Here is a 144,179-nt window from a genome sequence, read left to right as displayed (position 1 = left end):
ATGATTTGATCATGTTTATTGCAATACTATTATTCATTTAAGTTAGAGAATAATTGTTGTTCTGTTTACATGAATAAAACCTTCTATGGTTATACACCCAATGAAATTGGTTTGTTGGATCTCGATCATAGCAATACACATATTCATAATATTGAAGCCAAAAGATGCAAAGTTAATAATGATAGTGCAACTTATTTGTGGCACTGCCGTTTGGGTCATATTGGTGTAAAGCGCATGAAGAAACTCCATGCTGATGGGCTTTTCGAATCACTTGATTATGAATTAGTTGATGCTTGCGAACCATGCCTCATGGGTAAGATGACTAAAACTCCATTCTTCGTAACAATGGAGCGAGCAACAAACTTGTTGGAAATAATACATACTGATGTATGCAGTCCGATGAGTGTTGAGGCTCGCGGCGGGTATCGTTATTTTCTAACCTTCACAGATAATTTGAGCAGATATGGGTATATCTACTTGATGAAACATAAGTCTGAAACATTTGAAAAGTTCAAAGGATTTCAGATTGAAGTGGAAAATCATCATGATAGAAAACAAAGTTTCTACGATCTGATCGTGGAGATGAATATTTGAGTTACAAGTTTGGTCTTTAATTAAAACAATGTGGAATAGTTTCACAAATTCGTCCCACCTGGAACACCACAGCATAATGGTGTGTCTGAACACCGTAACCATACTTTATTAAATATGGTGCAATCTATGATGTCTCTTACCGCTTTATCACTATCGTTTTGGGGTTATGCATTAGAGACAGCTACATTCACATTATATAGGGCACCGTCTAATCTGTTGAGACGACACCGTATGAACTATGGTTTGGCTAGAAACCTAAGCTGTCATTTCTTAAAGTTTGGGGTTGTGATGCTTATGTGAAAAAGTTTCAGCCTGATAAGCACAAACCCAAATCGGAAAATTGCATCTTCATAGGATACCCAAAAGAATCTGTTGGGTACACCATCTATCACAGATCCGAAAGGTAATATCTTGGTTGCTAAAGAGTGGATCCTTTCTTGAGAAGAAGTTTCTCTCGAAAGAAGTGAGTGGGAGGAATGTAGAACTTGATAAGGTAATTGTACCTTCCCCTGAATTGGAAAGTAGTTCATCACAGAAATCAGTTCTAGTGATCTCTACACCAATTAGCGAGGAAGCTAATGATGATGATCGTGAAACTTCAGATCAAGTTACTAACGAACCTCATAGGACAACCAGAGTATGGCCGCACCAGAGTGGTACAAAAATCCTTTCTGGAAGTCATGTTACTAGACCATGACGAACCTACGAACTACGAGGAAGCGATGATGAGCCCAGATTCCGCGAAATGGCTTGAGGCCATGGAATCTGAGATGGGATCCATGTATGAGAAACAAAGTGTGGACTTTGATTGACTTGCCCGATGATCGGTGAGTCATTAAGAATAAATGGACCTTCAAGAGGAAGACGGACGCTGATAGTAGTGTTACTATCTACAAAGCTTGAAATGTTGCAAAATGCTTTCGACAAGTTCAAGGTGTTGACTACGATGAGATTTTCTCACTCGTATCGATGCTTAAAACTATGTCTGAATCATGTTAGCAGTTGCCGCATTTTATGAAATCTGGCAAATGGATGTCAAAACTGCATTCCTTAATGGATTTATTAAAAGAAGAGTTATATGATGCAACAATAAGGTTTTGTCAATCCTAAAGGTGCTAACAAAGTGAGCAAGATCCAGCGATCCATCTATGGACTGGTGCAAGCATCTCGGAATTGGAATATACACTTTGATGAGTTGATCAAAGAATATGGTTTTATACACACTTGCGGTGAAGCCTGTATTTACAAGAAAGTGAGTGGGAGCACTACAACATTTTTGATAAGTATATGTGAATGACATATTGTTGATTAGAAATAATGTAGAATTTTTCTGGAAAGCATAAAGGAGTGTTTGAAAAGAGTTTTTTAAGAAAGACCTCGATGAAGCTGCTTACACATTGAGCATCAAGATCTATAGAGATAGATCAAGACGCTTGATAAGTTTTTTCAATGAGTATATACCCTGACAAGATTTTGAAGTAGTTCAAAATGGAACAGTCAAATAAGGAGTTCTTGCCTGTGTTGCAAGGTGTGAAGTTGAGTAAAGACTCAAAACCCAACCACGGCAGAAAATAGAAAGAAAATGAAAAGTCATTCCCTATGCCTCAGTCATAGGTTCTATAAATTATGCTATGCTGTTTGCCAGTCCTATTGTATACCTTAGCTAAGTTTGGCAAAGGAGTACGATGGTGATCTAGGAGTAGATCACTGGACAGCGGTCAAAATCATCCTTAGAGGACTAAGGAAATATTTCTCGGTTATGGAGGTGATAAAAGATTTCGTCGTAAAGAGTTACATCGATACAAGCTTTTGACACCGATCTAGATGACTCTAAGTCTCGATCTAGACACATATTGAAAGTGGGAGCAATTAGCTAGAGTAGCTCTGTTCAAAGCATTGTAGACATAGAAAATTTGCAAAATACATATGGCTCTGAATGTGGCAGACCCGTTGACTAAATTTCTCACAAGCAAAACATGATCACTCTTTGGGTGTAAATCACATAGCGATGTGAACTAGATTATTGACTCTAGGAAACCCTTTGGGTGTTAGTCACATGGAGATGTGAACTAATCACATAAAGATGTGAACTATTGATGTTAAATCACATGACGATGTGAACTAGATTATTGACTCTAGTGCAAGTGGGAGACTGAAGGAAATATGCCCTAGAGGCAATAATAAAGTTGTTATTTATATTTCCTTATATCATGATAAATGTTTATTATTCATGCTAGAATTGTATTAACCGGAAACTTAGTACATGTGTGAATACATAGACAAACAAAGTGTCACTAGTATGCCTCTACTTGACTAGCTCGTTGATCAAAGATGGTTTTGTTTCCTAGCCATAGACATGAGTTGTCATTTGATTAACGGGATCACATCATTAGGAGAATGATGTGATTGACTTGAACCATTCCGTTAGCTTAGCACTTGATCGTTTAGTATGTTGCTATTGCTTTCTTCCTGACTTATACATGTTCCTATGACTATGAGATTATGCAACTCCCGTTTACCGGAGGAACACTTTGTATGCTACCAAACGTCACAATGCAACTGGGTGATTATAAAGGTGCTCTATAGGTGTCTCCAAAGGTACTTGTTGAGTTGGTGTAATTCGAGATTAGGATTTGTCACTCCGATTGTCGGAGAGGTATCTCTGGGCCCACTCGGTAATGCCAATCACTATAAGCCCTGCAAGCATTGTAACTAATGAGTTAGTTACGAGAAGATGTATTACGGAACGAGTAAAGAGACTTGCCGGTAATGAGATAGAACTAGGTATTGAGATACCGATGATCGAATCTCGGGAAGTAACATACCTATGACAAAGGGAACAACGTATGTTGTTATGCGGTTTGACCGATAAAGATCTTCGTAGAATATGTGGGAGCCAATATGAGCATCCATGTTCCGCTATTGGTTATTGACCGAAGATGTTTCTCGTTCATGTCTACATAGTTCTCGAACCCGTAGGGTCCGCATGCTTAAAGTTCGGTGACGGTCGGTATTATGAGTTTTTGTGTTTTGATGTACCGAAGGTAGTTCATAGTCCCGGATGAGATCGGGGACATGACGAGGAGTCTCGAAATGGTCGAGATGTAAAGATCGATATATTGTACGACTATATTCGGACATCGGAAAGGTTCTGAGTGATTCGGGTATTTTTCGGAGTACCGAAGAGTTACGGGAATTCACCGGGGAGTGTATGGGCCTTATTGGGCTTTAGGAGAAAGAGAGAGGAGAGGCCGCGCGCCCCCCAAGGCCTAGTCCGAATTGGACTAGGGGGAGGGGCGGCACCCCCTCCTTCCTTTTCTTCTCTTTTCCCTTTCCTTCTCTCCTACTCCTACTACTTGGAAGGGCTCCTAGTTCTACTAGGAAAGGGGGAATCCTACTTCCGGTGGGAGTAGGACTCCCCTAGGGCGCGCCATAGAGAGGGCCGCCCCTCTCCCTCCTCCACTCCTTTATATATAGGGAGAGGGGCACCCCTTGGAGAGACACAACTTGATCAGTTGATCTATTCCAGCCGTGTGTGGTGCCCCCTCCACCATATTCCACCTCGGTTATATCGTAGTGGTGCTTAGGTGAAGCCCTGCATCGGTAGCATCATCATCACCGTCACCACGCTGTCGTGCTGATGAAACTCTCATGTGAAGCTTTGCTGGATCAGAGCTCGCAGGACGTCATCGAGTTGAACGTGTGCAGAACTCGAAGGTGTCGTGCGTTCGGTACTTGGATCAGTCGGATCGTGAAGACGTACAACTACATCAACCGTGTTGTGCTAACTCTTCCGCATTTGGTCTCTGAGGGTACGTGGACACACTCTTCCCTCTCATCGCTATAAATCACCATGACCATGCGTGTGCGTAGGAATTTTTTGAAATTACTACCCCAACACATCATTATTAGAGCATTGTCCCAGTGAGGAAAGCATGATGGAGACTATGATTCCCCCACAAGTCAGGATGATACTCCAGACAAAAAATAAAAAAAAGAGAAAAAAGAGGCCAAAAAAAACAAAAAACAAAAAATGAGAGAAAAAGAGAGAAGGGGCAATGCTACTATCCTTTTACCACACTTGTGCTTCAAAGTAGCACCATGATCTTCATGATAGAGAGTCTCCTACGTTGTCACTTTCATATACTAGTGGGAATTTTATGTTATAGAACTTGGCTTGTATATTCCAATGATGGGCTTCCTCAAAATGCCCTAGGTCTTCGTGAGCAAGTGAGTTGGATGCGCACCCACTTAGTTTCTTTTGTTGAGCTTTCATACACTTATAGCTCTAGTGCATTCGTTGCATGGCAATCCCTACTCACTCACATTGATATCTATTGATGGGCATCTCCATAGCCCGTTGATACGCCTAGTTGATGTGAGACTATCTTCTCCTTTTTTTTCTTCTCCACAACCACCATTCTATTCCACCTATAGTTCTATACCCATGGCTCACTCTCATGTATTGCATGAAGATTGAAAAAGTTTGAGAACATCAAAAGTATGAAAAAATTGCTTGGCTTGTCATTGGGGTTGTGCATGATTTAAATATTTTGTGTGATGAAGATAGAGCATAGCCAAACTATATGATTTTTTAGGGATAACTTTCTTTGGCCATGTTATTTTGAGAAGACATGATTACTTCGTTAGTATGCTTGAAGTATTATTATTTTTATGTCAATATTAAACTTTTGTCTTGAATCTTATGGATCTGAACATTCATGCCACAATAAAGAGAATTACTTAGAGAAATATGTTAGGTAGCATTACACATCAAAAATTCTGTTTTTATCAATTACCTACTCGAGGACGAGCAGGAATTAAGCTTGGGGATGCTGATACGTCTCCAACGTATCTATAATTTTTGATTCTTCCATGCTATTATATTATTTGTTTTAGATGTTTATGGGCTTTATTATGCACTTTTATATTATTTTTGGGACTAACCTATTAACCCAGAGCCCAGTGCCAGTTTCTGTTTTTTCTTTGTTTTAGTGTTTCACAGAAAAGGAATATCAAATGGAGTCCAAACGGAATGACACCTTCGGGAGCGTGATTTTTGGAACGAACATGATCCAGGAGACTTGGAGTTGAAGTCAAGGAAGCTTCGAGGTGGCCATGAGGCAGGGAGGCGCGCCTGCCCCCCTAGGCGCGCCCCCACCCTCGTGGGCCCCTCGTGGCTCCCCTGACCAACTTCTTTCGCCTATATATATCCATATACCCTAAAAACTTCGGGGAGCAAAATAGATCGGGAGGTCCGTCGCCAGAAGCCTCCGTAGCCACCAAAAACCAATCTAGACCCGCTCCGGCACCCTGCCGGAGGGGGGAATCCCTCTCCAGTGGCCATCTTCATCATCCCGGTGCTCTCCAATGCGAGGAGGGAGTAGTCCACCCTCAGGGCTGAGGGTATGTACCAGTAGCTATGTGTTTGATATCTCTCTCTCATGTTCTTGAGGTGGTACAATCTTGATGTATCGCGATCTTTGCTATTATACTTGGATCTTATGATGTTACTCCCCCGCTACTCTCTTGTGATGAATTGAGTTTTCCCTTTGAAGTTATCTTATCAGATTGAGTCTTTAAGGATTTGAGAACACTTGATGTATGTCTTGCACGTGCTTATCTGTGGTGACAATGGGATATCATGTGATCCACTTGATGTATGTTTTGGTGATCAACTTGCGAGTCCGTGACCTCGTGAACTTATGCATAGGGGTTGGCACACGTTTTTGTCTTGACTCTTCGGTAGAAACTTTGGGGCACTCTTTGAAGTTCTTTGTGTTGGTTGAATAGATGAATCTGAAATTGTGTGATGCATATCGTATAATCATACCCATGGATACTTGAGGCGACATTGGAGTATCTAGGTGATATTAGGGTTTTGGTTGATTTGTGTCTTAAGGTGTTATTCTAGTATGAACTCTATGAACGGAAAGAATAGCTTCATGTTATTTTACTACGGACTTTTGAATAGATCGATCAGAAAGGATAACTTTGAGGTGGTTTCGTACCCTACCATAATCTCTTCGTTTGTTCTCCTCTATTAGTGACTTTGGAGTGACTCTTTGTTGCATGTTGAGGGATAGTTATATGATCCAATTATGTTATTATTGTTGAGAGAACTTGCACTAGTGAAAGTACGAACCCTAGGCCTTGTTTCAACACATTGCAATACCGTTTGTGCTCGCTTTTACCACTTGCTACCTTGCTATTTTTATAATTTCAGATTACAAAAACCTTTATCCACCATCCATATTGCACTTGTATCACCATCTCTTCACCGAACTAGTGCACCTATACAATTTATCATTGTATTGGGTGTGTTGGGGACACAAGAGACTCTTTGTTATTTGGTTGCAGGGTTGTTTGAGAGAGACCATCTTCATCCTACGCATCCCACGGATTGATAAACCTTAGGTCATCCACTTGAGGGAAATTTGCTACTGTCCTACAAACCTCTGCACTTCGAGGCCCAACAACGTCTACTAGAATAAGGTTGTGTAGTAGACATCACCGAACACAGGGTCCCTCGGACTCTAGATCTGCACACGTTCAGCTCGGTGATGTCCCTCGAACTCTAGATCCAGTTGAGGCCGAGGGAGAGTTTTGTTAGCACGACGACGTGGTGATGGTGATACAAGTGCAATATGACCGAGGTGGAAAAATGTGGAGGGGGGCATCGCACACGGCTAAGAAATCAACTTGTGTGTCTTTGGGGTGCCCCCCTCTCCCGTATATAAAGGAGGGGAAGAGGGGCCGGCCGGCCTCAAGGGGCGCGCCCAAGGGGGTGAATCCTACTCCTACTAGGAGTAGGTTCCCCCCTTTCCTAGTCCAACAAGGAGGGGAAGGAAGGAGGAAGGGGAGCGAAGGAAGGAGGGGGGCGCCGCCCCCACCCCTTATCCAATTCGGACTGGGGGCGCCTCCTCCTGGTCGGCCCTCTCTCCTCTAAGGCCCATGGTGGCCCATTAACTTCCCGAGGGGGGGGGGGTCTGGTAACCCTCCGGCACTTCGGTTTTATCCGAAACTCTCCGGAACACTTCCGATGTCCGAACAACATGGTCCGATATATTAATCTTTATGTCTCGGCCATTTCGAGACTCCTCGTCATGTTCGTGATCTCATCTGGGACTCCAAACAACATTCGGTACATCAAATCACATAAACTCATAATACCAATCGTCATTGAACGTTAAGCGTGCAGACCCTATGGGTTCGAGAACTATGTAGACATGACCGAGACACTTGTCCGGTCAATAACCAACAACGTAACCTAGATGCTCATATTGGTTCCTACATATTCTAGAAAGATCTTTATCGGTCAAACCGCACAATAACATACGTTGTTCCCTTTGTCATCGGTATGTTACTTGCCCGAGATTCGATCATCGGTATCATCATACCTAGTTCAATCTCGTTACCGGCAAGTCTCTTTACTCGTTCCGTAATGCATCATCCAACAACTAACTCATTAGTTACATTTCTTGTAAGGCTTATAGTGATGTGTATTACCGAGAGGGCCTAGAGATACCTCTCCGACAATCGGAGTTACAAATCCTAATCTCCATCTATGCTAACTCAACAAATACCATCAGAGACACCTATAGAGCATCTTTATAATCACCTAGTTACGTTGTGACGTTTGATAGCACACTAAGTGTTCATCTGGTATTCGGGAGTTGCATAATCTCATAGTCATAGGAACATGTATAATCATGAAGAAAGCAATAGCAATAAACTAAACGATCATAGTGCTAAGCTAACAGATGGGTCGTGTCCATCACATCATTCTCTAATGCTGTGATCCCGTTCATCAAATGACAACACATGTCTATGGCTAGGAAACTTAACCATCTTTGATTAACGAGCTAGTCAAGTAGAGGCATACTAGGGACACTCTGTTTGTTTATGTATTAACACATGTACTAAGTTTCCGGTTAATACAATTCTAGCATGAATAATAAACATTTATCATGATATAAGGAAATATAAATAAAAACTTTATTATTGCCTCTAGGGCATATTTCCTTCAGCGCCGTCCGTTCAGCGCTGGGATCAGATCTTCCGTGATTTGAATCACCGCGAGTACGACTCCATCGACCGCGTTCTTGTAACGCTTCCGCTTAGCGATCTTCAAGGGTATGAAGATGCACTCCCTCTCTCTCGTTGCTAGCATCTCCTAGATTGATCTTGGTGACATGTAGGAATTTTTTTGAATTATTACTACGTTCCCCAACACCTCAATGGTAAGCTTGAGGAATAAGTATATGTTGCTCAACCCCCAGGTTTTGTAGATCCTAAGCATCCTCACAAAGTCTTCAGACTCAATAAGGCCCTCTATGGCCTCAAGCAGGCCCCTCGGGCGTGGTATGACACTTTGAAGGAATTACTCATGAAGAAAGGCTTCAAACCCAGTTCACTTGACCCAACTCTTTTCACCAAAACCTATGATGATGAATTATTCGTGTGCCAAATATATGTTGATGACATTATCTTTGGCTGTACTAACCAATGTTACAGTGATGAATTTGCCTATATGATGAGTGAGGAATATCAATTGTCTATGATGGGAGAATTGAAATTCTTCTTAGATCTTCAAATTCGTCAACAACGCAATGACATCTTCATATCTCAAGGGAAATACCTCAAGGATGTGTTGAGGAAATTCTGCATGCAAGATTGCAAAGGCGTCAAAATCCCTATGCCCACAAATGGCCATCTATGCACTGATCAAAATGGTATAGACTTCGATCAAAAGGTATACCGCTCCATGATTGGCTCTTTATTATACCTATGTGCATCTAAGCCAGATATTATGCTTAGTGTTTGCATGTGTGCCCGTTTTCAAGCTACACCGAAGGAATCACACCATAAGGTTGTGAAGCATATTCTTCGATATCTAGCTCACACTCCAACACTTGGATTATGGTATCCCAAGGGCTCAACTTCTGATCTCATTGGATATTCTGACTCTGACTATGCTAGTGATCGTGTGGATCACAAGTCAATATCAGGCACATGCCATTTCCTCGGGTGATCCTTAGTATGTTGGTTCCCGAAGAAGCAGAATTGTGTATCACTCTCTACTGCTGAAGCTGAGTACATTGCTGCTAGTTCTTGCTGTGCTATTTGCTATTGATGAAGCAAACCCTTAAGGACTACGGTATCAACGTGAAGAATGTGCCTCTCTACTACGACAACGAGAGTGCCATCAAGATTGCTCATAACCCAGTTTAGCACTCGAAGACAAAGCAGATCCAGATTCCTCATTATTTTCTTCGAGATCGTGTGTTGAAGGGCGACATTTCTATCGAGCATGTGAAGATTGAAGAACAGCTAGCAGGATATCTTCACAAAGCCCTTGGATGAGAAGAGATTTAGCAAGTTGTGATGTGAGCTAAATATCTTAGAATCCACAAATGTTATTTGAAAAGGACACACATCCTAACACGTATGCAAAATTGATGACTTAGATGTGCAACACACGAAGTAACATTTTTCTTCAATCAATGAAGACTAACCCTCTAAGTGTGAAGAACTTAATGAAGAATTTGATTCTCAGATCCCTACGACAATTGTACGCGGTGTCTGAAGTCATCATTCTTATACGATGGGTCACGCCACCAATAAAAGTTGAAAATCTTCAAATTTGAGTTTTTCTTCATTTTGCAAATTCTTCAAATTTTCAAATTCCTCAATGTTCAAATTCTTAAACTATGCAAAGTCTTCACCCTTTTCGACTGGTGTTCTTCATTGACTATATATATATATATACATATTTGTGTTTTTCATGTCCTCAACAGCATTCACTTATTGCTAATTCTACAAGTTGATTTTTTCATCTAAGTGAATGTGATCGGACCCTTTTCCCCCCTCTATGCTAAACTCAACCCAGTCTGTTCACAAATTCTTCATGTGTGTTCTTTTGGAAATCCGTTCAAAAACTTCACTGTGTCCTTGTGAGCTGAAGAATTTGCGAATGAAACCTTAAAATATCCATATGTGATTTTTGGCTTTTGTCGCTCAAACTGTTACACATCCCACGGTAAGATAAACTACTCACCCATGATCTACCTCAATCCCCACCTCTCAGTACATGGGTGACACATGTCCCTAGGATGGCAAGGGTCAGGGGCATGTTCATCCAATTTCCTCGTACAAGCGGTTTTCACCTCGGCTATAAATACCCCTCGCCCTCCTCAAACCTCATTTACTTCGATCCATCTCACTCCCCTCATTTGAGCTCTCTGACCTAGCGCCGCCGCTACTCTCCATCGTTGCCGGTGAGGAAGAGCTTCACTGCCTCGACCTCGTCACCGCCAAGTTAGGGCGTGGGAGATCGGAACGGACGAGCTTCTCCACTACTACTCCCAGTTCAACATGTTCTTCGTCCAGGGTAATTAAAATATGATTTTACTACCCTAGTTTATTCTGATGATTTCCACAAAATCTTGTTTATTCTTCAACTTCTGAATCCTTAAACACCCAAATGCATATGTTCTTGATTTGTTTCTATAAGCTATGTTTTTCCTCAAGATTCCTCAATTGTGTGGATTCTCAAATCTATACAACTCTGGAACCTAAGTCAAGAACGCTTAGTGAAATTCCTCAAGACACCCATGGTCAAATTCCTCAAACTTGATTCTTTTGAAAAAATTCTGAGAATGCATATGACCTCTCCAAATTCTTCGCACCTATACTCTGTTCATAGGTAAAAAATGCCCGCTACTGAATCACTAGGTTCTTATCAACTTAACTCATTTGCAGCGTTCCTTGAAGACAAATTGCATACCTCCTCAGAAACTTCAATTGTTCAAAATCCTCAAGTGTAGAAAATGGCTGATGGTAAAAGACCTCAGAAGGGAGGAAAGAGGCCAAAGACAAATACAACTTTTGAAATCCCTGAAGACATCTATGATGAGTATTGCACACCTGATAAAGCCAAGCGTGGAAAGGAAAAAAAATATCAGTGCAAAGTGCATATTCAGAGGATTGATAGGAGATGGGCAAGATAATGGAGGGAGTATCGATACTCCCAAGTACATGAAGAAATTTGAAGTACACCCTCCATGCCCAAGACCTCCATTGGCTCCAGGCCAAGAAGTTGATCCCTCAAGCATCAGGAGAGGTGAGGATTTTCCCAAGGAATGGGCCAAGCGCCAAGCCAAGTTGGCTAAATGGCAAAAGAAGCAGTGAAGAAATTAAACGAAGATTCTGCTAGCAAACCTAAGAAGCCTTTGCCGAAGAAATCAGCTGTAAAGCCAAGTTCCTTAACAGCAATGCCCTCACGACCAAGTTCTTCAAAGTCCTCACAGCCAATTCCTCAGGCAACCTCTTCAAGCGCAGCTCCAACTCCCTTTGTTGCCACAAAACCCTCAACTGCTGCTGCAAAGTACTCAATACCTGCGCACCTTGCCTCGTGCCAATGGACTACAGGAATATCAATTGCTTTAAGAGCATCTGCAAGTTCTTCAGCTCCTCCACAGTCCTCAACAAGCTGAACTCTGTTGAAGAAAAAGGCTGCTGCTGGATGCGGCTCGAGGCCAAGTCCTCACAAGAAACAAGTTTCCTTCCAAGTTTCGTCTGATGACGATGAAGCTGATGATGAAGAACTTGCTGAGATCATTAGAGACAGGCAACAAAGGGCCACTAGAGCCAAAGGCAGTGTCGTGCCTCTCTTACTGGATCCGAAGAAGTTCCTCGATTTCATTGACCTATGGCACAAGGACCCTAACACTCCTCTGCCTAACTTAAACCTCACGCCTGGCCAAAGTCACATGTTGGCGGCTTTCATTAATGAAGAAAATGGAAATTTGAATAGGGGAGGAAAGTCAAGAAAGCTCAGTACAAGAAGGAGCGATTTCTAAAGAAAAATGTTCTGAACTTATCTCCTGATGAACTTGTTGCTCTACAAATAGAAATCAAAGGCCTCAGTGATGAATTTGACATATAGTATGCTGATTGGCTAGGTGTGAAAGTCACATTGGTCAAGCTCACCAAGACCCTCACACCAAATGTTGCAGCTACATCACAACAAGAAATTCCTCAAGCTGAGGCATTTGCTCAGCCTACTGAAGAGAATGCCAGCACAACTAATGAAAATCAGTCTGTTGAAGAAACTGACAGTACCAGGGCTGCTGAAGAAATTCTAGCTCCTGAAGAAACTGCCAGGGCAACCTCCATTGTTGCGCTTGAAGAACAACCCAGGCCAGTTGAAGCATCTGCTGTTGTGCCTGGGGAAATTGAATAAGACAGGGAACTGCATCAGTTGTGCCTTAAGAAACCGCACCGATTTCATCTTCTCCTCCTGCAAAGTCATCATAGATGAAGAAAGTCACTCTTCCTTCTACATCAGAAGCGAAGAGAACTAAGGCTGCAGAGAAGGCAGCTGTAAAGAAAAGGAAATCATCAGCAACTACAGAGTCTTCAGCTCCTAAGAAAGTGAAGACTTTGATGAGCTCATTTACCAACCCCATTGATGTTGTTCCCATCTCAAGCATGCTATCAAAGGAGATTGTTCCCTTTGGTGAGGAATTTGTCATACCCGATGACACAGATGAAGAGAATCCCTCTGCTGCTATGTCAGACCGGTTGGATGAAGAAATTTAAGTGGATGATATCCCTTCAACCCCGCGGGTATCATCGCCCATGCCTCAGTTCACAGCTGAAGAGGCAGGCATTGAAGAACTAGATGAAGAAGATGAGGATGTGGACATTGATTCTACAACCCATGTTTTGAATGATGACTACTTGGAAAGACATCATCCCAATTCACCATTGAACACTCCTCTGCATCAGATTCCTTTGTCCCTCGTGCAAACTAAAGAAATTCATACATGATTTGAAGAACGTCCAACTTCACTTCTCTCTATCCCAGAAGAAGCTCCAGCTACTATTGCTAAAGAAATGGAGGCTAAGACTGTGGCTAATGAATCTGCCGCTGAAATTCCTCGGTCTGTGGCTCCAGAGGATGTGCGCCAAGAGGCTGTGAAGCCTTCAACTGTGAATCTTCAGCCCAAGCCACAAAATCCTCATACCAAGAAGAAAAAATTCAAAGCTGATGATTTCTTTGCTGAGCATCATTTCTTCACAGACTTCAATCCCCATGACTCAGCAAGACTTCGACGCAAGCGCTTCTAGATAGCCAGTCAGATGAACTTTTATTCTTCACTCCTATTTGATAAGGACAAGGTATTTGAGCATCTTCAAATTCCTCACGTGGATATGGAATCACTCCCTTGCTTCTAATCAGTCCTAAGTGTTCTACATGACGCTAGGCTATTAAACTTCTGCACTGACATCTGCGACTGGAATGAAGAACTCATTATTCAATTATATGCTACACCGCACCTCACTGGAAATGTGGATGATGTGAATTCATGGGTGCTTGACTGGATGACTGAGAATACTCATTACAAAGCTCCGGCCTCTGAATTGCTTCACGTCGTCCTAGTCAGTCCTCCGGTTGAAGGCACAAGACTCATTTATGAGGAACCTAAACTTTCAAATCACTTGATGCAAGTGTTGATGAAGGCATTGAAGCCTGGCCAAGCTCCAAGGACCACATTCCTCATGAAGGAATTGATCTATGTGCCAAGGACTGTGTATCGCATACTGACCAAAACCCTTAGTCCAATCAGGGGCCACAACTCTGATGAAGAAGAGGTTGTTGGCATCATGAAGAATCTGTTGTTCAATATCATACATGGTATTCCTATCAACTACCATGATTTCTTCATGAGGACTTTGGCCAATGCTGCTATGTCACCTTTTGAGTTGAAGCCTTATATATGCTCCATGAATTATGAGATTCATCAAATCAAGGTCTTCAATTCATTACCAGGCTGACGCTCAAAATCATCTCAGCTATTTGCCACCTATTGAAGTTCTCAAAAGGACTATTTCCTCAGCTGATGAGAAGGGCAAGGCTGCTGTTATTGATGAAGGCACTCGTCCATTGGATGGACAGTTTCACAAAGCTGCATCCTATTCCACCAATGATGACTCTGCAACACAAGATTCTGCCACAAAATCTTAAAAGGAAAATCCTCAAGCCACTGCTCCGCGTGTGATGACTGATCGTGAACTTCTCCCCAGTCTTCATCAGAAAGTTAATTGAAATCACAAGTGGGTCAAGCGTCAGTTTGGCGCAATTCTTCAGAACATGACTGTCACACAAAACACAGTGAAGAAGAACCACTACTATTTGCATGAAGTCTTTGATCACACTTGGGCCATATTGTCTCACCTCTACGGTGATGAAGATCTCAAGGAGATGGGTTTCCAACAGGACTTTGACTGGTCTCAGCCACCTTCGAAGAAATTCAAGAAGGTCGAAGTTCCTCAGCTGGTCACCAGTTCATATTCTTCATCGCGCGAGAGGGATGAAGCTGAAGACTTGAACGACACTGCAACAGGCCCTACTTCAACGAACGACCCCAACAACATTGGCGCTCCTCCATCGAATTCATGATGATATTCTTCACGGGCGTTAGTCCTCATTTTCATCCCTTTTGGCCATTCGATGACAAAGGGGGAGAAATTTGAGTTAGTCTTCAAGTGGTTCTCTTATATATGGGCGTTTTTCGTTAAGTTACAACTCTTGCTCTTCTGAGGTGTTTGCTCTGATGAGTTGTAAACTTAAGTCCTATGGTTGTATGACTCTTTTGAACTGCTTTCTGCATGCTTAATTCCTCAATTACCTTAATGCACGCATGTTGAATTCGTCAGAGTCCATACTTCATCATGCATCTCAAATTCTTCATATCATATGTTAAATGCGTGTATGAATTACAAGATATAGGGGGAGATCTCCATGATATTACTCTACAATGTGCATTTGCAATCCAAAGAAAATTCCTCAAACACACACATCTTCAGGGGGAGTTCTTCTTATCTTGCAATCAAATTCCTCAATATCAGTATTTACAATTCATATGTTTATCCCTGTTGAAAACATAACCTATTTGTCTATCAATCACCAAAAAGGGGGAGATTGTAAGTGCATATAGTGCTCCTTAGTGATTTTGGTGTATTGAAGACTTATAGGTTAAGGGACTAATGTGTTTGTGAGTGTACACAGGTTCTATAAGTCTATGAGGAGTTTGATATTTATGATGAAAGTCGACCCCTAAAAATGAAAGTCTTCAGTTGAAGACTTTGGTTTTCTTGAAGACTTTGAACGTGAGGAAATTGGTGTGACCTTGAAGATTTCGATATTCATGCGAGGATTATGAAGCGTGAAGACTTTTGTTTTCATAGTTTCATTTTCTATTTCTTGAGTCATAGGAAACACTGTACTGTTAAAGGGGTCGAGGTAAAACTAAGGAAACACTTTCCAAGTGATGCTCATCTCAAAATCCTACACCTATCCTATCCTTTCGAGTGAAGCCATTAGGAATCTCATACAGTTCAGTCAATTTCATCAGTGACAGATACGAAGATATTCTGGTCTCTGAGGAATTTGTTTTGACTGAGGAGTTATGAATTCACCAGTGCGGATTACCTACAAGTGAGGAACATGATAGCCCTAAGGAATTTGCGAGCTCAAATTTCCAACCGTTGATGTGCTATGCGCCAGCTGTCCCAAAATATCCTACCCACCTAACGATCATATCATTGAAGGGCATTTTTGTCTTATCATGTCGGGCTGCTCCCTAGGCTATAACTAGCCGCCCCCTACAACCACTACCTGGTTGGCTGCTCCGAGAGAAACTGACACTTGTCATTAAGAGCATCCCATACTGTGAGGACTTTGAGCAAAAATCATCAAGTGAGGAAAAACCCAAACCCAAACACCTACAAACCCAAAGAGATTGAGCATCACTGAAGAGATTATTCGCGTGTGGAACCTATGCTTGTTACCTTTGAGGACTGTGCATCCTCCAGACGGTTAGGCGTCATGGTCTAGAGCATCCAAGAGGAACTGTGGATCGCCAAGTGACCGGGTATGTGAAGGTTTGGAAGTCACCTGAAGACTTACCATGAGTGATTGGGCGAGGTCTGTGTGATCTTAGCTCAAGGAGAATAGGTGAGGACTATGTGTCTGGGACTATGTGTCCTCAGGTTTAAATACCTAGCCGCTCCAACCAGTCGTACGACTGTCACATCGAACTAGTCTACCAAATCATCGTCTTCACCAAGCTACTGGTTCTATTTCCTCAACCCTTTCATTTTCTCATTCATGTGTTGATTTACTTGATCGTTACTGTTCGAAGACTTTGAATGAAGACTTTCTCAATTTCCTCAATACTAATTCTTCAGTCACTTTGTCTTCAGCCTGCTTATCCTGTTTACACGCTACTTGTGTTCTGTGTATGTTTCATTTCATCATGATGACTATGCTACTACTCTGTTATGCATGCACCTGAGTACTTATTCCGCTCCTAGTAGTTCGTGACTTAGGAAATGCCTCAAGTTGAATTTCCTCAGTGATGAATTTGTAAAAATCGTCTATTCACCCCCTCTAGTCGATATAATGCACTTTCAAATAGCCTTCTCTCCCAGGCGGCTTATAAACCGGCTAAAAGCCGCAATACGACCCACAAAATGTTGGACGTCATTGACGCATGCTGGCTTAGCCAATGAAGTGATAGCCTTGATTTTTTTCGGGTTAGCTTCAATACCTCTCTCAGAGACCAGAAAACCCAAGAGCTTGCTTGCAGGCACACCAAAAACGCATTTGGCCATGTTAGGCATCATTTTGTAGACCCGAAGGTTATCGAAGGTCTCCTTCAAATCATCTAGCAAGGTTTCCTTCTTTCTAGACTTCACAACAATATCATCCACATAAGCATGAACATTGCGTCATATCTGGTTGTGAACACAATTCTGAACACAACGTTGATAAGTCGCCTGGGTACTCTTGAGCCCAAAAGGCATAGACACATAGCAGAAAGCTCCAAAGGATGTGCTGAAAGATGTTTTCTCCTGGTCTTTAACTGCCATCTTGATCTGATGATAACCAGAATAAGCATCTAAGAAGCTCAAACGCTCACAACCCGCTGTAGCATCAATGATCCTATCGATATGGGGAAGAGCAAAAGGATCAGCTGGGCAAGCTTTGTTAAGGTCTGTGTAATCCACACACATACGCCAAGTGCCGTTCTTCTTAAGTACCAGCACCGGATTAGCCAACCACTCAGGATGAAGAACTTCAACAATAAGCCCGACTGCCAAGAGCCGGACCACTTCTTCTCCAATGCCCTTGAGCCTGTCCTCGTTAAAATGACGAAGGAATTGGTTGACCAACTTAAACTTAGGATCAATATTAAGAGTGTGGTCAGCGAGTTCCCTTGGTACACCTGGCATGGCTAAAGGCTTCCATGCAAAGATGTTCCATTTCTCATGGATGAACTCAATGAGCGCGCTTTCCTATTTCGGATCCATATTGGCACTAATAGTGAACTGCTAAGATGAGTCGCCAGGGACAAAGTCAACCTGCTTAGTATCATCCGCTGATTGGTTGGCTTCTTCAATGGAGTCATATCAGCCAGGTCAACATTGTCTTTATAAAACTTAAGCTCTTCTATAGCACAAGCAGACTCGGCATAAGCAGCATCACCTTCTTCACATTCCAAGGCTATCTTCCTGTCACCGTGTACTGTGATGGTCCCTTTACGACCCAGCATCTTAAGCTGCAAATACACATAACAAGGCCACGCCATAAACTTGGCGTAAGCCGGTCGTTCGAACAAAACATGATAAGGGCTCTTAATTTAACCACTTGAAAATTTAATGTTTCAGCCATGTAATCGTGTTCATTGTCAAAAGCCACCTCCAAAGCTATCTTACCCACTAGATAAGCTGACTTACCAGGCACTACTCCATGAAAAACTATAGAGGACGGCTTAAGATCTTTGTCAGTCAAATTCATCCGGTGAAAAGTGTCATAATAAAGGATTATCAACCTGGGGAGCTACCACCAAAGCCAGTTGACCCAGATTATCAATCCGGGGTGGGTGATCCTCACGGCTCCATACAATCGGCTGTTCTGACCATTGTAAGTATTGAGGGACCACCGGCTCAACCGCGCTCACCACTCATTTATGAACCTTCTGATCTCGCTTGCATAGGCTTGTGGTGAAAACATGATATTAGCCACTGTTCAGCTACTTCGGATTACTCTGATATCCTGACTATTGTTGCTGATTCCCCTGATTGGGTTGCTGGTTATAGTTGCCCTGATTGCCCTGGCCTTGAAATCCAGAATTTGAGCCGCCAAACACAGGCCCATGAGAACTGGAACCTGACCCGCCGTGCGGGCCATTATTGTTATTGTGGTCCTCACGAGAGCCAGAATTCTTATATTCCTTCATGATATAACAATCTTTCCATAGGTGAGTCGACAGTCTATCTTGGTAGTTGTGCTTTGGGCAGGGCTGGTTCAACATTGCTTCAAGGTTGAATCTTGATCCTCGAGGGAATGGCTTACCCTTCCAACATCGATCGTTATTTTGTGCATTAGCATTAGCCACAAAATTGGACCCGCCGTCAGGCCGCTTGGGTTTACCATTACTACCCTGGTTATGACCTACCGTGTTTGACTGCTATCCTTTTCCATCGCCATTTTTCCTCCCCTTGCTGGACTTCCCCTCATCAGACCTAGGGTCTTTAGTATTGTCAGAGTCGGGTATTTGATGAGAGCCGCCATGAGCTCCCCCATGTCATTGCAGTGACGTTTGAGCCGGCCTAACTTTTGCTTGAGAGGGGTAAAACGGCTTTTCTTCTCCAAAATCCAAACATCAGAACCAGCGTTGATGCTATCCGATGAGTGGATAATAGCAGAAACCTGTCGAACCCAATGGTGGATCAACTCATCCTCGCGCTGGACGCAAGAGTCTAGGTCGATGATCGACAGAGGATGTTTGCACGTGTCTTAAAAATTAAGAATAAAACACGCTTTCAACTCTGCCCATGAATTGATAGAATTAGGGGGCAATCCCTTCAACCAGGTTCGAGCTGGCCCATCCAACATCATGGTGAAATACTTGGCGCACATAGTGTCATTGACATCTAACATCTCCATAGCTAACTGGTAGCTCTAAATCCAAGCTTCTGGAGGCTGATCAACAATGTAATTGGGGACTTTTCGAGGACCCTTGAAATCCTTAGGCAACCACTCATTGCGAAGAGCCAGGGCCAGGCAAGGCACCCCCATTGTCCTAGAAGTCATCCCAGCTTCTATAGAGGCTGATGGGTTACACTTGAGCTGTTGATGAGCCGCTAACTGAGCTGCCAGCTCCGCCTCTTGACGTGCCCTAGCCTGATCCATGAAATCTTGAACATTGTTGTCATCATGCGGCGGGTCATGCCCACACGGTTGGTTCTGGCACCGGTCGCTACTGGAAACCGCCGGTGACTCAATGCACCGACTATAACTTCGTCTGGGGCGTGGGGTTGAATGAATTCGCTCACGGCTATATGAATAAGCCGCATGCTGAACTACTAGCATTTGAAGAAGCTCCGCTGCTTTTCGGGTCTCGACCGCAGTGGGAGACTCGCCTTCTACTGGGAGAGCTGCCAACCTTGGCAATCATGTTATCCAGCGGATTGGAAAAATGATGCGGCGGTGTTATCACCTCCTGAGGCGGGTTGTGTTCAAATGGGGTAGGTCTGTTACACGCGGTTGAGCTATTACCCTAGTCACGGGCGCCTCGATAGCCTGGGTCACACTGGGCGGGTTACTTGACTGCCCCAGGTGTACTGAAAAGATTTCTGGCCTCGAACTACGTAGGTAGACGGCTCTGGTATCTGCGTAAAACCCCATTTGATGCATTCTGGTCCAAGCTTAACCAGAAAGCTTCTGTTTGAATCCGTTGTGACTCGGCTTCCAGCGCAGCTCGCTCTGTTGCCATCCTAGCGTTCTCGGCATTGAGCTCCTCCTTTGCCTAGCCACTTCATCTCGTAGTTTCATGACTTCCACATTATGTTGTGCTTGATTCGTCGGGGTTACTTCTGTAGCCAACAACATCGCCAAAGAATCCGAGAGTTCAGACAAAACTTGAAGTGGCGGGCGCACAGGGCCGCTCGCCCTGGCCGTCGCCGCGGTCGTTGAACTAGAGGTCATAGACATAGTCGTTGATGAATTCAACATTTGTTGCGGGCCGGCCATGAAGATAGAAACTCTGCTCGACGGCTTGTAGGGGTCCGGAATACTATCACCATCGAAACAGCCCCCAAGCCCGCCATCTTGCAATTGATAGATCAATTCAGTTTCGCCGGTTGAGGACTCATCACCTAAGTAGATGGTTGTCTCTCCTCCTGACATAGAACCTTCTTCGAGATCCACCCCATGAACAAAGCCAATGAAGGCAGGCTTCCTGGCGGGTTGGATCTTGGCGGGTCGTGCACGCTGAGCCGTCTCGATCGTGTCAGTGCAGTTGTCCGGCTCAGGCTCCGGCACGCTGAGCCGTCTCGATCGTGTCGGTGCAGTTGTCCGGCTCAGGCTCCGACTCTCCAGTCTTGCCGATGAAGACGTGAATTCCGCCGAAGGGGACCCGGTACCCGTAATCGATTGAGTCGGCCTCAGGACCCCATCTAGCGTCGTCGATGTAGATCTTGCCACAGCGACTCTTGGTTATCTGGCCCATGGCATATCCCTTGATCCCTGAGAAGCTGCCCTTCAAGAACTCAAAATCACAGTCCTGTGGCCCCACGGTGGGTGCCAATTGTCGTGGATTTGTCACGACAGATGCCCTAGTGAATGGACTTAGGTGTGGAGCCATCATAACTAGGTTAGCTTGAAGGGTTGAACGGGACAAAATGACACAAGGAGTTTACCCAGGTTTGGTCCTTCTCAATGAGGTAAAAGCCTACATCCTGCTTCTAATTGTATTGCTTGAGTTTCGATTACAAGGGAGCGAATACGCTTGACCTAGTTCTTGATTGATTGTTTCTTGAGTTAACCCGCCGCTAGGTCTCACCTTTATATACAGAGTTAGAGACCTGACGGCTTACAGAGTCCCGGACGGCTCACACAGCGTGACCGGCTCGGTTTCTAACTAGCCCTGCCTTACAGCGCAAGTCTTCCTATGATGGTTCACAATCCCAGACCTTGGGCCCTTACCAGGTCTGCCTCCTAAGAGCCACCGTCTTCATACCTCTTCCTGGGCCTCCTTGGACTTTCTTCATGTTAAACCGACAATCGTGTAACCTGGCCCCTCCTCGGTGGGTCACACCTCGAAGTTATATCCCCCAACACCCGTTGTCGTGACAAGGCCATTATGAGGCAGGTTGGCCTCACCATGTCTGATGGCTCTGAGGAGATGGTCACTGATGAGTAGGCTTGGGTCCATGTGCATTGCCCGTGGACTGATTCTGATGATGGCACTGGAGGCCCTACACCTGCTGCAGAGGAGTCTTAGGAGGAGGAGGAGCATGATTGGTGATGTCCTGGAGTGTTGCTACCACTGTTTTTCATAGGTGTCTTCTCTACCCTTTTGGTGTCTCTATGCCAAAGGGGCAGAGAGAGTAGGGATTTGCAGTGTGTCATGAGTTGAATGTGTTTCTCTCTTTGCAGTTTCTTTCCTCGCTCGAACTCGTTTGCTTTGTTTTATGTTCATTTCATGTGTTCAAGACCGTATGGTGTGAGACATATGAGCTACCTTATCTCTATCTATTTATGTCAAGTACTTTATGTTAGTTATTGCCTATGAGATGCATCCTATGCTTATGCTCTTATTCATATGCTCTCCTGCTATTACTTGCATGCTTTCATCTTACTATGTTTATGCTAGTATGGCTTGGTCTAAGTGGGTGTGCATCCAACTTGCTTGCTCACGAAGACCAAGGGAATTTTGAGGAAGCCCATCATTGGAATATACAAGGCAAGTTCTATAATGTAAAATTCCCGCTAGTTTATGAAAGTGACAACATAGGAGACTCTCTATCATGAAGATCGTGGTGCTGCTTTGAAGCACAAGTGTGTAAAAAGGATAGTACTGTCCTTTCTCTCCTTTTCTCTCATTTTTTTATTTGGGCCTTATTTTTTTGGCCTCTTTTCTCTTCTTCTTTTTTCGTCCGGAGTCTCATCCCAACTTGTGGGGGAATCATAGTCTCCATCATCCTTTCCTCACTGGGACAATGCTCTAATAATGATGATCATCACACATCCTTTTACTTACAACTCAAGAATTACAACTCAATACTTAGAACAAAATATGACTCTATGTGAATGCCTCCGGCGGTGTACCGGGATATGCAATGAATCAAGAGTGACATGTACGAAAAAATTATGAACGGTGGCTTTGCCACAAATATGATATCAACTACATGATCATGCATGGCAATATGACAATGATGAAGCGTGTCATAACAGACGGAACGGTGGAAAGTTGCATGGAAATATATCTCGGAATGGCTATGGAAATGCCATAATAGGTAGGTATGGTGGTTGTTTTGAGGAAGGTATATGGTGGGTTTATGGTACCGACGAAAGTTGCGCGGTACTAGAGAGGCTAGCAATGGTGGAAGGGTGAGGGTGCGTATAATCCATGGACTCAACATTAGTCATAAAGAACACACATACCTATTGCAAAAATCTATTAGTTATCGAAACAAAGTACTACGTGCATGCTCCTAGGGGGATAGATTGGTAGGAAAAGACCATCGCTCGTCCCCGACCGCCACTCATAAGGAAGGTAATCAATAAATAAATCATGCTCCGACTTCATCACATAACAGTTCACCATACGTGCATGCTACGGGAATCACAAACTTCAACACAAGTATTTCTCAAATTCACAACTACTCAACTAGCATGACTCTAATATCACCATCTCCATATCTCAAAACAATTATCATGTATCAAACTTCTCATAGTATTCAATGCACTTATATGAAAGTTTTTATAATGCCTAAGAGAAAATTGCCATGGACTCCCAAAATAATATAATTGAAGCATGACAGATCAATTATTTCTATAAAATAGAACCACCGCCGTGCTCTAAAAGATATAAGTGAAGCACTAGAGCAAAAACTATATAGCTCAAAAGATATAAGTGAAGCACATAGAGTATTCTAATAAATTCCTATTCATGTGTGTCTCTCTCAAAAGGTGTGTACATCAAGGATGATTGTGGTAAAATAAAAAGCAAAGACTCAAATCATACAAGATGCTCCAAGCAAAACACATATCATGTGGTGAATAAAAATATAGCTCCAAGTAAAGTTACTGATGAATGAAGACAAAAGAGGGGATGCCTTCCGGGGCATCCCCAAGCTTAGGCTTTTTGGTGTCCTTGGATTTTACCTTGGGGTGCCTTGGGCATCCCCAAGCTTAGGCTCTTGCCACTCCTTGTTCCATAATCCATCACATCTTTACCCAAAACTTGAAAACTTCACAACACAAAACTTAACAGAAAATCTCGTGAGCTCCGTTAGCGAAAGAAAACAAAACACCACTTCAAGGTACTGTAATGAACTAATTATTTATTTATATTGGTGTTAAACCTACTGTATTCCAACTTTTCTATGGTTCATAAACTCTATTACTAGCCATAGATTCATCAAAATAAGCAAACAACACACGAAAAACAGAATCTGTCAAAAACAGAATAGTCTGTAGTAATCTGTAACTAACGCAAACTTCTGAACCCCAAAAATTCTAAAATAAATTTCTGGACGTGAGGAATTTATTTATTAATCATCTAAAAAAATAATTAACTAAATATCACTCTCCAATAAAAATGGCAGCAATTCTCGTGAGCGCTAAAGTTTCTGTTTTTTACAGCAAGATCAAAAAGACTTCCCCCAAGTCTTCCCAACGGTTCTACTTGGCACAAACACTAATTAAACACAAAAAAACAACCAAAACATAGGCTAGATAAATTATTTATTACTAAACAGGAGCAAAAAGCAAGGAATAAAAATAAAATTTGGTTGCCTCCCAACAAGTGCTATCATTTAACGCCCCTAGCTAGGCATAAAAGCAAGGATAGATCTAGGTATTGCCATCTTTGGTAGGCAATCCATAAGTGGATCTCATAATTGATTCGTATGGTAATTTAATTTTGTTTCTAGAGAAGTGTTCCATGCCTTTCCTTAACAGAAATTGGAATCTAATATACCCTTCCTTCATATCAATAATTGCACCAATCGTTCTAAGGAAAGGTCTACCAAGAATAACAGGACATGAAGGATTGCAATCTATATCAGGAACAATGAAATCTACGGTCACATAATTCATATTTGCAACAATAAGAACATCATTAATCTTTCCCATATGTTTCTTAATAGTGGAATCCGCAAGGTGCAAGTTTAAAGAGCAATCATCAAATTCATGGAAACCTAGCAAATCACACAAAGTTTTTGGGATCGTGGAAACACTAGCACCCAAATCACACAAAGCATAGCATTCATGATCTTTAATTTTAATTTTAATTGTAGGTTCCCAGTCATCATAAAGTTTTCTAGGGATAGAAACTTCCAACTCAAGTTTTTCTTTGTAAGATTGCATCAAAGCATCAACGATATGTTTAGTAAAAGCTTTATTTTGACTATAAGCATGAGGAGAATTTAGCACGGATTGCAACAAGGAAATACAATCTATTAAAGAGCAATTATCATAATTAAATTCCTTGAAATCCAAGATAGTGGGTTCATTGCTATTTAAAGTTTTAACCTCTTTAATCCCACTTTTAACAATTTTTGCATCAAGATCTAAAAACTCCGAATTATTGGGACGCCTTCTAACTAAAGTTGACTCATCTCTAGTCCCATTATTATCAAGATTCATATTGCAAAACAAAGATTTAATAGGGGACACATCAATCACTTTTAGATCTTCATCTTTATTATCATGAAAACTAGAAGAACACGCTTTTATGAAGCAATATTTTTTAGCACGCATCCTAGCGGTTCTTTCTTTGCACTCATCAATGGAAATTCTCATGGCTTTGAGAGACTCATTGATATCATGCTTAGGTGGAATAGATCTAAGTTTCAAAGAATCAACATCAAGAGAAATTCTATCCACGTTTCTAGCCAACTCATCAATCTTAGACAATTTTTCTTCAATCAAAGCATTGGAACTCTTTTGCGAACTAATAAATTCTTTAATACTAGATTCAAAATCAGAGGGAATCTTATTATAATTTCCATAAGAATTGTTGTAGGACTTACCATAATTATTAGAGGAATTACTAGGAAATGGCCTAGAATTAAAATTACCTCTATACGCGTTGTTACCAAAATTGTTCCTACCAACAAAATTCACATCCATAGATTCATTATTATTCTCAATCAAAGTAGACAAAGGCATATCCTTAGGATCAGTAGGAGCACTCTTATTAGCAAACAATTTCATAAGTTCATCCATCTTTCCACTCAAAACATTAATCTCTTCAATTGCATGCACCTTTTTACTGGTAGATCTTCCAGTGTGCCATTGAGAATAATTAACCATAATATTATCTAGGAGTTTGGTAGCTTCTCCTAAAGTGATTTCCATAAAAGTGCCTCCCGCGGCCGAATCTAAAAGGTTTCTAGAAGCAAACTTCAATCCGGCATAAATTTTTTGTATAATCATCCATATATTCAAACCATGTGTAGGGCAATTACGTATCACTAATTTCATCCTCTCCCAAGATTGTGCAACATGCTCATGATCAAGTTGCTTAAAATTCATAATATAGTTTCTAAGAGAGATGATCTTAGCGGGAAGAAAATACTTAGAGATAAAAGCATCTTTGCACTTATTCCATGAATCAATACTATTTTTAGGCAAATACGAAAACCAAGCTTTAGCATGATCTCTAAGCGAAAACGGAAATAGTTTAATTTTAACAATATCATTATCCACATCTTTCTTCTTTTGCATATCACACAAATCAACAAAGTTGTTTAGATGGGTAGCGGAATCTTCACTAGGAAGGCCAGAAAATAGATATTTCATGACAAGATTCAGCAAAGCAGTATTAATTTCACAAGATTCAGCATCGGTAAGAGGAGCAATCGGAGTGCCAATAAAATCATTGTTGTTGGTATTGGAAAAGTCACACAATTTAGTATTATCTTGAGTCATCGTGACAAGCAAGCAATCCAACACACAAGCAAACAAGCAAAGAAAAAGTGAACGGAAAGAGAGGGCGAAAGGAAAAGAGGGCAAATAAAACAGCAAGGGTGAAGTGGGGGAGAGGAAAATGAGAGGCAAATTGCAAATAATGTAATGTGAACAATAAGAGTTGTGATGGGTACTTGGTATGTCTTGACTTGGCGTAGATCTCCCCGGCAACGGCGCCAGAAATCCTTCTTGCTACCTCTTGAGCACTACGTTGGTTTTCCCTTGAAGAGGAAAGGGTGATGCAGCAAAGCAGCATAAGTATTTCCTTCAATTTTTGAGAACCAAGGTATCAATCCAGTAGGAGACCATGCGTGAGTCACCTCATACCTACACAAACAAATAAGAACCTCGCAGCCAACGCGATAAAGGGGTTGTCAATCCCTTCATGGCCACTTACAAGAGTGAGATCTGATAGAGATAATAATAATAAGGTAAATATTTTTGGTATTTTTATGATATAGATTGAAAGTAACGATTGCAAAATAAAATAGATTGGAAACTTGTATGATGGAGAATAGACCCGGGGGCCATAGGTTTCACTAGTGGCTTCTCTCAAGATAGCATAAGTATTACGGTGGGTGAACAAATTACTGTCGAGCAATTGATAGAAACGCGAATAATTATGAGAATAACTAGGTATGATCATGTATATAGGCATCATGTCCATGACAAGTAGACTGACTCCTGCCTACATCTACTACTATTACTCCACACATCGACCGCTGTCCAACATGCATCTAGAGTATTAAGTTCATAAGAACAGAGTAATGCCTTAAGCAAGATGACATGATGTAGAGGGATAAACTCATGCGATATGATATAAACCCCATCTTTTATCCTCGAGGGCAACAATACAATACGTGTCATTTCCCTTTCTGTCACTGGGATCGAGCATCGCAAGATTGAACCCAAAGCTTAGCACTTCTCCCATTGCAAGAAAGATCAATCTAGTAGGCCAAACCAAACTGATAATTCGAAGAGACTTGCAAAGATAAACCAATCATACATAAAAGAATTCAGAGGAGATTCAAATATTGTTCATAGATAGACTTGATCATAAACCCACAATTCATCAGATCTCGACAAACACACCGCAAAAGAAGATTACATCGAATAGATCTCCAAGAAGATCGAGGAGAACTTTGTATTGAGATCCAAAGAGAGAGAAGAAGCCATCTAGCTACTAGCTATGGACCCAAAGGTCTGAGGTAAACTACTCACACATCATAGGAGGGGCCATGGAGTTGATGTAGAGGCCCTCCGTGATCAATGCCCCCTCCGGTGGAGCTCCAGAAAAGGCCCCAAGATGGGATCTCTTGGGTACAGAAGGTTGAGCGATGGAAATAGGGTTCCGTGGTGCTCCTGGATGTTTTCGGGGTATATATATATATTTATAGGAGGAAGAAGTAGGTCGATGGAGCCACGAGGGGCCCACGAGGGTGGAGGGCGCGCCCCCTGCCTCGTGGCCTCCTTGATTGTTTCTTGACGTCCACTCCAAGTCTCCTGGATCACATTTGTTCCAAAGATAACGCTCCCGAAGGTTTCATTCCATTTGGAATCCATTTGGTATTCCTTTTCTGCAAAACACTGGAATAGGCAAAAATACAGAAATTTGGGTTGGGCCTCCGGTTAATAGGTTAGTCCCCAAAATAATATAAAAGTGTAAAATAAAGCCCATTAACATCCAAAACATATAATATAATAGCATGGAACAATAAAAAATTATAGATACGTTGGAGACGTATCATCCACTTGAAGAGAAACACGCCGGTTGAAAAGGATTGACATGACAATCTCGATTATCATGAAGCATTAGTATTGACATAGAAATATGAGAACACCGCTTAGGAAAGGTATGGAATCAACACTTGACATTGAAGCAACTCGAATACCACAACTCGAAAACAAAACAAAGGATTGGCTCGCAGAATAAGCCATAACAAACATATGATAGAGATTTCATCTGAAGTTTTTCATGGTGGGGCCCACACGGGCTCGATCGTACATCACCATCATGTACAAGGCAGTGCAGATGACATACGAAGCGTCCCCGAGTCAGCATAGCCAAGGACTCTTTAAGGCACAATGAGACCACTGTAAAACCAACCATGGATAGGCGGACCACTAGACGTCGAACCCCAATCTCATATCATGCATTTGTCGGAAAGATATCCTAGGAGCTACTTGAATTCCCACTTATAAACTCCCGAAACTTTCTGTTTATGCAATCTGGTGTTGGGGATATAGGGGAAGCATAATATCTCACCCAAACTAACAATCCCTACATCCAGCTGTATCCATCCGTCAACACATAAACAAGAAACCTTCGGAAATCATGTACCTCAACCTTCGAAAAACATCTGTTATACAAGTTATGGCAATACTCCCGAACTCCCGCCCCAGTACTGGGTGGCGTCGAGGTTATCTCAACAACAACTGCATAAAAGAGATTTTCGATGTCGGCGAACTCAGGTATTCCAGAAATGCAACGATGAAATTGTGACGACAACACCTTAGAACTCAACTCCCCGGGACACTGCCACAACCCCTAAATGCCAGGAGTCACCAAGAACAATGTTCTCGTCACAAGACTATCGGAATGATTCCAAGATACCCGCGTGATCCTAGAAAGAATTTCGTGAAATTTGAGGAGAGGAGAGTCAAAACTACTACGTCAGGAGACCTCACCAGAGCGACGAAGGGACAGAGGAGTAAAAAGAATCCTACTCTCTGATATATATAATCCTAAGACTCAAAACATTTTGTTCTAGGCTCAACAACGTCAGCGATTTGATCAAGCAGGGGGCTCCTAAGTCGGGGATGGCTCTGATTACCAACTTGTAACACCCACAATGCGGCTATATCTCCCACGTATCATTGCACGACTTAGAGGCACAGCCGCATGGTGGTTTTGTCGCAAGAGGGGTAATCTTCACACAATCCCATGTACTGAATAAGAAAGGGGTAAAGACTTGGCTTACAATCGCCACTTCACACAATACATAAATAACTCATACATCATCCAAATACACTCAAAGACCGACTATGGTCAAATCTGAATAAAAAAGGAAGATAAACCCCAAATGCTAGATCCCCGGTCGTCCCAACTGGGCTCCACAACTGATCAACCGGAAAAGACACAAAACAACGATCAAGATCTTCATCGAGCTCCCACTTGAGCTCGGTTGCGTCACCTGCACTGGTATCACCGGCACCTGCAACTGTTTGGAAGTATCTGTGAGTCACAAGGACTCAGCAATCTCACACCCGCGAGATCAAGACTATTTAAGCTTATGGGTAGGATAAGGTAATGATAAGGTAATGAGGTGGAGCTGCAGCAAGCACTAAGCATATATGGTGGCTAACATACGCAAATAAGAGCGAGAAGAGAAGCAACGCAACGGTCGAGAAGCTAGAAGTGATCCTGAAACTACTTACGTTCAAGCATAACACAAGACCGTGTTCACTTCCCGGACTCCGCCGAAAAGAGACCATCACGTCTACACACGCAGTTGATGCATTTTAATTAAGTTAAGTGTCAAGTTCTCTAGAACCAGACATTAACAAATTCCCATCTACCACATAACCGCGGGCACGGCTCTCGAAAGTTTATACCCTGCAGGGGTGTCCCAACTTAGCCCATCACAAGCTCTCACGACCAACGAAGGATATTCCTTCTCCCCGGAAAACTCGATCAGTCTCGGAATCCCGGTTACAAGACATTTCGACAATGCTAAAACAAGACCAGCAAGACCGCCCGATGTGCCGACAATCCCGATAGGAGCTGCACATATCTCATTCTCAGGGCAACACCGGATAAGCACTCCATACAACTAAAACCATCCCTCAAGTTTCCCCGAGGTGGCGCTGCAAAGGACTCTAGTTCGGACCAACACTTAGAGAAGCACTGGCCCAGGGGGTTGAAATAAATATGACCCTCAGGAGCATGACTCCCAAGGGAAAAGTATAGGTGGTGGTGATGCAAATGGTAAAACCAAGGTTGGGCCTTGCTGGAGGAGTTTTATTCAAAGCGAACTGTGAAGGGGTTCCCATAACACCCAACCGCGTAAGGAGCGCAAAATCAAGGAACATAACACCGGTATGACGGAAACTAGGGCGGCAAGAGTGCAACAAAACACCAGGCATAAGGCCGAGCCTTCCACCCTTTACCAAGTATATAGATGCATTAATTAAAATAAGAAATACTGTGATATCCCAACATATCCATGTTCCAACATGGAACAAACATCAACTTCACCTGCAACTAGCAACACTATAAGAGGGGCTGAGCAAAAGTGGTAACATTGCCAAACAACGGTTTGCTAGGAAGGTGGGTTAGAGGCTTGGCATGGCAATATGGGAGGCATGATAAACAAGTGGTAGGTAGCGCGACATAGCGATAGAGAGAACAACTATCAAGCAAAGATAGAAGTGATTTCGAGGGTATGGTCATCTTGCCTGAGTTCCACAAGGAGGAAGAACGAGTCCATGAAGAAGACAAACGGATGTAGTCGAATGGATCCTCACAACTCCGGAACAAAACCGAAGCTAACGAGAGAAGCAACCCAGAAAGAAGCAAGCAACATAGTAAACAACCATCACATAAACATGGCATGATGCACAACCAAGTATGATGCATGTACGATTTAATGAAACATGGCATGGCAAGGTGCACAAACAATACTACGAATTAAGTGGAGCTCAATATGCAACGAGTTGCATATTGACGAAACACCACATTCAATCATTTAGTTCACTCTTGTTTATGTACCCAACAATATTAAATGTTATTAAACATGGAAAGAGGTGAAGCATAATAAAACTACCTATCTAGGCAAGTTTAAATGAGGCCGGAACAACAAGCAACAAGTCCGGAAAAATCCTCATGTGCATATTTTAAAGTTGGTACTGTTCTGCCCTATACACAATTTTTGAGTTATTAAACATGCAAAGTAATGCCACCATGTTAACCTATGCATTTTTCTACCCCATTTACATATATAATTTATATAAAACCAAGCTACGGTTATTAAGTTATGAAATAAAACATTTTAGCATGGCATTTAAGAAAATTAATGCAAACAACAATTTAAACATTTCAAACATGCATGAAAGTTGGATATTGTGAAAGTAGATGAAATTCTAGTCAGTTTACATATATACGTTGTTTTAATCCGATGCATGGTTTGTTAGTTATCAAATGCATGAACTAGAGGGACTAATCTGTAAAACCGGTTTTCTCTGGAATAATTAGAAAATTCGCAGATCTGGAAAAAACCCTAAGCAGGACGAAACCGAACCACACGGGCCGGCGCAGAAAACAATAGTGCGCAGTGGTGCGGGATAGCATGCGGGTGCTCACCAAAGGGGCCTTGAGCCACATCTGGTGCTGGGCTAGATGGACGTTGGGCCGGCTAGGTCAACGCGCGACGACAGGGTTGTCTCATCTCTGCTCGAACTGGAGCAGGGGAGGTAGAGGCTAGTGGCAACAAAGATCGGCGACGGGACGGCGTTCCGGTGTGGTGACACGACGGGCTCTGGGCGGAACGGACGTGGAGCCGACGGATCCGGAGTGGAGGAGGCCGGATCTGGCTCTGGGGGTCCATTTCCGACGACGGCGATGACCGGTGAAGCTCTGGCGAGCTGTTATGCAGAGAAGGCAGCGGCTTGCAGGGGACCTCCACGGTGGTGCGTCCTGCGAGAGAGAACAGGAGTGAGAGTGGGGCACGGGGAGGAAGGAGTGGAGAGATAGGGAGGCGGGGTCCTCAACTCCGACGAGGGGCGGACGACGAGGAAGATCGGCGCTGGCGCGGGGAGGCAAGGTGGTGTGGCAACCGGGTGCGGGAGCGCGGCGGTGGGGAGCGAGAGCCACGTGCGACGGCGCGCGGGCTCAGGGACGAGCCTCGATGGGCTTGGCGGGCCTCGCCCGGGCCTGGGCGGGCACGCGGTGGTGGGAGCGGGGCAGGGGGCGTGTGGCAGCGCCTGGTTGGCCGAAACGGCGATCAGGTGGCGATGCGGCCACTGGGACGCCGACAAGTGGCGGAGGAGGAGGGGCTCGACGCGGAAAATGATGGGGCGATGGCGGCTGTAGCTGTGGAACAGAGGTAGGGGAAGGTTTAGGGGTAGGTTTAGACTAGGGTTGTCCAAATTAGGAAGGAGGGGTGTTTATATAGTAGGTTTGCTAGGGTTAGGGGTTTTTTGGACCCTCCGATGACGATCGGACGACACCGGTCACAAGGGGGGTTAGGTGGCCTTAGCTGGGTGGTGTAGGGGTGGTTGGGCTAAGAGGAGAGGGGAGAAGTGCAGCCCGACAAGGTTTCTAGAGACCAAAAACGTCTGACGAAAAGACCAGCTATACTGTCGCTATATATTTAACGGTTGGGCTATCAAACGAGCTCCGAATGTGACGAAAATTGACATGCGCTCCACCGACAACATAACAACACCGCATGCCAACTTTCATCCCATTCCGAGAACATTTTTCGGCCACTTATAAAATAATATTTCGGACGTGCCGTGGGTGCGTGCAAGTGTGGGCGGGCTCAGAACGGACAACGGAAAGAACTGGGAGACCTGGACGAATGCAAGTTTTGAAAACATGATGATGCAAAGCACATGATGACATGACAAGATGCAATACGCAAGCGAATGACAAGGCAACAACAGCGAATAACTGGAAGACACTTGGCGCAACGGTCTCGGGGCATTACAATGGCAGCCCTTACAGCACTAATGACCCGCTTCTGCGCGGGAGAGGATAGCTGGCTAGCCCGTAGCAGTAATAGTACCAGCAACCCCGGCACTTCCGAAGCCCGAAACGGCAACGGAAGGCCCCGACACAACAAACATAAGCGTCGGAGCAACAATGATGATACAGAGAATACGGCAGTCAACGCCAGATTTGGTGGCTCCAAATCTGGTCAACGGAAGAAGCCATTCAAACGAAACAAAGACGGTCCATCAAGCATGGACCGAATACTTGATCGACCCTGCTAGATCCATGGCACCCGTGATAAACCTGCCAACCATACCAAGAGAAGTTGTTGGGTCTTTAAATAGGCCGGCAAATTAAATGCCGAACATAAGGAGAAAGGGTCGCCCAGTGAGGATGACGACGAGGAACCTCGCACACCGAAAACAGGGGGTCAGAAGAAATTTCCCCCCGAAGTCAAAACGGTGAACATGATATACGTCACCCATATGCCCAAGAGGGAGCGCAAGCGTGCGCTAAGGGACGTTTACGAGATAGAGCCAGTTGCCCCAAAATTCAACCCATGATCAGCCTGTGCGATCACCTTTGATCGCAGGGACCATCCGACCAGTATCTGTCACGGAGGGTCGGCCGCATTAGTCCTCGATCCAATCATCAATGGATTCCACCTTACGTGAGTCCTCATGGACGGCGGTAGCAGCCTTAACCTTCTCTATCGGGACACAGCCCGCAAGATGGGTATTGATCCGTCAAGAATCAAGCCTACTAAAACTACCTTTAAAGGAGTGATACCCGGTGTAGAGGCCTGCTACACTGGCTCAATCACATTGGAAGTGGTCTTTGGCTCACCGGACAACTTCCGCAGCGAAGACTTGATCTTTGATATCGTCCCCTTCCGGAGTGGCTACCATGCACTGCTCGGACGAACCGCGTTCGCTCACTTCAATGCAGTTCCACACTACGCCTATCTCAAGCTCAAGATGCCCGAACCACATGGTGTTATAATAGTGAATGGAAACATGGAACCCTCCCTCTGCACTGAGGAGCACACCGCGGACCTGGCAGCGGAAGTACAGGGTGGCCTCATTAAGCCAACTATTACATCGGCAGCCAAGTCCTCAGACACCGTCAAACGAGTCCGGACTACCCCATTGTACGACAGTCCAGCTCGTCAGGAGCTCGATTAGTAATCCGGCCTCCATCTCATCCCCTACCGAATTGTGGCATATGTGCCATGCGTACATAATTACGCACTAAAAATACCATGGGAAAGGATGGAGGCACAATAAGGATGATGCCTGCAATACGGCCAGACCTTACCAGGAAACTCACATTCCTCTTCCTTTTTTCTTTTTTTCCTTTTTATTTTTCTTTCATGTTCCCTCAAACCACATCACCCTTTTGACGGTACCGAAGCCTCTTTTCGTGGCCTATTATGAAAACACCGGTCGATGTTCCTCTCGAAGGACAATATACCAAGGAGAAAAGAAGCATAGACGCGTACCAGAATACCTAAAGGATCCTTAAAGATCACCCCGTCCGTGTTCAGGATGCACGCATGGCTTCCCCTTGTGTTCGGCATGTAAAATGGCCTTGTTGCTTATTGCACTATTTGTATCAATACGTCTTGACGTACCAATCAGACTACTATGGAAACAGTTTTTTGCCCAAACCTATGTGGCGTTGGCGTACCTCTCAACATATGTTTCCCTGTTTTTGTCCGGTTGTCATGTACACCTTGGTATGACCTAAATCGCCAGGGGCTTTATTAAGCCACGTACATCTTCCAAATATTAAAAGTCTGAACACTTTAATAGTGCAATTCGACGTCCCAAATATAGCATTATATGCATTGGCTCCGAATCATGTCTTTGGTCAATAGTTGGGTTGCCTGGCTCCTGTGCTTACTACCTTGCGTTTCGTCTGATCGGCTATGGTACTAAAGGGAGAACTACTGTGATTGTGTTTCTGGTTCACCCGGACAAACACCTCAGTAGAGAAAGCCGAAAACTGATTGTCATGATGTGGCGAGAGCTGGTCAGCTATTCGGTGACTAAGTATAAATCTTTAGCAATTTTTTCCGGATTATGCGATAGGCCGGCCTCCACCCGGTCGGGCATTCACAGCACCCGAGTTCGGATAATCGAACAATACTAGGGGCTGCGTCGGCACTCCCATTATAAAACTCCTATGGCTAAGTGAGGGCGATAAAGCCGTATAGTCCGATTGCCTGGTTCGCCGCACTAACACCTTCTTCATGGACCAGTACGATGGATCAAGTGTGTTTTAAGTGCTATCCCGAATACCCCCATACTACCTACGTGGGGGCTGAAGCCGATGACTGACCAACTCTTAGATATCATGAATGGCCACACAGGAGGAGATATTTTCATAAGCAATATATAATACATAAGCCTTGTCTCATGATGTAGGAGTAGAAAACATAACTACATTCATTCAAATATGATTTCCTTCGAACATTGGCCCTCTACAATGCGGGATCCTTTCAGGACATCATCAAAGTACTGCTCTGGCGTGTGATGCTCTTTTCCAACGGGGGGGGGGGGCTCGACCGCAAGCTTAACGGCATCCATCTTCACCCATTGCACCATTACGCGGGCGAAGGCCATCCGCGCACCTTCAATACAGGTCGACCGCTTCACGACATCAAGTCGAGGGCAGGCGCTGACCAGCCGCTTGATGAGACCGAAGTAGCTACTGGGCATGGGTTCGACGGGCCAGAGATGGATTATCAAATCCCTCATGGCCAATTCAGCCACCCTGTGCAGTTCGGTCCATTGCTTCAGCTAGTCGCTGAGGGGCACAGGATGCTCTGGCGCAAGGTACTGCGACCAGAATAGCTTCTCCGTTGAGCTTCCCTCTTCGCCCGGAAGAACTCCACGGCATCAGCAACACTCCGGGGCAGGTCCGCAAACACTCCTAGAGAACTCCAAATCTGGGTTAGAAAGATGTACCTTTTCTTCACAAATTTTCTCTGCAGGTTAAAGGCCTTACCCGCCACAATTTGCCTTGCCTCCTGGATCTCCCGGACAGCGCTTTGGGCTTCGGCCCGGGCTTCTTGTGCACTTTGGAGTGCCTTAGCAAGTTCAGAGTTCTGCTCCGAACTCTTGCGCTCTAAGGACATTTGCTTATGGCATCCTTGAGCTCTTGCTGGACTTCGTCCACTCGCGATTCATGTTTAAGGCGGGAGGCTCGTTCCTCCTCCGCCTCCTTCCTGGCCTCAGCTAGCGCACTCTTGACGGCCTCGACCTCAGACGTGTCAGCTACAAACATAATTATGAAACTCATTGAGATACTATATCATAGCTGGCATCGTTTCAAGACGTGCTTCGGTATTACATACCTTGCTTTTCTTCTAGCTTCCTCCTTAGCTCGGACGCTTCAGTGGCATGGGAAGCTAACGCCTGCTTTGTAGCCTGCTTGTTCAAATAGATATATGTGTTAGTTTCCTGCATGAGTTACTAGATCCTCTGTTTGGTTTTCTTTCCGAACACCAAACAGAGTCTCAGGGGCTACTATCTATACACAGGCATTCGTTTTATACAGTTAAAAGATACTGTAAAACATACCTCAAAGCCTTTTAAAAGGCTAGTGTAGGCTTCGCTCAGTCCGCTTTTCACGGACTGAACCTTTTCAATCACCATACCCATAAGGGTACGATGTTCTTCCACAATGGTGGCATTTTGAAGCACTCTCACCAGAGTGTCCGGCGCCTCCGCATTGACAGAGGATGCCAGTGTTATAGGTGCACCCCCTTCTCGCGAAGAGGGTTTCTCCTCTGTCTCCGGAACCGTGTGGGTTTCCGAAATGACATTTGGTTGGGGGCCAAACTGGACATGGCCCCCGTCTCCAGTCTCCATGGGGGTCGGCTCCCCATGTTCTTGGCAGCCTCCAGCACCTCTCCCTGTTCCGGAAGGGTCCTTTGGGACGACACCTCGGTGTTGTCCACTGCAGGGGGGAGGAAGCTAGTGGAGGCAAATCGCTCTCCATCATGTTTGGACCCAGCGAATTCCCAGAAGAGGAGGATCGTTGGGGAAGGACCTTAACCGGACTGCAGCATACAATTTAAATGCATTACAACTATAAGCCAGAAAAGCCGGACATATATATACCTTTGAGTACTTATGATCCAGCCAGGGGCTTCGTCCTGGGGTGCCACTCGTCAGTGTCCGATTCAGAGTCATCTGTAAGGGACATCCTCCCTTTCTTGGACGCCTCCGCCTCTAGATCGGCGGAGGCTACCCTTTTCCTCTTCTCCCCCTTAGGGGGGGAGTTGCTCTCCTCCTCCTCTTCCTCTTCGTCACGTGAGGAGAGGGTTCCGGTGTCCTTAGACACTACGTCCGAGGCACCCTTATGGTGGAGGCTGCTCTTGGCCTCCTTGCCCTTCTCCTTGGCCTTCTTTTCCAGCACTTGGTACGGCGTCGGCACTAGCATCCTCGTCAACAAAGGAATAGCTTTGTCTTCGGGCAGTAGATCCGGACAGTAAATCCGTTCCGCTTTCTTGGTCCAGCCCTGCAAAGGAAAATGGAGAGTTTAGTGTGCTCCATGGGCTCACAAAGTAGTGTTACCAAAGAACTTAAGGCAGTCACAGCATGGGTGCTGTCGTAGCCGAGGTCTTCGGTTGTCTCTGGATCCGGACATGGCTGGAGTACTCTCTGGGAATGGAGTGGATCAAAGCTTGAGCGCTGGAGCTTGAGGGCGGATGGACTGAAGAAGGGGAAGGCGTGGGGTAAAAAGGAAGGAATCTTATCTCCTTATAAAGATAGTGGATATCATGCGTCCCCCACGAGCCTTAAAGGTCGCCTATTTCCAAGGGGTCATGCGAGACAACACGGTTGGGTTTCCCATACTCGTATTGATAAGAATCCCATAATAAGGGGGTGTCACAGCCCTAGTTTAGCCTTTGCCTGTCCTTGCATGATCACCATGTCTAAATTCTGAAATTTGAATTGAGGGAATTTTAAAAGCCTCAGAAACCTTTTAAAAATAACCAACATTTAAACCTCATCAAATGAGTCCAAAGAAATGTTCCTGTTACTCTGTGAAAATATTGGTAAGAGGTAAAAATTCAAATCAATATTTTTGGAATCACAGAAATATTTATTTTGGGCCTTTGACTTAAACCAATGACATATTTGAGTTGAATTTATTTCTGTTATATAAGAAATAAAGTTCAAATATTTTTGTAAGTTGCCGTGACCTTGGACTAGTTCCCGAGCTCACATAACAATTTACAAAAAGTTAAAAAAATGATTTGATGTTTTAAATCAAATCAAAACCAATTGCAGAAAATAGAAAACATTAATAAATAGAAAAAAACTAGAGAGAGAGAACCTACCTGGGCCACTTACCTGGCGGCCCATCTGCACTGGCCCAGCTGGCCGGCGTTGCCAGTCGTCGTCTCCACCGCGCCAGAAGGACGCCGGGCGTGTGCTCGCCGTGCGCACACACGCGCCCGTGCCACCTCCTGCCTGCTAGCTTGCGTGGCGCCGCGGACAGACCCGCGAGAGCCGTCTGGATCGCTCTGACCGCCCCGCCATTCTCCCCCTCGTCTCCCTCTCGCCCTCTCCTCCATGGCCGAGATGCCCGCGAGCTCGCTGCCGCCATAGCCACGGCCACTGCCTCTCCCTCCTCCCCTTGAGCAGTCCAGGAGCTCCGAATCATCGCCGTAGCCCTCTCCGTCGGCTCAGGCGACTGGAAGAGCCCCGACGCGTCGTTCTCGACCTCATCTTCTTCCTCGGCCACGGGAGATCGCAACCGAGATTCCAACGCCGTCAAGCCTTCCTCGAGCACGCTGACCCCCTCCCCGTCCTCCCTGTGAGCTACTGCGTCTCCCCCCTCTCCTCTCTCTGCTTTTTTTGCGCCCCCAACTAGCTTCACCGTCGTGCCCGAATCTCGCCGCCGCCGTGCCATGTCGCTGCCGCGGCCAGAGATGCCTCCGCCCGCTTTTGAGCGTGTCGCCATTCTTACCGTGCTCCCAGGAGTCGAACGCATGCACCAGCTCCTCCTGCCGTGCTCCCTAACACCGAACCCGAGCTCGCCCGTACTCCGGCCGCTGCCACGAGCTCGACTTCGGCGAGCTCGCTCCACCCCAGCTCCTTCTGCTTGCCCCATTAGATGCGCGCGAGCCCCAGCTACGCGTAGGACCAAACCGCAGTCGATTTGGTCGCCTGTGGGAGATTCCCGAAGCCCTCCGCCGTCTCTGTCGTCGTCGGCGACGAGCCGTTGACCTGGTCCGGCGGGTTTCACCCCGATTGACCAGGGTTTGACTTTCTCCCTGACTCACTGACACGCGGGCCCAACCCTACTAATTAATCTAGGATTAGTACTAATTAAACCAGGATAGTTTAGTTAGTAACTGACACGCGGGACCCAGTGGTCAGATTTGACCTGGGCCGCTCCGTTGACCGCTGACGTTAGCGTGATGTCATGATGACGCAGTAAATCATTTACTGGATTTTGTTTAATTCTAAATAACCAGAAAATCCAGAAAATGATTTGAACTTCAAAAATTCATAGAAATTCAACCATAACTCCAAATGAAATAAGTTATATATGAAAAATTATCAGAAAAATCCAAAGAATCTGAATATGGCATTTTCATTCATGTTTGAACAAGTTAACCTCACTGAATAGGACAAATGATGATTAGGGCAATTTATGAAATAACATTTGGAGTTGGAATTTGATCTTGTTTGAGTTCCACTTCAATTAATTTGGCTAGATATTGCATTAGGTGAATTCAGTACCTTAACATGACATGTCATTCATGTGAATGTGCATTGAATTGATTGTGTTCCTTCTTTGCTAGTTGGTGGTTGTTCCCCCTCAGTAGACGTATGTTCCGACGATGAGTTTGATGACACCGATGAAGAGCTACTATCTTCAGAAGTGCCAGGCAAGCAAAACCCCCTTGTTCATTCCGATATAATCCCACTCTCTCGCTCCTGCTCTCTTTTACTACATTAGGACAACAACGTTTCAACTGTTACATGCTGTGGTAGTTGAACCCCTTTCCTCTACATGACCTGTCATTGCCACAGTAAATAGATGAAACCCACTAGCATGAGTAGGAGTTGTTTGAGCCCTGATGTGCCTACTCATTCATCCTTGTTGTCATGCCTGCTACTGCTTAGAGTTGAGTCGGGTCTGATTCATTGGGAATGAATTGGAATATGGTGAACATGTCCTACTATTGAGAGTTAAGTGTGTGAACACGATTCGGTAAAGGTAGCGGTGAGAGGCCATGTAGGAGTACATGGTGGGTTGTCTCATTGAAACCGTCCTCAGGAACTGAGTTCTGTGTTTGTGATCCATGAATAGTTACTACCACACATTGGGCTCCGGGTGCTCCAAGCTCTCTCGACTTATTAATCAACTTGATCTCTACCCAGGAGTTGCAAACTAGTTTCTGGTGTTTGTAGGTAGTGTTAGTAGTCTACCAAGTGGCACCCGGTACAGGTGGGCTTGGGACAGACTAGGCACAGTGGCACGGTGTACCAAGTGGCACCCAGTTGGTGGGCTTGGGAACCCTGCACACATTGTTTGGGGCCGTGAGCGACACCCTGGCCGGATCTCCTTGCGGATGGAACCCGAATAGGCGATAAACCTGGACTAGAGACTTGTGTGGTTAGTCAGGTCGTGGCCGACTCCCTCGCCAGGCTTCCGCTTGAAGGTTGCCGAGGTACATGACGTGTACATGGTGGTAAGTGGTGAAAGCGTGTGTGAAGAAGTACACCCCTGCAGGGTTATCATTATCTATTCGAATAGCCGGATTCCTCGGATATGGAAACTTGGACCCCTTCCATAGTTCATAGATAAGTGAAAGTGGATACTCTAAAATGCACAAGATAAGTGTGAGTGCTATGGATGGCGTTCTCGCAGGGAGACGGGAGCGGATCCATAGTGGTGTATTGGTATGGTGAATTTGTGGACTCGTGTGCGCCACCTCAAAAGAGTTACTTGCAGTCGTAGTTCAGGGTAGCCAACGAGTCAAAACTGGCTTGCTGCAGTTAAACTCCACCACCCCCTTTGTTGATACCGATGCATATGTAGTTAGATCTGATGTAAGTCTTGCTGGGTACATTTGTACTCACGTTTGCTTAATTTATGTTTTGCAGAGAGACTCCAGTGTCGCTAGTAGTTCCGCATGGACTTCGACGTTTAGCTTGTTACCTCAGCTATGATCTTGTGCCCTTGGCAGGATCTGGTAGATAGTCAGGCTTCTCAGCCTTCTTCATTTGTAGTTGTATGTACTCAGACAAGTTAAGCTTCCGCATGTGCTTGTTGCTTGTATGCTCTGTATGTTGGGTCATGAGACCCATGTTTGTAATATCTCACTCCTCAGAGCCTAATGAATAAATACTTGAGTCGTAGAGTCTTGTTGTGATGCCATGTTGTATTTACACATATCGAGCATATTGTGTGTATGATTGAAATGCTCGGTATGTGTGGGATCCGACAATCTAGTTGTTTATCCTTGGCAGCCTCTCTTATGGGGAAATGTAGTATAGTGCTTCCATGAGCCATAATAGTCCGCTACAGCCCGGTTCACCGGAGTCCTGCTAGCCCAGCACTACTGCTCAGGACACTTGACTGGCCGACATGTGTTTCACTTCGTTCCTGTGTCTGTCCCTTCGGGGAAATGTCACACGGTGACATCCGAAGTCCTGCCTAGCCTGCTACAGCCCGGGTTACTGGAGTCCTGCTAGCCCAGTGCTACAGCCCGGATTCACACGCTGCTGACCGACATGCTCGAAGTTGATTCATGTATGCCCGTCCCCATGGGTTAGTGCCGCTTTGGGTTCACGACTAGCCATGTCGGCCCGGGTTCTCTGTCATATGGATGCTAGCGACACTATCATATACGTGAGCCAAAAGGCGCAAACGGTCCCGGGCCAGGTAAGGTGGCACCCGTGGGAATACCGTGCGTGAGGCCGCGAAGTGATATGATGTGTTACATGCTAGATCGGTGTGACTTAGGATCGGGGTCCTGACAGGGGGCACGATCTCTGCTTTGACAAGACGTGTTGTCGGTGGTTGCGTCTCGAAACGCGAAACGGGAGGCCGAAAAATGGTTTGAAATAATAGACTGTCCGGACGTAACGTCTCACCAGTGAAATCTTCAAAGGACAGAGCTTATCTGTATTCTAATTCAGAGGTATGACTGTTGTACAAAGCCGGATATAGTGCTGACGATCAACTGCTTTGAAGAATTCGGAGGAGGAACCCGTCTTGCAATGCCGAAGACAATCTGCGCGCCGGACACATCATCATTGAAGACTGGTTCAGGGGCTACCGAGGGAGTCCTGTATTATGGGGTCCTCGGGTGTCCATGCTATGTGATGTGGGCCAAACAGATGGGCCGTCAAGATACAAGATCGAAGTCCTTCCCTTGTGTCCGAATGGGACTCTCCTTGGCGTGGAAGGCAAGCTTAGCATGAGGATATGAATATTCCTTTCTCTGTGAACCAACTCTGTACAACCCTAGCCCCTCCGGTGTCTGTATAAACCAGAGGGTTTAGTCCGTAGAGGCTAGATCACAGTCATAATCATACAGGCTAGACAATTAGGGTTTAGCCATTATGATCTCATGGTAGATCATCTCTTGTAACCCCTATACTCATCAAAGTCAATCAAGCAGGACGTAGGGTATTACCTCCATCAAGAGGGCCGGAACCTGGGTAAACATCATATCCCTTGTCTCCTTATCCTTAGACGCACAGTTCGGGACCCCCTACCCGAGACCTGTCGGTTTTGACACCGACAGTCGGGGCTAGGGTTATAAGTTTAGATGGGCTTAGGGGATGGATGGGCCAAAACAGTTGGGATGTGGCGCTGGGAGATCTCTCTCGTAATTCTCCTCTCTATTCTTTATCAAAAAAGCATTAGAGAGTAGAAAAGGAAGAGAGGGTTAGGGAAAGAATTTGAGCATGGGGTTAATTTTCCCGGACTCATAAAAATGAGCTTGATCCAAGAAAATAGAAGTGAGTGTGGGCGTGAAGTTTGAATTCCACCTCATTTGAATTAATTCAAATGGGTTTGAACTAGGACTAGGATTTAGAGGTTCCCAAAAATGTTGAGAATTTAGAAAGAGCCTTGATAGATGGAAAAGAATTATAGGCAAGGTTAGAGAGTCAAAACTTGAAGAAGGAAAGGCCAAGGGATTTAACATGCACGTGTGTTGTGGTAAATTCCAAATTAATGGAATATAATTTTATAGCTCCCTAATAATATTGGGAGGATATATGTTATAAAGAGAAATCACCATGTACATTTCCCTCGATTTAAATGGATCGAAGATCCATACAATTTATTTATGAGAAAACATTTAAGTTGGTAATGATGACATGATGCAATGGAAATGATGCAATGAAGAATGCAACAAACAAAACAAATCACACGGCAACAATGAAATAACTGGAAGACTTCTGGAGCATCGGTCTTGGGTCATTACAAACTCCCCTTCAGCTACTGAGCTACCCCCTCCCACCAGACCACCAGTCCTCATGGTTGAGGGGTGCGCTCCCATGAAGGAGGAGGTGCCGCTAGTCATCGTTGCCGAGCCCCAGGATCCAACTTGGGCAAGGCACATAGTTCATTTCCTCCAAACTGGAGAACTTCCTAAAGAGCAAGAAGAAGCAGAAAGAGTAGGCCGGAGGGCCAGTATGTATCAGTTCATCGATGACACACTATAAGAAGAAGGCCCAACGGTGTGAAACTGAAGTGCATTTATTGGGAAGAAGGAAAGGAACCGCTGGCAGAAATACACAAAGGCATGTGTGGCTCCCACATTGGATCAAGGGCTTTGGTTGGGAAAGCATTCCGACAAGGATTTTATTGGCCCACAGCCCTCCAAGATGTGGTCGAGCTAGTCACCAAATGTGAAGCCTGCCAGTTCCATTCCAAGAACATCCATCTGCCTGCCCAAGCTCTTCAGACAATCCCTTTGTCATGGCCATTTTCGGTCTAGGGCTCGATATCCTCAGCCCTTTCCCCCGTGCTGCCGAGGGCTTTGAATTCTTCTTCGTTGCAATCAACAAGTTTACAAAGTGGTCGGAAGTAGAAGTCGTGAGGAAGGTGACTGCTCAGTCAGCTATCAAGTTCTTGAAAGGGTTGGTGTGCCGCTTCGGGGTCCCTGACCGGATCATCACTGACAACGGCACCCAATTCACGAGTGGCGCCTTCATGCAATATGTTCATGCCCTCGGAAGCAAGATCTCATTTGCTTTTGTTGCACATCCCAGAAGCAATGGACAAGCTGAGAGGGCGAACACTTAAGTGTTGCGAGGACTCAAGACAAGAACATTTGATAAGCTACAGAAATGCGGCAGGAGATGGATAGATGAGCTGTCGATGGTCCTTGGTCCCTCAGAACGGCACCAAATCGAGCTACCAGCCACACTACCTTCTCCCTAGTCTATGGGGGTAGAAGCAGTTATCCCCACGGATCTTATTTGAGGAAGGCGACCTTGTCCTTAGGCGCGTTCAGTCTGCCAAGGGTACAAATAGTTGACGCCAAAGTGGGAAGGCCCTTACCGGGTAGTATGAGTCACCATACCTGGCGCAGCCCGTCTGGAGACCGGAGATGGCATTCAATTGCAAAACTCATGGAATATTGAGCATCTCCGCAAGTTCTACCCGTAAGGCGCGGCTATTGGGCCCTGCCCGGCAGCCACCCTTTTGTACAGGACTTTGCCTCAGTTGCATGTAACCCCTGATAAAAGCTAGCCTCAGACCCTGAGCAAGCGAGAAATAAATGAAGCACTGGAGGCCCCCAACAAGTTGCATGCATGCATAAGCATATCATGAGCATCACATGTTCATGTAGATAAGATCACATCTGGCATCATTTTCATCTACATAAAATGCAGACTCCTGCCATGGACTTGGTCCTCCAGAGGAGATAAGAAGACTAGCCTGCACTGCGATCTCTGGCAAGACAAACCGGTAAGTTCTTTCTCTTATCCATACGTGTTTTGTAAGTAAGGACTTGTGCATAAGAAAACCTCGATGCTTTTCAAAACTTAGGTGCTCCCATCCTTTGACTGGAGCGTTGCTTCGGTCAAGATGGTCGAAGTGGCTTTTGACAAAAAATGACTGGCAGGGGGCTCGTCCCTCTTCATGCTTTGTGCCCGGTAGGCCTAACTCCGTGGAAACAAGACTGAGGGGACCAGCAGGATAGCTTGCCGGGGAAACTTGTTTATTTTAAAGTATAGAGGCATCCCACCTCTGCATGGACATACTACATGCATGAGTCCCTAGCAAAGTTTATCTTTTTCATTAATGTGTTGATCAAACAAGTACAAACCTTACAGGACAGAAACATGGATTAAAGAGATTACATAATTTGAACTAAAATTTGGCAAGTTCCTACAGATTTAAGATTGAAAAAAGATAAGTGCCTCGTGATGCCCTCTTGTCCCTCTCCCCCTAGGCACTGCGGCAAAGGGGCGCCAGGGCAGAAGCCGAGCCTGACCCTGTCGGGCTCCAGGAGAGGTAGCCCGGCAAGAGCGTAAGGGCGCGGACGAAGGCGATGGTGAAGAAATCGGCGAAGACGACCAGTCAACCGCCACCACCGGGGCCAACAGGACGCGGTAGGGCGAACGAAGCTGCAGCCCATGAGGAAGCCTGCCGGAGCCTAGCTGGAAGGCTGTTGGAGGAGCCAGAAGCACCACCTCCACTCCTCCTCCCAACTCCCCATCAAACCACCTTGTCGGAGAGGAGATGCAGATGGTGCTGTCGCCACCTGACAGTTGCGGTGTGGATGATGCTCAGCCGGAGTCAGAGTCGTCGCCCTTCCGGTTGGCACCGTCGTCATTGCCGTCACTGTCCTCCTCTTCGCTGTCGCTCGAGGAGGAGCTTTCATTGTCGGTCAAGCTCTCCGCGCAACACCCTAAGCAAGAACCCGTGCTCCCAAAAGCCTTGACAGAAAGGAAAATGGCCTCCATTAACTTAAAATGGAGGACGTGCCCTTCCGACAAGCTGTGGGCGCGGGCAAAAGTCTTAGCCTCGACGGAAGTACATGACCTAAGGGGCAAGGCAATCTACATCCACCCATATGTTGCCATTCCCACAGCCCCTCATGTGCAGTTTCAACGCCCGCGGCTGCTCGAGCTCCATCGACCTTGCAAATGGGGTGGGGAGACAGAGACGGGCGTGCGGAGGCTTGTACAGCCTGATGACTAACTCCAAGGGCTGGTCCCCAACGTGGCCTTCCATCGGGGGAGGAGCGTCCGACACAGACGCCGCCCCGTCCCCCTCATCCTCGTGCACTACGACGACCTCGGCCACATCCCCTTCCGCCTCCTCTCGCCGCGGGCTCAGCCCCCGCATCGTCAGAAGGAGGAGGGAGGCGTTGTCGAGCAGAAGTTCTCGTCACCACTGGAGCGACACCAGATCCCCGACCTCTCGCCATGATAAGCAGAGGCTATGGTAAGAATGGGGGGAGGAGAAGGTGCGGGCAAGCGTCTCTCCCCATGTCCCGTTTTATAGGCGGGCGAGGGAAGGCGTCGGGTTTTTCCATGGAGGTTGCCGCCCCATTCGACCAATCCGACTCCTCCTCACCATTAATGGCTCGAAGAATCAAGGCCGACCCTCTGCTCCAATCCATGGTGCCTGGCTTTCTGCCATGGCACCCATTCCCGTACCCTCTGCATCCGCCACCAACCCTGCGCAATGCATGTAGTAAACGTGGCAAAAGTGATTGGAGCAAGAAGAATAGTGGGATGGCTTTTACTGCCCCGTGAACATGGGATGTGGGTACTCCGCAAGGCGTGGACCATTATCTGCCCCACTACAATTGGCATTATATGGCGCGTGGAAGAGCCGGAGACTGGCCTGGGCTCAGGTTAATGAAGAAGCAAAGAAGATATCAAAAGGGCAAGCCACCACTACGCTCATGCCTGTGCACTGGCTAGGGCATACCCCAACGACGCCCGACAATGCATTCGGGCCAGGTCCGGGGGCTCCTGTCGGTGCAACAAACCCTGAGTCTATTGCCCAGATTGTGCACAGGCCTAAGGACAAGTTTGTAGCACCCAAGATCAAACCAAGCACTAAGGATCAGTCCTTTGAAGAATCAAAGTGCAGATCAAGACGACCAAGTCGAGCCAGAGAAGCAAGATATCACTAAGGGAAAAACCTCCCTTGCCGGGCAGTCGAGCCTGGCGAGGTCGGGGTTACCCTGGAAGCAAGCCTCCAGACCGTCTCGGCAGGCCTGCCAGGGCTTGCGGAGGCGAACTACTCCACCGCACCACCTCACAGCGATGCACGTCATCGATCGGTGCGGTGTCAAGCCCCTAAGTGACTAAGTGGCTGCTTCCTCCCACATGCAGTCACTTCCTACAGAAAACACCTCCAAATGACACCCGTCCTAAGATGTATCAAGCAAGCAGGCGCGAAGCTGGCAAAACAGCCCGGCAAGGCTTACCGGGCATACTGTGATGTGACACTGAACAACGCATTTAATGCGCTATGTCCGCCTATAGTGTTAGGTATGATAGCATTGTTTGCTATCTAATCAGTGTGTAAAAGACTGATTTGCCACTGTGGTGACCCCTTTATCTATAAAAGGAGGCCCATTGCAACGACAGAGAGGATTCGGACCCTCGCATATTCATACGCGTGTAGCCACTCTCGTCACGTTCTCCACCATTATCCACCATCAATCCACCAAAGCAAGAGTGGGGTTTTACGCCTCACGGCGGCTCAAACCTGGGTAAAACTGCCCGTGTGATCTCTGTCGTGCTGTGTTATGCTTCTCCGCTCTTTGTGCGACGTGCCCATCCCCCCGCCGAACCATAAGGGGCTCATGGCCCCATAGGTGGTCGTGGTTTCCCACGACACGGTGGAACCGCCTGCTACCGCCTCCCATAGTCGGCTGTGCTGTCGGACAAGCCTCACGGCCCCACCATACTCGCATTACTGGCTTGGCTATCCTTCTACTCACCCACACCTCATGTTATTCTTCAGCGACAGCAGCCTCACACTGTGGTCGAACAAGTAAGCCCTCGTACCCACTCCGCTTGGGAAACAACTGTCGAGTCTTCCTCGGCTCCGGATCGCTCCCTTACTTGGTCTCGCTGTCGTCCACCGCCTTGGTGCTCTCGACACGGCGTGGTCAACGAACGACATCCATCGGAAGAGTACTGTATGTGGAGAGGCTGGCAGCTGGGTCCATAGCCGCACGCAAGGAAGTGCCTCCTTTTTTGCGTGTAGGAAGTGCCTCCTTATTACGCGCAAAACAATCATTCCTCCTCCTGACAGCTGGGACCGACCGGAAGGGCCTTTGTATTTCACGAAAAAAACATTACCCTCGCTGACAACTCGGATCCACCAGCTATTACGCACAAAAATAATGAATACCCCCACTGCTAGGTCGGCCCCACCATATTTGGAGGCTGACTTGTGGGCCTACTAAGTTGACGCAGACGCATGGCTTTGTCAACTTAGTTAATATAAACGATTCTAGCTGCAGTGACCGTACGATGTCCATCCAACGATCATCGTGCTTCTTCAACCTCTGGTCTTCTTGCTCCTGCCGCCCAAACTAGCGCCGATCATGCCGCCTGTTCCTGCCTCTCGTGGCCGGTTGTGCTGCCACGCAGGCCTCACCACCCCACCCTACTCCCACCACTGGTCAGGCCTTCCCTCTACTCACCCACACCCCCTATTATTCTCCGGAGACGGCAACCTCAAACCGCAGCCGAAGCAGTCAACCCTCGTACTCCCCTCCGTGTGGGCATCCACTGCTGCGTATTCCCCAGCTCCGGGTTGTTCCCTCCCTAGGTTGTGCCATCATCCACCACCTTGGTGCTCTCGGGTGGTACGGCGTCGTCAACACGGTGAATGAACGACAGCCATTAGAAGAGGACTGGAAGTGGAGAGGCTAACTGCTGGGTCCATGGACGCACGCAAGGAAGTGCCTCCTTATTACGCGCAAAATAATGATTCCTCCACCTGACACCTCGTCCCTACCAGAAGGGCCTCTGTATTTCATGAAAAAAACACCCCCCTGACAGCTGGGACCCACTGGCTTTATCTTCGCACGGAAGGAACTGCCTTCTTACCCCTGACAGCTGGGACCCACAAGGTTGAAGCGAAGGTAGCATTATCTGTCTGGCCGCGAACATGTACGTACATAGCGGTCGACCGGTCTCTCTGCAGTGACATAACGTGGCTGAGTAAGGAGCGGCATGTGTTGAAGTAGAGGCGCCGACGTAGCATGTCACGCAGTCCCGTCTATATCGTGTACATGTACATATGGCCACGCTGCAAGATAATAAATATGGCTACGTACATACATACGGGCAGGGTCTCTAACACATACAGCAATGTCATCCTGTTCATCGGCAGCCAACCGGCTGGGTCAGAATGGAGTAAACAGCGTCGCGTGTTCATCGGGAGCCAACCGTCTTGGACAGAACAGCTGAAACGAGGTCTAGCATACGACAAAACGAAGGAAATGGCCTTCTGTTCGACAGCGTACGGTCGATACGGGGTCCTGTTCATCAAGAAGGGTCTGGCGTACCACAAAACGAAGGAAACAGACTTCTGTTCGAGTGCCTATGGTCGAAACAGGGTGTTGTTGATCGGGAGGGGTGTGGCGTCCCGCAAAACGGAGGAAACGGACTTGTGTTGGAGTGCCTACGGTCGAAATGGGGTCATGTTCATCGGGAGGAGTGTGGTGTACCACAAAAGGGACTCCATGGGCTACTGTTCATCCACCGTCGACTTCCTCCAGCCTCCACCTACTACTGTTCATCCATCGTCGACTTCCTCCTGCCTCCACTAGCTACTGTTCATCCACGGGGGTCCTGTTCATCCAGCCTCCACCAGCTACTATTCAACCAGCCCTCCACGGGGTCCTATTCATCCAGCCTCCACCGGCTACTGTTCAACCAGCCCTCCACGGGGTCCTATTCAACTAGCCCTCCATGGGGTCCCTCCATCGGCTACTGTTCATCCACCCCCACCTCCTCGATTGGGGTCATGTTCATCCAGTGGAAACGGCCTCTGCTACCACAAGATCCTGTTCATCCCCCACCGGGAACTGTTCATCCAACCCCCATCGGGAACTGTTCATCAATAGTAGCTTTAATCGGCTTCAGTTAGCAGCAGTAGCGAAGGAATCACTCAGGTTCAGTTAACAACAAGGGATCAATTGAGGTTCAGTAACGTAGCTAGTGCAATTGCCCGGGTTCAGTTAGAGCCCAACGCCTCGCACACGCGCGCGTACGTGTACGAGAGAAACGCGCAAACCTCCATGCATCACTCAGCCCCGACCACCCACCGTAACCGGGAACTCCCCGAAATTTTCCGCGCCCTCGCTTCTACCATGATTTTCTCCGTCATGGACGGCCCAAAGAATGTCATGCAGGTGCGTCACCCGCCCGCTCAGGACAAAAAGCATATTTTCTGTCATGATTTTTTGTCATAGAAGTACGAGCCCACCACATCTATCATGATACCGGGTTTTGTCACAATTATCATCATAGAAGTGTCATAAGTATGACAGGAAAAAAAATTGTTCGGCCCAAAATGTCACGCATGTGTCTTTTTTTTGTAGTGCATGCAGGGTTGATGGTGGTTTAAAAAAAGTTGTGTGGCACGATAGCAAGAGTAGCCTCTTTAATTGAACAAAATAAGGATAAATATTGATGTTAATTTTGTTCCTATGAGTAATTTAACAACAGTGCTTATATGGGTAGTTTTGGGAACAATCATGGATCATATTCTAATAATTAACTTTCTTGTTGCAGTTGGTCTTTGTGCCAATGGCATGGCTGGTAATTTAGAAGGTTACTTGTGCTTGCCAATTATAGTAGCATTGGACAATCAAATACATGCTTCATATCCATACACATGGGCATGCCTAGCACATGTGAATACATAGGCGAGAAATAGCACCATCAACAAGTACTTGAGGGTGCACCCAATAGGCTGCAGCACCCAAAGGAAGGTCAGGCATCTCAAACCCAACATCTACGCTAGCCGGATAAACTTAAGGCTAGGGAGATATGCGAACACATGCAATTCCGGCAAATGCTCTGTTGAAATTAGGGCAGAGATCCCAATATGGGACATCCGATGAGATCATGGCATTGAAAGGCCAGGCAGACATCCCAACTCACGCCATCCGACCAAAGTTGTGTGACGTGCAGGTTGTGCCCGGTCTTTCTATTGACCCGGCTGTTGGGTTGCTTTGACTTGCAAAATAAATAGAAGGGATTCTATAGGGTTGATGACGATTTCGAGGAAGTTGTGTAGTGCCACAACATGAGACAGATCAACAGCTAGCAACCGGCAATGCCTAAGTTGTATGTCACAAGACATATATTTTTGGATTCATATTCGAAAGGGGTTTCAATTATACTACTTTTGTGGTATATAACTTACTATCTGATATTTAAATCAAAGGTTAAAGTTTGACCCAAAATACAAGTGAGAGTAATAAACATGGAGGGAGGTAGTACCTCGCTTAACATCTGGCCTGTAGTTGGTCTCTAGTTAATTGGCTACCTTTGGGCATTAATCATTTGCAGACAGTCAAGGACAAAATCCTTCAAATAGTTTGCTTAGCATAGCTGACCTGTAGTTGGTCTTTGCGCCAACTCTTCAAATACCTCACTTGGCTTCCATTTTATGTTTCACATAGTTTTTAAAATTCCTGGCTGTAGTTGGTCTCTGTGCCAATTGGCGCAACGGGTATACAAACATTGTATGAACATAGTAATATTGCATTTGTTAATCATTAAGAGACAGTTGAGGAAAAAATTCCTTCAAATTCCTCTCTTAGTTTTTGAGTTGGTGTTGGCCTCTACGCCAATTGGGGCAACATGTCATCTATTAGTTCAAGAAATACGTAGGAATATAATAAACGATAATACATGGTGCTAAAGCAGCATGGTCAAGCAAGATCCGACTAGGTCCAAAGGATAGTTAGGTCTTGCTCGACCATGTTAGGAGACAAGCGAGCGAAACGGCTGTTGGTTTGCCCTGACCGGCCAAAGAAGGACAATTGAAAATATCATCGTTACCTATCATTGGTAAATACACATGGCAGATATAAATGCATTATGAGCATAATCACATGCATATCATTTGCGTGAAACATCCTTGAAATAGTTCACATAACTTCCTTTTCATGTTTCAAATAGTATGATCTTCTTTATATTATGGAATTGTTTTTGTGCTCCAAGGTCGGGATAGATGGGAGGGTCATTGGACATGTGTATAGGGGAATCTCTTTGTTCTATCTTGGTCTACAAGTAATTTATGTCCAGCTATAATAGAAATTGTCTAAGATAGACATGCCAATGCAAACATGGATGCAATTAGAGTAAAAAAAATATGAAGCTAAGAAAGACACCCATTTACTTCAATGGGTCACCTGCACCGTCCTGCATTACACCGGGCATAATAAGAGTGATACATTCACAATAATGGCCATACTTTGTCTTTTCAAATAGTTCACTCAACTTCCATTTTATGTTTCAAATAGTTCACTTAGCTTCGAGTTGTAGTTGGTCAGTTATTCTCTTGACGTAGTTCACTTGACTTCCGTCCTATGATAACCCAACGGATCACTTCCAAAGAAAGCTGTGTGCAATGATCCTTATCAGGGCAAATGTGTGAAAAATCTGTCTGGAAGTCCTAAGACACGCCATCCAGCCATACCACGATGTTGAAAGGCTAGGCAGACATGCCATCACACACCATCCGGATAGAGTCGTGTGCTGTGGGAGTTGTGCCCAACCTTTATATTGACCCAACTATTGGCTTGCTTCGGCCACCGAAAGAAGGATATGGGATTCTGTCATTGGTAAATACAAACACGATACAAAGATGGTTATTTTCTCTCATGAGAAACATCCTTTTGTCGTTTGATGTTTCAAATAGTACATTTAACTTCTGGGTTGGTCGCATTGAAAGTCAGGAAAATATTGTGTCATACACACTCCGGCTAGAGTTGGTGACGTGGGGGTGTGGTTGGCCTTTATGAATCTGTGCAATTGGTATTTGGGTTGTTCTTACTGGCGAAAGTTTGTCATTTGTAAATTTACAAATGTAATCAATTGTAGTACATGTACAAGAAATGTCTCTATGCTGATCATTGTGGTTGGTTTCTTGAAATAGTTCACTTAGCTTTCATTTTATGTTTCAAATAATCTGCTTAACTTATGGCTTTCAGTTGGTCTCTCTGTGCCAGTTCACTTAACTTCTGGCTTTCTGTTAGAAATGTTGCACATGGCATTGTCTATCTTTAAGGTTGTAGTTTCAATTACTTCCTTAAATTTTGGGCTGCAGTATCATGTCATCAATCACATAGAAACCTATGGGAAATGATCATTGTCAAGGCAAATGTAGATGGAGTATGAATATAATTGCAAATAAAGATGCAGTATGAATATAATCATTTTCAACGCTTCAAACTATTTGCTTTACTTCCATTTTATCTATCAAATAGTTCACTTAACTTCGAGGATGCAGTTGGTCTCTGGGCCAATTGGCGCAACGTGTCCTCTAGTAAATGTAATGGATAACCCCTTCATAGAGGAAAGCAAAGATTGTCATGCGCTTGAGAGGAAGAAGGTTGGTTTAGCTCTCACTACCAAGCCCTCAGGTTATTGCTGATGAATTTAGTGAGTGGAAACAATAATTTACCACTGCCCCTTGTGGCGGTGAAGTGTACCTATGTATCTTTTTATCTTGATCTTTTTAATATTTTTTCATCTAGGACCACCATCACGAATTTGCGGAAAATTACTATTCCCAGGCAACACAAACCTAAACAATGCAATTTTATTTGGCAATTTAAATTTGCCGAGCCGAAGAGAAATTACATGAAATGAGCTTTCTCAGTCATACAGGAGGGTAAAGTGGACACTTGTTGGATTGGCTTGGTTTAAAGGATGCATAACTAGTATTCATGCTTAGTATAAAGGTTTTGGCTAGCAAAGTCCCTAAACGTAAAATTCTTGTTGAAGGGCCCATGAATTATAAATTTATTATAGACCACATATACATGTGTACCTAGTTGTCCTCCATGCCTAGCGAGAATAATTTGTCCATGTTTCTAAAATTTGCAATTGAAGTTAGAATAGATAATAAAAAAAGCAAAAGGGAACACTCATGACATAGTCCCACATCACGAGATACATCGATAATATTACTTTGAAGGAGTCATAGCACACTTCTCAACTTTTAGAAAATAAATATTACACTAAGACGATATAAGTAATGTAAAAGATGTGTTAAGTATCATGCAAGATACCTGATAACCTACCCAAAGCTTCAAGGGACATAGGAGGGAGAGATGCCTATTACCACTTTTTTATATCATGTTTGATATTTTTGTGATGAAGATGATGGAGGCTTGTTATTAAAGATTTCACACAGCTCCTAAACCTCCTCCTTCAGACTTTTGATTCTTTCAACACAATTTTGCACACCATCGAGGACCACATATATGGTTGTATAAAGATTTGTGATGGCTTTTATAAGGTCTTTGTTGGTAGGGCCCCAAATACTACTCCCTTAAGCTTCTTTAACATTTCTCTTCAAGGGGATTTCGTGATCCCAAGGTCCCATCATAAGAAGTCAAGTAATATTTTCCATACGGAAGTTATGAGTCATGTTGGAAAAAGAGTTTTCATGCAACCCCACCGAAGTTCTTGGTGCTATCTCACGTCTAGGAGCATTCCCATGTAGGGCCTTGTCATTTTATTGGTGTCCCGAGTGACCCTTATGCTTAAGACAAAACACTTGGTGCTAGAGGAGAAGGGATGTTAAATTCATCACCGAAGACCACCAAGATTCTAGGAGCTTCTTTCTTGCCCTTGACCTCCATTTTCCAAAACTCATCGACACCTTTGCATTGATAATTGGTCCTTCTAGTCGGATTCGGGTAAAGACATGGTACATGGAAAATACGCAAAACCATGATTGAAAAGCGCTCAAAACAAAAGAGAGGAATCTGCGATACGATGTTTGGAAAATTTGGGAAACATATATAGGGTGTTCTCGTGCAAAAGCGACTAATACACAAAATTAGAGATGGAAGAGGACTCATGTGGGACAAGTCTCCCTAAAATCCAAATGCTTGGGTGAAGCGGTAGAGGCCCACAGGGGTGTCCTCTGCACTCTTTTCGTTAATATTCCTTTTCTTGTATCAAAATTGCCATATATAATTATTATTTTAATTTTTTATATGATTACATACCTTTTTCCTTACCTAGAGTTTTCCACCTTCTAGAAGGTTCATGTTCCAATTCCATATTAATTCATCCAGGGTGATCAAGTGTAGTACATTTTCCTCCACTCTTATGAGATATAAGATTATAGATCAGGTAACGTTTATGTCTCTACCAGTTTACGACCATTGGCTTACCATTAACATCACCATCAAGTCTTATCTCTCCTAATTGGTAAATTTCAACAATGGTATGGGGGGCATCCCATTTGGATAGGACTTTACCTGCAAAATGGCTGAGATAAGATTTGTATAAATCACTTTATCCCTACTTTCAAATCCCTATTTTATAATTTTTCTATCATGCCACATTTCAACTTTCTCTTTAAATAACTTGGCATTCTCAAAAGTATCATTCCTCCATTCATATAAAAGCACTTAAGTCTAGCAATCCTTTTTCACCAGCTTGTTTTAAGTCCAAACATGGTTATTTGATTGCCCAATAGATTTATGATCTATCTCTAAAGGAAGGTGACAATATTTTGCACAACCAATTATATAGAAGATGTAGCCATAGTTTTTTATTAGTAGTCCTATAAGTCGCCATTGCAACATTTAATTTGTTTCCTAGCCTTTTATTTCCCTATTAATTGTCTTTTGCCAGATTAACTTTATTTCTGTACTAGTTAATTATACTTGACCAGTGGACCGAAGATCATAGGGTGAAGTAACTCCAACGTTAACATCATACTTAGCTAAAACTTTCTTGAATGCATTAAGAATAAAATCTGAAATGCCACACGACATAAGATATTTAGGAACTCCAAACTTTGGAAAAATAACATATTTAGCATTTTAGTAGAGGTTTGATGATCAACACTTTTAGTACAAAGTGGTAATGACCGGATTTTGGTACAAAGTGCTAATGTCACAGACCACTTCTATTTCGAGATCTTACCATTTTCTATAAACTACTCTATGCCTCATAGAAGTAAATGGTGTCAAGTACTGCTAAAAAATCTTGATCATGTTATTTAAAGAGACATGATGATGTGTTGTTTAAAAAATGTAAGCAAAAAAGATAAGTTGTTAGGAGTCTACAATGTGTTTTTGCTTAGTATTACAAAAGAATTACGTGGATAAATGGATGGCATCATTCATATGCCGCTAAGGTATCTGTTTATTTCCTTTCTATTTCCATGATACGTTCGTATGATCAACCTTCTTGTTAACAATTTTTTTAACAAAACATTCTAAAATAGAAATCCCATAAATAGTAGCTATAATCCGTTTTCAGAACATGCAAAAGATTTGTCTATCATTATTAAGCAAGCAAGGGTATATATAAAATTATGGCCATGTGCCAATGATGCAGAGGTCGGAGCCTTTATCCACCTTTTTAAAGAAGGATATTTTTTGCAACTAAACTAATTGAGACTATCACCAACCAAAAAAGAACAATGTGATCTCTTGATGAAACCTGCATGTACGTGCATGCACTGCTAACTTAAATTCTATCATAATCTTGCCCATCACCAGCTGCCATGAGTTGGCGATGTTGTCGAACACTCTGGAGTTCCTCTCGAGGCTGATGTTGTATACAGAGAGCATGATCAGCCTATTGAAGAAGGGCCGTCACTTTGCCAGGATCGCATTGCTAGTAGTAAAGCACCTAATTGCCACGTCAAAGGGATGAAGTAATGGACTGGTTATATTGAGAGAGGCAAACGAGTTAATACAAATTGGTCTAGATTAGGGGCACTATATCACAAGATGTTCAATCATCTCTGGCCCTTGACAGAAGTAGAGCGGGCAGTGTGGTTGTTGGTGCAGTCCATGCCTCTCCAAGCTACCTGAGTCCAATAGTGATTATGAAGGGCAATCCACACAAACAACTTACCTTGTAGATGGGTGAAGGAAGACCAAAGTTGCTCGGCCCCAGCTGGCCAAGGAAGAGATTAGCATAACTGCATAAGTGAAGCGCGAAGAAAGCCGACCATTGCTCTGAAGTTCCCTAGTGAAATTGTCTTCAATTGCCAGATTCAGATCCGTGGTTTGAATTCTCCCCATATGTCGCGGAACTGGGTAATATCATGGATAGAAAGCTTCCCTTTGATATTCCGGATCCACCGATTATCCTGGAAGGCCTTCAAGAAAGTGTTGAGGTGCACATGCTTTAGGACAAATGATTATAGCTCCAGCGCAATCTATCGAGCAGAGAAGCCCTTGGTCCAGCCATCATTCCAGAAGGACATTCTCCTTTCGTTCCCAAGAATGCCCTTGGTGGATTCACACACCAAATTCACGGAAAGTTTTGGAATTGGTAGTATAAAGTCCACGGATGGTCATCATCAATCCTAGAACGCCAGCCCCAATGGGTCCAAAGTTCTGGGCCGAGGAGCATTGGATTATGTAGTCAGAGCCCCTCAAAAACCTTATGTTTGCAAACTGAATTCCATGCCACCAAATAGTGCCCTCCTCTTACCTCCGCGCATCTTCGGCACAAAAAGTCACGACACATCTTATTGAGACATTTGAACATCCATGATGGCAAGTCTAATGCCATCACAGGATACACAGATGACGACATCATCACCGAACTTGTAAGAACTAGCCGACCACTTTGTTTGAGGAGATGTGTTTTCCAAGTTGGAATCAACACCGCAACTTTATCTACCAGAGATTGGAAGACACATTTGTGAAGGCCTAGAGACTTGCAAGGGAAAGACAAAATGTAGCTTTTTTTCCTTTGTGAAGTGACATATCAATTTGTGTATGAAAGGATGGTCTCCACATTACATCTTTCCTTTATGATGCACTGTGTGCGCGCGCGCGCGCGCGTGAAAGGATGGTCAACACATTTAGGCAAGGTACAATATAAAGCACATTGTATGCAATCACTAATAGAAGCATGCATATACATCATGAAATAAGACTAACATGTCCGAGAAAATTGTACAATATATAACATAGAAAAGTCTATGCAAAGTAGAAAAGTCACATTTTGACCACAAGACAGTTATTTACAGAACTGGACATCGGGTAAAATAGTTTTTCCCAAGCATTGAGCAATTAGGAAACACTATTTTATATCCACATAAAAGAAAATAGCGATTGTATAAGTTTGTAGATTTGTTGTCTTAGAAATGCTTGTTGATGTAATTAGTGGAGTTTGACACGAGGCAGGTCGGTAATTAAGTAGTATATACTTCTTATCACGTTTTAAACTCCTATGGCTGAGATATTTTACATTTATATATGACTGGGTAATCAAATCTCTGCTTCCAAAATCTCAAGGTGTATAAGTGTGAGGAACACGTGTGTAGCTTCTTTGTACCCGTAAGGCCGTAATGCTGCAAGCACTAATTCTGCATCTCATCCCATGTTAGGAGAGAGATGCAGGAATCTATAATCTATAATACCTAATAGTTGATCTTCACTAACTCTGATTCTCTTAACACGAAACCCTCCACGTCATCAAATGTGCCATGATATCATTCACTAAAACTATTTTGTAGCACATGTATACTCCAATTTAATTGTTTCATCTTCAATGGTCCAACGTACATGCATGTTCTTCACACATACTTAATTACTTTCAAAAATAATAGATTTTGATTTAAATCATTTCATTCATATAAAATTTATTTGCAGGAAAAACTTTCAATCTATTCATCTTCAGTCTTGGTAGTATAATGAATACTAGAAATAATAAAAATTACATCCAGATCCGTAAACCACCTAGCGACGACTACAAGTACTGAACATATAAAATTTATTTAAAATAAGTACCTATACTAAAGTGGGAAGCTTTTCATTTTTCTGGTTTTTGGACTTTTTTTACCTTCTACTGTACAGTTACATGGCCAACTATGAACAGTGCTAATAAATAGTAATCATGCGTGGGTTTGAAGTGTATTGACAAAGTAAAGACTTTGTACGAAACTAAAATCCAAGGATGCATATAGCAGCTTTGGTGCCAATGTTTTTCATTGTACAAACAGGTCTTGTGACAGTTTTTTGTATGCAATTTTTTTTTTGAATTATTGGCGCCAACAATTCCCAGAACAGTAACTTTGTATGCAACCGTGCTTTATGCGATCAATGTTTCCATGAATAAACCGGATTATACCCATACCCACCAAGAAAAGAAAAGTACTCCGTATGAATAGTACCCGAAATGTAAACCGAAACAGTCCCAACACAGTGCATCAGCATGAACAATAATATGAGGGGGAAAAGGAAAACCTGAATTTTTTATTTATAAAAGCAATTAAGGATTGGATTTTTAATATTACCTACTTTTGAGAAATTATGTGGGGTGTATTACACCTGCTGTAGGTTGGTTTACCCCAGAAATATCTCGATCTGGGTCCCACCACTCCCTCGCAGGCCACTCTTTATGAGACATCCTCGACCGCTTTCTTGTCCTAAAACAATTCTTTTTAATGCCCCTCCTTTCTCCTGCCCTATCTCTCTCCCGATCCTTAATATGTTTTGTTTCCCTGTAGGTAAATATGCAATAAACATATTTAGATATTTTTTTACTTGGTCAATGTTTAACTACTACAATTCTTTATTAAGATAACTGTGTTCATACAATCTGATCTGATTCATTTATCCATGTAAAGAGTGCAACATGTAAATGAACGGAAACATGCTACTACGATGTTTCAGTTCTCTGCCTACATACTCCTATGTTTTTTTTCATTTTTTTGCTACAATAAATACATCATTTTTCACGGTCATGCCACATAGACTCTTTACTATGCCAACACACTTCAAACGTACTAATCAAAGATATACTATATAAAAGCGACGAAGCTTTGATTTTCCTTCTCTAATGACTTTTTTACTGCTATTGTGTGGAATTACGAATCCAGCCAGTGAACAATACTTGGAACATTGCATCCATGCAAACAATATCTGAAACAATACATTCACATGAACAGTTCTCCGAACTACAAACTGGAAATGTAAGCACGAATAAACAGAGCAGTGATCCAGAACATTGCCAAAATAGTAAACCCAGAAATGTAAACCGACACAATAGCCGAATTGTAAAACCGGAGCAGTAAACCCGAATAAACTGGATCAACAAACCCAAATAAACTGGAAAAGCAATAACAATAAACCGGAGCAGAAACCCAAATGAACCAATAACAGTAACCCCAAACAACAGACCAGAATAGTAAACGGAAACAATAACCGACATACGCACGAAATATCAGATCTTATGGAAAAAAGTTCGTCATCACCTTCTAGCTCCACTGCCATTAAGCAGTTATATGCACCCAGGCCCAACCAAACACTCTTCTTTCTCCTCTTTACTACTAACTGATGAAACGTAAGTATTAGAAGAAAATGAGGTATATATAGTCAAAGTTTATTTTACAATATAGTTAAGAAACAATATAGCACTAATTCTACTTCCGTTATTGAATGTCGCCAGGCCTCACATATTGAAGAAATTCTACAAGAACAAAAAAAAGAGCAAAACACTATTGATTTACCCACAGGCAACAAACTAAAAAAATCAATTTGTTGCACCCTACTTACAATGATTTGTTCTGCACCTATTATTTAATTCTTTACCATGAATAAATCATGGTTCATTCAAAATTTCAATCGCATGATCCTTAAAACACCTCCTTTCTACATAAAAAAACATGAAATGGACATCACCAACAACCATCTTGGCCACTCTATACAAAAAACAAGACAAGTGTTTCTACATGCAAGGACAAAAAATAACTACGACGAATGTAAACGTATTGCACCAATGAATCTTGCTAAAAGGAAACTACATCTTCTTTCCTTCCTATAAAACCCCTAAAAAAACAGAACCAACCGACTAAACAGAAAAAGAACCGCATGCAATGAAATTAAAAAATTGAAGTATTTATCCAAAATATAAATGAGGCTTGCCACGGGCACGGCGTGCGTCGCGCATCTTCGACGCTAGTTAATCTTTAAAATCTCATGACAATGCGCGGGGGGGGGGGGGTGTTATTTTTTAAAATGTTGGTAGTTTAGCTACCAAATTCATTGATCAGTGAGGAGAAAAGCGAGCTACAGGGGAACCCAAGGTGGTCAGCGCCAAGCGGCTCCAGTAAGAGGAAAAGAAATAAGGAAGAAAGAGGAAGGAAAAACAAGTGAAAACACCCAGCCTGGGTTGAACGGTATACCCGCTCCTGCCAGATTCCATAGCTTTGTTTCATCTCTCACTCTTTGCACAAAAGCTTCATGTCTCATGAACTCCTGTTGAAAGACTCTTCTGTTCTGCTCCCGCCAAAGCTCCCAGGACATCAACTGGATCATGGATAGTGTTCCTTTTTCGTCTCTTTTGTTGCTCTGCCAACACAGCTTGGAGGCCAATCGTTAACATTAACCAATCCGTTTCATGAATCAGGCAGCAGCGCCCGCATACGTGACAGGGTGGCGATCTTCTACCAAGCATACCGAGACCAAGGGCATTAAATCAGAAGGTGTGGCACTGTCTCAAGGTTTCGCTCGCAGAGGGGGCAGAAATAGTTATTTTTCCAGCCTCGACGCAGCAGGACGTCTGCTGTCAGAACCTTACCCAACATGGCAGTCCATAGGAAGAAGCCACATTTTCCGAGTGTCCATGCCGCCTATATCATATTGAAACCTTTCATTAGAATTGTGTCCTTGAACTGCAGCAAGTATGCGGATCTCGCGGAGTACTCGCGGGACGGCGTGAAACGCCAAGAGATGGTATCCGACTGCTCCTCCAGCAGCACCACCTCATCAAGCATGGCAGCCAAATGAGTTAGTTCAGGCAATTGCTTGTCAGATAGGCCAATGGCGAGGTCTGAGAGCCAAGTTTCAGCTCTCATGGCTTCTTGAACAGTGCGATTTTTTTGAGTTGAAATCTTGAAGAGTGATGGCGCAATGACCTTTGGGCACTGTCCACCGAGCCATCGATCATGCCAAAAATTCGTTTTTCTGCCATCTCCAAGGAAATCACTTGGTGGGATGGAGTAGTTTGGCGTGCTGTGGCAGGCTGGCCCTTGAATGCGGGCGCCCCCCCCCCCCCCCTCCCCCGTGTCACATGCAGATTTCACCTGTACCACTCGGATTTGTGTGATGAGGGATACTTTGACCGGAACGCCGGCCCTTCTCTATTATGTCTGACAGTATGTCTCTGTCCAACCAAGATGGCAACGTGGGAGACGTCAAAAGACCCTTCCGTCATGTGCAGATTTTGAGCAAATGGTGGATCTTCCATCTGATTACGAGGACAGACGAAGAACTTTGTTACTCCTAAGCTTGTTTGGAGCTGAATAGTGAATACGGCTGCCAATAGCATGTTTCATAGAGTTTCGAAAAAAAAGAGCATGTTTCATATATGTTGAGTATATGTGTTGTGCATACATGTGTATTGGACCCATCTTCTAGTCGCCTTATATAGTTGAGATCGTGGCCCACCTTATACATCATATATACGTGCGTTTGCACCTAAATAATATATCGTGTAATTCATATATCATACATGGTGTCAGTTTCCTAGGTTCAACCCTAGCTTCCGCCCTGTCGCCGCCGCCGCCGCACGCCCTCTCCGCGCCGCCGCCGCCGTGCACATCTCCCGCGCCCGCCGCCGCCGCTCCTCCCTCCTCCTCGCCGCCGCGCTCCACCCCTTCCCTGCCCGCGCCGTCGCCGTCCCTTTGATGATGCCGTGCCTCCCGCAACACCCCCAAGCGCCGCCGCCATCTGCCTCCCTCCCAGCCGCCGCTTCCCCTGGCCACTCTCCTGACCCCCGCCCTAACCCTCCCGACCCCCGCCCTAACCCTCCCAAGCCGCGCCCCACCCGAGCCCATCCGCCGCCGCCACCCGAAACCAAACCCTAACCCATGCCCAACCCTAGCCGCATGACCCTAGCCACCATGTCGTCTGTCACTTCGTCCGTGTCCACCAACTCCAACCCGTTCGCCGACGCCAACCCTCCCGACGTCAACGTCATCCGTAACCTCAACATCTACGAGCGGGTGCCGGTTCGTCTCTCCCAGACGGACTCATCCTACTACACGTGGAAGACGTACTTCTCCCTCGTGTTCCGGGAGTACCACCTCTTTGATCATATGGAAGGCTCCGTCGACTCCAGCCTCGTCCCCGAGTTCCATGGCTGGTCCACCATCGACACCACGATCATCCGGTGATTCTTCCTCACCATCTCGCTAGACCTCTTTCAGACGGTCGTGCAGGACGGTGATGACGCCCACGCCGTGTGGACCAAGCTGAACGGGCTCTTCACTGACAATCAACTCCAATGTCATGTTTTTTTGCAGCAAGAGTTTTTTGGGTGCCACCAGGACAACTCCTCCGTCGATGATTATTGTCGCTGCCTCAAGACTCTCGCTGACGAGCTTCGCGATGACCTCCTCCTCAGCACGCTCACCGCCGGGCTCAACGAGGACTTCGGCAATGCCACGACGAACCTCACCCTCATCCCCGAGCCCTCCTTCGCCAACTTCGTTGCGTACCTCTGGCTGGAGGAGCGGCGGATGAAGCAGGTGAAGGCGCGGGCCAATCACACCGCCCTCGCCACCTGCACCACCCGTGACGGGCCCCCGCCGCCCCGCGCCATCAGGCGTCGCACCCCGCGCCGCCACAGGTGTACCCGGCGCCGCAACAGCAGTCCGGGCTGCTTCCTCTCCCGTACGGGCCTCCCGCCCCTCCCGCGCCTCCCACCGAACGGTGCCGTGGGAGCCGGGGCGGTGGCCAGCGCGGCAGTCAGTAGCAGCTGCAGGGCACTGGCGCGCCTCGTCAGCAGCAGCAGCCGCACCTCCAGGTGCCTCCTCCATGGGCCACCGGATACAACCCGTTGACCGGTGTCGTTCATGCATACACCACGCCGGTCACACGGGCCCCTGCGCTGACCCTTCCCGTGTCGCGTCTGCCGGCGGATCCAGTGTACTACGCGGCTCCGCGGTCCTATAGAGGGTACCCACTGCCGCAGCTAAGCGGCGGTTACGGCTTTCCGATGGCGTCACCGCCCCCCTCGCCGTCGCCGCCGTCGCCGCCTTGGGATCCGGCACTCCTCGCCGCGCTACACATCGCCCCTACGCCGAACAACTACACTGGCGGTGGTGATTGGTACATGGACACCAGGGCCACGGCTCACATGTTTGCTCATCTTGGTAATCTTGCCTCCTTCACTCCCGTCACCATCGATCGCCGCATCATTGTCGATGATGGTTCCACACTTCCTATCACACACGTTGGGCACACTTCTTTTCCTTCTAATTCCATGCCTTTATCTTTGTCTAACATACTTGTGTCTCCTCATATTATTAAGAATCTTATTTCTGTTCGTTGTTTCACTCGTGAAAATCCTGTCATCATTGAATTTGACGAGCTTGGTTTTTGTGTTAAGGACGCTTGAACCAGGATGGTACTCCACCGATGTGACTGCAGGAAATATGCCCTAGAGGCAATAATAAAGTTGTTATTTATATTTACTTATATCAAGATAAATGTTTATTATTCATGGTAGAATTGTATTAACCGGAAACTTAGTACATGTGTGAATACATAGACAAACAAAGTGTCCCTAGTATGCCTCTACTTGACAAGCTCGTTAATCAAAGATGGTTAAGTTTCCTAGCCATAGACATGTGTTGTCATTTGATGAACGGGATCACATCATTAGAGAATGACGTGATGGACAAGACCCATCTGTTAGCTTAGCACTATGATCGTTTAGTTTATTGCTATTGCTTTCTTCATGACTTATACATGTTCCTATGACTATGAAATTACGCAACTCCCGAATACCGGAGGATCACTTAGTGTGCTATCAAACGTCACAACGTAACTGGGTGATTATAAAGATGCAAGATGCTCTACAGGTGTCTCCGATGGTATTTGTTGAGCTAGCATAGATCGAGATTAGGATTTGTCACTCCGATTGTCGGAGAGGTATCTCTGGGCCCTCTCGGTAATGCACATCACTATAAGCCTTGCAAGCAATGTAACTAATGAGTTAGTTGCAGGATGATGCATTATGGAACGAGTAAAGATACTTGCCGGTAACGAGATTGAACTAGGTATGATGATACCGACGATCGAATCTCGGGCAAGTAACATACCGATGACAAAGGGAACAAACGTATGTTGTTGTGCGGTTTGGCCGATAAAGATCTTCGTAGAATATGTAGGAACCAATATGAGCATCCAGGTTCCGCTGTTGGTTATTGACCGGTGAAGTGTCTCGATCATGTCTACATAGTTCTCGAACCTGTAGGGTCCGCACGCTTAACGTTTGATGATGATTGGTATTATGAGTTTATGTGATTTGATGTACCGAAGGTTGTTCGGAGTCCCGGATGAGATCACGGACATGGCGAGGAGTCTCGAAATGGTCGAGACATAAATATTGATATATTGGACCATGTTGTTCAGACACCGGAAGTGTTCCGGAGAGTTTTGGATCAAATCGGAGTGTCGGAGGGTTACCGGAACCCCCCTGGGAAGTTAATGGGTCATCATGGGCCTTAGAGGAGAGAGGGCGGGCCAGGAGGTGCCCCCCCCAGTCCGAATTTGACAAGGGGTGGGGGCGACGCCCCCCTCCTTCCTTCTCTCCCCTTCCTCCTTCCTTCCCCTCCTTGTTGGACTAGGAAAGGGGGGAACCTACTCCTAGTAGGAGTAGGATTCCCCCCCCCTCTTGGGCGCGCCCCTTGAGGCCGGCCGGCCCCCTCCTCCCCTCCTTTATATATGGGGGAGGGGGACACCCCATAGACACACAAGTTGATTTCTTAGCCGTGTGTGGTGCCCCCTCCACAGTTTTCCACCTCGGTCATATTGTCGTAGTTCTTAGGCGAAGCCCTGCGTCGGTAACTTCATCATCACCTTCACCATGCCATCGTGCTGACGAAACTCTTCCTCGACCTCAGCTAGATCTAGAGTTCGAGGGACGTCACCGAGCTGAACGTGTGCAGATCACAGAGATGTTGTGCGTTCGGTACTTGATCGGTTGGACCGCGAAGATGTTCGACTACATCAACCGCGTTACTAAACGCTTCCGCTTTTGGTCTATGAGGGTACGTGGACACACTCTCCCTGCTCGTTGCTATGCTTCTCCTAGATAGATCTTGCATGAGCGTAGGAATTTTTTTTGAAATACTACATTCTCCAACCGTGGCATCCGAGCCAGGTCTATGTGTAGATGTTATATGCACGAGTAGAACACAAAGAGTTGTGGGCGATAATAATCATACTGCTTACTAGCATGTCATACTTTGATTCGGCGGTATTGTTGGATGAAGCGGCCCAGACCGACATTACATGACCGCGTTCGTGAGACTGATTCTACCGACGTGCTTCGCACACAGGTGGCTAGTGGGCGTCTGTGTCTCTAGCTTTAGTTGAATCGAGTGTGACTACGCCCGTCCTTGTTGAAGGTTAAAACATCACACTTGAAGAAAAATCGTTGTGGTTTTTGATGCGTAGGTAAGAACGGTTCTTGCTAATCCCGTAGCAGCCACGTAAAACTTGCAACAACAAAGTAGAGGATGTCCAACATGTTTTTGCAGGGCATGTTGTGATGTGATATGGTCAAGACGTGATTATATAAATTGTTGTATGAGATGATCATGTTTTGTAACACAGTTATCGGCAACTGGAAGGAGCCATATGGTTGTCACTTTATTGTATGAAATACAATCGCCATGTAATTGCTTTACTTTATCACTAAGCGGTAGCGATAGTCATAGAAGCAATAGTTGGCGAGACGACAACGATGCTACGATGGAGATCAAGGTGTCAAGCCGGTGACGATGGTGATCATGATGGTGCTTTGGAGATGGAGATCAAAGGCACAAGATGATGATGGCCATATCATATCACTTATTTGATTGCATGTGAAATTTATCCTTTTATGCATCTTATTTTGCTTAGTGCAGCGGTCGCATTATAAGATGATCTCTCACTAAATTTCAAGGTACAAGTGTTGTCCCTGAGTATGCACCATTGCTACAGTTCATCGTGCCGAAACACCACGTGATGATCGGGTGTGATAAGCTCTACGTTCACATACAATGGGTGCAAGCCAGTTTTGCACACGCGGAATACTCGGGTTAAACTTGACAAGCCTAGCATATGCAGATATGGCCTCGGAACACTGAGACCGAAAGGTCGAGCGTGAACCATATAGTAGATATGATCAACATAGTGATGTTTTCCATTGAAAACTTCTCCATCTCACGTGATGATCGGACAAGTTTTAGTTGATATGGATCACGTCATCATTTAGATGACTAGAGGGATATCTATCTAAGTGGGAGTTCTTAAGTAATATGATTAATTGAACTTTAATTTATCATGAACTTAGTACCTGATAGTATTTTGCATGTCTATGTTGTTGTAGATTAATGGCCTGTGTTGTTGTTCCGTTGAATTTTAATGCGTCCCTAGAGAAAGCTAAGTTGAAAGATGATGGTACCAACTGGGTCCATAACTTGAGGATTATCCTCATTGCTGCATAGAAGAATTACGTCCTGGAAGCACCGCTAGGTGCCAAACCCGCTGTAGGAGCAACACCAGATGTTATGAACGTTTGGCAGAGCAAAGCTGATGACTACTCGATAGTTCAGTCTGCCATGCTTTACGGCTTAGAATCGGGACTTCAACGACGTTTTGAACGTCATGGAGCATATGAGATGTCCCAGGAGTTGAAGTTATTTCAAGCAAATGCCCGGATTGAGAAATATGAAGTCTCCAATAAGTTCTACAGCTGCAAGATGGAGGAGAATAGTTCTGTCAGTGAACATATACTCAGAATGTCTGGGTACCACAACCACTTGACTCAACTGGGAGTTAATCTTCATGATGATAGTGTCATTGATAGAGTTCTTCAATCACTGCCACCAAGCTACAAAAGCTTCATGATGAACTATAATATGCAAGGGATGGATAAGACAATTCCCGAGCTCTTCGCAATGCTAAAGGTTGCGGAGGTAGAAATCAGGAAGGAGCATCATGTGTTGATGGTTAACAAGACCAGTAGTTTCAAGAAAAAGGGCAAAGCGAAGAAAGGGAACTTCAAGAAGAATGGCAAGCAACTTGCTGCTCAAGTGAAGAAGCCCAAGTCTGGACCTAAGCATGAGACTGAGTGCTTCTACTGCAAAGGGACTGGTCACTGGAAGCGGAACTACCCCAAGTATTTGGCGGATAAGAAGGATGGCAAAGTGAAAGGTATATTTGATATACATGTTATTGATGTGTACCTTACTAATGCTCGTAGTAGCGCCTGGGTATTTGATACTGGTTCTGTTGCTAATATTTGCAACTCGAAACAGGGGCTACGGATTAAGCGAAGATTGGCTAAGGACGAGGTGACGATGCGCGTGGGAAATGGTTCCAAAGTCGATGTGATCGCGGTCGGCACGCTACCTCTACATCTACCTTCGGGATTAGTATTAGACCTGGATAATTGTTATTTGGTGCCAGCTTTAAGCATGAACATTATATCTGGATCTTGTTTGATGCGAGACGGTTATTCATTTAAATCAGAGAATAATGGTTGTTCTATTTATATGAGTAATACTTTTATGGTCATGCACCCTTGATGAGTGGCCTGTTTTTATTAAATCTCGATAGTAGTGATACACATATTCATAGTATTGAAGCCAAAAGATATAAGTTTAATAATGATAGTGCAGCTTATTTGTGGCACTGCTGTTTAGGTCATATTGTTGTAAAGCGCATGAAGAAACTCCATGCTGATGGGCTTCTGGAATCACTTGATGCTTGCGAACCATGCCTCATGGGCAAGATGACTAAGACTCCGTTCTCCGGAAAAATGGTCGTGCTGGCCAGGAAGTGGCGCGCGCCCCCCAGTCCGAATTGGACAAGGGGTGGGGGCGGCGCCCCCCTCCTTCCTTATCTCCTCTTCCTCCTTCCTTCCCCTCCTTGTTGGACTAGGAAAGGGGGGAACCTACTCCTAGCAGGAGTAGGATTCCCCCCCTTGGGCGTGCCCCTTGAGGTCGGCCCACCCCCTTCTCCCCTCCTTTATATACGGGGGAGGGGGCACCCCATAGACACACAAGTTGATTTCTTAGACGTGTGTGGTGCCCCCCTCCGTAGTTTTCCACCTCGGTCATATTGGCGTAGTGCTTAGGTGAAGCCCTGCGTCGGTAACTTCATCATCACCATCACCATGCCGTCGTGCTGACGAAACTCTCCCTCGGCCTCAGCTGGATCTAGTGTTCGAGGGACGTCACTGAGCTGAATGTGTGCAGATCGTGGAGGTGTCGTGCATTCGATACTTGGTCGGTTGGATCGAGAAGACGTTCGACTACATCAACCGCGTTACTAAACATTTCCGCTTTCGGTCTACGAGGGTACATGGACACACTCTCCCCGCTCGTTGATATGCTTCTCCTAGATAGATCTTGCGTGATCGTAGGAAATTTTTTGAAATACTATGTTCCCAAACAGTGACAGCCCCGACGAGCTTTATCCGGTGCATTTGCCTTCATCCGCCACCATCACACCGGTTGCTCTGTCCACTGGCATCGATCTCTGGCACGCTCGTTTGGGTCATCCCAACCCCGTCACACTTCGTCATATTCTTAGGAGTTTCAGTTTCTGTTGTAATAAGATAGAGGATCACACTTGTTATGCCTGTCATGTCGTCAAACATGTTCGCCTTCCATTTAATAACTCCACCACCATTGCTTCTTTTCCCCTTTCAGTTGATTCATAGTGATGTGTGGACCTCTCCAGTTCCTAGTAATTTGGGCTACTCATAATATCTGGTTATACTTGATGATTATTCTCATTATGTGTGGACCTTTCCTTTGCGACGGAAGTCGGATGCACTCTCCACTTTGACAGGCTTTTTATTCCTATGTCAGCACGCAGTTTGGGCGTCCCATTCTCACTCTTCAGACCGACAATGGAAAAGAGTTCAACAACCTGGCTTTCCACACCTTTTTGTCGCACCATGGCATAGTTTTTCATCTCGCATGCCCGACACAGCAGAATGGTCAAGCCGAACGCGTCCTTCGCACTCTGAACGACTGCGTACGCATGCTCCTGTTCCATACTAATGTGTCACCTCGCTTCTACCTGGACCCACTTGCTACCGCTTCACTTCTCCTTAACCTTTGACCCTGCCGCCAATAGTGGAACTACGCACCTCATAACCTTCTCTTTGGTACACCACCGTCTTATGATGGTTTGCGTATTTTGGGGTGCCTCTGTTATCCTAGCACTGCTGACACTGCTCCTCATAAACATGCACCAAGTTCTGTTGCATGCATCTTCATCGGCTACCCTTCTAACTCCAAGGGCTATCGGTGCTATGATCCCATCTCCCACTGTGTGTTCACTTCCCGGCACGTTTATTTTGATGAGCATGTGTTTCCGTTTCAGCAAGTACCCCCGGCTGTTCCTCCCACCACTGATGATGCGGGTGCCTCGACACCTCTCCCAGGGCGCTCGCGCGCCGCTCTTGGCCCGCAATGGCTTTGAGGCGCGTCACCTGCTGGCGCCCTTTGGCTTGGCGCCCCTGCCAGCGGCGCCTCCCATGCCCGCGGCCCTGGCGCCCCCTCTTCTCGCGACTCCCATGGCCACGGCTCCTGCGCCACCCGCGGCCTCAGCGCCTGTGGCTCCGGCGGCTCCAGCACCTGTGGCCGAGCCATCCACGGTCGGTCCGGTCACCCATGCCCGTACGGGCGTTTTTCGACCGAGCTCACGCTATGCCTCGAACGAGTACGTCCACGCGGCATCCACCTCTACGCCGTCGCCATTGTCGTCCTCCATTCGAGCTACTCTTTGTGACCCACTCTAGAAGGCCACGATGCAAGAGGAGTTTGATGCACTGTAGTGCAACCGGACGTGGCAGCTTGTTCCCCGTCCCCGACACGCCAATGTGATTACCGGGAAGTGGGTCTTCTAACAAAAGCTCCGTCCTGATGGTACCCTTGACCGCTATAAAGTGTGATGGGTTGTTTGTGGCTTGCGGCAACGTACTGGCATCGACTTCGCCGACACCTTCACTCCAGTTGTTAAGCCCGGCACGATTCACACGGTTCTCCACATTGCGTTCTCCTGTTCTTGGCTGGTGCACCAGATGGATGTCTCCAGCGCCTTCCTCCATGGTCACCTTGAGGAGCAGATCTTCTGCCAGCAGCCCACAGGGTTTGTTGATCCAGCACTTCCCGACCATGTGTGCCTGCTTTCGCGGTCCTTGTATGGACTCAAGCAGGCTCTACGCGCTTGGTACCAACACATTGCGGTGTTTCTTCGCCAGCTCGGGTTTCTCTCCACCTGCTCGGACGCATCGCTCTTCATCTATCACCAGGGCTCCGACACGGCTCACTTGCTGCTTTATGTCGATGACATCATCCTGACAGCATGTACGGCTGGTCTTCTCAATCAGCTCACTGCTCGTCTTCGCGCTGAGTTCGCCATCAAGGACTTGGGTCCTTTGCACTACTTCCTCGGTGTTGACGTGGTGCGACGTCCAGATGGCTTCTTCCTTCATCAACAGAAGTACTCTCATGAGCTCCTTGATCGTGTTGGCATGCTTAACTGCAAGCCCGTCGCTACGCCTGTTGACACGAAGGCCAGGCTCTTTGCCATGGATGGTTCTCCTGCTTTGGATGCTGCCTTCTATCGGTCTGTCGTTGGTGCTCTTCAGTACCTCACTTTGACTCAACCGGAGATCTAGTATGTCATCCAGTAGGTGTGTCTTCATATGCATGCTCCTCGGGACGTTCACTGGGCCGTTATCAAGCAGATTCTTCGCTATGTCTGTGGAACTATGGACCTTGGCGTCACACTACATGCCTCCACCGACACTGCCCTCACCGCCCACTCTGATGCAGACTGGGCGAGCTGCCCGGACACTCGTCGCTCCACCTCGGGCTACTGTGTCTTTCTTGGATCCTCGCTCATCTCGTGGTCGTCCAGGCCGCAGCCTATGGTCTCTCGCTCCAGTGCTGAGGCTGAGTATCGTGCTATGGCCAACGTCGTCGCCGAGTGTTCATGGCTTTGCCAACTGCTTCAGGAGCTCTCTTGCCATGTGGATCATGCCATGGTGGTCTACTACGATAACGTCTCAGTGGTCTACCTCTCCGCTAACTCGGTACATCATCGTCGGACCAAGCATATTGAGTTGGATATTCATTTTGTTCGGGAACAGGCGGCTCTTTGCCATATTCATGTTCTACATGTTCCTACTTCCCAACAATTTGCAGATATCATGACCAAGGGCTTGCCTATGATGTCATTTGAGGAGTTCCGGTCCAGTCTTTGCATCAGCAGCAGTGTCGCTTCGACTGCGGGGGGTGTTGAGTATATGTGTTGTGCATATCTCTGTGTATTGGGCACACCTCCTAGTTGCCTTGTATAGTTGAGGTCGTGGCCCACCTTTGTACAGCATATATACGTGTGTTTGCACCTGAGTAATACATAGTGTAATTCATACATCATACAACGGACACCAACAACTTATCGAGAAAATTTTCATTTGCCACTTATAATGGAGCTAGAAACTTTTGTGATGCACGCAGGAAATAAGGGGATGTAGGTTTGGATGACTCGGGGACGACGCCCCTGTCGTTGTCGCCGCCGCTGCCTGGCCCTGGCCTTGCGGCCGCCGGCGCTATTGCCATGTGCGTCACCCATGTGTGTTATGGCCCCGCTGCGGCTTTGTCCGCCTGTCTGTCGTCCGAGCCTCGTGCTCCTGGAAGCCCTGCTAGGGTTTGGATCCATAAGGATATTGAGGAAATACATGCGGACATATGCAGGCAGGAGGTCATCATCAGAAAGAAAGTGACTGCAACAACATGAAGAATCGCAGATCGGGTCGCCGGTGTGACATGGTCAATTCAGAGAAGAATCGTAGATGGATCCCGCGTTCGGCTATTGTGCAATTTGACCCTGGGGGCATGCCAATTTATCCTAGGTCTGAGTGCACCTTCAATCCAACCACATCAACACCAGCTCAAATCTTAGATCTCCATCGCAACAAAGTACCAGTACATAACCAATCAAACCCTCATGCAGGCCCCCGGTGTCTTATTTGGCAGTTCTTGAGGATGGTGGGGGTGAACAAGGGGCATCCGTTGAGGAGGCCACTCACCCAAAGCCATCTACCAAGGCCGCCGACGAGACTGCTGGGGGAGCTTCATCCATGATGTTAAACGTCGCGGCACAAAGGAGCCCTATGATCCATGGGTCTGGGACTACATGGCCATTGGAAAGGCTGGCACCCTCATCTCTGACTAGGACATCGCCGCTGCCAACAGTGGGGTGCCACGAACTGCCTCAATTTAAGTATTATGAGTTGGAATTGTCGAGGCGGGGGACTGCTCGAGATCTCAAAAGTTTGGTGCAAGCTCACTCTCCAACCATTGTGTTCCTAGGCAGCCCAAAAACAAAATGTATAGGTATCTGTCTCGGTTAGGTCTAAGTGGTTTTGAGGCAATCGATAGTGTTGGTCATAGCGGTGGCCTAGCTCTCTATTGGAATGAGTCTCTACATCTTGATGTCAAGGATATGAATCAAAGGTATATTGATGCGCATGTGTGTGTGTCTACTTATGAGTCTCCGTGGAGACTCACTTGTGTCTACGGCAAACCCAGGACGGAGGACTGTCACCTCATGTGGTCTCTTCTTTGCAATCTTCACCAACAAGTGGACATGTCATGGGTGGTGATTGGCGACTTCATAGAAGCCATGTGGGGGATTCGAACACTTCTCCGCAACATCATGATTCGCATGTCACATGATTGATTTTTGTGATGCGCTAGAAGTTTGTGGCTTGGGTGATCTCGGTTTTGCAGGACTGCTGTACACATATGATAATCGGCGCAGTGGACGGGTGAATGTCATGGTTCGTCTAGACCTTGTTGTTGCAAACAACTCCTAGAGGGATATGTTTGAGCATGCAAAGGTCGAGCATTTGGTGGCACCTAGCTCGGACCACTTACCAATCTTGCTACACTGCTCGAGGGAGGAGCCTGCAAGGAAAGAAGAAAGGTAGTGCCGCCAATATAAGGTAATGTGGGAAAGGGACCCCTCGCTGCCGGAGGTAATTATGAAGACCTGGATGGAACTGGGCTCTATGATTAATCTTGGTGCTATTGCTTCTAGTCTTGGAAATATGATGAAACAGTTACAGAACTGGAGATGGAAACAATTTGGTAATGTCATCAAGGAAATTAATAAGTCTCTCTCTCGTTTAGAGGAACTTATGTCAATGAATGCAGATAGGAAAGAGATTCGTGAGGCTACAAATAAGATTAACGAGCTCCTATACCGTGAAGAGATGATGTTGATGCAGAGGTCACGGGTTGCTTGGCTGAAAGAAGGGGACCAAAAAACTTAATTTTTCCACAGGAAAGTTGTGTCGCACACAAGGAAGAACCACATACAATCGCTAGAGGGTGGAACAGGAACTATGCACAGGGACCATGCTCCCATGGCGGCCATGGTCACAACCTATTATGGAGTTATTTCATGCGGATGATTCTTTATGTCCGGACCCAATGATTAATTTAATTAATACTTGTTACCGACTGTATGAATGATGTCCTTTGCGCAGATTTTTTGGAAGGAAATAGCTGACGCCTTGTTCCAGATTGGGCCACTGAAGGCATTGGTTCCAGATGGTTTCCCTGCTTGTTTCTTCCAACGGAATTAGGCAGTAATGCGGTAGTAGGTTATTGCAGGGGTTAAGGAGTTTTTTCGGATGGGGATAATGCCAGAGGTGGTGAATGATACCGCCATTGTTCTCATCCCAAAGGTGGACAATCCAAGAAGTTGACAGAGTTTCGGCCTATCAGTTTATGTAACGTTCTTGATACCCCACAAGTATAGGGGATCGCAACAGTTTTTGAGGGTAGAGTATTCAACCCAAATTTATTGATTCGACACAAGGGGAGCCAAAGAATATTCTTGAGCATTAGCAGCTGAGTTGTCAATTCAACCACACCTGAAAGACTTAATATCTGCAGCAAAGTAGTATGGAAGTAACGGTAACGGTGGCAAAAGTAATAGTAGCGGTTTTATAGCAATCGTAACAGTGGCAATGGAAAAGTAACAAAGCAAAGATCAACATGAAACGAGCTCATAGGCAATGGATCAATGATGGATAATTATGTCGGATGGCATTCATCATGCAATGGTTATAACATAGGGTGACACAAAACTAGCTCCAATTCATCAATATAATGTAGGCATGTATTCCGAATATAGTCATACGTGCTTATGGAAAAGAACTTGCATGACATCTTTTGTCCTACCCTCCCGTGGTAGCGGGGTCCTATTGGAAACTAAGGGATATTAAGGCCTCCTTTTAATAGAGTACCGTACCAAAGCATTAGCACTTATGAATACATGAACTCCTCAAACTACGGTCATCACCGGGAACTGTCCCGACTATTGTCACTCCGGGGTTGCCGGATCATAACACATAGTAGGTGACTATAACTTGCAATATTGAATCAAGAACGCAAATATATTTATGAAAACATAATAGGTTTAGATCTGAAATCGTGGCACTCAGGCCCTAGTGACAAGCATTAGGCATAGCAAAGTCATAGCAACATCAATCTTAGAACATAGTGGATACCAGGGATCAAATCCTAACAAAACTAACTCGATTACATGGTAAATCTCATCCAACCCATCACGGTCCAGCAAGCCTATGACGGAATTACTCACGCATGGCCGTGAGCATCATGGAATTGGTGATGGAGGATGGTTGATGATGACGATGGCGACGGATTCCCCTCTCCGGAGCCTAGAACGGACTCTAGATCTGCCCCCCCCCCGAGGAAGAATAGGGCTTGGCGGCGGCTCAGTATCGTAAAACGCGATGAATCCTTCTCTCTAATTTTTTTTCTCCCCGAACGTGAATATATGGAGTTGGAGTTGAGGTCGGTGGAGGTCCAGGGAGCCCACAAGGACAGAGGGCGCGCCCCCCACCCTTGTGGCTAGGGTGTGGGCCTCCTTCAGTTGATTCTTTCTCCAATATTTTTTATTAATTCCAAAAATGCTCTCCATAAATTTTCAGGTCATTCCGGGAACTTTTATTTCTGCACAAATAACACCATGGCAATTCTGCTCAAAACAGCATCAATCCGGGTTAGTTCCATTCAAATCATGCAAATTAGAGTCCAAAATAAGGGCAAAAGAGTTTGGAGAAGTAGATATGATGGAGACGTATCAACTCCCCCAAGCTTAACCCATTGCTTGTCCTCAAGCAATTCAGTTGACAAACTGAAAGTGATAAAGAAAAACTTTTACAAACTCTGTTTGATCTTGTTGTTGCAAATATGTAAAGCCAGCATTCAAGTTTTCAGCAAAGATTATGAACTAACCATATTCACAATAACATTTAGGTCTCACATTTACTCATATCAATGGCATAATCAACTAGCGAGCAATAATAATAAATCTCAGATGACAACAATTTCTCAAAACAATCATGATATGATATAACAAAATGGTATCTCGCTAGCCATTTCTGAGACCGCAAAACATAAATGCAGAGCACCCTTGAAGATCAAGGACTGACTAGACATTGTAATTTATGGTAAAAGAGATCCAGTTATAGCCATACTCAATATAAATTAATAGCAATGCATACAAATGATAGTGGTGCTCTCTAACTGGTGCTTTTTATAAGAGGATGATGACTCAGCAATAAAAGTAAATAGATGGGACTTTCACAGAGGGAAGTAGGGATTTGCAGAGGTGCCAGAGCTCAAGTTTTGAAATAGAGATAAATAATACTTTGACCGGTATGCTTCATTGTCAACATAACAACCAAGAGATCTCGGTATCTTCCATGCTACATAAATTATAGGCAATTCCCAAACAGAATGGTAAAGTTTATACTCCCCCACCACCAACAAGCACACTCCACGGCTGGTCCGAAACAACGGGTGTCGTCCAACTGACAATAGTCCTGGGGGAGTTTTGTTTGCAATTATTTTGATTTGATTTGAGCATGGGACTGGGCATCCTGGTTACCAGCCATTTTCTCGTGAATGATGAGCGGAGTCCACTCATCGTGAGAGTAACCCACCTAACATGGAAGATATTGACAACCCTAGTTGCTACATGAGTGATTCGAGCATACAAAACAAATTATAATTTGAAGGTTTAGAGTTTGGCACATGCAAATTTACTTGGAACGGCAGGTAAATACTGCATATAGGAAGGTATGGTGGACTCATATGGAACAACTTTGGGTTTATGGAAGTGGATGCACAAGCAATATTCCCGCTTAGTACAAGTGACGGCTAGAAAAAGACTGGGAAGCGACCAACTAGAGAGCGACAACAGTCATAAACATGCATCGAGAGTAACCAACAGTGAGTGCAAGCATGAGTAGGATATAAATCACCATGAACATAAATATCATGGATGCTATGTTGATTTTGTTTCAACTGCATGTGTGAACATGTGACAAGTCAAGCCACTTGAATCATTCAAAGGAGGATACCATCCTATCATACTACATCACAACCATTTTAATTTCCATGTTGGAACGCAAGGTAAACCATTACAAACTTGTAGCTAATTAAGCATGGCATGAGTAACTATAATCTATAATCTCTAATTGCCATTGCAAACATGTTTCATTCATAATATACTAAATCAGGAACGATGAACTAATCATATTTACAAAAAACAAGATAGGTCGAGTTCATACCAGCTTTTCCTCATCTCAATCATTTCATCATATATCGTCATTATTGCCTTTGACTTGCACGGCCGAACGGTGTGGATAATATAATAGTGCACATGCATTGGACTAAGCTGGAATCTACAATATGGGCTCTATGTTAAATCAATAATAATGCATATGAGAGCCACTCAACATTTTCATCGTGGTCTTCTCCTCTCGACCCCCAAAGAAAAGAAAAGAATTTCAAAGAAACACACCAAAATATTTTTGGAGTTTTTGTTTTTCTGAAGAAAGTAAAACAAGAACGAGAAAAACTATTTACATGGGAAAGCTCCCAACAAGCGAAAGAAGAACGAGAAATCTTTTTGGTTTTTCTTTTAATACAACAACTAAGCATGCATGGAAAGTAAACTAACTACAACTAATTTTTTTGGTTTTTCTTAAGGTTTTTCAAACACACAAGAAGAAAGCGGGAAAAAGAAATAAACTAACATGGATAATACAATGAAAGAGTATGAACACCGACAACTGAAATGAGTGTGTGAACATGAATATAATGTCGGTGAGAAATACGTACTCCCCCAAGCTTAGACTTTTGGCCTAAGTTGGTCTAAGGCCACGGCTGGCCTGGCGGATATCCAAAATTGTAGTCGGGGTTGTGCTGAGATGCATCGGCCACTGCCTGAAGGTTGGTAGCATGGAGGCGAGCAGCCTCCGCTGGTCTCTCATACTCATTTGCCTCTAGTTATAAAATATCGCCCATTTGCCTGAAAGTTAAAGAAAGCAGGAGCAGGAAGAGTAACATGGACGACGCGCCGTCTATCAAAGATTAGTCGGTACTGGAGGAACTCTTCATTCCTCTTAAGAAACTGGTAGTGTACCATAGCCTCATAATCTAGAAAATCAAGTGGCAACTCAATATCACACCCCCTTATGGGTACACCCAAATAATTAGCTAAACGAGTTGCATAAATCTCACCAAATAAATCTCCATCTTTAGCATTATGGTGTAACCTCCTAGCAATAATAGACCCTAAATTATATCGCTTATCACCCAACACTGCACACTTAAGGACACTAAGATCCGATGCACAAAGGTGGCTATGATCATGTTTACCATTAATGCATCTACCTATGAAGAGAGCAAAATAATGTATGGCAGGAAAATGAATGCTCCCCATGGAGGCTTGTGTGATATTTCTAGTTTCAACGGTGATGCTAGCAAGGAAATCATTATATTCAAATTTGTTAGGCTCACTAAGAAGGCCCCATTGTGAAATTTTGCATGCATCACAGAAGTCTTCTAGGTCCATGGTATAAGATTCATCATAAAGGTCAAATAGAATAGTATGAGTATTACGCTTAGATGAAAACTCAAACCTCCGCACAAAGGAATCGGTGAGATAATGATATTGTAAGGACTTGTCTGATATGAAGTCCTCAAGGCCAACATTTTGTATGTACGCATAGAATTCATCCTTTAAACATGCACGAACCATAAATTCATCTGATGGCCATTCACAAGGCTTCACTTGAGCTTCTCTTAGTGGTTCAAGCTCCAGTTCGCATATCGCATGCCTCGGTGCTTGCTTCCTTGAATAACCACCTTGGTACATTTTCCTAAACATTTTTCTTCGTCTGAAAATTTCCAAAATTTTTAGTGACTCGAAATAAAAGTGAAGCAAACTCAACAAGATTGATAGCAACTACTCCTACAAGTGCCTAGAGGCTATATCATCCATCAAAACTACCTTGGACCATATAAATTTGACATGCAAGCTCAAGAACAGGGTCTCCATAGTAAAAAAATTGCAATAAATAAAGCACTAGAACAAAAACTAATTGGACCATTGGAGGAGTCACATACCGAAGAACAATCCCCAAAAGCAGTTTTGTGAATGAAGCTTTGAGCAAGGAGATCGAAAATGGCAGCAAAATGAGCAAGAACACGAGTTTGAGCTATGCAGTGATTTTTTCTGGAGGAAGGAGTGGATGGGTGATGTAATAAGTGGAGTAGGCATGTCGGGCCCACAAGGGTAGGGGCGCGCCCCAGGGGGTGGGCGCGCCCTCCACTGTAACACCCCGGATGTGATTTACCCAATATGTACTCCAACTCTTGCCGTTTCTGGCCTTAAGTTATTTTATTTTCTCGGGTTCGGGTTTTTGTCTCCGTGTGTTGTTATCATTGTCATGCATCTCATATCATGTCATCATGTGCATTGCATTTGCATACGTGTTCATCTCATGCATCCGAGGATTTTCCCCGTTGTCCGTTTTGCATTCCGGCGCTTCGTTCTCCTCCGGTGGTCATTTCTACCTTTCTTTCGTGTGTGGTATTAAACATTTCCGGATTAGACCGAGACTTGCCAAGCAACCTTGGTTTACTACCGGTAGACCGCCTGTCAAGTTTCGTACCATTTAGACTTCGTTTGATGCTCCAACGGTTAACCGAGGGACCGAAAAGGCCTCGTGTGTGTTGCAGCCCAACACCCCTCCAATTTGGCCCAAAACCCACCAAAACCCTCTCCATCATCTAGATTGTTCGATCACGATCGCGTGGCCGAAAACCGCACCTCATTTGGACTCTCCTAGCTCCCTCTATGCCTATAAATAGGTCCTCCTCCCGAAATCCGGATCTCTCCCCCGTCCAAACCCTAAAACCACCTCGCGCTGGCCGGACACATCCAAATCCGGCCAGACACGTCTGCCGCCATCCCCTCGCCCTCTCCCGTCGCGCCACGTGGCTCCCCGCCGACCCGCTACCGTCGAGGTCCGTGGGGCCCAGATCCGGCCCCCGCGGCCCGAAGCTGTCCGCCGCCCGCGCCCGAGGCACCGCCCGACCGCGCTCGCCGGCCCCGCCGCCTCCGCCGCGCGCCCTGCTGCCGACCTCACCGCTCCGGCGACCTTCGCATCCGGCCGGCCGCCGCCGCCTTCGCCCACCGCCGCCTCGACGACCGTCCAAGACCGCGCCGCCGTGCCCCAAGTCCGGCGAGCCGCCTCGGCCTCTTCTTCCCCGACAGCTCCGGCCACCGCCCCTCTTCTCCGGCGAGAGGATCCGACCATCCTCGTGAAACGTGCCCCGGATCTCAGATCTGGATTCAAAACCCTAGGGTTGACCTTTTTTCTCCTAAGTCTGCAGATTATTTGCTCCTGTTCATCGTGCTATAACTCCGCATCCGTAGCGTCGTTTTGGGCATATAGCATATCAAAATGTTCATCTCAGAGAGTACATCATTTCATTCCATTGCATCATTTTCATTTGAGTTCATCTTGATGCCCGAAATGCTGTTAGAAGAGTGCTACTTGAGATAATTGTCAGATCTGCTGCTCCATTTAGATATTTGTCATTTTTGCCATGATTAATGTGTGCATGATATGCCCATGAGCTCTACATGTGTTTTGTTAAGGGTTTTGCCATCTTTCCAGAGGTGCAACCCATGTATTTTTGTGATGTGTGTGGTGACTAGCACAAACTTGCAAAGTGAGGCACTTGGTAATGCTGATTTCAGGGACTTAGCATTTCCACTAAGTCCTTGATCTGTTTATCTCATATGGCCATATGTTCATGTTGTTTCCTAGTGATCCGTGCCTCTTTTGAGGATGCTCAGTAAGGATGTTTTGTTAATCTTGTAGTGTTATATCCATCCGTGTCTTCATTTGAAATTATGGAGCACCCTAGCTTGAGTCAATCGAGCTCTATTTTTGTCATTTCGTGAATCTGGGCAGATTTTCTACTTGTTAGTGATTTTGCCGATGATGTTGTAGTTGATCCGTGCATGCTATGGTTTTGTTCCTGCCATGTATAGCTTGTATTTTGTGTATTCTTGATGGGTGCATGCTTAGATTGTCATGACTTGCTCTGTAGTGAGTGCATCGAACTCGTAAACATGCCTACTTGATATCTGTTTCAGCATATTCCAGTTTTCACTAAGTCTGAGAACTGATTATGTTTTTCCAATGTTCACATGCTTGCAATTGTATTTTCTGATCCCTTTTGGCTCAAGGTCACTAAGGGACTTTTGTTAAGCTCTTTGAGTAGCTCCATGCCATGCTTTACTTTGCCATGTTAAGATCCTGTAGCATGTAGTTTTGTTGCTCCGAAGTGTGCTATCTGATCTGAAATTCCAGACAAGTGTTAATTTCACTAAGTCTGAAACCTGTTTACCAAATGCATTTTTGACATGCTTATTTGAACCTGTTAATTGATGAATTGGCCGTAGCTCAGTGCTAGACTTTTGTTAAGCATATTGAATGCATCCCTTCCATGTATTTTTATGCCATGTTTGAGTGCTGTAGCATGTTCATCTTGTTGTATTTAGATGGCTACTTGCTATAAATCGCAGACCGCGGTCATATTTGAATCGCTTGCCATTTCCAAACTGTAACTCCGATTCCGGCGCTCTTTATATCGTTTTCAAGCGATTTCATCTCATCTTTCCAGTGGCACACTTGGATTCCCAAGTTGAGGCCAGGTTCATGCATTCCTTGTCAAATCTTCCATATGCATCACATTTTGCATCCCGCATAGCATACCATCTTTGCATCGTGTTGTTTGAGTTTGCACGTGGTTGATTGTGTCCTTGTTGCTTGTTTGTCTTGTTTGGGTACAGTCGGGAGACGAGTTCGCTAACGAGGAGCCCGTTGAGTTTGCTTTCGAGGATGCAGTCAACTCTGACAACTTTGCAGGCAAGATGATCATACCCTCGAAATCACTACTATCTTTGCTATGCTAGATGCTCGCTCTTTTGCTATGCCATGCTACGATGCCTACCACTTGCTTTCAAGCCTCCCAAATTGCCATGTCAAACCTCTAACCCACCATGTCCTAGCAAACCATTGATTGGCTATGTTACCGCTTTGCTCAGCCCCTCTTATAGCGTTGCTAGTTGCAGGTGAAGATTGGAGACCGTTCCTTGTTGGAACATTATTTACTTGTTGGATATCATTATATTGCCATGTTATCTTAATGCATCTATATACTTGGTAAAGGGTGGAAGGCTCGGCCTCTCGCCTAGTGTTTTGTTCCACTCTTGCCGCCCTAGTTTCCGTCATATCGGTGTGATGTTCCCGGATTTTGCGTTCCTTATGCGGTTGGGTTATAATGGGAACCCCTTGATAGTCCGCCTTGAATAAAACTCCTCCAGCAATGCCCAACCTTGGTTTTACCATTTGCCACCTAGCCTTTTCCCTTGGGTTTCGCGGACTCAAGGGTCATCTTATTTTAAACCCCCCCCCCCCCGGGCCAGTGCTCCTCTAAGCGTTGGTCCAACCTAGAGCACCGTGCGGGGCCGTCCCTTGGCAACTTGGGTTACGTTGGCTCCCGTACGCTTAGCTTATCCGGTGTGCCCTAAGAACGAGATATGTGCAACGGGTGGTGTTGCTGGACTTGTTTTACCATTGTCGGAGTTGTCTTGAAGAACCGGGATACCGAGTCTGATCGGAACGTCTCGGGAGGAGGTCTATTCCTTTGTTGACCGTGAGAGCTTGTCATGGGCTAAGTTGGGACTCCCCTGCAGAGATTTGAACTTTCGAAAGCCGTGCCCGCGGTTATGGGCAGATGGGAATTTGTTAATGTCCGGTTGTAGATAACTTGAACCTTAATTCAAGTAAAATGAATCTACAGTGTGAGTTACCGTGATGGTCTCTTCTCGGCGGAGTCCGGGAAGTGAACACGGTGTTGGAGTAATGCTTGCGCAGGTTGTTCTCTAGTTTCTCGCTCGTGCTTTGCCTCCTCTTCTCGCTCTCTTTTGCGAACAGGTTAGCCACCATATATGCTAGTCGCTTGCTGCAGCTCCACATATATTTACCTTGCCTTACCTATTAAGCTTAAATAGTATTGATCGCGAGGGTGCGAGATTGCTGAGTCCCTGTGGCTCACAGATTACTATTACACCAGATGCAGGGCCTGATGATTCCACTCCAGATGACGCGCTTGAGCTCAAGTGGGAGTTCGACGAGGACTCTCAATGATACTACGTGTCTTTCCCTGATGATCAGTAGTGGTGCCCAGTTGGGATGATCGGGACCGTGTCGCATGTTGGGTTATCTTTTATTTTGGTGTTGTAGTCGGGCCATGAGTTTTTGGTTGATGTAATGTTATTTATGTACTTTGATTGACGTGGCGAGTGTAAGCCAACTATGTATCTCCCCTTATATTATCTATATTACATGGGATGTTGTGAAGATTGCCTAACTTGCGACATTGCTTTCAATGCGGTTATGTCTCTAAGTCGTGCCTCGACACGTGGGAGCTATAGCCGCATCGAGGGTGTTACAAGCTGGTAATCAGAGCCTTCCCCGACCTTAGGAGCCCCCACTGATTGATTGTTTTTAACAGCCGAGTTGTGTCTAGAAAAATGTTTTGAGTCATTTAGGAATTATATATCGGAGAGTTTAGGAATTCTTTTTACTTCCCAGTCTCCTCATCGCTCTGGTAAGGCATCCTGACGTAGAGTTTTGACTCTTCTCTTCTCAAATTTCACTAAAAAAAATTAGGATCACGTGGGTATCTTGGAATCATTCCGATGGTTTTGTGACCAGAACATTGTCTTGGTGCCTCCTGTCAGGGGTTTTGTGGAGGTGTCCCGGGGAGTTGAGCTCCGAGATGTTGTCGTCACAATTTTATCGTTGCAGTTCTGGAATACCCGAGTTTAGTACGCCGACATCGAAAATCTCTTTTATGCAGTTCGTTGGTGAGATAACCTCGACGCCACCCAGTACTGGGGCGGGAGTTCGGGAGTATTGCCACAACTTGTATAACGGATGCTTTTCGAAGGTTGAGGTAGATGGTTTCTGAAGTTTTCTCGGTTATGTGTTGAAGGATGGATACAGTTGGATGTAGGATTTGCTAGATTTGGGTGAGATATTATGCTTCCCCTGTATCCCCAACACCTGATTGCATAACCGGAAAGGTTCGGGAGTTTCATAGGTGGAAATTCTTGTAGCTCTAGTTTTTCTTCCACGGATATTTGGTTTGAGATTGGGATTTCTTACCGAGTATTCGTTCTTGATCCGTACCTTGTTGACTTATTTCTCTACCTAAATTCTAAGTGGCTTCTCAATTTATGGATATGTGACCATTTCAAGAGGAATGCATTCGTTCATTTTGTTCGGATGTGAAGACTATATGTTGCAATTTTCATTCTGTTGGATTCAGCTTCATTTTATCTGTCAATGTGCTAACGGTGGTCAACCTCTTCAGGATGGCTCCCGCTAAGAGCACCAATTAGAATCAGAATCAGGATCCGCCACCACCTCCACCTCCTCCGGAGGCATGGCAAGCTGTGATGGCCGCAACCAATGCAAACACACAGTTGATCATGAAAATTCTTCAAGAGTGCAATCAAGGCAACCAAGGGAACCAAGGCAACAATCAGAATCACTTTGCTACACTCAACCAGTTCCTTGCTAACGGGCCAAAGACTTTCAGCAATTGTGTTGAGGCAACTGATGCTGACGATTGGCTCGTGGATCTGTGCAAGCATTTCAAGTGCAGTAACATCAGGCCTGAGGACTTTGTCAAGTTCGCTTCCTTCCAACTCAAAGATCAAGCTGCAGAATGGTTCCAGGAGTACAAGGATTCTAGAGGTGGATGTGCGATTACCTGGGATGAATTCCGTCAAGATTTCAGAGCTCATCATATCCCTCAGAGCGTGGTTGAAAGCAAGCATGAGGAATTCCGTAACCTGAAGCAAGGCTCTTTGTCTGTCTATGGCTGCAACAAGTTGTTTCAGAAGCTCGCCCGCTTTGCTAAGCAGGACGTCCCTGATGAGAAGAGCATGATATACCAGTTCAGGGGTGGTGTCAGAGAAGAAATCCAGCTAGCTCTTGTTCTCTTTGAGCCCTTGAGATACGATGAGTTCTACAACATGGCATTGAAGCAAGAGGCCGCTCAACTGAGGTGTGATGCTTCCAAGAAGCGAGTCAGAGACACTACTCCGTCTTCCTCTACTCAAGTGGCCAAGCAGCAGAAGTATTAGCTTCCTCCTCCTCCGTTCCGTCAGCCGTATCAGCAGAAGAGGAAAGGTGGCAGTGGATCTTCCCACCCACCCAACCCTGGCTTTCAGAACAAGACTTCGTCTCAAGCTCCAAGATCGAGTGCTCCGTATCACCGTCCGCTTTCAGAGGTCACGTGCAACAAGTGCCAACAGAAGGGTCACTATGCCAACAAGTGCTTCAACCAGAGGCATCTTCCTCCTCCTCCTGTCAGATCGGCAAGTACAGCTGTGGTCAAGCATAACCCCAAGCACGCCAAGGTTAACATGGTGAATGTAGCTCAGGCAGAGGACTCGCCAGATGTTATCATGGGTAACTTTCCAGTTAACTCTTTTCCCGCAAAAGTTCTTTTTGACACTGGTGCATCGCATTGTTTCATGTCAAGATCATTTGTTTCCAAGCATGACTTCGTTTCACAAATGTTGGGTAAACCTATGGGAGTGGTTTCTCCGGCTAAGTCTATGAGGGCTACTTCAATAGTCCCGGATGTCTCTATCATGATGGGTGATTTCAAGTTTCTGGCTTCCCCAATGGTTCTTGGTAACTCAGATATTGATCTTATTCTTGGGATGGATTGGCTTTCTAAGCACAAGGCTCAGCTTGATTGTGCAGCCAGGCAGATTCAATTGACTCATTTGTCTGAGGATGTAATTGTCTTTGTTGCGAATGACGATACCATCCATCTATTTTCTCCCAATGAGAAGGGTGAACTGGATGCTATCTCGCAAATTCCAGTCGTTTGCGAAAATCAAGACGTCTTTCCAGAAGAGCTTCCAGGAATGCCTCCGCACCGGCCAGTTGAATTCATTATTGATCTTGAGCCCGGCATGGAACCTGTGTGCAAGCGTCCTTACAAGCTCGGACCTGAAGAGTTGAAGGAGCTGAAGAAGCAACTCGATATTCAAGAGAGAATGGGTCTCATCCGACCTAGTTCTTCTCCGTGGGGTTGTGGTGTTCTTTTTGTGAAGAAGAAGGATGGAACGGACCGACTTTGTGTTGATTACCGTCCATTTAACAAGAAGACCATCAAGAACAAATACCCACTTCCCAACATCAACGAGCTGTTCAAACAACTCAAAGGTGCCCAAGTATTCTCCAAGCTTGATCTCCATATGGGTTATCATCAGATTCGAATCCGTGAGCAAGATATTCCCAAGATGGCTTTCAGGACAAGCTATGGGTCATATGAACACACTGTCATGTCTTTTGACCTCGTCAATGCTCCTCCGACTTTCTCTCGCATGATGAACTTCATCTTCAACGCCTACACCAATGACTTCATTTTGGTCTATCTCGACGACATTCTGGTTTTCTCAAAGAACAAGGAAGATCATGCCAAGCACTTGCGTTTGGTGCTCGATAAGCTCAGAGAACACAAGTTCTACGCCAAGTTCTCCAAGTGCGAATTTTGGCTCGATGAGGTTCTTTATCTTGGCCATATCATCTCTGCCAAGGGCATTGCGGTGAATCCTGAGAAGGTGTCCGCAATTGTGAATTGGGAACCTCCTCAGAACGTGAAGCAACTCCGTAGCTTCCTCGGTCTCACAAGCTATTGCCGAAGATTCGTTGAAAACTTTTCTAAGATCACGAAGCCTCTCTCAAATCTTCTCCAGAAGCACGTCAAGTACGTTTGGTCTCCGGAGTGTGACATTGCTTTCAACACTTTGAAAGAGAAATTGATCACCGCTCCAGTTCTGACTCCGCCTGATGAATCCAAGCCGTACGAGGTCTTTTGTGATGCCTCTCTCCAAGGTCTTGGCGCAGTATTGATGCAAGAGAAGAAAGTTGTTGCATATACCTCTCGCTAGTTGAAGCCCAATGAGAAGAACTACCCCACTCATGATCTCGAGTTGGCGGCAGTTGTGCATGCTCTTTTGACTTGGAGACATCTCTTATTGGGAAGAAAAGTGGACATTTTCACTGACCATAAGAGTCTCAAGTACATCTTTACAAAGCCTAATCTCAACCTCAGGCAGACTCGATGGGTCGAAATGATTCAAGAGTATAATCCGAGTATCGAGTATACTCCAGGCAAGGCCAATGTGATTGCTAGCGCATTGAGCAGGAAGGCTTACTGCAACAGTCTGATTCTCAAGCCTTATCAACCCGAGCTTTGTGAAGCTTTCCGCAAACTTAATCTGCAAGTTGTTCCTCAAGGTTCCTCGCCAACCTTCAAGTCTCTCCTACCTTGGAAGACCAGATTCGCCAAGCTCAGCTTCTTGATGCTATGGTGAAAAAGGTGAAGATTGGGATTGCCAAGAGTCAACCCAAGTACAAGTGCTACCGCCTTGATGACAAGGATACTCTCTTCTTCGAGGATCGTATTGTTGTGCCCAAAGGTGACCTTCATAAAGTGATCATGAACGAGGCTCACAATTCTCTCCTCTCCATCCACCCTGGGAGCACGAAGATGTATCAGGACCTCAAGCAGGCTTATTGGTGGACTCGAATGAAGCGCGAGATTGCTCAGTTCGTGAATGAGTGTGATGTCTGCAGAAGAGTGAAGGCAGAACACCAAAGGCCAGCTGGTCTCCTCCAACCTCTTGCCATTCCAGAATGGAAGTTTGACCACATTGAGATGGACTTCGTGACTGGGTTTCCAAAGTCCAAGCATGGCAATGATGCTATATTCGTTGTCATCGACAAACTCACTAAAGTGGCTCACTTTCTGCCTATCAAAGAGTCAATCACTGCAGCTCAATTGGCGGAACTCTATACCTCTCGAATTGTCTCTCTAGACGGTATTCCACAAGTGATCTCTTCAGACCGTGGCCAGCATCTTTACCTCCAAGTTTTGGGATTCTTTTCAGAAGGCCATGGGCACCAACATCCGCTTCAGCACAGCTTTCCATCCTCAAACTAGCGGTCAAGTCGAGCGTGTCAATCAGATTCTTGAAGATATGCTCAGGGCTTGTGTGATCTCCTTCGGCATGAAGTGGGAGGATTGTCTTCCATATGCTGAATTCTCCTACAACAACAGTTTTCAAGCAAGTTTGGGCAAGGCCCCATTTGAAATTCTGTATGGCAGGAAGTGCCGTACCCCTCTCAACTGGTCTGAAACCGGTGAACGTCAGCTTCTCGGAAATGACTTAATCACAGAGGCAGAGGAAATGTGCAAAGTCATTCGAGATAACCTCAAAGCAGCCCAATCCCGCCAGAAGAGCTACTATGATAGTAAGCACCGTGATTTGGCTTTCGAGATCGGAGATCATGTTTACCTCCGCGTCTCTCCTATGAAAGGTACTCGTCGCTTCGGTATCAAAGGGAAGCTTGCCCCCAGATACGTGGGACCTTTCAAGATTGTCAGCAAGAGAGGCGATCTCGCCTATCAACTCGAGCTTCCTTCAAACTTTGCAAATGTTCATGATGTGTTCCATGTCTCTCAGCTCCGAAAGTGCTTCAAGACTCCTGACCGCACCGTCAACTTCGAGGACATTGAGCTCCAAGAAGATCTCTCTTATCGTGAGCACCCGTTGCTATTCTTGAAGAGACTGAACGCAAGACTCGCAACAAGTCAATCAAATTCCTCAAAGTCAAGTGGTCACACCATTCCGACCGTGAAGCTACCTAGGAACGCGAGGATCACCTCCATTCTGAGTACCCGGTGTTCTTTCAGTCCTAGATCTCGAGACGAGATCCTTTCGTAGTGGTGGAGTGTTGTAACACCCCGGATGTGATTTACCCAATATGTACTCCAACTCTTGTCGTTTCCGGCCTTAAGTTATTTTATTTTCTCGGGTTCGGGTTTTTGTCTCCGTGTGTTGTTATCGTTGTCATGCATCTCATATCATGTCATCATGTGCATTGCATTTGCATACGTGTTCATCCCATGCATCCGAGCATTTTCCCCGTTGTCCGTTTTGCATTCCGGCGCTTCCTTCTCCTCCGGTGGTCATTTCTACCTTTCTTTCGTGTGTGGGGATTAAACATTTCTGGATTAGACCGAGACTTGCCAAGCGGCCTTGGTTTACTACCGGTAGACCGCCTGTCAAGTTTCGTACCATTTGGACTTCGTTTGATGCTCCAACGGTTAACCGAGGGACTGAAGAGGCCTCGTGTGTGTTGCAGCCCAACACCCCTCCAATTTGGCCCAAAACCCACCAAAACCCTCTCCATCATCTAGAGCGTTCGATCACGATCGTGTGGCCGAAAACCCCACCTCATTTGGACTCTCCTAGCTCCCTCTATGCCTATAAATAGGTCCTCCTCCCGAAATCCGGATCTCTCCCCCTTCCAAACCCTAAAACCACCTCGCGCCGGCCGGACACATCCGAATCCGGCCAGACACGTCCGCCGCCATCCCCTCGCCCTCTCCCGTCGCGCCACGTGGCTCCCCGCCGACCCGCTGCCATCGAGGCCCGTGGGGCCCAGATCCGGCCCCCGCGGCCCGAAGCCGTCCGCCGCCCGCGCCCGAGGCGCCGCCCGACCGCGCTCGCCGGCCCCGCCGCCTCCGCCGCGCGCCCTGCCGCCGACCTCGCCACTCCGGCGACCTTCGCATCCGGCCGGCCGCCGCCGCCTTCGCCCACTGCCGCCTCGCCGACCGTCCAAGACCGCGCCGCCGTGCCCCAAGTCCGGCGAGCCGCCCCGGCCTCTTCTTCCCCGACAGCTCTGGCCACCGCCCCTCTTCTCTGGCGAGAGGATCCGGCCATCCTTGTGAAACGTGCCCCGAATCTCAGATCTGGATTCAAAACCCTAGGGTTGACCTTTTTTCTCCCAAGTCTGCAGATTATTTGCTCCTGTTCATCGTGTTATAACTCCGCATCCGTAGCCCCGTTTTGGGCATATAGCATATCAAAATGTTCGTCTCAGAGAGTACATCATTTCATTCCATTGCATCATTTTCATTTGAGTTCATCTTGATACCCGAAATGCTGTTAGAAGAGTGCTACTTGAGATAATTGTCAGATATGCTGCTCCATTTAGATATTTGTCATTTTTGCCATGATTAATGTATGCATGATATGCCCATGAGCTCTACATGTGTTTTGTTAAGGGTTTTGCCATCTTTCCAGAGGTGCAACCCATGTATTTTTGTGATGTGTGTGGTGACTAGAACAAACTTGCAAAGTGAGGCACTTGGTAATGCTGATTTCAGGGACTTAGCATTTCCACTAAGTCCTTGATCTGTTTATCTCATATGGCCATATGTTCATGTTGTTTCCTAGTGATCCGTGCCTCTTTTGAGGATGCTCAGTAAGGATGTTTTGTTAATCTTGTAGTGCTATATCCATCCGTGTCTTCATTTGAAATTATGGAGCACCCTAGCTTGAGTCAATCGAGCTCTACTTTTGTCATTTCGTGAATCTGGGCAGATTGTCTACTTGTTAGCGATTTTGCCGATGATGTTGTAGTTGATCCGTGCATGCTATGGTTTTGTTCCTGCCATGTATAGCTTGTATTTTGTGTATTCTTGATGGGTGCATGCTTAGATTGTCATGACTTGCTCTGTAGTGAGTGCATCGAGCTCGTAAACATGCCTACTTGATATATGTTTCAGCATATTCCAGTTTTCACTAAGTCTGAGAACTGATTATGTTTTTGCCATGTTCACATGCTTGCAATTGTATTTTCTGATCCCTTTTGGCTCAAGGTCACTAAGGGACTTTTGTTAAGCTCTTTGAGTAGCTCCATGCCATGCTTTACTTTGCCATGTTCAGATCCTATAGCATGTAGTTTTGTTGTTCCGAAGTGTGCTATCTGATCTAAAATTCCAGACAAGTGTTAATTTCACTAAGTCTGAAACCAGTTTACCAAATGCATTTTTGACATGCTTGTTTGAACCTGTTAATTGATGAATTGGCTGTAGCTCAGTGCTAGACTTTTGTTAAGCATATTGAATGCATCCCTTCCATGTATTTTTATGCCATGTTTGAGTGTTGTAGCATGTTCATCTTGTTGCATTTAGATGGCTACTTGCTGTAAATCGCAGACCGCGGTCATATTTGAATCGCTTGCCATTTCCAAACCGTAACTCCGATTATGGCGTTCTTTATATCGTTTTCAAGTGATTTCATCTCATCTTTCCAGTGGCACACTTGGATTCCCAAGTTGAGGCCAGGTTCATGCATTCCTTGTCAAATCTTGCATATGCATCACATTTTGCATCCCGCATAGCATACCATCTTTGCATCGTGTTGTTTGAGTTTGCATGTGGTTGATTGTGTCCTTGTTGCTTGTTTGTCTTGTTTGGGTAGAGCCGGGAGACGAGTTCGCTAACGAGGATCCCGTTGAGTTTGCTTTCGAGGATGCAGTCAACTCTGACAACTTTGCAGGCAAGATGATCATACCCTCGAAATCACTACTATCTTTGCTGTGCTAGATGCTCGCTCTTTTGCTATGCCATGCTACGATGCCTACCACTTGCTTTCAAGCCTCCCAAATTGCCATGTCAAACCTCTAACCCACCATGTCCTAGCAAACCGTTGATTGGCTATGTTACCGCTTTGCTCAGCCCCTCTTATAGCGTTGCTAGTTGCAGGTGAAGATTGGAGACCGTTCCTTGTTGGAACATTATTTACTTGTTGGGATATCATTATATTGCCATGTTATCTTAATGCATCTATATACTTGGTAAAGGGTGGAAGGCTCGGCCTCTCGCCTAGTGTTTTGTTCCACTCTTGCCGCCCTAGTTTCCGTCATATCGGTGTTATGTTCCCGAATTTTGCGTTCCTTACGCGGTTGGGTTATAATGGGAACCCCTTGACAGTCCGCCTTGAATAAAACTCCTCCAGCAATGCCCAACCTTGGTTTTACCATTTGCCACCTAGCCTTTTCCCTTGGGTTTCGTGGATTCAAGGGTCATCTTATTTTAAACCCCCCAGGCCAGTGCTCCTCTGAGCGTTGGTCCAACCTAGAGCACCGTGCGGGGCCGTCCCTTGGCAACTTGGGTTACGTTGGCTCCCGTACGCTTAGCTTATCTGGTGTGCCCTGAGAACGAGATATGTGCAACTCCTATCGGGATTTGTCGACACAACGGGTGGTGTTGCTGGACTTGTTTTACCATTGTCGGAGTTGTCTTGAAGAACCGGGATACCGAGTCTGATCGGAACGTCTCGGGAGGAGGTCTATTCCTTCATTGACCATGAGAGCTTGTCATGGGCTAAGTTGGGACTCCCCTGCAGAGATTTGAACTTTCGAAAGTCGTGCCCGCGGTTATGGGCAGATGGGAATTTGTTAATGTCCGGTTGTAGATAACTTGAACCTTAATTCAAGTAAAATGAATCTATAGTGTGAGTTACCGTGATGGTCTCTTCTCGGCGGAGTCCGGGAAGTGAACACGGTGTTGGAGTAATGCTTGCGCAGGTTGTTCTCTAGTTTCTCGCTTGCGCTTTGCCTCCTCTTCTCGCTCTCTTTTGCGAACAGGTTAGCCACCATATATGCTAGTCGCTTGCTGCAGCTCCACATATATTTACCTTGCCTTACCTATTAAGCTTAAATAGTATTGATCACGAGGGTGCGAGATTGCTGAGTCCCTGTGGCTCACAGATTACTATTACACCAGATGCAGGGCCTGATGATTCCGCTCCAGATGACGCGCTTGAGCTCAAGTGGGAGTTCGACGAGGACTCTCAACGATACTACGTGTCTTTCCCTGATGATCAGTAGTGGTGCCCAGTTGGGATGATCGGGACCGTGTCGCATGTTGGGTTATCTTTTATTTTGGCGCCGTAGTCGGGCCATGAGTGTTTGGTTGATGTAATGTTATTTATGTACTTTGATTGACGTGGCGAGTGTAAGCCAACTATGTATCTCCCCTTTTATTATCTATATTACATGGGATGTTGTGAAGATTGCCTAACTTGCGACATTGCGTTCAATGCGGTTATGTCTCTAAGTCGTGCCTCGACACGTGGGAGCTATAGCCGCATCGAGGGCGTTACATCCACCCTTGTGGCCAGCTGGTAAGGCCCCCTGGTGTGTTCTTAGCACCAGAAATTCTAAAATATTCATAAAAATCATATCATTTTTTCAGGGCATTTGGAGAGCTTCTATTTTCAGGACATTTTTTATTGCATGGATAATTTAGAAAACAGATAGAAAATACTAATTTTGCTTTATTTAGTCTAAATAACATAAAGTAAAAGATGGGTATAGAAAGTTGTGCCTTCTAAATTCACCCATCTCATGCTCATCAACAGGAATCCATTAACAAGGTTGATCAAGTCTTATTAACGAACTTCTTCCTAATGACATGAAACTGGAGAACTTTTGAATAACACTAGGTTACCTCAATGGGGATATGCATGTCCCCAACAACTAGGAAGAGGGAATTCAAAACCTCCAATAGTAATAGTTGAAATTTTTCCAATAGAGTTGATACTATGAACTTGAGGTTGTTTCTTCGGAAAGTGTACCGTATGCTCATTACCATTAACATGAAAAGTGACATTGCCTTTGTTGCAATCAATAACAGCCCCTGCAGTATTCAAAAAGGGTCCATCAAGGATGATCGACATGTTGTCGTGCTTCGGAATATCAAGAATAACAAAGTCCGTTAAGATAGTAACGTTTGCAACCACAACAGGCACATCCTCACAAATACTGATGGGTATAGCAGTTGATTTATCAGCCATTTGAAAAGAGATTTCAGTAGGTGTCAACTTATTCAATTCAAGTCTATGATATAAAGAGAAAGGCATAACACTAACACCGGCTCCAAGATCACATAAAGCAGTTTTAACATAGTTTCTTGTAATGGAGCATGGTATAGTTGGTACTCCTGGATCTCCAAGTTTCTTTGGTATCCCACCCTTAAAAGTGCAATTAGCAAGCACGACGGAAATTTCAGCTTCCGGTATCTTTCTTTTATTTGTAACAATATCTTTCATATACTAAGCATAAGGAGGCATTTTAAGCATATCAGTCAAACACATACGCAAAAAGATAGGTCTAATCATTTCAGCAAAGCGCTCAAAATCCACATCATCCTTTTTCTTGAAAGGGCATGGGTTTTTGAACCCATGGTTCTCTTTCTTTACCATGCTTCCTAGCAATGAAGTCTATCTTATCATAATGTTGATTCTTTGATTGTGGGTTATCAAGATCAACAGCAGGTTCAATCTCTACATCATTATCATTACTAGGTTGAGCATAAACATGAACATCATTATTAACATTATCACTAGGTTCATGTTCATTACCAGACTATGTCTCAGCATCAGAAATAGAAATATCATTAGTATTCTCAGGTATCTAAAACAGGTTCACTAGAAGCATGCAAAGTCCTATTAGTTTTGTTTTTCTTGTTATTACTTGGACTAGGTGCATCAGTTTTAGTTCTCTGAGAATCTTGCTCAATTCTCTTAGGATGGCCCTCAGGATACAAAGGTTCCTGGGTTGTCTTACCACCTCTAGTCATAACCCTAACAAGATTATCATTATTCTTACTATTCAACTCATTAAGCAAATCATCATGTGCCTTAAGTACTTGTTCTATACTTGAGTTGCAACCATGGAAGCATGTTTACTAATAAGTTTGAGATCATTAACAGTTCTACTCATATAATCACCCAAGTGGTCAAGCATGTAAGAATTATGTTTCAATTGTCTACTAACATAGGCATTGAAATTTTCTTGTTTAACAATAAAATTATCAAACTCATCCAAGCATTGGCTAGCAGACTTATTATTAGGGATATCACCTTCATCAAATCTACCGAGAGAGCTTACCTCTACTACCCGTGTCGGGTTATCAAGACTGTGTATTTCTTCAATAGGCGGTAAATTCTTGACATCTTCAGCTTTAATACATTTTTCTTTCATAGATTTCTTTGCCTCTTGCATATCTTCCGGACTGAGAATAGAATACCCCTTTTCTTCTGAGTTGGCTTAGGAGTTGGTTCAGGAAGTGTCCAGTCATTACCATTACTCAATATATTATTCAATAGCAATTCAGCTTGCTCAACAGTTTTTTCCCTGAAAACACAATCAATACAACTATCTAGGTGGTCTCTAGAAGCATCGGTTAGTCCATTATAAAAGATATCAAGTATTTCATTTTTCTTGAGAGGATGATCAGGCAAAGCATTAACTAATTGGAGAAGCCTCCCCCAAGCTTGTGGGAGACTCTCTTCTTCAATTTGCACAAAGTTAAATATTTCCCTTAGGGCAGCTTGTTTCTTGTGAGCAAGAAAATATTTTTGAGAGAAGTAGTAAATCATATCCTGAGGACTACGCACACAACCAGGAGCAAGAGAATTAAACCATAGCTTAGCATCACACTTCAATTAGAATGGAAACAATTTGAGAATATAGTAATAGCAAAAAAAATCATCATGAGCAAATAGGGTGGCTATATCATTCAATTTAGTAAGATGTGCCACAACAGTTTCAGATTTATAACCATAGAAAGGATCAGATTCAACCAAAGTAATTAACTCCGGATCGATAGAGAATTCATAATCCTTATCAGTAACAAAGATAGGTGAAGTAGCAAAAGCGGGATCATATTTCATTCTAGCATTCAAGGATTTTTTTCAGCTTAGCTAATAGTTTATTAAGATCCTCCATATCATTGCAAGCAAAGAAGTCTCTAGCAGTTTCTTCATCCATAACATAACCCTCAGGTACAAGAGGCAATTCATATCTAGGTGGAGAATCATAATCTTCATCATCAGTTTCAGTAATTTCATTCTCTCTAATCCTAGCAAGTTGTTCATCAAGAAATTCACCTAGTGGCACAGTATTATCAAGCAAAGAAGTAGTTTCATCATAAGAATCATGCATAGTAGAAGTGGCATCACCAATAACATGCAACATATCGGAATCAATAGCAGGTGTAGGTGTCGCAAGTTTACTCAAAATAGAAGGAGAATCAAGTGTAGAGCTAGATGGCAGTTCCTTACCTCCCCTCGTAGTTGAGGGATAGATCTTGGTTTTGTTGTCTTTCACATTCCTCGTAGTGATTAACAGATATAAATCCCAAGTGACTCCGAGAATAGAGCTATGCTCCCCGGCAATGGCGCCAAAAAAGGTCTTGATAACCCACAGGTATAGGGGATCGCAACAGTTTTCGAGGGTAGAGTATTAAACCCAAATTTATTGATTCGACACAAGGGGAGCCAAAGAATATTCTCGAGTATTAGCAACTGAGTTGTCAATTCAACCACACCTGAAAGACTTAATATATGCAGGAAAGTATTTAGTAGCAAAGTAGTATGGAAGTAACGGTAACAGTGGCAAAAGTAACGGTAGCAGTTTTGTAGCAATCGTAATAGTGGCAATGGAAAAGTAACGAAGCAAAGATCAATATGAAACGAGCTCATAGGCAATGGATCAATGATGGATAATTATGTCGGATGGTATTCATCATGCAACGGTTAGAACATAGGGTGACACAGAACTAGCTCCAATTCATCAATATAATGTAGGCATGTATTCTGAATATTGTCATACATGCTTGTGGAAAAAACTTGCATGATATCTTTTGTCCTACCCTCCCGTGGTAGCGGGGCCCTATTGGAAAACTAAGGTATATTAAGGCATCCTTTTAATAGAGTACCGGACCAAAGCATTAGCACTCAGTGAATACATGAACTCCTCAAACTACCGTCATCATCGGGAAGTGTCCCAACTATTGTCACTCCGAGGTTGCCGGATCATAACACGTAGTAGGTCACTGATACGTCTCCGTCGTATCTACTTTTCCAAACACTTTTGCCCTTGTTTTGGACTCTAACTTGCATGATTTGAATGGAACTAACCCGAACTGACGCTATTTTCAGCAAAATTGCCATGGTGTTATTTTTGTGCAGAAATAAAAGTTCTCGGAATGACCTGAAAATCAACGGAGAATTATTTTGGAAGTATAAAAATACTGGAAGAAAGATCCACGTCAGGGGGCCCACACCCTATCCACGAGGGTGGGGGCGCGCCCTACCCCCTGGGCGCGCCCCCTGCCTCATGGGCCCCCTGATGCTCCACCGACCTCAACCTTGACTCCATATATTCACTTTCAGGAAGAAAAAAACAGAGAGAAGGATTCACCGCGTTTTATTATACGGAGCCGCCGCCAAGCCCTAAACTCTCTCGGGAGGGCTGATCTGGAGTCCGTTCAGGGCTCCGGAGAGGGGAATCTGTCGCCATCGTCATCATCAACTTTTCCCCATCACCAGTTTCATCGTAGGCTTGTTGGACGGTGATGGGTTGGATGAGATTTATCATGTAATCGAGTTAGTTTTGTTAGGGTTTGATCCCTAGTATCCACTATGTTCTGAGATTGATGTTGCTATGACTTTGCTATGCTTAATGCTTGTCACTAGGGCCCGAGTGCCATGATTTCAGATACGAACCTATTATGTTTTCATCAATATAAGAGAGTTCTTGATCCTATCTTGCAATTCTATAGTCACCTATTATGTGTTATGATCCGTTAACCCCGAAGTGACAATAATCGGGATACTTACGGTAATGACCGTAGTTTGAGGAGTTCATGTATTCACTTTGTGTTAATGCTTTGGTCTGGTACTCTATTAAAAGGAGGCCTTAATATCCCTTAGTTTCCATTAGGACCCCGCTGCCATGGGAGGGTAGGGCAAAAGATGACATGCAAGTTCTTTTCCATAAGCACGTATGACTATATTTGGAATACATGCCTACATTACATTGATGAACTGGAGCTAGTTCTGTGTCACCCTAGGTTATGACTGTTACATGATCGATCGCATCCGACATAATTCTCCATCACCGATCCAATGCCTACGAGATTTTCATATATTGTTCTTCGTTTATTTACTTTTCCGCTGCTACTGTTACAATCACTACAAAACCCAAAAATATTACTTTTGCTACCATTACTTTTGCTATCGTTACCACTACTATCATATTACTTTGCTACTAAATACCTTTTGCAGATATTAAGTTTCCAGGTGTGGTTGAATTGACAACTCAGCTGCTAATACTTGAGAATATTCTTTAGCTCCCCTTGTGTTGAATCAATAAATTTGGGTTGAATACTCTACCCTCGAAACTTATTGCGATCCCCTATACTTGTGGGTTATCAAGACTATTTTCTGGTGTCGTTGGCCGGGAGCATAGCTCTATTCTTTGAGTCACTTGGGATTTATATCTGCTTATCATTATGAAGAACTTGAAAGATCAAAGAACCAAGATTTTTTCCCTCAACTACAAGGGGAGGTCGGGAACTGCCATCTAGCTCTGCACTTGATTCACATTCTATGTTGAGTAAGCTTGCGACACCTAAACCTGCTTCTGCTATTAATTCTGATATGTTGCATGTTATTGATGATGCCACTTCTCCTATGCATGATACTTATGATGAAACTACTTCTATGCTTGATACTACTGTGCCACTAGGTGAATTTCTTGATGAACAACTTGCTAGGGCTAGAGAGAATGAAATTATTGAAACTGACAGTATTGATGAAAGTGATGATGAAGATTCTCCCCCTAGATATGAATTGTCTATTGTTCCTGAGCGTTATGTTATGGATGAAGAAACTGCTAGAGACTTTCTTGCCTGCAATGATAGAAGTGATCTTAAGAAATTATTAGCTAAGCTAAAATAAAAATCTTTGAATGCTAGAATGAAATATGATCCTGCTTATGCTATTTCACCTATCTTTATTACTAATAAGGATTATGATTTCTCAGTTGATCCTGAGTTAATTACTTTGGTTGAATCTGATCCTTTCTATGACTATGAATCTGAAACTGTTGTGGCACATCTTACTAAATTAAATGATATAGCTACCCTGTTTACTAATGATGAGAAAACTCGCTACTATTATATCCTTAAATTATTTCCGTTCTCATTAAAGGGTGATGCTAAGATATGGTTTAATTCTCTTGATCCTAGTTGTGTGCGTAGTCCCCATGATATGATTTACTACTTCTCTGCTAAATATTTCCCCGCTCATAAGAAACAAGCTGCTTTAAGGGAAATATATAATTTTGTGCAAATTGAAGAAGAGAGTCTCCCACAACATTGGGGGAGGCTTATCCAATTAATTAATGCTTTGCCTGATCATCCTCTCAAGAAAAATGAAATACTTGATATCTTTTATAATGGACTAACCGATACTTCCAGTGATTACCTGGATAGTTGTGCTGGTTATGTTTTCAGGGAAAGAACTGTTGATCATGCTGAAATTCTATTGAATAATATGTTGACTAATGAAAATAATTGGACTATTCCTGAACCAACTCCTAAGCCAACTCCGAAGAAAAGGGTATTCTATTTCTCAGTCCTGAAGATATGCAAGAGGCAAAGAAATCTATGAAAGAAAAAGGTATAAAAGCTGAAGATGTTAAGAATTTACCTCCTGTTGAAGAAATACATGGTCTTAATTCATCACCTATTGAAGAAACACACGGTCTTGAGAACCCGACACAGGTAGTAAAGGTAAATTCTCTCTATAGATATGATAAAGCTGAAATCCCTCCTGCTAAGTTTGCTAGCCAATGTTGGGATGAATTTGATAACTTTATGGTTAAGCAAGAAGATTTCAATGCTTATGTTGGTAGACAATTGAAACATAATGCTTATATGATCGAACACTTGAGTGATTATATGGCTAATGTTAAAGGTGAACTTAAACATATTAGTAAACATGCTTCTATGGTTACCACTCAAGTAGAACAAGTACTTAAAGCTCAGAATGATTTGCTCAATGAATTGAATAGTAAAAATAATGACTTTGATGTTAGAGTTGCAACTAGAGGAGGTAAAGTGACTCTGGAACCTTTGTATCCTGAAGGCCATCCTACGAGAATTGAGCAGGATTCTTAGAGAAATAACTTTGATGCACCTAGTCCTTCTAAGAGGAAGAAAAAGAAAAATGATAGGACATTGCATGATTCTAGTGAACCTGTTATTGACACGCCTGAGAATCCCAATAATATTTCTATCTCCGACGCTGAAACACAATCTGGTAATGGACATGAACCTAGTGATAATGTTAATGATGATGTTCATGTTGATGCTGAACCTAGTAATGATAATGATGTAGAGATTGAGCCTGCTGTTCATCTTGTAACCCACAATCAAAGAATCAACGGTATGATAAGAGAGACTTTGTTTCTAGGAAGCACGGTAAAGAAAGAGAACTATGGGTTCAGAAACCCATGCCTTTTCCTCCTAAACCATCCAAGAAAAAGGATGATGAGGATTTTGAGCGCTTTGCTGAAATGATTAGACCTATCTTTTTGCGTATGCATTTGACTGATATGCTTAAAATGAATCCTTATGCTAAATATATGAAGGAAATTGTTACAAATAAGAGGAAGATACCGGAAGCTGAAATTTCCACCATGCTTGCTAATTATACTTTTAAGGGTGGAATACCAAAGAAACTTGGAGATCCATGAGTACCAACTATACCATGCTCCATTAAAAGAAACTATGTTAAAACTGCTTTATGTGATCTTGGTTATGCCTCTCTCTTTATATCGTAGACTTGATTTGAATAAGTTGACACCTACTGAAATATCTTTGCAAATGGCTGACAAATCAACTGCTATACTTGTCGATATTTGTGAGGATGTGCCTGTTGTGGTTGCAAACGTTACTATTTTAACAGACTTTGTTATTTTTGATATTCCCGAGGACGATAGTACGTCTATTGATCTTGGAAGGCCCTTTTTGAATCTTGCACGGGCTGTTATTGATTGCACCAAAGGCAATGTCACTTTTCATGTTAATGGTCATGAGCATACGGTACACTTTCCGAGGAAACAACCTCAAGTCCACAGTATCAATTCTATTGGAAAAATTTCAACAATTACTATTGGAGGTTTTGAATTTCCTCTTCCTACTGTAAAGAAGAAATATGATATTCTTATTGTTGGGGATGTGCATATCCCCGTTGAGGTAACCTAGTGTTATTCGAAAATTCTCCGGTTGCTTGCAATTCGGAATGAGTTTGTTAACAAGACTTGATCAACCTTGTTAGTGGATTCCCATTGATGAGCATGAGATGGATGAATTTAGAAAACACAACTCTCTATACCCTCTTTTTTACTTTCTGTTATTTATATTAAATAAAGCAAAAATAGTATTTTTCTGTCATTTTTCTGAATTATCCATGCAATGAAAAATACCCCGAAAATAGAAGTTCTCCAAATGCCATGAAATTTAAATATGATCTAGAATATTTGAGAATATCTGGCACTAAGAACACACCAGGGGGAGCAAGCACCTGGCCACGAGGGTCCAGGGCACGCCCACCCCCTGGGCGCGCCCCCTGCCTCGTGGGCCCATGGTGGCTCCCTTCCACTTATTCCAACTACCACACACTCCTTCTTCCTCCCAAAAAAATCATCTACCAGCTCAAGCATGAGTTCTAGCTCATCTTGCTGCCATTTTCGATCTCCTTGCTCAAAGCTCCATTCACAAAACTGCTTTGGAGGATTGTTCTTTGGTACGTGACTCCTCCAATGGCCCAATTAGTTTTTGTTCTAGTGCTTTATTCATTGCAATTTTTTGCTACTTAGGTGACCTTGTTCTTGATCTAGCATGTCAAATTTATATGGTCAAAAGTAGTTTTAATGCATGATATTGCCTCTAGGCACTTGTAGGAGTAGTTGCTATCAATTTTGTTGAGTTTGGTTCACTTTTATTTTGAGTTGCTAAAAATTTCAGAAAAATATGAAGAAATTTTTGAGGGGCTCATCGAGCCGAAGCTCGAAGGATAAATAAAGTGAAGAGAACAAGAAGCCCAAGTATAATCTCCCTCGCACCGTGGAGGTTTGGCCGTGTGAATGGCCTTGTGATGATTTCTTGAGAGCAACCGGGATTTATGATGATTTCTATGAATTGGCTGAGAGTGCAGGCCTCACCGCCTTCCTCCATGACCAATGCGAACAGTATCTCTTACTCACCAATATCTTTGTGCAAAACTTTCATTTCCATGCTAGTAGCTCACCACCTACGGTGGAATTTTATTTATATGATGAGCATAAGGAGATGTCACTTTGTGATTTTTGTCAGGTTTGTTTGATCCCTTTTGAGGGCAGTGTAGAGGAACCACATCGTGACTATGTGGAAGAGTTTATTGATACAATTGCTGTAGGGGAAACGAGGAAAGTTTCTGATGCAAGAATTACTAGCATACATTTTCCTGTTTTACGTTACTTTGCTATATTTGCTAGTAGATACTTAATTGGTCGCGGAAACTGTGGCAACCTTAGTGCCCCTAATATTGTTATTTTGTGCCATGCCTTGTTCCGTGATGACACATTTACTATGGGCGCTATTGTTGCAAAGCGGTTAAATCTTAACCGCACTAAGGGCCCCATCTTGGGAGGTATCTACGCCTCGCGCCTCGCTGCACATTTTAACATACCTATTAGACATTATGAGAAGGAAGAAAAGTTGCTTCCTCCTGTTTTTCTAGACTATAAGAGTATGGTAGCACATGATTTTATCATTAAGAATAAGGGAAAGATGCTTAAGTACAAGCTGATATTTGATAAAAATCACCCTGAGACTATTACTTGCCTGCTCCTTCCTTGTTTGACTTATTTGCAGGCAAGTACCTTGTTCTGCCGGAGGCCATTCATGCCTACCAAAACCCCACACCAGCTACAGAGCCAGAGCCGGAACCACAATTTGATCCTCACCGGCAATCTGTTTATCAGTGGAATCCGGAAGAGATCGCCAACCAGTAGCACCAGGGGGATCCTTCTCAGTATGACCCCAACTATTACTTTGGATATCCGCCAGGCCAGCCGTGGCCATAGACCAACTTAGGCCAAAAGCCTAAGCTTGGGGGAGTATGTATTTCTCACCGACATTACATTCATGTTCACACACTCATGCTAGTTGTCGGTGCTCATACTTTTTCATTGTATCATGCATGCTAGTTTACTTCCCTTTTTATGATTTCTTCTTGTGTGTTTGAAAAACCTTAGAAAACAAAAAAATTAGTTGTAGCTTTTAGTTAGTTTACTTTCCATGCCTGTATTAGTAATAATTAAAAAGAAAACCCAAAAAGATTTCTCGTCCTTCTTTTGCTTATTGGGAGCTTTTCCATGTAAATAGTTTTATTTATTTTCTTGTTCTTTAGGGGTCGAGAGAAGAAGACCATAATGAAAATGTTGAGTGGCTCTCATATGCATTATTGTTGATCTAACAAAGAGCCCATATTACCTTGTCTTCTCTCTTGAATTGAATGCTTGCAGATTCCAGCTTAGTCCAATGCACATGCACTATTATTATTATCTACACTATTCGGTCGTGCAAGTGAAAGGCAATAATGATGATTATATGATGAACTTATTGAGATGAGAAAAGCTGGTATGAACTCGGCCTCTCTTGTTTTTGTAAATATGATTAGTTCATCGTTCCTGATTCAGCCTACTATGAAAGAAACATGTTTGCAATGATAATTAGATATTATAGTTGCTTATGCCATGCTTAATTAGCTAGGAGCTTATAATGGTTTACCTTATGTGCCAACATGCTATTAAAATGGTTGTGATGTGGTATGATAGGGTGGTATCCTCTTTTGAATGATTCGAGTGGCTTGACTTGGCACATGTTCACGCATGTAGTTGAAACAAAATCAACATAGCCTCTACGATATTTATGTTCATGGTGAATTATATCCTACTCATGTTTGCATTCGGTGTTGATTAATTTTAATGCATGTTCATGACTGTTGTCGCTCTCTAGCTGGTCGCTTCCCAGTCTTTTTCTAGCCTTCATTTGTACTAAGAGGGAATACTGCTTGTGCATCCAATTCCATAAACCCCAAAGTTATTCCATATGAGTCGACCATACCTACCTATATGCGGTATCTACCTGCCGTTCCAAGTAAATTTGTATGTGCCAAACTCTAAACCTTCAAATAAACATTCTGTTTTGTATGCTCGAATAGCTCATGTATCAACTAGGGTTGTCTGTATCTTCCATGCTATGCAGGTTATTCTCAAGAGGAGTGGACCCCTCTCCTCACTCACGAGAAAATGGATGGTCACTGGGATGCCCAATCCCATGCTTTATGCAAATCAAATCAAAATAACTGCAAACAAAACTCCCCCGGGACTCTTGTTAGTTGGAGGCACTCGTTGTTTTGAGCAAGCCATGGATTGATGCTTGTTGGTGGAGGGGGAGTATAAACTTTACCATTATGTTTGGGAACCGCCCATAATGTGTGTAGCATGGAAGATATCGAGATCTCTCGGTTGTTATGTTGACAATGAAAGTATACCGCTCAAAATATTATTCATATCTATTTCAAAACCGAGCTCTGGCACCTCTACAAATCCATGCTTCCCTCTGCGAAGGGCCTATCTATTTACTTTTATGTTGAGTCATCATCCTCTTATTAAAAAGCACCAGTTGGAGAGCACCGCTGTCATTTGCATCCATTACTTTTAGTTTACATTGAGTATGATTGTGACTGGATCTCTTTTACCATAAATGACAATGTCTAGTCAGTCCTTGATCTTTAAAGGTGCTCTGCATTTATGTTTTGCGCTCTCAGAAAAGGCTAGTGAGATACCATCTTGTCATGTCATATCATGATTGTTTTGAGAAAGTGTTGTCATCCGAGATTTACTATTATTGCTCGCTAGTTGATTATGTCATTGATATGAGTAAACATGAGATCTAAATGTTATTGTGAATAGGGTTAGTTCATAATCTTTGCTGAAAACCTGAATGTTGGCTTTACATATTTACAACAACAAGAGCAAATAGAGTTTGTAAAAGTTTTTCTTTATCACTTTCAGTTTATCAACTGAATTGCTTGAGGACGAGCAAAGGTTTAAGCTTGGGGGAGTTGATACGTCTTCGTCGTATCTACTTTTCCAAACACTTTTGCCCTTGTTTTGGACTCTAACTTGCATGATTTGAATGGAACTAACCCGGACTAATGTTGTTTTCAGCAGAATTGCCATCGTGTTATTTTTGTGCAGAAATAAAAGTTCTCAGAATGACCTGAAAATCAACGGAGAATTATTTTGGAATATATAAAAAATACTGGAAGAAAGATCCATGTCAGGGGGCCCACACCCTGTCCATGAGGGTGGGGGCGCCCCCTACCTCGTGGGCCCCCTGATGCTCCACCGACCTCAACCTTGACTCCATATATTCACTTTCGAGGAGAAAAAACCAGAGAGAAGGATTCATCGCGTTTTACGATACGGAGCCGCCGCCAAGCCCTAAACTCTCTCGGGAGGGCTGATCTGGAGTCCGTTCGGGGCTCCGGAGAGGGGAATCCGTCGCCATCGTCATCATCAACCTTTCTCCATCACCAATTTCATGATGCTCACCGCCGTGTGTGAGTAATTCCATTGTAGTCTTGCTGGACGGTGATGGTTTGGATGAGATTTATCATGTAATCGAGTTAGTTTTGTTAGGGTTTGATCCCTAGTATCCACTATGTTCTGAGATTGATGTTGCTATGACTTTGCTATGCTTAATGCTTGTCACTAGGGCCCGAGTGCCATGATTTCATATCTGAACCTATTATGTTTTCATCAATATATGAGAGTTCTTGATCCTATCTTGCAAGTCTATAGTCACCTATTATGTGTTGTGATCCGTTAACCCCGGAGTGACAATAATCGGGATACTTACCGGTGATGACCGTAGTTTGAGGAGTTCATGTATTCACTATGCGTTAATGCTTTGGTCTGGTACTCTATTAAAAGGATACCTTAATATCCCTTAGTTTACATTAGGACCCCCGCTGCCACGGGAGGGTAGGACAAAAGATGTCATGCAAGTTCTTTTCCATAAGCATGTATGACTATATTTGGAATACATGTCTACATTACATTGATGAACTGGAGCTAGTTCTGTGTCACCCTAGGTTATGGCTGTTACATGATCGATCGCATCCGGCATAATTCTCAATCACCGATCCAATGCCTATGAGCTTTTCATATATTGTTCTTCGCTTGTTTACTTTTCTGCTGCTACAATTACAATCACTACAAAACCCAAAAATATTACTTTTGCTACCATTACTTTTGCTATCGTTACCACTACTATCATATTACTTTGCTACTAAATACCTTGCTGCAGATATTAAGTTTCCAGGTGTGGTTGAATTGACAACTCAGTTGCTAATACTTGAGAATATTCTTTGGCTCCCCTTGTGTCGAATCAATAAATTTGGGTTGAATACTCTACCCTCAAAAACTGTTGTGATCCCCTATACTTGTGGGTTATCAGTGACTATAACTAGCAATATCAGATCAAGAACACAAATTTATTCATGAAAACATAATAGGTTCAGATCTGAAATCATGGCACTCGGGCCCTAGTGACAAGCATTAGGCATAACAAAGTCATAGCAACATAAATCTTAGAACATAGTGGATACTAGGGATCAAACCCTAACAAAATTAACTCGGTTACATGGTAAATCTCATCCAACCCATCACGGTCCAGCAAGCCTACGATCGAATTACTCACGCACGGTGGTGAGCATCATGGAATTAGTGATGGAGGGTGGTTGATGATGACGATGGCAACGGATTCCCCTCTCCGGAGCCCAGAACGGACTCCAGATCTGCCCTCCCAAGGAAGAACAGGGCTTGGCGGCGGCTCCGTATCGTAAAACGCAATGAATCCTTCTCTCTGATTTTTTCTCCCCGAACATGAATATATGGAGTTGGAGTTGAGGTCGGTTGAGGTCCATGGGGCCCACAAGGACGGAGGGCACGCCCCCACCCTTGTTGTCAGGGTGTGGGCCCCCTTCAGTTGATTCTTTTGACAATATGTTTTATTAATTCCAAAAATGATCTCCGTAAATTTTCAGGTCATTCCGAGAACTTTTATTTCTGCACAAAAATAACACCATGGCAATTCTGCTAAAAACAACGTCAGTCCGGGTTAGTTCCATTCAAATCATGCAAATTAGAGTCCAAAACAAGGGCAAAAGAGTTTGGAAAAGTAGATGCGATGGAGACGTATCAAACGTCATCTACAAGGTGGTGGCTAAATGTTTGGTAAATCGGCTCTGTCCTATTCTCGATGATATAATATCTCCTGAGAAAAGTGCATTTGTCCATGTATGGATGATCATAGATAATGCGTTAATTGTGTTTGTATGCTTTCACTACATACAGCAAGAGAAGGACCATGACAAAAGTTTTTGTGCCTACAAACTAGATTTTTTTTCTAAAGCGTATGACAAGGTGGATTGGATCTTCTTGGAGCGAATGATGCAAAAGATGGGTTTCGCTCACTGGTGGGTGAACTAGATTATGGCTTGCGTCACCTCGTTGAGATACACAACAAAATTTAATGGAACCCTCTTGAATTCGTTTGCACCATCATACGGACTACGACAACATGATCCTCTCTCCCCATTTTTGTTCCTAGTGGTGGTTGGTGGTCTTTCTTCTTTGTTAAAGGATGGGGAAGCTAAAGGTGATTATACTCTGCTCAAAGTATGTCGTAGAGCCCCTGGTATGTCTCACCTCCTCTTTGCAGATGATACTTTGTTATTCTTAAAGGCATAAGAGGAGCAAGCGAGGAAGGTCCAACATGTACTGAATACTTATGAGAGAGCACAGGTCAAAGTATAAATCCAACAGAGTGTAGTGCACTATTTGGTTCTTCCTGCACAATGGAACAACAGGAGAAGGTGCGGGATGTTCTTCATATTGAAACAGTGGCCTTCGAAGACAAGTATTTGGGTCTACCCACACCTGAAGGACGTATGTCTCAGGGAAAATTTTAAAATTTCTTGTCCAGAATATTGAAGAGAATCATAGTGTAGAGGGACACTCTCCCACTTGCAGGCAAAGAAACAATGATAAAAGTTGTTACCCAAGCCATCCCAACATATGTTATGGTTGTCTTCAAGATACCAATGTTTGTTTGTGATGACCTGAACTGAATGGTTCAAAACTTCTGGTGGGGCTCATCTGAAGGGAAGAGGGAGACACACTGGTTAGCATGGCCGAAAATCTTAGCACACAAAACAAAAGGAGACCTAGAATTTAGAGATTTCTATTTTTTAACCATGCTCTCCTTGCGAGACGGGGATGGCAGCTGCTATCGAAACCTAACAGTTTATGTGCGCAGGTTCTAAAAGCTCAATATTACCATGATGACCCCTTGGAGGACACAGTCTTCTCCGGAAATGCCTCTCCTACGTGGCAGGCCATAGAGTATGGCCTTGGGCTCCTAAAGAAGGGCATCGTGTGGCGTGTTGGGGACGGCCGGAATATTCGTATTTGGCGTGATCGATGGGTGCCCAGAGAACCATCATGCCAACCCATCACCCAGCAGGGTAATTGCCGACTAAGGAGGGTGTCTGAGGTCCTGGGGGCGGACGGGTCCTGGCGCATGGACTTGCTCCATCGCTACTTCCTGCCAGCAGACATATATGTGATCTCCACCATTCGCACATTGCCCTGCATCACTAACGACATCACTGCATGGGCGCAAGAGAAGAACGCTATCTTCACCGTTCGGTCCGCCTACCGGTTTGCCATGGACGAGTGCGGTCATCCATTGGCTACCGCCATGAGCAGGGCACCGGATGGTTGTTGCACCATCTATAAGACCATATGGGGGTGCCCTGCTCCCCCGAAGGTACGCGTGTTTGCATGGAGGATTGTCACAAATTCACTTGCTATTTGGGCAAACAAGTTTTCTTGCCACCTTGAGGTGTCTGACTTATGTCCTTTATGTGGTGTGGAATGTGAGGATGGTTTCCATGCACTCTGTAGGTGCCCATTGGCGAAGGACTTATGGCATGCCATGGCCAAAGGTTGGCACATTCCAAGGGTTGAGGACGTTGTTAACCCTGGACCGGAGTGGCTCTTCACCATGCTGGAGCCACTCGATGTGGAAACGCGAATGATCATTGTCGGTGTCAAAACCGGCGGATCTCGGGTAGGGGGTCCCGAACTGTGCGTCTAGGCGGATGGTAACAGGAGGCAGGGGACACGATGTTTACCCAGGTTCGGGCCCTCTTGATGGAGGTAAAACCCTACGTCCTGCTTGATTGTTCTTGATGATATGAGTAGTACAAGAGTTGATCTACGACGAGATCAGAGAGGCTAAACCCTAGAAGCTAGCCTATGGTATGATTGTTGTTGGTCCTATGGACTAAACCCTCCGGTTTATATAGACACCGGAGGGGGTCAGGGTTACACAGAGTCGGTTACAAGGAAGGAGATCTACATATCCGTATTGCCAAGCTTGCCTTCCACGCCAAGGAGAGTCCCATCCGGACACGGGACGAAGTCTTCAATCTTGTATCTTCATAGTCCAATAGTCCGGCCAAAGGATATAATCCGGCTGTCCAGATACCCCCTAATCCAGGACTCCCTCAGTAGCCCCTGAACCAGGCTTCAATGACGATGAGTCCGGTGCGCAGATTGTCTTCGGTATTGCAAGGCGGGTTCCTCCTCCGAATACTTCATAGAAGATTTTGAACACGAGGATCGTGTCCGGCTCTGCAAAACAAGTTCCACATACCACCATAGAGAGAATAATATTTCCACAAATCTAATCTGCTAACGTACCTCGTAGCGTGGCATCACACCACAGCCAGGTCTTTATTCGAATCATTTTTCATAACCTATCTCAGCGTGTTTCGCGAGGCGGTTTCCTTGGCACGTCTTGTCGAAGCAGAGATCGGGTCCCCTTATTACGAGATTCCCATCAATACGAACGTGGGTAACCCAACCGCGCCATCAATTACGGTGCTTGGGGGATAAGCGAGTTTTACCAGGCTGGAGGGGCACATAGTTTCATCCGCCCTTATAAAGGGATAAGGTTTCACCTTTTTCTACCCACGCCTTCTTCCTCCTTGCTCATCCATTCTCGTGCACTCGAGCTCCAGCGCCCAAGTCCACATCCTTCTCCTCAACTTTCTCCAAACATGTCCAGGGCAGGAGGCAAGTGGATGGTCTCCTCCGTCATGGAGGGACACATCAAAAAACTACGTGGCGCTGGATACTTAGCCGCGGATATCGTGCACCAGCTACCAGCCGCGGGGCAGATCGTCCCTACCCCGGAACCTTACGAAAGGGTGGTTTTCCTCCCCCACTTCATCCACGGACTGGGGTTTCCCCTCCATCCATTCGTTCGTGGCCTTATGTTCTATTATGGGCTGGACTTTCATGATCTGGCCTCGAATTTCATCCTCAACATCTCGGCGTTCATCGTCATGTGCGAGGCTTTCCTCCGCATCCGGCCCCACTTCGGTCTGTGGCTGAAGACCTTCAATATCAAGCCGAAGGTAGTAGGCGGCCAACAAGCGGAATGCGGCGGAGCCATGGTGGGCAAAATGCCCAGCGTTACATGGCTCGAGGGCTCCTTCGTGGAGACAATAAAGGAGTGGCAATCGGAGTGGTTCTACATCACCGAGCCGCGCAACACCAACTGGGTGGCGGCCCCCGAGTTTCGATCCGGAATCCCCATGCGGCTCACTTCCTGGAAGGAGAAGGGCCTGTCCTGGGGCTCATCGGTGGAGCTGGACGGACTCCAGAAGTGTATCTGGAACATGATAAGCAAGAAACTTAAGCTTGTCAACATAGTCCAGGTCATGCTCTTCCGCTGGATCCTCCCGTGTCAACAACGGGCTTTCAACTTATGGGAGTTTGACCCGGCCCAGCACCAGACTCTACATGTGCTCTTCGACATGACACATAAGGACGTCTAGAAGGTGCTGTTCAAGGGCGCCAAGGTCCCCCCTTCTCTTACTGAGGACCGCGGGCTAAGCGCGAAGCGCCCTGCGAATCCGGTAAGTTCTGTACATCTGTTAGGGTATTTATTTCCCATAGCTTAACCATGTGCGGGGTCTGAGCTCCCATGCCTTTGACAGGACTGGGTGGAGACATCGGAGCAGATTAACTGCCCAGCCCCTCTGCCCGAAGACCCCGTAGACGCTCTCCTGACGGAGATGCGGACTCAGGCTCCTTATGAGGTGTCGGAGAAGACCAAGAAGAAGGCCACGGGAACCCGAAAGAGTTCCCGGTGCCAGGTGGTATCGGACTCATCGTCCGATAACTCCGAGATGCACTCCTCCCGTGAAAACGAGGAGGAGGAAGATGAAGATTCTCCCCCTCCAGCCGGGGGAGACAAGAAAAGGAAGGCCGCCCCAAACGGGGAGGCCGAAGGGTCCAAGAAGGGAAGGACTCTCCTTCCGGAATGTTCCACCACCGCCGACGACGACGAAGACGAGTGGTTACTCAGGGCCAAGCCCCTGGCGAAGTCGTAAGTATTCGGATACCAGAGTAACTCATAGCATACTTTTGTTGCACTGCTTCTCCTAACGTCGAATATGATTATGCAGTCCGCCCCAAGCCCGTATCGACGTATCCTCGTCGGACGGTTCCTTGGACTCGTCGGATATGAATTTTACACTTCCAACCGCCTCCTCTCCTTGCCCTACGGACGATGTCGATGTACTGTCTCAAGGGGCACCGAGCCGGGGGGAGATAGTCCCGGAGGCGCCTCAAGGTGAACTTCCAGACTCCAGGCACGAAGGGAGCAAGACTCCCAAGGGCTCCAAGTTCGTCCCCCAGCCGAACGCCGCACCGGAACCTCCAGTGGTTACGGACTCCGGCAGGCGGGCCCCCTTCCAAGAGGGGCAAGCCGCCCGTGCCGGTGACCTCTGTCCATCCAGAGGCACCGGACAACCTGCTGGGAGCACTTCGCGGCGCTTCCATTGACGAAGAGCACCGCACTATTATGAGTGCGGTGATCAAGAAGGTTCAGTCCGCCAAGAGCGGACTGACTGAAGCCTGTGCCAGCCTTCTAACACGCTTTGAGGTAAGTATTTAAAATATAGGAAAATATTACCGCATAGACAGTAGCCCCTGATGCTTTGTTTGGTGTTCACAAAGAAAAGCCGAATAGAGGATCAAATAATATCTGCAGGAGTCTAATATAAGTATGTCTATATGCGTATGGAGGCTTCGCTGCTGACCTCTGCCACACTGACTGCGGAGGTCGCTGCACTGAAGCAGAACCTCGAGCGGTCCGAGAAAGAGCTCGGTCTTGCCAAGAGGCAGCTCGAGGAGAACAAAGGTAAGTAATGCCTTGTCTATATATATAGAGAGAGAGAGAGAGTAGCACTATTCTGATCCCGGGATCAAAATAGTTATTTGGATCACGGTGGCCCTATATAGGGCTCGATGGACTTGTTCCCGAACTCCCGAACCTACCGGTGACAGAAAAAAGCCCACCCTCCCTCGATCCCCCACCATCCACGATCCCCCACCTCCCGTCGAAAAAAAACCACCCCACCCTACCCTCTGCCCCGATCCCCACCTTGACCTCCCTCGATCCCCTCCCCCGAGCGCCGCCACCATCGCTCGATCTCGCCGCCCTGCGCGCCTCCTCCAGCTGGCCGACCTATCCAAGGCGCCCCCCGGACCTACCAGCGCGGGGTCGCTGGGCGCCGCCCACGCCACCGGGAACCTGTTGCCGCACTTCCGCCATGGCCGCACGCTCCTCCGTGGCCCAATCGTCGCCGCCGCCGGGGATCCTCGAGCACCATCATCCTGGCACGCAGTCCATGGCCGCCTCCCCATGCAGTCCCTTTCTTGCTGCCAGCGGAAATCCTGTCACTCCCTTCCTCTTCTCCTCCTCTTTCTCCAGTGATCTTTGCTGGATCCTGCTGCCGTCAACACCAGGCATCGGAACCCCGGCCCTGCACTCCATCACCGCGCCCTGTCTTCTTCTTGCTACAGCTGCTCCACATCACGTCCGTCCATCGTCGTGATGCCCCCAACTCGTCTGCTTTCCCCAACCGCTGCTGGGTGACCTTCTCGCAAAGGCCAGCTCGACCTTCTCAAGGAAGGTTACTTCCCGAGGATCCGGCTCGCAAGGTGCACACCATCTCGTCCTAGTTGCTGCTGTGTGAAGATCCGCTGGCCTGAAGACGCAAGAGGTAGTCTTTCTAGCTAATGCTAATGCTATTTTCTTCCTCCTAATGAAGTCGACGCCTTGATTTTGATGGATAAGCAAGAACAGAGGAAGATACAGAGCATGAGTAGAACATGGACTACTCGCACGCACCGCCATGGACTGCTCCGCTGCCATCCCTACTGACTGAACTCATCTTAAGAGTTTTATTCACAGATATAATGGACTGGTTCGTGCAAGTTACCAGTATTATTACAATTATAAAACAACAAGTTGCAGGTGTCATCAGTTTGATAGTTTAATAGGCTTTTTTCTGGACAAGAATCACCCATCCCCGCGCATATACGAATCTCTCGATCCACAACTAGCTAGTCATTAGATCTTATAGCAAGATGCCAACTTTTCTATTGTTTACCAAAAGGAAAAATAACTATATTTAAGTGTTCCGCTGATGATCAGGGGATTGGGAGACAGACATATAAACTTGTCTTCAGAAACAGATCACAAGCAAACAAACTGAAATCTGTTTTTCTCACTGGTTAATTGGTAGTAGTCCTGTTTTCAATCCCAGAGCACCTGCCTGCCTGGGTTTGGGGGACTGAGTAGTCCTGCTTCTCACAGGTTTTGTTTTGTTTATTTTTCACTTCATTTTCTCGCTATTTTTTCAGACCTATTTGCCCAGCAAAATGCTGCACTTTCGGTGCAAAACCGTCAAAGATGAACTCAACAATCTCCGAGGTGATGGCACAACCAAAAAGTACGAGGAGTGGGACCGTGTGTACCGCTATGACTACTACAACGACCTCGGTGAGCTGGACAAGGGCTATCCGCGCCCGGTTCTCGGCGGCACCCAAGAACTCCCCTATCCCCGTCTTGGCAGAACTGGCCAACCCCCAACAAAAACAGGTGAGTCCAGTGCAGTGTATATGTTTGTTCTTTTTCACATGTTGACAACCATGTCACCTTGCAATTGGACTCATATCGGGGATTTGATCTTTTCGCCAGACCCTAGATTGGAGAGCAGAATTCCTCAGTACAAGATATAGGAGGCCCTCAACATCACTGTCCCGCGTGATGGTATTTATGCATCTTCCTAGTTGCTACGGCAATGCTGGATTTAATCATCCTAGGAGAGAAGAAGCAAAAAGACAATCAAAGTGTGAGAGAACACGTACAATGATGAGAGGACAAAAAATGTGTGGTGGTGAATAGCTCCACCGCATTGCCATTTGGCCCCATTTTACCCATTTAGCCAGTGTCCTCTTCAAAGTGTTAATCTTTAAAGATAATGGAACCAATTTATTTAGTATGTACTTACAATTGCAACTCTGGGCGTCTGTGTAATGTTTGTAAACTTGTAAAGAAAATGGAAGTTCAGGGCGAAACCAGCTAGTCCATGGAACAAAAATCCAAACTTTTGAAACAAAGAGTGAGTAAAATTTGGAAAAAGTAGAACACTTACAAAACTAAAAAAATAAAATTCTTTTATGTGAGAGAGAAGTCTGAACCTTCGCTGTTAAAAGTTGACGTAAATAACTATGGTATTTTCACACGAAGAAACTCAAGTGAAAAAAATAAAAAGAAGTAACTCAATGTTTAAAGGAATTTTTAACATTTCTAAAAACATTATAAAAATATAGAAGTCCAAATTTTATTTTAAAAAATGGCTTTTCCCCATCTTTAAGAAATCCTAGAGGTTCAAATTTATCTAACTGAGAAGTTCAATGTTCATTAAAAAACCAAGAAGGTCAAATTGAAAACACTTACAAGTTTAAATATAAAATAATAGAGAAGGTCAAAAAACCAAGAAGTTCAAATTTAAATAGTGGAGCGGTTTGATGTTTAATATGAAACATGGATTCCTCGTTACTAAAGAATATACTAAGAAGTTCAAAATTTTAAAAATACTATAGTTCAAAATTTATAAAAAATGGATTTTCCTCTTTTCTAAAAAACCATAGAGGTTCAAATTTAAATAACGGAGATGTTGAATCTTTATTACAATACCAAGAAGGTTAAATTAAATAAACCAAGCAGTTTTAAAAGTTTATAAAAATAAATTTTCACTCTTTTCAAAAAGACCTAGAAGTTCAAATTTAAATAATTGAGCGGTTCGATATTTGTTACATAACTAGGATGTTTCCCATTACCTAACTAGAAGGTCATGTATTGGAAGTATCCAGTACGTCAAGAAATGGAGACCACAATTTTTTGCGGTAATTAGTACGCATGTGTTGATCTTCTTCATTCTGTGTTCAAGTCCAATGTGTTTTGTCTGTTTCCGCAACTCTTCCTTATGTGAATCCCATCCGCTTTGGAGAAAAATGTACTTATAATTCGGGTAGAAGCTCACGTTTTGTTAAATAATGGCACACAAAAAGGTAGCTTTTGGCAAAAACAAACACAATATACATAAAGCATAGGAGTTAAAATGAAAAGCAAAAGCGAAAAAATTCTTACAAGCAGGGTAGTTTTTCAACACGCGTGAAAAAGTACGCAAAAAATGAAAATAGAAAACTCTTGAAATTAAAAGCACGCGAAGTTCTTGTTTCAAAAATTCTGAAGTTCACGTGTACCACGTGTAGAAGAAAAATCATCATATGAAAAAAGGGAACACCTGGGCCATTTCGCCGAAAAGCAAAAAAGTGCATAAAATGTCCCGAAAAATAAAAGCTTAAAAGGTTTGTTGAAAGAAGTTCAAGTGCTCTGTCCGGTGAAGTTCAAAAATTCTTGTCATAGAGGTTCACCTTGTATTTCCTTATAAAAATTGAATACTATTCTTTACTCAAAATATAAAAAGGTGAAGTTCAAATTGAAATAATAGAGAAGTTCAGAGTTTATTAAAACCTAGGATTTACCTGTTCAAAAAATAAAAAACACAACACCATTTTTGCACTTTTAAAAACAACCCATAAATGAAAAAAAAGTTGCTAGAAGTTCAAGTGCTCGGCGAGGAAAAGTTCAAAAAATTCTTGTGAGAGAGGTTCACCGTGTATTTAGATGTCCAAAATACAAAAAAATGTTGTTTTTTGTGTTTTAAAATAATTATCTCAAACCAGAGAGAAGTTCAAAGTGATAATAACCAGAAGTTCATGTAGTACATGGTGTGTATTTCATATAAGAAAAAAACAATTAAAGTGAAACAGAGTGAAGTTCAAACAGACATGCCCGAGAAGTTCAACTACTTCACGCACTGCAAAAAATAGCACGTCAAAAACAGAGTGAGGTTCAAACAGACATGCTCCAGAAGTTCAACTACTTCATGCAGTGCGTTTCCGTTCGCGATGAAGGTAGAAATCATGATCTCGTCATTTTCTAATTTACTTCAAAATGGCAAGAATATCATCTGTGTAAGTTCAAGTCCTCGGTCGGAGAAAGTTAAAAAATATGTTGTGAGAGAGGTTTGCACAAAGAGAATATCATTTGTGTAACACTGACGAAATTGATGGGAAAATTAAAAACAAAAATACGTCACAGAAGTTCAACGCGAAAACAGCACGAAGTTCGACTACTATAGTGAATGAATTTGAGATGAAAAACTTTTAAAATTGTCACGAGTATGAAAAAACGATCAACACGGGAAAGTTGCATGTTTACAGCAGTTTTCCATCAGTATATCACTTGCTCAATTCCGGTGAGTGGATGGAGAGCTACGAGCAGTGGATGGAGAGCTATGAGCAAAAAAATCACGTGAAAAACAGAGTGAAGTTCAGGTACACGCGCCGAGAAGTTCGGGTTCTTCACGCGGTGCATTTTCGAAGAATCTGTTTCGCGATAAAGGCAGAACGCATGATCCCGCCATTTTCAAATTACTTGAAAACGGCTAGGAATCAGAGAAAACCATCAACATGAAAAAGTTTCGCATTTTCCGTAGCTTTTCAGCGGTATATTATTTGCCCCATTCCGATAAAGTTTGTAGAAATTACGGTGAAAATACCTTTTTCGCCATTTTCGAAACTGACTTAAAACCGTAAAGAATTGGGAGAAACAATACATACCAAAAGGTTTCGCATTTGTTCAAGCTTTCCAATGCCATATCATTTGCTGCATTGGGATGAACGGTTAAAAATTTAGCTTGAAAATACGAACTCAGTAGGACTTGGACCATTTTCTAAATTACTCTTAAACCATTCAAAATTAGAAAAAACATTCAAGATGAAAAAGTAGCGCATTTTCATAAGCTTTCTAACGCCATATCATATGCCTCCATTGGATTAGCCGTTTAGAAATGACATCAAAAAAACGAACTCAGCTATTCGGTTTACAAAATTTTACGTTTTTTCAAATTACTCTTTAACCATAGGGAATTAGAGAATACTTTCAACATGTGGAAGGAGAGGTTTTGCAGCAGCTTTCCAATGCCATATTATATGCCTCATTCCGATAAACGGTTTAGAAATGCGATCGAAAATACGATTCACGTTTTTTGTGTGAAGAAAAAACGGTTTTCAAAACTGCTCTTAAACCGCTTATATTTTGCCAAAAATTTAAGTTGGGTCATGATATTGGTGTTCATAGCTTTCCAACGGTATATCGCAAGCCCCATTTGGGCAATGTTGGCAGAAGTTCAACCTAGTTCACAGGGAAGTTCAACGTACTACTAGCGGGGCAGGTCAGGTTGTGATCAGAATATTATTCTGATCCCGTGATCAGAATAGTGTTTATGTATAAAGATGCGGTTGCAAAATGATAGGATCATCATGGATGTGCCAGGGGCCACGACCAAAGTGGCGACCCTGAAGCAAGCGTTGTACGAGGCCGAAAACAAAGCGGCCAAGAAGCGCACCGAGCGGGAAAAACAAGAGGCACGTGTGGGCGAGGTGCAGCAAGAGCTCCAGGCTCTCGTGAAGAAGCACGAGGCTTTGGAGCTTGACTCGAAGACGCAAGAGTCCGAGCTTGCCGCGGACCCTCAAGAGCACAAAGCCTGCCAAGGCTGAAGCCCAAAAGGCCCTCCAGGAAATTAAGGTGATGAGGAAGATAGCGGCGGGTAAGGCATTCAATATGCAAAGCAAGCATGTGAAAGTAAATTACTTGTTACTTACCCGAGTCCGAAGCTCTCCAAGAGCATTCGCAGATTTGCCCGGCAACGTGTCGGATGCCGCGAAGTATTACCAGGCCGAGGAGGGAAGCTCGACGGAGAGGTTGTTCTGGTCTCAGTATACTGGGACCGAACACCCGATGCCTGTGAGCGACCAGCTGAAGCAACTGGTCGAGTTGCACAAGGCGGCCGAACAGGCCATGAGGGGCCTTATAGTCCAGATCTGGCCTGGCGACTCCCTTCCCAACAGCTACTTCGGCCTGGTGAGGCGGCTTGTGGATGCCTGCCCACGGCTGGAAGTCATAAAGCGGTCCGTCTGCATCGAAGGTGCACGCCGGGCTTTTGCCCGTGCGAAGGTGCACTAGGCCAAGATGGACGCCGAGAACCTGGTGAAGGAGGGGCCGCCGCAGGGCAAGGAGCATCGCCACCCCGAAATGTATTATGAGGGTGTCCTGAAGGGTTCCCGTCTTGTGGCGGACGAGTGTGCGAAGGATGTAATTTTTGAATGAACTTGCTCGTGTGATCATGTATTATGAAAACTTGTTCATATGCGCTATGCAACGCTTGTTTGAATTTAAAATATTACCTTCTGTGCGGCTATTTATTAGATCTGAGAGATGGCCAGTCGTCAGCTTCTGCCCCCATGCCACGAGTGCTGGGGTGTTTGGGATAAATCTGAGTACTCTTTTTCCCATTCTTGGGTCCTTCGAGGGAGGTGCTCAGCACAACGAACAAGGAGATCGGACTATAATGCTTTATCACTCTCACTTAGCCATAGAAGTCTACAATTTTAAATTTGGCGAAGCCCCTAGTATTCGGAAGGCCGAATTCAGGGCGCTATACACACCTTAAGCCGGACAAAGCCGACTCCTCGCTCTAAGCGGCATAAGTCTTTAGGGACTCGAGACCTCTCGAACAGCGATCAGCTCTCGCCTTATCATGACAGTCAGTTTTAGCTTTCTCTACTGAGGTGCTTGCCCAGATGAACCGGGGCACAATTGCAGTAGTTCTCCCAGTGGTACCTTAGCCGATATAGCGGAATGTAAGGTACCAAAACATGGGAGCCAGGCAAACCCAACTATTGACCCAAGACATGATTCGGAGCTGATGCATATAATGCTATAAGTTCGGAGTGCCGCACTGTCGAAAGTGTTCGGACTTCTCACGTCGTATTATGGGGTACGCTTAAGCCTCTGGCGTATTGGCCGTACCAGAGTGTACGGGTGCTGAATGTCATGAATGAACATATATATAAAAAGGAATAGAGAATGCAGTAATAGTCTAGTGCTATGCATTGTTTATTCAAAAAGGTGTGTCAAAGAAGAATGATACAGATAGTGCGATAAGCAAAAAGTAGGACTATTTGACATGTCCCCTCCAAGGGCAAGCTGAGGAATGGTATTTAAAGCAAGTATTTCACTCGTTATCAGAGACCACCTGGGAGTTCCATGGTGCGACGTAGCTTTCTGCCTCCTTGGTTGTTGTATCGTGTGTCCGGCAATCATACTGCCGGACGGGGTTTCCGGAGAGTAAAGTCCTGAAAGAGAGAAAAGAATAACAAAGCGGGAAGCCCCTAGTGCGGTTGAGCCGCATTTTGGGGCGTGCCGTACTCGTGCCCCCCCCCACCTATGCCCATGGTATTTTTAATGCGTAATTATGTACGCGTGGCACAGATTTCGCCGTTTGGCTAGGACTGGGGTGGGGGCCGCATTGCTATGCGAGCTCGGAATGTGCCAGGCGGTCTTGTTGCAGATTACTCCGGGCGCGCTTGACGGTGTCCGGGTGTTTAATCACCGGACTGGTGGATTGCCTGAAGAGGCTGCTTTGTGCTTCTGCTGCGAGGGCCGCAGTGTGATCCTCCGTGCGGAGAGAGCGCTCTGTGTTTCCATTGACTATGATGACCCCCCGAGGTCCTGGCATCTTGAGCTTGACGTAAGCATAACGCGGTACCGCATTGAATCTCGCAAATGCAGTTTGCCCGAGCAATGCATGATAGCCACTGCGGAACGGGACTATATCGAAGATTAACTCCTTGCTTCGGAAGTTATCCGGGGATCTGAAGACCAATTCCAGTGTGACTAGGCCTATGCAATGGGCCTCTACACCTGGTATGACGCCTTTGAAGGTCATTTTTGTGGGTTTGATCCTAGGGGTCTATACCCATTTTGCGCACTGTGTCCTGATAAAGCAGGTTCAGGCTGTTGCCTCCGTCCATAAGGACTCAATTGAGGTGAAATCTGTCGATGATTGGGTCTAGGACCAATGCGGCGAATCCACCATGACGGATACTAGTGGGGTGGTCTCTGCGATCAAAGGCGATCGGACAGGAGGACCATGGGTTGAACTTTGGGGCGACTGGCTCCAACGCATATACGTCCCTTAGCGTACGCTTCCACTCCCTCTTGGGATGTGGGTTGCATATATCATGTTCACCGTCCGCACTTGTGGGGGGAACCTCTTCTGTCCTCTGGTGTTCGGCGGCCGGGGCTCCTCCTCGTCATCACTATGTAGCCCCTTATCTTTGTTTTCGGCATTTAACTTGCCGGCCTGCTTGAACACCCAACATTCCCTGTTGGTGTGGTTGGCTGGCTTGTCGGGGTGCCGTGTATTTGGCACGAGCGATCGAGTATATGGTCCAAACTGGACGGGCCCAGAGTGCTTCTTTTGAATGGCTTTTTCCGCTGACCGGGTTTAGAGCCTCTGAATCCGGCATTGACTGTCGTATCCTCGGTATTGTCGTTGTTGATACGGCGCTTGTGTTTGTTACGACGTCACCTGCCATTGCCATCCTTGGTATCCGAAGTACCATGGTTCTTTGATATATTATTGCTGCGAGCCAGCCAGCTATCCTCTCCCGCGCAAAAGCGGGTCATGAGTGTCGTGAGGGATGCCATAGATTTCGGCTTTTCCTGGCCAAGGTGTCGGGCGAGCCACTCGTCGCGGATGTTGTGCTTAAAAGCTGCTAGGGCCTCTGCATCCAGATAGTCGATGATTTGATTTTTCTTTGTCAGGAACCGTGTCCAGAATTGCCTGGCCGATTCCTCTGCCTGCTGAATTATGTGGCTCAAGTCATCGGCATCTGGTGGTCGCACATAAGTGCACTGGAAGTTGTCGAGGAATGCGGCTTCCAGATCTTCCCAACAGCCAATGGATTCTGCTGGCAGGCTGTTGAGCCAATGCCGAGCTGGTCCTTTGAGCTTGAGTGGAAGGTATTTGATGGCGTGTAGATCGTCACCATGGGCCATGTGGATGTGCAGGAGGAAGTCCTCAATCCATACCGCAGGATCTATTGTGCCGTCGTATGATTCTATATTTGTGAGTTTGAAACCCTCTGGGATTTGGTGATCCATTACTTCATCTATGAAGCATAGGGGGTGTGCGGCGCCTCTATACTGGGCTATGTCGCGATGCAGCTCAAATGAGTCTTATCCGCTGTGTTCGGCCCGGCCGGATTTACTTTTACTGTATCCGGCGTTACGGTTATCGTCTCGCGTAGTGGCGCGCCCTTGTGATCCGTGGATCGATCTTGCATGTTTTGCTTTGTCCTCCAATATGTCTCGCAGGTCTAGCGCGTTTCCCCGTGCCTTGACATTTTTATTTGAGTGGCGTCGGGGTGCGGGCTGAGCTTTTGGCTGAAATGCCTCTTTGTCGCGGCCACGAGGTGGCCGATCGGCCGCGTCATACGCTGGAGATGTAGGTTTTAGTGCTTCCTCCTCCAGTCGGGGTAGCAACCTGCGCTTTGGGTAACTCTTGGAGGGGCGTTCGAGTTCATATTCCTCGGCTGCAAGGACTTCAGTCCATCTGTCAGCTAGCAAATCTTGATCAGTTTGAAGTTGTTGTTGCTTTTTCTTAAGGCTATTTGTCATGGCTATAAGTCGGTGCTTGAAGCGCTCTTGCTCGACGGGATCCTCAGGCATGACAAATTTGTCATCGTCGAGGCTTGCCTCGTCTTCGGAGGGAGGCATGTAATTATCATCCTCCGCCTCTCCATCTGATGCTCTCTTGGGAGGGCTGGCTTCTCCATCCTCCTGCTCTAAATCTTGCTGGAGGGGATTGTTGTCATCTTCGGCACTGTCCGGAGTGCTATTATCTCCTGTGCCGGTATCACCGCTTTTGCTTTGGCGAGACTTAGAGCGACGCCGCTGACGTCGGCGCTTGGGTTGCTTCTTGGAGGGTGATACGTCCATTTTGCATCATGCTTTTATATCGATATTTATTGCATTATGGGATGTTATTTCACTTTATGTCATGATACTTATGGCTATTATCTCTTATTTTACAAGGTTTACATGAAGAGGGAGAATGCCGGCAGCTGGAATTCTGGGCTGGAAAAGGAGCAAATATTAGAGACCTATTCTGCGCAACTCCAAAAGTCTTGAAACTCCACGGAACGTCTTAAAATAAATAAAGAAAAATCCTCGCCAAAGATGAAGGCCAGGGGGCCCACACCCTGCTCACGAGGGTGGGGGGCGCCCCCCCCCCCCAGGGCGCGCCCCCTACCTCGTGGGCCCCCTGGTGGCTCTCCGACATCCATCTTCTCCTATATGAAGTCTTTCGATGAGAAAAAAATAAGAAGGAACTTTTCGGGACGAGACTCCACCGCCACGAGGCGGAACCTTGGCGGATCCAATCTAGAGCTCCGGTAGAGCTATTCTGCCAGGGATACTTCCCTCCGGGAGGGGGAAATCATCACCATCGTCATCACCAACGCTCCTCTCATCAGGAGAGGGCAATCTCCATCAACATCTTCACCAGCACCATCTCATCTCCAAACCCTAGTTCATCTCTTGTATCCAATTCTTGTCTCAAAGTCCGGGATTGGTGCTAGTAGGTTGCTAGTAGTGTTGATTACTCCTTGTAGTTGATGCTAGTTGGTTTATTTGGTGGAAGATCATATGTTCAGATCCTATATGCATATTATTACCCCTCTGATTATGAACATGAATATGCTTTGTGAGTAATTACGTTTGTTCTTGAGGACAAGGGAGAAGTCTTGCTATTAGTAGTCATGTGAATTTGGTATTCGTTTGATATTTTAATGAGATGTATGTTGTCTAGCCTCTAGTGGTGTTATGTGAACATCGACTACATAACACTTCACCATTATTTGGGCCTAGAGGAAGGCATTGGGAAGTAATAAGTAGATGATGGTTTGCTAGAGTGATAGAAGCTTAAACCCTAGTTTATGTGTTGCTTCGTAAGGGGCTGATTTGGATCCATATGTTTCATGCTATGGTTAGGTTTACCTTAATACTTTTGTTGTAGTTGTGGATGCTTGCAATAGAGGTTAATCATAAGTGGGATGCTTGTTCAAGTAAGAACAGCACCCAAGCACCGGTCCACCCACATATCAAATTATTAAAGTATCGAACGTGAATCATATGAACGTGATGAAAACTAGCTTGATGATATTCCCATGTGTCCTCGGGAGCGCTTTTCCTATTATAAGAGTTTGTTCCAGGTTGTCCTTTGCTACAAAAAGGATTGGGCCACCTTGCTGCACTTTCTTTACTTTTGTTACTTGTTGCTCGTTACAATTTATCTTATCACAAAACTATCTGTTACCACTTATTTCAGTACTTGCAGAGAATACCTTGCTGAAAACCGCTTATCATTTCCTTCTGCTCCTCGTTGGGTTCGACACTCTTACTTATCGAAAGGACTAAGATAGATCCCCTATACTTGTGGGTCATCAAGACTCTTTTCTGGCGTCGTTGCCGGGGAGTGTAGCGCCTTTGGTAGGTGGAATTTGGTAAGGAAAAATTTATATAGTGTGCTGAAATTTACTGTCACTTGTTACTATGGAAAGTAATTCTATGAGGGGCTTGTTCAGGGTATCTTCACCCCGTCCAGTAGAGCAAAGAGTTGCTCCTCAACCTACTGAACCTATTGAAAATGAAACTCCTTTTGAATTTCCTTCGAGTATGATGGAAAGACTGCTAGCTAACCCTTTTACAGGAGATGGAACAAAGCATCTTGATGAGCACTTAATATATGTGGATGAAGTTTGTGGATTATTTAAGCTTGCAGGTATACCCGATGATGTTGCTAAGAAGAAGGTCTTCCCTTTATCTTTGAAGGGAGATGCATTGATATGGTATAGGCTATGTGATGATATGAGATCGTGGGACTATAAAAGATTGAAATTGGAATTTCATCAAAAGTATTACCCTATGCATCTTGTTCACTGTGATCGCAATTATATATATAATTTCTGGCCTCGCGAAGGAGAAAGCATCGCTCAAGCTTGGGGGAAGCTTAAATCAATGTTATATTCATGCCCCAATCATGAGCTTTCAAGAGAAATGATTATTCAAAATTTATATGCTCGGCTTTCTGAAAACGATCGCATCATGCTCGATACTTCTTGTGCTGGCTCTTTTATGATGAAGACTATTGAATTCAGATGGAATTTATTGGATAGAATTAAACGCAACTCTGAAGATTGGGACCTCGACAAAGGTAAAGAGTCAGGTATGACACCTAAGTTTGATTGTGTTAAATCTTTTATGGACACTGATATTTTCCGTAAGTTTAGCACTAAATATGGACTTGACTCTGAGATAGTAGCTTCTTTCTGTGAATCTTTTGCTACTTATGTTGATCTCCCTAAGGAGAAGTGGTTTAAATATCATCCTCCCATAGAAGTAAAAGTAGCTGCACCTATTAAAGTTGAAGAAAAGACTGTCACTTATAATGATCCTATTGTTCCTACTTCTTATGTTGAGAAACCGCCTTTCCCTGTTAGAGTAAAGGATCATGCTAAAGCTTCAACTGCAGTTCGTAAAAGCAATATTAGAACTTATACACCTCCTGAGCAAGTTAAAGTAGAACCTAATATTTCTATTGTTAAAGATCTCTTGTCTGATAATATTGATGGGCATGTTATTCAGTTCGAAGGTGAGACTGCTAGAATTGCTAAACCTTGTGCTAAAGATAAACATAGACATGTGGTAGGCATGCTTGTTATTTCTGTTAAAATAGGAGATCATTGTTATCATGGCTTATGTGATATGGGTGCTAGTGCTAGTGTTATACCTCATGACTTATACAAAGAAATTATGCATGATATTGCACCTGCAGAGATAGAAGATATTGATGTCACAATTAAACTTGCCAATAGAGATACTATTTCACCAATTGGAATTGTTAGAGATGTTGAAGTCTTGTGTGGGAAAACTAAATATCCTGCTGATTTTCTTGTTCTTACTTCTCCGCAAGATAGCTTTTGTCCCATTATATTTGGTAGACCCTTCTTGAACACTGTTAATGCTAGGATAGACTGCGAAAAGAATGTTGTTACTATTGGCTTGGATGATATGGTTCATGAGTTTAATTTCTCTAAATTTAGTAAACAACATCGTGAGGAAGAATTACCTAGTAAGGATGAAATTATTGGTCTTGCTTCTATTGCCGTACCTCCTAGTAATCCTTTAGAACACTATTTGCTAGACCATGAAAATAATATGTTCATGAATGAAAGAAGGGAAATAGATGAAGTATTCTTTAAACAGGAACCTATTCTGCAACACAACTTGCTTGTTGAAATTTTAGGGGATCCTCCTCCACCCAAGGGTGATCCCGTGTTTGAACATAAACCTTTGCCTGATAATCTTAAATATGCTTATCTTGATGAAAAGAAGATATATCCTGTTATTATTAGTGCTAACCTTTCAGAGCATGAAGAAGAAAGATTATTGAAAACTCTAAAGAAGCATCGTGCTGCTATTGGATATACTCTTGATGATCTTAAGGGCATTAGTCCCACTCTGTGTCAACATAAAATAAATTTGGAAGCAAATGCCAAACCAGTTCGTGATCCTCAACGACGTCTGAATCCTAAAATGAAAGAAGTGGTAAGAAAAGAAATACTTAAGCTTCTGGAGGCAGGTATAATCTATCTCGTTGCTGATAGTGAGTGGGTAAGTCATGTCCATTGTGTCCCTAAGAAGGGAGGTATTACTGTTGTTCCTAATGATAAAGATGAATTGATTCCACAAAGAATTATCACAGGTTATAGGATGGTAATTGATTTTCCGCAAATTAAATAAAGCTACTAAGAAAGATCATTACCCCTTACCTTTTATTGATCAAATGCTAGAAAGATTATGCAAACATACACACTATTTCTTTCTGGATGGTTATTCTGGTTTCTCTCAAATACCTGTGTCGGCTAGCGATCAATCTAAGACTACTTTTACATGCCCTTTTGGTACTTTTGCTTATAGACGTATGCCTTTTGGTTTATGTAATGCACCTGCTACCTTTCAAAGATGCATGATGGCTATATTCTCTGACTTTTGTGAAAAGATTTGTGAGGTTTTCATGGATGACTTTTCTGTCTATGGTTCTTCTTTTGATGATTGCTTGAGCAATCTTGATCGAGTTTTGCAGATATGTGAAGAAACTAATCTTGTCTTGAATTGGGAAAAGTGCCACTTTATGGTTAATGAAGGTATTGTCTTGGGGCACAAAGTTTCTGAAAGAGGTATTGAAGTTGATAAAGCCAAGGTTGATGCTATTGAAAAGATGCCATGTCCCAAGGACATCAAAGGTATAAGAAGTTTCCTTGGTCACGCTGGATTTTATAGGAGGTTCATTAAGGACTTCTCAAAATTTCTCGGCCTCTGACTAATTTATTGCAAAAAGATATACCATTTGTCTTTGATGATGATTGTGTAGAAGCATTTGAAATACTTAAGAAAGCATTAGTCTCTGCACCTGTTGTTCAGCCACCTGATTGGAATTTACCCTTTGAAATTATGTGTGATGCTAGTGATTATGCTGTAGGTGCTGTTCTAGGGCAAAGAGTTGATAAGAAATTAAATGTTATTCATTATGCTAGTAAGACTCTAGACAATGCTCAAAGAAATTATGCTACTACTGAAAAAGAGCTTTTAGCAGTTGTATTTGCTTGTGATAAGTTCAGATCTTATATTGTTGATTCTAAAGTAACTATTCAAACTGATCATGATGCTATTAAATACCTTATGGAAAAGAAAGATGCTAAACCTAGACTTATTAGATGGGTTCTCTTGCTACAAGAATTTGATTTGCATATTGTTGATAGAAAGGGAGCTGAGAACCCCGTTGCAGACAACTTGTCTAGGTTAGAAAATATTCTTGATGACCCACTGCCTATTAATGATAACTTTCCTGATGAACAATTAAATGTTATAAGTACTTCTCGTAGTACTCCATGGTATGCTGATTATGCTAATTATATTGTTGCTAAGTTTATACCACCTACCTTCACATACCAGCAAAAGAAAAAAAAATATATGACTTGAGACATTACTTCTAGGATGACCCGCATCTTTATAAAGACACATCTTTATAAAGAAGGAGTAGATGGTGTTATTAGACGTTGTGTACCTGAGCATGAACAGGAATAGATCCTACGCAAGTGTCATTCTGAGTCTTATGGAGGACACCACGCTGGAGATAGAACCACACATAAGGTACTGCAATCTGGTTTTTATTGGCCTACTCTCTTCAAGGATGCCCGTAAGTTTGTCTTGTCTTGTGATGAATGTCAAAGAATTGGTAATATTAGTAGACGTTAAGAAATGCTTGTGAATTATTCTCTTGTTATTGAACCATTTGATGTTTGGGGCTTTGATAATATGGGACCTTTTCCTGCCTCTAATGGATACACACATATTCTAGTTGCTGTTGATTACGTTACTAAGTGGGTAGAAGCTATTCCAACTAGTAGTGTTGATCATAACACTTCTATTAAAATGCTTAAAGAAGTTATTTTTCCAAGGTTTGGAGTCCCTAGATATTTAATGACTGATGGTGGTTCACACTTTATTCATGGTGCCTTCCGTAAAATGCTTGCTAAATATGATGTTAATCATAGAATTGCATATCCTTATCACCCACAGTCTAGTGGTCAAATAGAGTTGAGCAATAGAGAGCTCAAATTAATTTTGCAAAAGACTGTTAATAGGTCTAGAAAGAATTGGTCTAAGAAACTTGATGATGCATTATGGGCTTATAGAACTGCATACAAAAATCCTATGGGTATGTCTCCGTATAAACTGGTTTATGGAAAAGCATGTCACTTACCTCTCGAACTAGAACATAAGGCATATTGGGCTATTAAAGAACTTAACTATGATTTTAAACTTGCCGGTGAGAAGAGGTTATTTGATATTAGCTCACTTGATGAATGGAGAACCCAAGCTTATGAAAATGCCAAGTTGTTTAAAGAAAAAGTTAAAAGATGGCATGACAAAAGGATACAAAAGCGTGAGTTTAATGTAGGTGATTATGTATTGCTATACAACTCTCGTTTAAGATTTTTTGCAGGAAAACTTCTCTCTAAATGGGAAGGCCCCTATGTTATCGAGGAGGTCTATCGTTCCGGTGCCATAAAAATCAACAACTTCGAGGGCACAAATCCGAAGGTGGTAAACGGTCAAAGAATTAAACATTATATCTCAGGTAATCCCATAAATGTTGAAACCAATATTATTAAAACCGTAACCCCGGAGGAATACATAAGGGACACTTTCCGGAACGTTTCAGACTCCGAAACGGAATAGGTATGTGGTACGGTAAGTAAACCGACTCCAAAACAATTTTTAAGGCAATATTTCTCCGTTTTGGAATATTTAGAAAAATAGAAAAATAAGTAGCAGTCCGGGAAGGACACGAGGGCCCCACGAGGGTGGTGGGCGCGCCCCCTACCTCGTGAGCACCTCGTGTGCCTTCCGGACTCCGTTTTCTTGCACGATACGTATTTTGGTCGGTAAAAATTCATTATATATTCTCCCAAAGGTTTTGACTCCTGTATCACGCAAAAATCTCCTGTTTTTGTTTCGAGCTGTTTTTCTGACAGATCTAGATTATCATGACGTCCCCAAGTGCTTCCAAGGACAAGTTCTTCGAGAAGGTCATCAACCCTTACCTCGCGGAGGTGCTGCGACACCCTCAAACCATTGAGATGCGTGATGGGTTGCTGCACATCCGCGATGTTGAGGGACCAAAGGGAACCGGAAGCGTGGAGACGAGGCTCGAAGCAATGGAGCAACAAATTTTCAAGTGCCAGGGGATGGTGGAGCGTGGAATCAACGCTAGCCACACGATGCTCGCGGAGTTCACTAACAACTACAAGCCGGATGCCAAGAACACCGAGGAGGCCATCTTCAAGCTATATGAGAAGATCGAGCACCTCCAAGCCCAAATCTATGACCTGCAAAACCAAAACTGTGAGTATGAATATAGATTCAAAAGAATGAGTTTGGCTGTAGATTCGGGGATTCCGGAGACTCGATCATCCTTCTATGATGGTGAACCTATGCCTTGGAAGATGGATGACAAGCCATCAACTATGCCAACAACACCTCCACCTTCTTCATCGACAAAGGAGATATAATCACATGGGTATGGGCACTCCCCTTGGCAACTGCCATGCTTGGGGGAGGTGCCCCGGTATCATATCACCATCACAACTCCTATCTTTACCGTTTTTCTTAGTTCGATCCTATTAGTAGTATCTTGATCTAGTAGAATAAAGTTTATGGCATGATCTAGTTTTGAGTTTTGCTTTATGATCTCTATTTGTAATTGAGTCCGTGAGCTATATATAATAAAGATTAGTGTTGAGTCAAGGGCTTGATTATTTTGCCATGATCTTGGGTGAATAAAAGAAAAGAGAAAAAGAATAAAAAGAAACAAAAGTTCATATTGATCTTATTGAGAGTAATGACTTCACATAGAAAGAGTATGATGATTAAAAGTTGTTGGGAGTTGGCAGACATAGCTTTGGTCATTGTTGCAATTAATAGGAAGTAATAAGGAAAGAGAGGTTTTCACATATAGATATATTATCATTGACATCTTTTATGATTGGGAGCACTCATTAAAATATGACATGCTAAAGAGTTGATGTTGGACAAGGAAGACAACGTAATGAGTTATGTCTTTCTTATATCTGAGATAAAGTATGTTGTCATGGATCCTCTAACTTGTTGAGCTTGCCTTTCCCCCTCATGCTAGCCAAATTCTCAGCACCAAGTAGAAATACTACTTGTGCTTCCAAATACCCTTAAACCAGTTTTGCCATGAGAGTCCACCATATCTACCTATGGATTGAGTAAGATCCTTCAAGTAAGTTGTCATCGGTGCAAAGCAATAAAAATTGCTCTAAATATGTATGATTGATTGGTGTGGGAGAAATAAGCTTTATACGATCTTGTGATGTGGAAGTAATAAAAGCGACGGACTGCATAATAAAGGTTCATATCACAAGGGGCAATATAAAGTGACGTTCTTTCGCATTGAGATTTTATGCATCCAACCATAAAAGCGCATGGCAACCTCTGCTTCCCTCTGCGAAGGGCCTATCCTTTATTATTATCTTCTACCTTATGCAAGAGTCATGGTGATCTTCACCTTTTCTTTTTCATTTTATCCTTTGGCAAGCTCAGCATGTTGGAAAGAACATGATATATATATATATCTAATTGGATGTAGGGGAGCATGAACCATTATTGTTGACATTACCCTTGAGGTAAAAGGTTGTGGGGCAAAACTATAAGCCCCTATCTTTCTCTGTGTCCGATTAAAACTCCGTAACCACAAGTATTGCGTGAGTGTTAGCAATTATGGAGGACTAAATGATAGTTGAGTATGTGGACTTGCTTTTTAGCTCTGACATAGACTCTTTCCGATGTTATGATAAATTGCAATTGCTTCAATGACTGAGATTATAGTTTGTCGGAGCCCAATAAGGTTTATGATTTATACTTTTGCATTGTGAATAGATCATCACTTGAACATAAGTAATCATATGACAAAATCTATATATGTTGCTGTTATGAGAATAATCATGATGCCTTCATGTCCGTATTTTATTTTTATCGACGCCTCTACCTCTAAACATGAGGACATATTTATTGTTATCGGCTTTTCGCTTGAGGACAAGCGAGGTCTAAGCTTGGGGGAGTTGATACGTCCATTTTGCATCATGCTTTTATATCGATATTTATTGCATTATGGACTGTTATTTCACTTTATGTCACAATACTTATGGCTATTCTCTCTTATTTTACAAGGTTTACATAAGGAGGGAGAATGCCGGCAGCTGGAATTCTGGGCTGGAAAAGGAGCAAATATTAGAGACCTATTCTGCGCAACTCCAAAAGTCCTGAAACTCCACGGAACATCTTAAAATAAATAAAGAAAAATCCTCGCCAAAGATGAAGGCCAGGGGGCCCACACCCTGCTCACGAGGGTGGGGGGCGCCCCCCCCTAGGGCGCGCCCCCTACCTCGTGGGCCCCCTGGTGGCTCTCCGACGTCCATCTTCTCCTATATGAAGTCTTTCGATGAGAAAAAAATAAGAAGGAACTTTTCGGGACGAGACTCCGCCGCCACGAGGCGGAACCTTGGCGGATCCAATCTAGAGCTCCGGCAGAGCTGTTCTGCCGGGGATACTTCCCTCCGGGAGGGGGAAATCATCACCATCGTCATCACCAACGCTCCTCTCATCGGGAGAGGGCAATCTCCATCAACATCTTCACCAGCACCATCTCATCTCCAAACCCTAGTTCATCTCTTGTATCCAATTCTTGTCTCAAAGTCCGGGATTGGTGCTAGTAGGTTGCTAGTAGTGTTGATTACTCCTTGTAGTTGATGCTAGTTGGTTTATTTGGTGGAAGATCATATGTTCAGATCCTATATGCATATTATTACCCCTCTGATTATGAACATGAATATGCTTTGTGAGTAATTACGTTTGTTCCTGAGGACAAGGGAGAAGTCTTGCTATTAGTAGTCATGTGAATTTGGTATTCGTTTGATATTTTGATAAGATGTATGTTGTCTAGCCTCTAGTGGTGTTATGTGAACGTCGACTACATAACACTTCACCATTATTTGGGCCTAGAGGAAGGCATTGGGAAGTAATAAGTAGATGATGGGTTGCTAGAGTGACAGAAGCTTAAATCCTAGTTTATGTGTTACTTCGTAAGGGGCTGATTTGGATCCATATGTTTCATGCTATGGTTATGTTTACCTTAATACTTTTGTTGTAGTTGCGGATGCTTGCAATAGAGGTTAATCATAAGTGGGATGCTTGTTCAAGTAAGAACAGCACCCAAGCACCGGTCCACCCACATATCAAATTATCAAAGTATCGAACGCGAATCATATGAACGTGATGAAAACTAGCTTGATGATATTCCCATGTGTCCTCGGGAGCGCTTTTCCTATTATAAGAGTTTGTTCCGGGTTGTCCTTTGCTACAAAAAGGATTGGGCCACCTTGTTGCACTTTATTTACTTTTGTTACTTGTTGCTCGTTACAATTTATCTTATCACAAAACTATCTGTTACCACTTATTTTAGTACTTGCAGAGAATACCTTGCTGAAAACCACTTATCATTTCCTTCTGCTCCTCGTTGGGTTCGACACTCTTACTTATCGAAAGGACTAAGATAGATCCCCTATACTTGTGGGTCATTAGAGGGGTCATCCTCCGCTGTCCCGTCGCCATTGCCTTCTTTGGGTGTGTCCACCATGTATATATCATATGATGAGGTGGATGTCCAGTGCCCTGTGGGCAGTGGTTCCTGTTCGTCTCCCGCATCGTCGTCCATACCGTCGATGTCTTCAGAGTCGAAGTCGAGCGTGTCGATCAAATCGTCGACAGTGGCTACTAAGTGGTGGTGGGTGGGCGGCGAATTTCTTCGTCATCCATATCCCAATCCTACCGGACATAGTTCGGCCAGGACTCTCCTGACAAGGAGAGAGACCTTAATGAGTTCAGTATGTCGCCGAAGGGCGAGTGCTGAAAGATATCCGCGGAGGTGAACTCCATGATCGGCGCCCAGTCGGATTCGATAGGCACGGGCGCAGGCGGTTCGGAGCCCATGGCCGGGGAAGAATCTGGCAGTTCGGCGTCACGGCTCCCGTGAAGGGTAAGGTCGATACTCGGCTCGATCGCCGCTGAGGATACGGCCTCTGTGGCGGGGTCTATCCACCCATCCATGGATGGCGCAATTGGCTCCGAATTGAGGGTCGGAGCGGTTGCCGGTGCGATCTCCTGAACATTGTCCCATGGTAGAGCTAAATCATGCTCATCATGACTGTGTGGCGCACTCGGCAGGGGCTCGAATCCATCGAAGATCAAGTCTCTGCGGATATCGTCAGTGTAGTTTAAGCTTCCAAACCTGACCTAGTGGCCAGGGGCGTAACTCTTGATCTGCTCCAGATGGCCAAGCGAGTTGGCCCGCAGTGTGAAGCCGCCAAATACAAAGATATGTCCGGGGAGAAAAGTCTCACCCTGGACTGCATCGCTATCGATGATTGAAGGAGCCATCAAGCCTAATGATGACGACACAGAGGAACTCTCAATGAAAGCACCAATGTCGGTGTCAAAACCGGCGGATCTCGGGTAGGGGGTCCCGAACTATGCGTCTAGGCGGATGGTAACAGGAGGCAGGGGACACGATGTTTACCCAGGTTCGGGCCCTCTTGATGGAGGTAAAACCCTACGTCCTGCTTGATTGTTCTTGATGATATGAGTAGTACAAGAGTTGATCTACCACGAGATCAGAGAGGCTAAACCCTAGAAGCTAGCCTATGGTATGATTGTTGTTGGTCCTACGGACTAAACCCTCCGGTTTATATACACACCGGAGGGGGCCAGGGTTATACAGAGTCAGTTACAAGGAAGGAGATCTACATATCCGTATTGCCAAGCTTGCCTTCCACGCCAAGGAGAGTCCCATCCGGACACGGGACGAAGTCTTCAATCTTGTATCTTCATAGTCCAACAGTTCGGCCAAAGAATATAATCTGGCTGTCCGGATACCCCTTAATCCAGGACTCCCTCAATCGTGCTCATGACCATGTGGAGGATTTGGCATGTTTGCAATGAAATCACGCACAAGAAGAAGCCACCTCCAACTAAAGCTTCATGGTGTTTCCTACAGTGGTACGTCAATTTGTTGCTTATGCCTCCAGCAGCACCCCTGCGGTGGTATGATGAAAGGAAAGATGGTAGTGACTACTCTGCGGTCACATACGTATGTTCAGGCTGCGCCCAAGGAGGAGAGGAGGTGGACCACACCGGCGCCAGGGCGAACGAAGCTCAACACAGATGGTAGCTTTGTCCCGGCATTGGGCTCGGCAGGAGGAGGCATGATCCTTCGGGATGAGAGGGGAGAGATAATATATAGTGCATGCAGGGAAATTCGTGCATGCGATAATGCACTTGCAGTAGAGCTAGCGGCATGCAAGGAGGGGCTGGAGTTAGCCCTGCACCGGACAGAGTTGCCAATCACGGTGAAGATGGACTGTGTGGAGGCGGTGACTATGATCACATCACATTCAGAGGACCGCTCGGTGCACCGTAGCACCATTGAGGAGATTAGAAGGCTGGCGGCATCTACAGGAAGGGTGATCTCTTTTATTCTTTGTTGTCGTTCACAAAATAAGCCTAGTCATGAGCTTGCCACGTATGGCCATAGAACTCCCCGAACCGCTGTTTGGTTCCATTCGGGGATAGACTCTATTGTAAGCTTGGCCACGGCTGAGAAGCCACCTTGAGGAATGATAATCTTCCTTTTTCTCACAAAAAAAGAAACAATCGGTGCTTTTTTTGCATCACTCTGTCATGTCATGCTTTTGTTTAGCAGCGGCTCTGCTCGGGCTTTAGAATTTCAAAAAAAAATATTAAATGCTAGGTTAATCATATACTAAAAGTGCATATTTGAGTTCTAATTCTTTTTAGTGAAATTTGAGTTCTAATTCTATCATACATGGTTGTTTTGGAGGTTATATGGAGCCTAGAATTACTCGGACCAGCTAGTGTGGTGTGTTGACCACTGCCACGTCCGCAAGATAACTGATGTGAATAATGATATTTATATCTATTACCTACATATAAAGCAAGGTGATATTCTTAGTTTCGTCTCGCTTAGATAATTTTATTAGTTTCAAACGCCTCACCTGGCCTGGTCCACCACGCATGTTTTGCAGAAAAGTCCCTGGCCTTTCTTAGAACCAACCCGCGGTACACTTTTGTCCTATCGAGCGTTTCTTCATTTTTCTTCTGCATGTTTCCTTCCTTCTCTTGTATCTGCAACGGCCAGGAGATCGATTCGAACACAAGAACGGGAACTACAACTATAATAAGCACCGCCCCCGACCCAATCTGTAGAATCAGTTACTAATGTCGCGGCCCTGTAGCAGCTGGCGCCTCGTCCCAAGCTCAGGACAGATCGAGGGACGACAAAGACGTCGTATCTCTGCGACGGCCGCCTCACCCCGGTCTAGCAACAGACCGAGAGACGGTGAGGACATCGTGGCCCTGCGTCGGCCGCCTCGCCTTGAGCTCACAACATACACATACTAAGCTATGACAAGGACGTCATGGCCATGAGGCTTGAGAGCGGTACATTCTTTTTTTTTTGAAAAAAATATCTTTATTCATTTTCAATAACAATTACATCGTTTATGAAGTGGGGTACAATTTCACTCAAAGGATCCTCAAACCAGCCAAAAGTTGAAGAAAATTTAGTTAACTTAGCAAGTTCATGGGCAACTTTATTTGCTTCCCTATTACAATGCTCGAATCTAGTATATGGGAAAATCACAAGCCAAAAGGTAACAATCGTCAAACATTGCCGCCGTTGTACTCGTCGTCCGTCCTCCATTGTTTATGATTTCAATGACCTCCAGGTTATCTGAGTTAATAACAATACGGTTGCAGCTGTCCTTTCAGCAAGGGATAGACCATATCTGAGCGTCAAAGCTTCCGCTGTCAGAACATTCATGCACCAATCAATTCTCCAATTCCCCCCTGCAATGAGTTTTCCTTTATCATCCCTCAAAACAGCGCCGGTCGTGCCCCTAAATAGGTTATAATGAAAAGAGGCATTCACATTAAGTTTTACAAACTCCCTTGGAGGTAGTATCCATCCATCTCTTTCTATAGTAGTTTTCGGTGATATGGTCATAACATAGTTTAACGTGATAGCATGAATCTCCATAGAAATCTGGTTGACGTCTTGGGTTTTCTCTTTATGAACTAATTTTCGTCTCTTCCATCATAAATACCACATTGTATTTACAATCATTTCACCAACATTCCGACTACCCAAGATAGTCAGCTCATTTTCACTTATAGAGACCAAATCGTACCGTCGATGGCCATCATTGAGAGCAATCGGGCCGGCGCCCGAGGTTGTCACGCATGTGCAGCATGTGCTGGTCAGAGACGAGATCTGGATTTAGCCAATATCCAAAAATAAATAAATTGAGACACATATACAAAATTGTTTTTCTAGGGGTACATATACAACATTGTTAAAAGAAGCAACTGAGAGTACGGGCCAGACCCCATGTTCCCTCGTAGCTGGCCCACTTCAGCTCGGTGTGTGCTTGCTTTTGCTTCCTACACGTCTACCAAAGAATGAAGGGATATTCAGATACCTTTTGAGCTTATATCTTTCTAAGGTTTGAGCTCTCTCTGGGAGGGAATGATTGGTCAAATAGTAATTTGATAGTATGAGATTCATTTATCATCAAACGTCCACTGTTATTTTATTTTATTTTGAAATGGAACACTCGGATTCCATACTTCACACCGGCTCAGCAAAATCGCTGGCCATCATAACACTTATATGGTCTGGGGGTGCTTCGGTTATTAGCTAACAGACACCTAACCAACTGCAAGTAAAGATGTAACTAAAGGATAACGGCTGGCCCTCTTTGATTTGTCGTGAAGGAAAAAATAACGCTTCGGGATAACGGCTGGCCTGGCATCCTAGCACTGCTAGCCTCCGACGCGATGGGTGGAGGCAGGGGCGGAGCCAGGATTTAGGTATAAGAGGTGCCAAGCCAAATCACGCAATGCAAAAAAAAAGGTTCCCAGGTATAGTAATGTTTTGTTTCAGCACTATTAAAACATAGCTAAATTTATTTTAAATTTGCCTCCACAACTGCCAATAAGATCAAAATATAAATAATTTCATCAAAAGATAACCTAGTTGCTAGGTAATTCTCTATCTATGAATATTATCATGGAAACAGAACATCTCCTACCACACTTGGATTGGTAACTTCCACGTTAGCCTTATTAACAATTTCAATGGGTTGAGATCTCGAAATAACATACCTAAAAACTGATTTAATTTTTATAGAGTGTGGCCGCATTTTTGTCTTCATTACCACATCATAGATCAAGCAATCAAAGGAAATTAAAATTGAATTAGCATTGCAGATCACACCATCAAAATAATTAAAACTGAATGTGCAATCTCAACAGATATAAAGTGAGAATTTAGAGGGATTAGTAGACACTCGGTAGTGCTAACCTTTTTTTTGCGGGAAAAAGGATTTCATTCATCAGGAAATGTAATTACAATCAGCGACAACAATGCTCGCAAGCTCGTCCGGGGGAGAACGCAACCAGCAAGCAGTACGCTGTTGTGTACGTCCCATATGAGCGAGAGTGTGACTAGCTACATTAACATTCCGCTTGATCTTCATAATTTGAATCCTTCTTTCTTGAGACAGTATTGATCTGATCTCCATTACTTTGTGAGTGTGTGCTGAACGGTCTTTTCCGGCTGCCGAAATTAGTTGCACCGCATCAGCGCTGTCAGTCTCCACAAGGATATCTAGTTCAGTCCAATTAAGAGACAGAGTAATTCCTTCATGGATTGCTGCCAACTCGGCTTCCAGGGCGTCCGCACAATTCCCAAGCCCTCTTATCGCTGCCAGCATTACAGCCCCCAGGTGGTCACGTAGGATCATCCCCGCTCCAGCCGTGCCGTCAGTTGGCTGGAAGGAACCGTCGACATTGAGTTTCACACAGCCAGCCACCGGAGGTGTCCAATGTTCCACATGACATATGGGGTTCTGCTTCCGCACAGGCTCGCCGAAGTAGTCGACCACCTGTTTACCTTTGATGGGGTCTGCGTCTGGGTGCTGTTGTAGCGACAACAGGGACATGGCATAGCTAGCGAGGAACCGTCGAGAGACCTCGATTGGAACCGCCGGTTTCTCGTGTGTAACTTCATTTCTCACATGCCACGCTCGCCAGAGAATCATCAAAACCATCATTCGCTGTGTCTCGTTCAGTTTCTCAAGGAGACGAAAGATCCACTCCGACTCCGTATCATGCATTTCTTCCTCGCCTGGAATGTCCCAGATTTCTCTCATGGAGTTCCATAGTCCAGCAGCATGGGGGCAGCGGACAAGGGCGTGATGGGCATCCTCTATAACATGTCCACAAATGGTGCATGCTTGCTCATTCTGCATGTGTTTAGATTTTTTGGTCGCTTCAGTAGCCAGGGCTTCATGTGCCAATTTCCATGCAAAGATGTGTACCTTAGGTGGAGCTGGATTCCTCCAGATTAAATCCCACGCAGGTCGTCGGCCATCCGGACGGACACTGGAGGCACCAAGGCCACTTGCACTTATTTTCTCCTGTAAGGCAAGGGAGTACGCACTCTTCACAGAAAAGGAGCCACGTTTGTCCGGGAACCATGTTACACAGTCCGAGATGAGCTGCTGTGACGGTTTGATTTTCACAATTTCCTCCATGTCAGCTTGGTGAAAAAATTGTTGTAGTAGTCCCAATTTCCATGTTCCGTCAGTATGTAGCAATTCGGCAACCCATCTGAGGCGGCACCGACCTCTAGGAGTGATGAGTCGACAGGAAGGACCACGGGGAATCCATGGGTCTCTCCATATCCGGACATTTGCTCCATTGCCAATGCACCAAATAATCCCTTTCTTGAGCAGTTCGAGACCATACTCAATGGCTTTCCAGGTTGACGAAGCGTTGCCTGTGAATACCGTGTCTACCAACAACCCATTAGGATAGTATTTAGCCTTGAGTACTTGGGCACAAAGGCTATTGGGGTATTCAATTAACCTCCATGCCTGCTTAGCAAGCAAAGCTTGATTGAAAAGTTGCAAGTCTCGGAATCCCATTCCCCCACGGTTTTTTGGTCTGATCATACAATCCCATGAGATCCAGTGTGTGCGTCGCTGATTCTTGCTAGCACCCCACCAAAACTCTCTTATCATTTTCATAAGATCTTCACACAACCCATCAGGAAGTTTGAAAACCCCCATCAGAAAAGTTGGCAAGGATTGTGCTACTGCCTTAATAAGGATTTCTTTGCCGCCACTAGAGTACTCTCCCCACTGAACCATTCTCTTCAATAGCTTCTCTTGGATACTTTGGAATTTTCCTCTGGTCATACGACCCTCTAGGGTAGGGAGACCCAAATATTTGGGCTCAAACTCTACTTGTGTGACCTGTAGCATAGCTTTTACTTCCTCTTGTACCTCAGCCGGGCAAGACTTGCCAAACATCAAAGAGCATTTATCAACATTGACCAGCTGGCCTGTACCTTGTGTGTATGTATTAATCACCTGCTGCACCCTTCGAGCTTGCTCAGTCTCTGCTTTGAAAAATAGCATGGTGTCGTCCGCAAATAACATGTGGGAAATACCAGGGGCCCGACGGCATATCCTCAGGGGCTCAATCTGTTTGTTGTTGATCTCCTTTTGAAGCAAAGCTGAAAGGCCATCTGCAACAAACAAAAATAGGAATGGCGACAAGGGGTCGCCTTGACGGAGACCACGGGACAGAGTAAACGAATCCAGCAAGGTTCCATTTAATTTTACAGAATAGCTCACCGTGGTCACACATGACATGATCCAGCTGATCCACCGGTGAGAGAAACCCAAGCCTTTCATCGCATTCTCAAGAAACCCCCAGTCCACACGGTCATATGCCTTTGACAGATCAATTTTGTACGCACAGAAATTCTTCCCCGGATTTGTATTATGCTCAATAAAATGAAAGCATTCGAAGGCTACTAGTGCATTATCAGTGATAAGTCTCCCAGGGACAAACGTGCTTTGGTTTACTGAGATTATATCACTTAGGAAGGGCCTTAATCTATTTGCTAAACATTTTGCAATCACCTTGTAGAGCACTGTGCACAAGCTAATAGGTTGGAACTCTCGCAGATTTGATGGTTGATCCACTTTAGGAATGAGGACAATTGCAGTATGATTGATATTAGCTGGCATGTTACCCGTAGCAAAAAATAACTTGACACCTGCAATGACTTCCTCCTTTATTGTTCCCCAGTTCCTCTGATAGAATCTAGCCAGGAACCCATCCGTACCCGGAGCCTTCAACGGCCCAATTTGGAACCGGGCATCCGATATTTCCATGTCAGAAAACTCTTTGCACAGGGTTTCATTCATATCCTCAGAGACCTTTTTCTCAAACAAATCGACGATGTCACTTGGGTTCAAGCTAGGATCCCGCGTGAAGAGGTTCTGAAAGAATTGTGTGGACATCAATTCCAGCCCGGTCTGTGAGGATTCCCAGCTCCCATCGGCCTTTTGAAGTTTGGTAATTTTGTTCTTTTTTGCATGCCACACATCTTTTCGATGGAAAAACTTTGTATTTCGATCCCCCTCTTTCAGCCAACTAACTCTAGAACGTTGCAACCATAGCATTTCCTCTTTATATAGGAGCTCATTCAATTTGTCTGAAACTTGTCGTACCTCCTTACTGTCCGCCCCATGCAACAGCAGATTATTTAGTTCAGACCGGACATCTTCGGGTTTCCGAAGAATGTTTCCAAACTTGCGGCAGCTGCAAGCTTGCAATGACTTCATCACACTACCTAAGCAGCCCTGGATAGCGCCCAGATCGCTCTTGTCACCCGTTGCTGCCCATGCATGTTCAATATTTTCGGGCAGATCAGACGCCCTTTCCAGAACAGCTCGTACTGTCTGCATCTCCTTTTGTTTTAGACTAATTGCTCAGCTTGGAGATGAACAAGCAGCACACAGTGGTCCGAGCATGACGACACTATGTGCTCAACTGATGCCTCTGCAAAAATATCCCTCCAGTTATTGTCCGCCACAACGCGATCAAGTCTGACCTTTACATTCTTTCTCCCTCCCCTTTTATTGTCATAAGTAAAAGGTACGCCTCTGAAGCCTAGGTCGACCAAATCACAGCTATCCAATGCATCTCTGAATGCCTCCATTTGCCATTCCGCGCGACGGGAAAACGAGAAGTGTTCGAACTGCCACAAGGCTTCATTGAAATCCCCCATAACTGTCCACGGAAGAGCAGATTTAGCTTTCAGTTGACGGAGAGTGTCCCACATGAGGTGTCTATTTTCCACCTTTGGCTCACCATATACACACGTCAATCTCCATGAAACAGTACCCGGAGCAAAGCCAACATGCACATCAATATAACGTTCATTGAGATCTTGTATTTCGACATGCAACTTGTCATCCCAGAAGAGTGCTAGCCCTCCGCTGAAGCCTTCACTGCTAACTCCGGCATAGCCTCTCAGGCCTAGCCGGCTACATAAACGTCTGACTCTCTCTTTTCTTTGTCTCGTTCCACACAAGAATATGAACTGAGGATGATGCACTTGATTGAGTGATACAAGATCACGGACTGTCCTAGATCCCCCAATTCCCCTACAGTTCCACACCAAACAAGCCAATGCTTCTGATGTTGCAGTATTGTGCACTAGTTGTGGTGTCGTAGTGTTAGGATTTCTGGCAGAGCCGCCTGGATCGAACTGTGTGCCTGCTGGATCAAGATTGCTCCTACGATCCCCTGCCAAAGTTGTTCCTTTTGCATAGCCGCCTCCATCTGATTGGGGTTCCGTTCTCCTGCACACATCAGATTCTTGGGAAGGTCTTCTCAGACTCCCAGACATGGCGGACGAGGCCGCAAGGGCGGACGAGGCTGCATGGGCGGACGGAGCCGCAAGATGACCGCCCCGGGGATGGGTTCCCCGAGCGGCGCTGGTGCCGTCCTCGCTGACGGAGGACGTGTACGGTGACGGCGGCTGGGCATCGCCCTTTTTTCGCCAAACCCTAGCAGGGGCCATCCGCATCTCAACCATCCGGTAGTGCTAACCTTGAAGCTGAACGGCTAGAGAATTGACAGAGTGTATATGTATGATGATTTGCCTGTCGCGCAGCTGGTGTCCCCTAATTTAATCGACTTCATGAGGACGAAGGGCAGGAGGCGCCGGCCGCCGATAGTGCTAATGGCCTCAGATCACACGTTAATCATGTCTGGGCCTTTTTTTAAGGAAATGGCAGAGGGCTAGCGGGCTATGATCATGCGTGGGCTCTCTTATGGGCCTTTTTCTTTTCAGATTTTATAATCTGGTTGCTAATTACTCGTAGGTTCCTGAATATTTGTCGATCATTAGGGGGGGCAGGCCCCTGCTCCCCCCCCCCCCACACACACACACACACCCGGGTCTTCGCCACTGGGTGGAGGGGCCGTACGAAAGCTTTGTGTCTCGAAGCTGGCGGTGGTGATGCATGCGGGTGTCACATTCCTTTTGGGGCACCATCTTGGTCCTTTCCCTCACCGTTGGCACTCTGGGTGAAAACCTTCGTTCACTTTGGCAAATGTGGTAGCGACGACATATGGAGTCGTTATCTTCTTGAGGGTGTCGTCCTGAGTGTGAGTGGTTATCGATCGATTGTGGCGGTGAATCACATGCACTTCTCCTCGACGACACTATCGGCGTTTGGTAATTCACTCTTGCACCTTTTTTGCGTCTTAGGAATGTTATGTTGTGTCGTCTTTTTTCTGGTCGGCTTTTGAGGATTTCCTCGACACATGTACCCTTTTTGGACCGACTGGCTTTATTTAATATTGTAGAAGGACAAGATATGGGCTGTGCAATCTCGATGTATTGATCGGTGCACCAGGCACGCATATATAAGTACAGAGGTGGGCCACAACCTCAACTATACAAAGGAAACATGAGGTGGGCCCTACACACAAATATACACGTACACAATATACTCAGACCCCCACCCCCCCGGCAGTCGAAGCGGCGCCAGTGACGCAAAGACTGGAACGGAACTCCTCGAAGGTAGAAGTCGGTAGTCCCTTCGTCATCACATCGGTGAACTGTTGTGCAGTCGGCACATGGAGAACCTGAATACGTCCAAGAGCCACCTGCTCGCGCACAAAGTGAATGTCCATCTCAATGTGTTTAGTCCGGCGATGATGAACGGAGTTGGC

General features: G+C 44.8%; 1 protein-coding gene across 1 annotated transcript; it reads left to right on the top strand.

The window, feature by feature from the left end:
• Positions 1–113,634: 113,634 nt before the first annotated feature.
• On the top strand, positions 113,635–115,108 carry LOC123108826 (lipoxygenase 7, chloroplastic-like). Its single transcript, XM_044530372.1, has 3 exons — positions 113,635–113,901; positions 114,731–114,968; positions 115,068–115,108. The coding sequence occupies exons 1-3, from the start codon at positions 113,635–113,637 to the stop codon at positions 115,106–115,108; spliced, it is 546 nt and encodes a 181-aa protein (XP_044386307.1).
• The last annotated feature ends 29,071 nt before the right edge of the window (positions 115,109–144,179 follow it).

The sequence above is a fragment of the Triticum aestivum genome, chromosome 1A (assembly GCF_018294505.1).
Source record: "Triticum aestivum cultivar Chinese Spring chromosome 1A, IWGSC CS RefSeq v2.1, whole genome shotgun sequence".
NCBI lineage: Eukaryota > Viridiplantae > Streptophyta > Magnoliopsida > Poales > Poaceae > Triticum > Triticum aestivum.
Note: the sequence above shows the minus strand (reverse complement) of the source record. Positions and strands in the feature narration are given on the sequence as shown.

What these genes read in the sequence shown, in the direction of transcription:
- LOC123108826 (XM_044530372.1), top strand. Translation starts at nt 113,635, where the DNA reads ATGGCCGCACGCTCCTCCGTGGCCCAATCGTCGCCGCCGCCGGGGATC. An exon ending in CTACAGCTGCTCCACATCAC is followed by an intron (nt 113,902 to 114,730) that starts GTCCGTCCATCG and finishes CTATTTTTTCAG; the next exon opens with ACCTATTTGCCCAGCAAAAT. An exon ending in CCAACCCCCAACAAAAACAG is followed by an intron (nt 114,969 to 115,067) that starts GTGAGTCCAGTG and finishes TCTTTTCGCCAG; the next exon opens with ACCCTAGATTGGAGAGCAGA.